This window comes from Macrotis lagotis, chromosome X (genome assembly GCF_037893015.1).
Source record: "Macrotis lagotis isolate mMagLag1 chromosome X, bilby.v1.9.chrom.fasta, whole genome shotgun sequence".
Lineage (NCBI taxonomy): Eukaryota > Metazoa > Chordata > Mammalia > Peramelemorphia > Peramelidae > Macrotis > Macrotis lagotis.
This window is the reverse complement of record NC_133666.1, coordinates 474,900,501-475,044,679: the sequence shown is the minus strand read 5'-3', so window position 1 is coordinate 475,044,679 and position 144,179 is coordinate 474,900,501. Positions and strand designations below refer to the sequence as shown.

At 33.1% G+C, this 144,179-nt stretch overlaps 1 non-coding gene and 1 pseudogene across 1 annotated transcript; both read right to left on the bottom strand.

Moving 5' to 3' along the window:
- Positions 1 to 53,981: 53,981 nt before the first annotated feature.
- LOC141499271 (uncharacterized) lies at positions 53,982 to 133,516 on the bottom strand (annotated as a pseudogene).
- On the bottom strand, positions 55,103 to 55,209 carry LOC141503588 (U6 spliceosomal RNA). Its single transcript, XR_012472934.1, has one exon. It is a non-coding gene; the product is annotated as a U6 spliceosomal RNA (small nuclear RNA).
- Positions 133,517 to 144,179: the final 10,663 nt, after the last annotated feature.

Sequence of the window (144,179 nt, the reverse complement as noted above, 5' to 3'; positions counted from 1 at the left end):
CTTAATTGGAAGGAGAGTAGAAAGCTGGGAAACAATGTTTACAGTTAGATAAAAGTCTCATTTCTAAAATATATTAGATCAAATTTAGAGGATTGAAAGTTATTCACCCATTGATAAATATTCCAAGAATACAAATAGTCATTTTTCAAAAGAAGAAATTAAACATGCACACACACACACACACATATATATATATATAATCATATGTGTATACACACACACACACACATATAACCATATAAAAATGTTCCCAATCACTATTGATTAGAAAAATGCAAATTAAAACTACTATGAAGTATCGCCTCACACCTATCAGATTGGCTAAGATGAAAAAAGGGAAAATGAACAATGTTGGAAAGGTTGTGGGTGGATTGGGACATTATTGTTTTACAGTTTTATTGTTCTTTGGGCATAGCTCCATATGCTCTTCAGAGTGGTTGGATCAGTATACAACTCCACCTGTGATATAAACTTCTAATCCTCCTACAACCTCTTCAACATTGATCAATTCAAACATTCAACCTATATCATAAAAAAATAACGGGCGGTTAGGTGGCGTAGTGGGCGGCTAAGTGGCGTAGTGGATAAAGCATCAGCTTTGGAGTCAAGAGTACCTGGGTTCACATCCGGTCTCAGACAATTAATAATTACCTAGCTGTGTGGCCTTGGGCAAGTCACTTAACTCCATATGCCTTGCAAAAAAAAAAAAACCCTAAAAAAATAACAAAAAAAAACAAAAAATGGGAAAAGTCTCACATATTCCAAAATATTCATAAGTGCTCTTTTTTGTAGTAGCAAAGAAATGAAAATAGAGGGAATGTCCATCAAGAGGAGATAAAGGGAATGTCCATCAAGAGGAGAATGTTTGAACAAGTTAAGGTAAATGATTGTTATGGTATACTATTCTTCATAAGAATTCATAAATGGTCGAACACTAGAGAAGCATGTAATGAATTACGAGATCTGATGCTGAGTGAAGGGAGCAGAACCAAAAGAACATTCTACATATTAACAACATTGTGAGATGATCAACCTTGATATATGCAGCTCCTCCTCTCAGCAGTTCAGAGAGCTATGACAATCCTATTAGATCAGCTATGGACAATACTATCCCCATCTAGACTAAGAAAATGAAAAGAAAACAAAAGAAAACAAAATGATAATACCCTTCAGAATCTGAAAAATACTACATTCATCAATTTCTGAGGATATTATCTTTTTGAATGATACATTCACCTTTAAAAATTTCTCTTTTGTACTTCCCCCCTTAATTCTAATTCCTCATATCATTTACTGATTAATCTGTAAACATGTTTAACACAAATGTGTACATACAATATTCACCTGAATCCTACTGAGGGTGGGAAGGCAGTGTGGATGAAAATTATGTTACTTAAAATATATATATATATATATATATATATATATATATACATATATATATATATATATATATATATGTGTGTGTGTGTGTGTGTGTGTGTGTGTGTGTGTGTGTGTGTGTGTGTGTTTGTCTAATGGAGGAATGTGGAAAAGTTTTCTTATCATGTATTTGGAAATATATCAATCAAAATTGCTTTTAATCACAATTAGAGAAATGGAAATTAAAACAAATCTGAGGTACTATTTCACACCTATCAGACTGGCTATTAGGACAGAAACACAAAGTGATAAATTTTGTAGATGGGGAAAAAACTGGGATGCTAATGCACTCTTAATGGAGTTGTAAGCTCATTCAGCCATTCTGTAAAGACATTTGGAACTTTGCCCAAAAGGCTATAAAACTGTGCAAACCCTTTTACTTACCAATAGTACCTTGTATCCTATGGTTTTGTGTTGGGAAACAACTGGAAATTGATTGAATGCCCATCACTTGGCATAAGGATTAACATGTTGTGCTATATGAAAGAAGTGGAATGTTTTTGTTCTATAAGAAATCATGAAGGGGTAGCTAAGTGACTCAGTGGATAGAGCACCAGCCCTGGAGTCAGGAGTACCTGAGTTCAAATCTGACTTCACACACTTAATTATTACCTAGCTGTGTGGCTTTGGGCAAGTCACTTAAACCCATTGAGTTGTACCAAAAAAAAAAAAAAAAAAAAGGAATCATGAGTAGGTGGATTTAAAGGGGAAAAATTGTAAAGACTTTCATGAATTGATGATGTGAAGTGGGTAGAACGAGGAGAACATTGGACACAAAAGCAATCTTGTGATCAACTATAATAAGACTTAGCTCTTAGAGCATACAGTTTTCACTTTCTTTTTCTTTTCTTCTTTTGACATCTGTTCTTTTGTATTATATAACTAACATCGATTCATAGTTTTCATTACTTCACACATATAATTTATGTAACAATTTTTAACTTCTCAAGAGCTGGGAAAGGAGAAGGAGAAAGAGAATTTGGAATTCAAAACTATGCAAAATGCATATTAATTCTTAAGAAGTTGCAATTAGGAAGTAGTTAATGACAAATATAAATATATTTAGAAATTAAATAAAATATATTAGAATAATCAGTGAAATTCCAAAATACTTATAATGGAAAATGTTATCCATATAGAGAAAAAGATCTATTAAATTGAATGAAGAATAAAGTATACTACTTTTATATTGTTTTTTGCTGTCTCCTTTCTTGTAACTTTCCCCTTTGTTTTTATTCTTCTTTCAAACATGAATAATACAAGCATATCTTTAACATGATTGAACATATTCAACCACATTAGATCACTTGCTTTCTTGGATGAGTTAAGAGAAGAGGGGAGGGAGAAAATTTTATATACAATGAATGTTGAATAATATATTTACATGTAATTATAAAACTATTAAGAGAAAAAGAAAGAAAAAAGAGAAAAAGAAGAAAAATTGTTGCAAAACTATTTCAAATTATTAAGAAGGGAATGTGTTGCTTTGGAAGGTAGTGTGATCTCTTTCTTCAGAGGTTTTCAAGAAGGGACCCAAAGATTGGCTTCTCAAGTCAGACTGCAGAGAAGATTTTTAGTAAAAGCAATACAGGTAAAAAAAAAATCGGTCTATTGATTTTGTTTTCTGCTGTTTTAACTTTATTCTGTAGCTTTTTAAATTAGTTGAAACATCCATTTTCTCATAAGACTTTTTACTACCTCAGAAGTTCTCCCATGGGTCTTCCATATATATTCAAATTTAACTCAAAACAGATTTATTCTCTCTTTTCCTTTTTCCACAATGTTTTCAAGATACGTCTAGCAAGCTATACAGGTGCTGAAATGGAAACTCACAATAAAGAACCAAATAAACTTTTCCAAACTTTCAAAAGAGCAATTCATCATATGAGGTAAGATTTCAGCTTAGTTTTATTATATTTGAATCAGTTTGCCCAACTGTAAGCACAAATCCCATCTGTATTTCTACAGATTATAGTTGTAGACTTGTCAAGTGGCAGAATTTTTAAATGAGAATGTTATTTAGAAGTTAGAATTTGGAAATGACAGTGTCACAAAAGAGTCAAACAAATATTCTATCTAGGATTACAATGAAGAGGCTTAGGTTGTAATACCTTTTCCATATGAGCAGTCAACCAGATTATAAGTAGAATAGACTGAAACTGCCTCTATGATGTCTCTTCACAAGTTTCTCAGATGAATGCACATTCTCTCCCCCCAAAACCTATCAGAGATAGATATAGTTAGATCATTACAACTGCTAGAAAACCAAATTATTTATTAGAAAAAAATAACAAAGGAAGGCATATAATTCAAGGTAGAAACATTGTTGAAAAAACATATGATATACAGGAGCAGTAATATTATAATATGATCTGCTATGAAAGACTTTAATTTATTCTGTAAAAACATCTAATACAATTCTAAAATACCCATTGTTAAAAATGCTTTATCTCAAGAGATGAACTCTAAATGTAGATTGAAGCATATTATTTTCTTATTTTGATATCTGTTTTCGTTTGTAACTTGATTTATGTGGAAATATGTTTCCCATTAGTTTGCATTTATAATTGACATAATAATGCTTGATGTCCAAAGACTTAGAAAGGAGAAGCAGAAAGATAATTTGTAACTCAAAACCTTTAAGTGAATATTAATTTCTTTAAAAAATTATAAATTGAGAAATATTTAACATAATAAATAAACTATAAATATATGAATTAAATAACATTTATTAAAATAAACAATGGAAGTTTTTTAAGAAGAAAAAGATATGATGAACTAAATGAGTTGTAGCACACTGTAATAATATTTTTTTCTTTTGACAAATGACATAAAAGAATTTACTGATGAAATACATAAATGACTCGGAAAACAAGTGGATGACAAATTCTGTAAAATCTGAGAGACATTTGATAGATGAGGGTGTGTATCATTAGTAGTCTGACAAATTATAGGAACAACAATAAAATCAAAAGTTTCGCTCAGTAGAAAGAGTACTAACTGGCTCCAGAGAATATTGATTCAATCCTATGATTTCTCATCTTTTTTGCCCAAAAAACTCCATTTATTATTTAAATTTCTCATCCTGTCTATCAACATATTAAACAGATATCAAATATTGATTGTAATGGAAGCAAGAGCAAGAATCAAATAGGTTGAGAATTTGTGAAAAATATTGTAAAAGCTTAAATCAGGAAATTCATACTCCTGAAACTACAAATTCATCCAAATGCTCATATTGATATGATAAAACACAAGATTACTAAGTTATTTTCAATTTGAAAATGATACTTATTATCATGAAGAAATACAGACCCTATTGACATTGAATATAAAACTTGTATAACTTCAGAAATTAGATTGCCAGAATATGTTTATTTTATTGTGCTTCATCTTCCTATCTTGGAAAATTTTAAGTAAGGGCTTTTCCTTACCAAACAAACTCTTTGTGTAGAAATGTAACTCTTTATTTTGATCAATTACACTGCAAGACTTTATTCTGGAATATTTTTAAAATTGAATCAAAATTGTTTGCATTGAAAGCACAGTTATTTAATGCACACACATAAACAGATAGATGTATATATGTATAGATGGATAGAAAAATAATGGATGGATGGACAGAGAGACAGAGACAGAAAGAGATAAGCAGACAGAAATAGAGAGTATGTTTTCTCAGGTTTCCTGTGAATATTGAATATGCTACCAAGTCATCAATATGATTTACATTTGACTCCTACATGATAGCAAAATTGAATATGAGAAAGATTTCAATATAGTTTTGCATGTATCTGTGTTCTTGCATTGAAAATAATTTGAATCTATGAAATGGTTATGTAAGAATATCAAATTTCAAAACTGCTGCTGTTTGACTAGGATAAAATTCTAAAGGGTAAAGCATTATTGAATGGCAGCAAATGGTATCTATGTAGTCAAACTAACAGTTTTGAATAAGAGACAAGTAGCAAAATGTATTAGCCAGAGTCTTTACTAAAATAAGAACAGTGACTGAGAATTAAGCACATCAACACATCTTTATTAAAAACTGTAATTTTTCCAGTTGCTGTAATAAGTATAAGGTGTAAAGACAATGGAGAGGAAAAAAGCTTAATACTTGACCTCAGCAGTCTTAAAAGTAAAGGCATCATGGAAAAATATCCTCAATAGTAGATTGGATTTGAACTGTATTTTAATGAAATTAGGGAGATCAAGAGAAAGAAATATAGGATAGAACATTATTATAGGCATATAGCAAAACTATGACAAAGTCATTGAGGATGGAAATAGAATATCACATTCAAGACATTTCAACATTCAGAGAATAAAAGAGAATAGGGTCTTAGTAAACCAAAAATTTGTGATTCAGTTATAAAGAATTTTAATTTCATTTTTAAGAAGTTTGACTCTTTTTCCTGGAAGATAAAGGTTCTAATTAGAGCTTATTTAAACAAGGGGGTACTGTGAGCACAACAATAATTAAGAATATTCATCTTGACATCTAATTAAAGGTAGACTTGCAGGTTAGAACAAAGATAAACACTGAGATTTCTCACTATAAGAACAAATAATTTTCTTTGATTTGCACTATCTTTATGGTTTTACTCAAGAGTAAATCTTATAGGTCTCATTTTCTTAATCTGTAAAAAAAAATATGTGTGAGGGTGGAGTTGAATCTTCTGAGAATTCCTTTATACCTAAATAGAAAATTCTATGATATCATTTGCTTAAGGACCTAAATTTACATTAAAAGTTTTATAAAGACAATCAACGAGAACAATTAAGAAAGAATACTACTTTGCTTGTCATGAAGCATATTTGATATATGAGAACTTTTATTTAACCTGAAACCAAATAAGGTCCTTAAAATATAACATGTACTTATAAACATGTTAACTGAAATAATGAGCATAGTTTGATAATGGTACTAGTTATATTTATCATTATATTCATAAGACATGCAAATATAAACATATCCCTAATTCTCAATATTTAGCATTGCATGTGAGAAGAGATTGGTTGGAAGTTTCTAGCTCTATTCAAATACATGATATATATATATATATATATATATATATATATATATATATATATATATATAAATAAATTATCAGTGTGTTACTATGACGTCTGAATTGTTAAAAGGTGTCATTTTCGTCAGAACTTATCACTTCATCTGTAGAAACTCCCCAGACCAAATCAAATGAATATTTTTTCATTTATAATGATTCGAAGTTGCTTAGGCAATGGGAGTTAATTTTTTTTCCTATCTTGTGTTAGAGGGGTGGAATCAAAATGATAGAGTAAAAGAAGGGATTCCTTCAATTTATCCCTCAAACCACTCCAGATACCTTTAAATAATGATGCTACATTCTAGAGTGAAAGAACCCCTAAAAAGACTCAGGGAAACAATTTTCCAGCCCAAGACAACTTGGAAGACTCATGGGAAGGGTCTGTTAATGGAGTTAGAAACGATCCGTGGCACTGCCCAGGCCATGTCCTGAGTAAACTGGCTCCAACCTTCTAGGAACAGACCTTGGGGAACCTGGGTTCTTGGCAGCAGGAATATTTCCAGACAGCTCAGTCCAGGAATTGCCAATAACAATTGGGAAAGTAAGCATGAAAAGTCTGCGAAATCAGAGTCAGAGTGAGAGCAAAGTCCAGTTCAGTACAGGCTTCAGGCCAGACCAGGCACCTGGGACCAAAAGCAGGCCTGGGAAGTCACCTGAAAGGAAACCACTGAGCTACTGCTTCCAGAGCACTCGGCCCAAGGATGTTAAGGGGTTCAGAGAAGACTGCAGAAGTCTCTTTGCAATCATTGGCTCAGTAGTCTGTTGCTTTGTTCATACTCAGGTGTGAGTAGTAATTTGGAAGCCCATTCTCAGGAAATGTATCACAAGCACAACAGAATTTATGATATGCAACAGAGCAAGAACTCTCCTCACAGTTCAATGGTGGAGGGGAGTGCTTGGTACCAACCACAGATCAGAGTAGAGACCAGGAGAGCAGTCAGAACCTCTCATAAGACCTTGGAGGATTTGAGAACTTGCTCCTGGGGGTCATCCCTAAAACAATTTAAAAAACCCCTCAGAATCTTGACATAGTGTCTCCTCTACCTTAGAAGCAGATTTCCACATTAACAAAGAGTTAAAATCAAGTGATAAACTAGGACAATGTATATATAAACAGAAAAAAAGAATATGACTTAGACACCTACTTTTCATCCTACAGAGGATCAAAATACATAAACAGAAGAAGACAAAAAAGTCAAAACGTCTATATCCAAAGCCTCTAGGAAAAGAAATGAATTTGTTTCAGGTTTGGAAGAGCTCAAAAAAGATTTTGAAAATCAAGTAAGAGAGGTAGAGAAAATTAGGGGAAGAGAAAAGAGAGGGATGCTAGAAAATCAGGCAAACTGATTCAGAAACTTGGTTAACTGTATATCAAAAAATATTGAAGAGCATAACACATTAAAAACCGGTTTGTGTCAAATGGGAAATGTAATTCAAATACCAATGAGGAGAACTTTGTGAATTTCTGAATAAAAGAAAACCTTAAGATATGTAATGGTGCTAAAGGAAGCTTATAACTGGATGAGAAATCAAGAAATAATAAAACAAAACCAAAAGAATGCAAAACTAGAAAAAAATATGCAACATCATTTTGCAAAAAAGAGTTAACCTGGCAAACAGATCTAGAAGTTATAATTTAAAAGATTTTTAGTTACCTGAAAGCCATGCTCAAAAATAGAGCCTAGACTTAATTTTTTAAGAAAATGTCCAGGAAAATTACTTTGATATTCTCCTCAAAGAGTTCCCAAAATGAAAGTTGCTATGAATATGATTGCCATCTTTCAGGACTACCAAGTCAAGAAGAAAGTATTATAAGCAGCCAGAAATAAACAATTTGAATATTCTGGAGTTGCAGTCAGAAATTTAGCAACTTCTGCATTAAGGGATTGAAGGACTTGGGATATTATATTACAGAAGGCAAAAGAATTTAGATTACAGCCAAGAGTCAGTATCCAGCAAAACTGAACATATTCTTTCAGGGGAAAGGTTGACATTTAATGAAAAAGCAGACTTTCAAACTTTCCTGATGAAAAGACCAAAGCTCAACAGAAAATGTGATCTTCAAATTCAAGACTTAAGTGAATCATAAAAAGATAAAGGAAAACAAAAATCATAAAGGACTTAATAAGTTGCATTTTTTATATTCCTGCATGGTAAAATGATGCTGTCAACTCATATGAACCTTCTCATTTATTAGGATAATTAGAAGAAGCATATATATATATATATATATAGATAGATAGATAGATAGATAGATATAGATATATATAGATATACATATAGATATACATATAGATATACATATAGATATAGATATACATATACATATACATATACATATACATATACATATACATATACATATACATATACATATACATATATAGATAAGGCACAAATGTTTGCTGAATTTGAAGGTACAATATATTTAAAAGATGGAGTTTATGGGGGACAAAAGTATATAGAAAGAATGAAAGAAGTGACAAAAGGAAAGGAAAGATTAGCTTTTTTTTCATATAATAGAGGCAAGAAAATGTTTATGCAGTGGAGTGGAGGGGGGTATGGGAAAGTGAGTGATCCTTACTCTCTTCAGAATTGGCTCAGAAAGGGAATAACATACTGACTCATTTGGGTATACAAATATATCTTACTCTAGAGGAAAATAGAAAAGAAAAGTATTGGGAGAAGGGGGAGGTAGAAGAGTGAGTTATATAGGAAATAGATGGGAGGGAACATTGTGGGAGATGGTAGTCAGAAAGAAATGCAAAGCATTGGGGTTAAGTGACTAGCCTTAGGTCATATAACTAGGTAATTATTAAGTTATCAGGTCAGATTTGAACTTAGGTCCCCAAGACTCCTAGGTTGGAGTTCAATCCATTACACCCCCAGCAGCCTCCACATACAAAACACTGAGGTACAGGGTGAAAGGAAAGTGAAAATTGAATAAATTGAATTGGGGGAATAATTCAGAGGGAAGTACAGGTAATAGGAACTATGGGAATAAAATATTGAAAGATTTTTTTCTGATAAAGACCTCATTTCTAAACAATGCTTCGAGCAATTTGAAACAATGAACAAAGGGCTATAAAACATTACAATTGCCACTGTTAAGTCTCTATTCCAGCAGAGATGAAATAAAGGAAGAAAAGAAACTATATATAGAATTTATACTACTTCTTTTAGGGTGGTGAGATAACCTGTGCTCCTTACTTTGAGAAAAGGAGCTAGAGATTGAGGGGATGCCCAGTGGTTGTGGAATGCCCGAACAAATTGTGGTATGTGATTAAGATGAAATACTTTTCTATTATGGGAAATGAAGAACTGGATGTTCTCAGTAAAAAAAAAAAAAACATACCTGAGAAGATGCAATGTGAAAAGTACCTTATACACTATAATACCAATATTGAAGAATAATAAGGTATGAATGAAATGAACTCCCTTTTCTCAACAAGGTTATGACCCAAGAAAATTCTGAAGGTCTTATGACAAAGTATGCCATCCATTCCAGAGTTGAAAGTATACAACATTCCAGTACTGATAGTGTATGAGTACAAATTGAAGCATGCTTTTTTATTTTTTCTTATGGTTTCTCTTTTTTGTAGAGAGAGGGTGCTATGATTACTTTTACAATATGACTACTCCAGTATTATTTTTCATGACTTCACCATTTTAGCTTACACCAAATAACCTGTGCTCCTTACTTTTAGCAGAGCCCTTTGCCCAGAATAAACATTAAACAACCCACCACCCCTCAGCAAAAAGAGAATAACTCCATTCCCCTAGGGCACAGCCTAGTGTTCAAAGTCATCACAGACCCTACTGCTGAAGACTACAAACACTCCAAAGAAAGCAACATGTGCTCCCACTGGCTGGCCTTGGAATTCTTAAGCCAAGTGAACAAAGATTCTAGGATCTTCATAAGCAAACCTCTGAGAGCTGCCCCTCCCAACATAAGATCCTAAAAAGATGAAGGAAGGCCAGAGAAAGAAGGTCCATGGAGAAATACTTAGAAGGGACAGATTCTAACCCAGAGAAATTTAGCACTGCTGGGAAGAATATGAATTGGTCTCCAGCCCAGAAAGTCTTCCTTGAAGAAATCAGGAAGGAGTTTAAAAATCAATTGGAAAACATTGTGAAAAGAAATTGAAAAGAAAAGTAAAACACTGCAAGATAAAATTAACATCTCAGAAGAAAACAAAGCCTTGGAAAATACAACTGGACAAATACGAAAATGAGAATAATTCTCTCAGATCTTCAATGGGGCAAATAGAAAAAGAAAATGATTCCCTCAAAACTGCTCTTGGGCAAATGGAAAACTGCTTCAAAAATATAATGGATCAGATGGAAAAGGAGTTTCAAAAGATAAATATAGAAAAATCTTCTTTAAAAAGAGAATGAAATTGGTGGGAACTAATGACTTCATGAGACAACAAGACTGTGTTAAACAAAACCAAAAAATTGAAAAAATAGAAGAAAATGTGAGGTACCTCATCAGCAAAACTACTGACCTTGAGAACATATCAAGCTGAGAGAACCTGAGAATTATAGGCTTTCCTGAAAATGTTGAAGAGAAAAAAATGCTCAGACTTAATATTACAGGATTTAGTGATGGAAAATTGCCCTGATATAATGGAACCAGAGGGTAAAATATATATTTAAATAATATAACGATTCACTCTGAAAAGAGATCCTAAAATGAAAACAAGAAGGAATTTTGTGGAAAAATTTTGGAACTATCAGATAAAAGAAAAAATCCTGCAAGTAGCCAGAAAGAAAAAAAATTAAATACCAAGTAGCCACAGTAAGAATTACACAGGACTTGGCCTCAGCAACATTAAGGAATTGAAGGGCCTAGAATGAGACATTCCAGAGAGCAAGGGAGCTTAGAATGCAGCCAAGAATCCAATACCTGGCAAAGCTGAGCCTTCCCTTGAAGGGAAAAATATGGATATTTAATGAAATGGGAGACTTCCAATATCTCATGATGAAAAGAACAGACCTAAATATATAATTTGGACATCAAACAGGAGGCTCAAGAGGCACATGAAAAGGTAACAAAAAATTTAAAGGAAAAAAAAAAACTGCTATCCAATAAGATCAAACTGGCTATATAAACACGTGGGAGAAAGAGTCTAATAACTCTTGAAAACTGTAACTCTGTTAGAGAGAATATACATAGCCCAAAGAGATGGGCACTCAACATTTCTGTGACTCAGATAGAATGATTTGAAAACATTTCCTCCTTAAAAAGTGGGACAGTAAGGAGATGGGAGGATGGAGGAGAATAAATGGGGTAAATCTCCTTACATCAAGAGGTACAAAAGAACCATTGTAATTAAGGAGAAGAAGAGAGGAGGAGAAACACTTGAATCTTCATCTCATCAGACTTGGGTTAAAGTTAATTTAGACACACACAAGTTAAGAAATTTAGCATACCTTTCAAGAATTAAAAGGGGAAAGGGGGAGTGGGGGATGGGTAGGGAGAGAAAAAAGGGGAACCAGCAGAAGGAAGGGAGGAAGGGAAAAGAGAAAGGGGAAGAAAAGGGGGTGGGTTGATATAAGTGGGCAAAAACATTGAAGGTGAAGGTATTCAGAAAGAAAACACTGGAGAATATGGATAAAGGGGAAAAAGGGTAAAAATACAAACAGAAGGAAGATAGCATAGAGAGCAATGAAGAGTTAGTAATTATAACATTGAATGTGAATGGGATGAACTCTCCCATAAAATATAAGTGAATATCAGATTGGATTAAAAACCAGAATAATACAATACGCTGCTTACAAGAAGCTCATTTGAAGCAGAGCAATGCATATAAGATAAAAGGTTGGAGCAAAATACATTTTGCTGCAGCTGAAGTGGAAAAAGCTAGGGTAGCAATCCTTATTTCATACAAAGCAGCTGCAAAAATAGCATTAAAAGAGTTAAGGAAGGAAACTATATCCTCCTAAAAGGTACCATAGACAATAAAGTAATTTCAATATTAAATATGTATGTTCCCACTAGTATAGCATCCAAATTCTTAGAGAAGTTGAAAGGGCTACAGGATGACAAAGACTGCAAAATTCTATGAATGGTCTAGCTCAGCATCCCACTCTCAGATTTAGATAAATCTAATCTTTAAATAAAAAGAATGAAGTTAAGGGGCATAAATAGATTGTTACAAAAACTAGATATGATAAACCTATGGAGGAAATTGAATGGGTATAGAAAATTATATACCTTTTTCATGCAGTACATGTCACTTATACAAAAACTGACCATGTACTAGGACATAAAATCCTAATGATCAATTGTAAAAGGCAGAAATAGTGAATACATCTCTCTCAGCTCATAATGCAATAAAAATCATATGCAATACTGGACCAGGGAGATCTAGATGCAGAAATAATTGAAAACTACATAACCTCATTTTAAATAATGAGTGGCTCAAGCAACAAATTCAATAAAGAATTAATTATTTCATCCTAGATAATGACAAAAATGAAACAATGTACTAAAACTTAGGGGATACACGAAAGGTAGTTGTCAAGGGTTATATTATATCTTTAAATGCTTACATGAATAAATCAGAGAAAGAGGAAATCAAAGAAACAAATATGCAAATAAAAAAATTAGAGAAAGAATAACTTAAAACCCCCAATTAATTACCAAATTTGAAATTCTAAAAATTGAAGAAATTGAGAAAATTGAAAGCAACAAAACTATTGAACTAATAAATACTACCAAACACTATTTTTATGTAAAAAAATAAAATTGATAAAACTCTGGTAAATTTGATTTAAAAAGGGAAAAAAAATTGATAGAATCATAAATGAAAAAGGTGAACTCATTACCATTGAAGAGGAAATTAAAGTAATAATTCAGAATCATTTTGCCCAATTCTATGACAATAACTTTCAAAATTTAAGTGAAATGGATGAATATTTACAAAAATATAAGTAACCCAGATTAAATGGAGAGGAAATTAAAAACCTAAATAACCCTATCTCAGGAAAAGAAATTCAGGAAGCCATTATTGAAATCCCTAAAAATTATCTCCAGTGCCAGATGGATTCAAAAATGAATTCTATCAAACAATTAAGGAACAATTGTTTGCAATTCTATATAAACTCTTTGGAAACATTGGTGCCTAACGTTCTATGATACCAATTTGGTGGTGATATATAAAACAGGAGGAGTTAAAACAGAGAAAGAAAATTATAGACCTATCTCCCTGATGAATATAGAGGAAAAAATCTTAAATAAAATCTTAGCAAAATTATTACAACAAGTTATCACTAGGATAATACATTATGATCAAGTAGAATTTTTTTCCCAGGAATACAAGGTGGGTTCAATATTAGGAACAATGTTATTATAATTAATTATATAACTAACAAATCTATCACAAATCATATGATCATGCCAATAGATGCTGAAAAAGCTTTTCACAAAATACAGCATGATTCTTACTAAAAATACTAGAGAGTGTAGTAATAAATGCTTTGTTTCTTAGAACAATAACCAGAATCTAGCTGAAACCATCAACAAGCATTATAAGCAATTGGGATAGGCTTGAGGCATTCACCAGAAGATGAGGGGTGAAACAAGGATGCCTATTATCACCACTACTATTCAACATCTTTTTAGAAATGTTGGGCAGTGGTGGGGGGGGTGCGGCTAGGTGGTGTAGTGGATAAAGCACTGGCCCTGGAGTCAGGAGTACCTGGGTCCAATCCAGTCTCAGACACTTAATAATTACCTAGCTGTTTGACCTTGGGCAAGCCACTTAACCCTGTTTGTCTTGCAAAAACCTAAAAAAAAAGTTAGGGAGCAGCTAGGTGGCAGCTGGGTGGCAGCTAGGTGGCACAGTGGATAGAACACAGGCCCTGGAGTCAGGAGGCCCTGAGTTCGAATCAGGCCTCAGATACTTAATAATTACCTAACTGTGTGGCCTTGGGCAAGCCACTTAACCCATTTGCCTTGCAAGAACTTTAAAAAAAAAGAGAAATGTTCGTCTCAGCAATAAGAGAAGAAAAAGAAATTGAAATAATTAGAATTGGGAAGGCAGAGACAAAACTCTTACTCTTTACAGATGGCATGATGGTATACCTGGAGAATCCCCAACAAACATCTAAAAACTACTAGAAATAATTAGTAACTTTAGCAAAGTAGTAGTATATGAAATAAACATTCTTAAATCCTCAACATTTATACATACACACACACACACACACACACACACACACACACACACACACACACAGACACACACACACACATATATATATATATATATATATATATATATATATGTATATATGTGCCTAGCAAGATATAGCAGGAAGAGCTAGAAAGAGAAACACTATTCAAAGTAACCTCTGATAATATAAAATCAGATTTAAACAACTGGGCAAATATCAATTGCTCATGAATAGGCCTAGCTAATTTAATAAAAATGACAATTCTGCCAAAAATAAACTACTTGTTTAGTGCACTACCAATCAAAATTATAAAAAAAATTACTTTAATGAGTTAGAAAAGATTATAAATAAATTCATAAGGAAAAATAAAAAATCAAAAATATTAATAGATTTAATGAACAACATGCAAAAGGAGGTAGTTTAGTCCTACCAGATCTAAAATTATATTATAAAGCATCAGTCATCAAAATTGTCTGGTATTGCCTAAGAAATAAACTGATAGATCAGTGGAACAGACTAGGTACAGCAGCAGGAAATAATTATAGTAATCTGCTATCTTATTAACCCAAATAGCACAGAATCCAGATGTTGAAATAAATACTCTCTCTTTGATAAAAACTTTTGGGAAAATTGGAAGTTTTTATGGAAGAAACTTGGATTAGACCAACACTTCACACCTTATACCAAGCTACAATAAAAATGGATACAGTATTTAGGTATAAAAGCAACCGCCAATATCATAAGCAAAGTAGGAGATCAAGCAATATTTTACCTGTCGGATCTATGGAAAGTGAAGCAGTTTATGACCAAGGAAGAGATGGAGAAATAATTCAAAACAAACTAGACAATTTTGACTACATTAAATTAAAAAACCTTTTTCACAGACAAGACTACTTTAACTAAGATAAAAAATGTATTAAATTGGGAAACAATTTTTACAAGTACTATTTCTGACAAGGGATACATTTCGAAAATATACAGAGAACTGATTCAAAATTTTAAAAATGGTCAAATGTTTTGCAAAGGCAATTTGCAATTGAGGAAACCAAAGCTATCCATAGATATATGAAAAATTGCTGTAAACAACTATTTATTAGAGAAATGCAAATCAAAGCATCTCTGAGGTACCACCTCACGCCTCTCTAACTGGCCAATATGAACAGAAAGGACAATGATCCATGTTGGAGGGGATGTGGGAAACTTGGGACACTAATGCATTGTTGGTGGAGCTGTGAACTCATTAAACTTTTCTTCAGAACAATTTGGAATAATGACCAAGGGGCAACAAAAAATATACATACACTTTGATCCAGCACTATTGCATCTATATGTTGAAGAGATTATGAAGAAGGGTAAAAGCATCACTTGTACAAAAATATTTATAGCAGCCTTATTTGTGGTAGCAAAAATTTGGAAATTAAGTAAATATCCTTCAATTGTGGAATGACTTAACAAACTGTGGTATATGTATGTCATGGAACACTATTGTTCCATTAGAAACCAGGAGGGATGGAAATTCATTGAAATTGAAAAAAAACTGTTGTCAAAATACAGCACTCATTCCTATTAAAAACACTAGAGAGCATAACAATAAATGCATTGTTCTTTATAATGATAAACAGTATCTATTTGAAACTATCAGCAAGAATAATATGCAGGGGCAGCTAGGGCAATGGGGATAAGCTAGAAGCTTATCAGGGATCAGGGATTAGGGATGAAACAAGAATGCCTGTTATCACTACAACAATTTATTACTGAATTAGAAATTTTATCTTCAGCAAAGGGAAAGACAAAGAAATTTAAGGACTTAGAATTGGGAAGGAAGAAACAAAACTCTCACTCTTTGCAGATGACATTATGGTACATCTAGAGAATCCTTAAAAATCATCTTAAAAACTCCCAGAAGCAATTAGCAACTTTACCAAAGTCACAAGATATAAAATGAATGACATATGCCCTCAGCATTTCTCTGTATTATTAGTAAGATACAGCAGCAAGAACTGGAAATACAAATTCCATTTAAATTAACTTCAGACAATAGAAAATAGTTGCTAGTCTACCTCACAAGGCAGACTCAGAGATTCTATGAAAACAATTATAAAACATTTTACACTCAAATAAAATCAGATTTAAATAACTTGATGAATATCAACTGCTCATGGAAAGGCTGAGCTAATATAATTAAAATGACAATTCTACTAAATTAAAGTACTTATTTAGTGCTTTATCACTCAAACTTCCAAAAATTCAGTGAGCTAGAAAAACATTGTAATTAAATTCTTATGAAGAAGCAAAAAGTCAAAAATATTAAGGGATTTAATGAAAAAATGTGCAAAAGAAGTTGGCTTGGTCTTACCAGATCTTAAATTACATTATAAAGCATCAGTCATCAAAACTGTCTGGTACTGTCTAAGAAAGAGAATGGGAGATAAGTGGAATAGATAGGTGCAAAAAGAGCCCACAGGAAATCATTATAATATTCTGCTGTTTGATTAACCCAAATAGCCCAGCTTCTTGAATGAAATCACTCTCTTCAATAAAAACTGGTAAAATTAGAAGTTAGTAGGCATAAATTTGCATTAGGTCAATATCTCACACCTTATAGCAAGATGGATGCAGGATTTAGACATAAAAGACAATATTATAAGCAAGTTAGAGATCAAGGAATAGTTTACCTATCAGATCTATGGGGAGGGAAGCAGTTTAGGACCAAAGAAGAGATGAAGGACATTATTAAAAACAAACTAGACAGTTTTGATTAAATTAAATTTAAAATCTTTTGCACAAACAAAATCACTGTAACCAAGATCAAAAGAAATATAGTAAACTTGGAAACACTTTTACAAGTAGTGTTTCTGACAAAACATTCATTTCTATAATATATAGAGAACTGGGGCAAATTTATAAAAAAACCAAAGCAAACAAAAAAAGAAATCAAGCATACCCCAATTGGCAAATGGTCAAAGGATATGCAAAGGCAATTTGCAGATTAAGCAATCAAAATTATCGCAAGTCATATGAAAAATTGCTCTAAATAATTACTGATTTAAAAATGCAAATTAAAGCATCTCACACCTAACCAATTGGCAAATATGGACAAGAAGAACAATGATCAATGTTGGAAGCAATGTGGGAAATTTGGGATACTGATGCCTTGTTGGTGGAGCTGTGAACTCATCCAATATTTCTGCAGAGCAATTGGGAATTATGTGGAGAGAGCAATAAAAATGTTTATATGCTTTGATTTAGCAATACCTGTACTGGGTCTATACACTGAAGACATCATGAAAAAAGGTAAAAACATCACTTATATCAAAATATTCATAGCATCTATGTGTGTGGTAGCATAAAATTGGACATCAAAGTGATATCCATCAATTGAGGAATGGTTGAACAAATTATGGTAAATGTATGTTAAGCAATACAATTGTTCTATTAGAAACCAGGAGGGATAGAAGGCATAGAAGCCTGGAAGACTGGAAAAACTTGCATGAACTCATGCTGAATGAAATGAGCACAATCAGAATAACATTGTACATCCTAACAGCAACATAGGGGTGATGATTAAATTTAATGGACTAGCTCCATATATCAGTGCAATAATCAGATCCAATTTTTGAGTTTCTGCGATGGAGAACACCATCATATTCAGAGAAAAAAATGATAGGTACAAACTACTGTTGTATGTAATTGGAAAACAAGTAAAATATTTACAAATCTGTCTGTAAAAAGAATGAAGTAACAGAACAACACACATATTTAGAACGTACCTTGAAGAAAATTACAATTCTGAATAAGAAAGTGAGAATAAAGCTCTCCTTGACTAAAGAGGCATTTTGATATTCTGACTAAACATTTTAAATCTTTTTAAATAGTTTATTTATATATTAAATATTAAATTTATATATTAAATGTTTTATATTGTTAATGTATTCATATAAAATTTGTTTTTATACATTTATGTAGCTTGAATATTTAAATATTGAATTTTATTTACTTCAAAATAACTATGTGTGAAAATTTACATAATTTCATAAAAAGAGAAGAAAATGGAAGTAGAATCTAGAGAAATGAATAAAATAAAAAAATCTGGAAAAATGAAAAAAAAAATACACATTTGGTGAACCCGAGCCTCTATTAGGAGCTAGATTTAAATTCCTTTGTTATAAAGAAGTGAAAAATCCTTCTTTGTTCAGTTTCTGACATTCTGAAATTTGCTGATATGCCTCAGATGCCACTAAACTCTAAGACTTGTCTCAGTACTTGAATTAATTTCATTCTGAAATATTTATCACATGTCTAGTGGTAGGATATCCCTCTCCCATAGTGCTCCCATTTTCTCATAGGTGACTTCCTTTTAAGCCTTTATTCTTCTCCTGATTTTATTTCTCACTTTTTGGACATGGACATTATACTCCCATGTGTAAACCACGATACACATCCTTTGTTGTTTTTTTTTTGTATTTATATCCCCAGTGGATACCAGAATCTGTAAAATTTAGTAAATGCTTTTTTTTTTACTAAATGCCTAGTGTAGGTGAATATTTTGGTATAAGTGATGTTGTTACCTTTTTTCATGATCTCTTCAGTGTATAGACCCAGTACAGGTAATGCTAAATCAAAGCATATAAACATCTTTATTGCTCTCTCCACATAATTCCCAATTGCTCTGCAGAAAGAGGAATATTATCAAGAATATTATCAAAATGAGGAATAATATCAAGAATGCTTCGAATTGGAGGGAAAGAGGTAGAATTAGAAAATGGAAGGCAATAGTAGTGATTACTAACTTTATCCAGGAGTCAATCTTTAATGTAAAAAGAATATATAAAAATGTCAATCTTAGTTAGAGGATAATCTATGCACAACCAGTGGAATTCTACAAAGAAATAATATATCTATATTGCTTTGATAATTCTCTTGCTTATCTTATATGTCCGGGGAAGTAGGAGTATATTCAAAATGTTTGAGTAAAAGAAAACCTTTAAATAGAACAGGTAGTGATTTTCTTTTTAGAGTTATGGTAAGAGTATAATGTGTTTGATAAAATTGTGAAATATGGGAAGCCTTGAAAAGAGAAAATACAAGGAGATATAATTCATAGCTTCAAATCCTGAACAACTGTCCAAAAACCATGGATATAGTACATAACAACTATACAGAAAGTAATAAATTTTTTTTGTTTTTTCTTTTGCTTGCAATGTGCCAGACATTGTACTAGGCAGTGATGATGCACAGACAGAAATGAAATAAAATCTACCTTCAGAGAAATTATTATATAGTTAGAGAGATAAGAAGTACATATATGGATATAGTAATGTACATAGAGTAATGTTTTTGCAGTACCTAATAGTTAAGGGCATCAGGAGAGGTTACTTGTAGAAGTGTAATTTAAATTGAAAATTAAAAGAAAGGAAATATGGATTTTAAATAAAGTCTAAGAAGTACAAGCCAGGGCAAAATATATTCTTAGGCATGTAAAATCATTGAAATACGGGATGCAATATAATGTTTGGGAAACTTTAAAGAAAAAACCCTAAGTTATGGGAATTTCTTGGGAGGAGTCACAATGTCTATGAAGTTGGGAAGCTTGCAAAGTTCACAACAGACCCTAAAGTGAGAGAACACACAGAAACAAATTTTATTTAAATATAACTTGGAGGGCCGGTGCTCTATATCCACTGCGCCACTTAGCCATCCCCCACTTTAAAAATTTTAACAGGTGTTACTAACTTCAAATGTAACAAAGTAATCCTAAGAACAAACAGATTTCCAAGTAGGGTGATAGATAAATTATTATATTTAATTAAAATAATGCTTTCATACTAAAATTTTATTTCTTAGAATAAGTCAAAAAACAGACATTTTATTATCTTTATTCTTGTAAACATAAAGATTTCATATATTTTATTTCATATGTTTATTTGTTTCTAGACAAATATATTCACCATTCTTAAAAGGCCAGTGAGAGGGGAGGCTAGGTGGCACAGTGGATCAAGCACCGGTCCTGGAGTCAGGAGTACCTGGGTTCAAATCCGATCCCAGACACTTAATAATTACCTAGCTGTGTGGCCTTGGGCAAGCCACTTAACCCCATTTGCCTTGCAAAAACCTAAAAAAAAAGACAATGAGATTCTTGAAGAATTTTAATTATATATTTGTGATAAATTCAATATATTAACATAATTCTTACCCATGTCATCAAAATAGCAATCAATTCACAACAAAAATAGAACAATTCTTTCTACTGACAGTAATTTAGATGCTTCTATCCAGTCATATAATGTTTCACAAAAAGAAAATTTGTACTTCTATTACCTTGAAAAATACAATCTTTTCATTGAATACTATAATCAGGGACCTAGCTTAATCAGGTGGACAAAATCTAGAAAAATTCCAAAAGAACTTTCAGAGTCTCTCTTCATTAGAATGGTTGGAATCCAAAGGTAATTCAAAGTTGCTTTGAGTCACATTCACTGAGAGCAGCATTGTTATCATCAATTAACTTCAACTGAGTCAAGACAAAAATTTGCTTCAAAAACAGTCACACAATGAAAGTATATAGTGCTTACTCATCCTGATTTCATTAATCAAAGTCGGACACAATTGTTAATTAACTTATTTATGAATTTTTTTTCAAAAAATTAACTTTCCTATATTTCTCTGGGGGAGGGAGCTTTGAGAAATACACCTAATTAAATAATCTTATCTTCACAAAAGAACTGTAAAATTTACTATATATATATTCTTTTCTTTAGCTTTATAACTAGTAATAATCCTACAGGTTTCATTTGAATAGCACTGACAATTTTTTTGTACACCTTCCATATAAAAATATATTCTTAGTTAAGACAAGCTTAACAATTATAATTACATTATTACACCCTTATTTTATGCAAGAATTTTTGTAAATATTCTTGCAATGAGTTAGATTTCCTATTCTATGGAATCTACATATCTATATATGTGTATTCTGTATATGTATATGATATATATGCATATATTTATATCAATAGAATATATATTATAGTTAGAGAATAGGTAGAATATGATTACATAATATATAAAAACTCAAATAAGATAACTCCAATAACTCAATTTAAAAATGAGGTAATGAAAGACAGTAACCCAATGATTTAAGGGCAGTAATCCAATGATTTAATCCTTTTAGGCTTGGCCAGGAATCCATTATTTTATTGAAAGGACTTGACTTGTGCCCTGGGGAAAGTCCTTGCAAGGAATTTTACTAAAAGTTCATTGATCCTATAACAAGAATTTGAAAAAATGCGATAGATTGGAACATATTTTTGCCTTGAACAATGAAAGATACAGTCAGTGCAGAAGGAACAATTTAATAAATTATGAAATATATTACTACTTCAATAAAATCTACTACATGTCTCAATAACTCAAATTAATATTTTCACAGTTTTCATAATGGCCAAACAAGCTTTCTTAAAATCATTTTTGAATACAGGCTTTAAAGAGTTACACAGACAGACCCAAACCCAGCACACCAGGAGCAGACCTCAGGAACCAGAGAATGAGAAGCCACAGCTATATCTTAGGCTATCAGTCAAAGGATATTAAGTCAAAAAGAGACTACAGGGATCTCTTTTTTAACACTGAGGCAGGATTCTGTGACTTTATCCATACGCAGATAGTCAAAATCATACATACAATTAATAGTGCACTCTACTTCATGTTTGGTCACAAATTTCTCCCCTTCCCATAGATCTGACAGAGTATATCTTGTTCTATTAATTGATCTATGGTATTCCCTTAATGTGTAAGTCCTGTACCCATTTTGATCTTATTTGATATATGGTATGAGATGTGGGTCCAGACTAGTTTTTGCCATACTATTTTCCACTTTTCCAACAATTTTTGTATAGTGACTATGACTACTTATCTCAGAAATTAATGTCTTTGATTTTGTCAATTAATAGATTACTGTAGTCATTTACTGTTGTTTATTTTCTATCTTAATCCACTGACCCATTACTTTATTTCTTAAACATACCAGGCAGTTTTAATGACTGCCCCTTAATAGTGTAGTTTTAGATTAGGTAGAACTAGGCCACTTCCCTTTATATTTTTTTTCATCAGTTCCATTAAAGTTCTTGACCTTTTTTTTGCTCTGATTGAATTTTGTTTCTATAATTTCTATCTCAGTAAAATAAATTTTGGCATTTTGATTGGTATGAGATTTGATTAAATTATTTAATTTGGGTATAACTACCATTTTTTAATATATTAACTCTACTTAATTATGACAAATTGATATTTTCCACTTATTTAGATCTGATCTTATTTCTTTGAAAAACATTTTGTGTTCATATGGTTTCCGAGTTTGTTTTGGGAGATATATTCCCAATCATTTTCTTTTGTCTGAAGTTAATATGAATGGGATTTCTCTTTTGTCCTTTCACTTTATCTGTCTTCACCAGTTTTTGACTTCTAACCACTTTCTGCCTCAGTCTATGGTCAATCCTTTCCTTCTCTCTTTTCCCTTTTAAATTTCCCATCTTTTTAATTTACCCCTTCTTTACTTTTCTTTCTTCTTTCCCCTACTATTTCCTTGTATGTCTGAAAAGGTTTCTAATCTCATCTCTGAATGCATGTTATTCATTTTTTGAGTCAAATTTGTTGAAAGATTTACTCAATGCTCACACTCTCCCTTCCTTTCCCCTACTGGGGAATCAGTTCTTCACATGCTGTTGATTTTGCTCCACTTTCTCTGCCTTCTTCCCCCTTTTAATACTTTTTTCCTATCTTAAGTTTATAACCATCATACTCACACCCTGTATATAAATATGTTCCTTTCAAAGATCCTAATAGAGGTAGAGTTCTAAAGAGTTAGAATCATCACATCATAATCAATTTACACCCACACCCTATGTCTAAGTATGATCCTTTCAATACAATTATCAAGAGTAACAATTATTTTCTTTCATAGAGAGGTAAATAGTTTAGTCTTATTGAATGACATTTTATTCTTTCTGTTTAACATTTTGTGCATCAGCTATGATGGATGTAGCTTCTCTCGGAGGTTCAATGATCAATGATCTGAGAGACATTTTATGGAAAATGTAAACCATATATATAGGAAAAAACCTCTTTTTAAAACTTCTTTAATGTTATTTCTTTCTCATGATCTTTTTTTATCCCCTTTTGTTCTAATTCTTCCTTCACAACATGCCTAATATGTAAATATGAGTCACAATTGTACATGTTCAATCTATATATCAGATTGTTCATTGCCATAAAGAAGGGAAAGGGAAGAGAGAATGGTAGAAATTTGTAAAAGTCAAAAACTTGCAAAAGGATGAATGTTGAAAACTAGCTTTACATTTAATTGGAAAAAAGGAGAAAAATAAAAAGGAAGCACTATACTTATTTTTACCTGAAGGTATATTTGCCTTCCTGTAAATCATATTTTGGCCCATCCAGTCCTATAATGTTTGAGCTCATAAATTATGCATAATCTTGACTGTAGTTCCCTAGTATTCAAATTACATCTTTTTGCTTGTTTGTAGTATTTTCTGGTTTAGCTGATAATTCTGAAACTTGGTTAAAATATTCCTTGGAGTTTTTATTTGGGCATCTTTTTCTTGTGTGATCTTTCAATCTTTAAATCTTCTTGTTAAAGGAAATTAGGGCAATTTCCCCTTAATAATTTCCTGAAAGATATTGCTCAGGCTCTTTTTTGAATGTAGATTTCAGGTAGACCAATAATATGTAATTTTTTCCCCAGGATCTATTTTTCCTAAGATATATTTTTAATTTTCTTCTATTTCCCAGCTGTTCATTTTATGAGATGTAATCCTGATATCTCATAGAATCATTAGTTTCCACTTTTCAAAGTCTAATTTATAGTCTTATTTTCCTCATTAAGCTTTTTCATATCCTTATCTAGTTTCTTAATTTTATTATTAAAAGAGTTGTTTTTGTATTCCTCTTGGTCAATTTTACTTTCAATTCTATTGCTTTTATGTGAATTTTTGTTTTAGTTTTCCAATTTTTTCATAGTCCTACATAGCTCTCATTTCTTTTCCCTTTTTTCTTCTTCCAGTTTTCTTTGATTAAAAAAATTCTTTTTTAGTTCTTCCAAGATGACTATTGAATATGAGATCAATTTATAACTTCTTTTGAGTATTCACCTGTACCTATTTTGTCACTGTTTCCTCTTCTGAGATGACATTTTCTTTTCCATATCAGAATAGTAGTTTTCTATAGTTACCACTCTTTTTTGTTTTTTCCTTTGTTCGTTTTGAAATTTGATTTCTGCTCCTGGGACACCAGTGATACAATCCCAAGTTTGTTTGTTTTTTTTTTTTGTTTTGTTTTTTTTGTTTGTTTTGTTTTTGTCTTGGGAGCTGGGGTTCTGGTCTCTTACTTTCTGCTCGGGTATCTTAGGTGCTGTTGATTTGTTCTCTGCTTTAGTGAAGCCCAACAATTTCCAGTCTGCTGCTTCTTCCAAGATGGAGTTGAGACCCTTATGACTGGCCTGTTGTATTGCTGGGCTACTGAACTAGGATCTGAAATACACTGTGGGTAAGTGCCTCCTGTTGAAGCCAACTGCCTATGCTGGCTGCACCTCACTTATTTCCCCACGTCATAGATCTTTCCTGAATTTCCTCCAAGATATCTTGAACATAAAAAAGTTCTTTTGATCTTTTTAGTGAATTCTGTTCCTATTGGATCTATTTAGAGATTTCATTTAAAATTGCTTCCAGAAAAACCCCTAGAGCATATCTTCTTACCACCATCTTGGCTCCATCAGGGTTTTGATTTTAAATTAATATTCAAAAGAAAAAAAAGATAAAAACCCATTTTCACAAAGTTAAAGTAGCAAAATAAGACTTCTTAAAGGATATTTAAAATCCCATTGAAGGCTATCTGAGTGTCAAGAGCTTAGTGACTTAATACATGGTTGTTGATTGATTTCTAGCCTTTATTCTAAACATATAACAGCACAATTGGAGAAGGGGGATACTATGACTTTGGATGTTTGAATACTATCACTTCATATTATATATGATTTCCCAGGTTTCCCCTTTTTATATAGGAAAGATTATTTTTTAACATATATCAGTGATGTTTCTCTAGATTTTCTTGTCCTAAAATGGTTATGAAATTTTTGAGTGAAAGAAACATGATGTTGTTTACTATCCTATCTAGCTTTTTTGGATTTTGCACATTTTACCATATTGAATGAATAAAAGAGAAATAAAGGAACTCATCCCACGATTGACTCATTAAACTCTTCTCATATACATAAAAATTTGTACTTAATGCCTTAGTTGTATTTTAGGCAAATTTCTTAGAGTTTAGGGGTGTAACAGGATTTAAAAAGGGAGTCTCCAGACTTTAAAACTTCAATCAGTTACATTGAACAGAATAACATTCCTTTATAATTATTTCCAATACTTGATACGTGAGTCATTTTATATCTAAGAGATGGGTCAGCAAGTCCATCAATAATGCATAAATTCATATGCACATTTTCCCTTAGCAATGGTAATTACTTTACCTTCACAAAAAGGACTGCATTTTCAATTAAAAAAGTCATAAATATAAAAGATAATCTTTATATGGGAAGACCTAAAATGACTACAACTTCAGTCTATGTATTATGTATATCATAGTGAAGTTACTATATGCTCTTTACTTTACATACATGAAAAAAGAAAATCATCATCATTACTCAATCAATTGTATGATTCTTGAGGATAGGAATAATTTCTTTTTAAATCTTTGCAACTTCTAACTTAGTACAATGTCTTTGAAATAAATGCTTAAAAATGTTTGTTGAGTCATTTTACAAAAATGTAAATGCAGTGATGTAGGACATGTTTTTATATGAAATGTCATGTTTGTCTTTAAATTGCAGTAGAAAACATTTTGATCAGTGAAAGCATAAAGTTGTATGTAACTTCACATGTAATTATATTAGAATAATAGTATGTGCTACAGTTCATAAATCAGTAGGTAATTTGGTATTTTTCAAATATTTTATGAATTATCAAGGTTTTTTCCTAAGTATTGGGAAAGTGACAAACTATCTTTCACTGTGATAAAAGAAAAAAAATATTGACTTGCACTGAAAAGAGGAGTGACACAAAATTAATTATAACTATATAAATATATCTAAGCTTTAAGGAAAACTTGATTCTATCAATATTGACCATATTTAGCACCAAGATCTTGTTTCAGTAATTTCTAATATTTTCTAAGTAGGTATTTCCTTCACTTTTTCCCCAAGTCAGAAAAATATAGATTATAGTCAAAGAGGTCCATTTCTCCCCCTTATTTGATATATTTTATTTTTCCCTGAGGATTGTACTATTCACTGAGAGGGACTTTATAGTTGAAAAACAAAATCAGTTGCTTTTTTGTATTATGTAATTTTATTTTTTGAAATTTTATATACATAGACAATTTTCATGAAGCATCTCTTTTTGAGTAGCATCTTTATTTTTTTTCTATCCATGTGCACATGGATATTTTTAAATTACAAAATTTTCTTCCCTCCCTTCCACCTCTCTCCCCTCAACAGAAAGCAGTCAGGTTAGAATTGTACAAACATATTTTTGATAAACATGTTTACAGATTAGTCATTTTTTATTTGAGGAATTAGAATTAAGGGAAAGAAATACATAAGAAATAATTTTTATAAAGTGTTCATCAGATTCTGAGGGGTTGTTTTGTTTTTCTTTCTTGTCCAGAGCCTGTCAAATACGGTTGTCTGAACTTTTGAGAGGAGCTGGTTCTATCAAGATTGATCATCTCACAATGTTGTTGTTAATGTGCACATTGTTCTTTTGGCTGTGCTCCCTTCTCTCAGCATCAGATCCTGTAAGTTATTCAATGCTTCTCTAGAGTCTGACCATTTATGATTTCTTTTTTTTTTTGCAATGCAAATGCGGTTAAGTGGTTTGCCAAAGGCCACATAACTAGGTAATTATTAAGTGTCTGAGGCCAGATTTGAAGTCAGGTACTCCTGACTCCAGGGCCAGTGCTCTAACCACTGTGCATCTAGCTGCTCCCCATTTATGATTTCTTGTAGAACAATAATATTCCATAGTATTCATGTACCATAACTTGTTTAGCCATTACCCAATTGATAGGCATCTCCTCAGTTCTCAATTATTTGTCACTACAAAAAGAGTTGTTATGAAATATGTGGGACTTTACCCAGTTGTTATGATTTCTTCTGGATATAGACCTAGCATTGGGATTTCTGAGAAAAAGGAATTGAACATTTTTATAACTCTTTGGGCAAAGTTCTGTATTGCTCTCCATAACGGTTGGATCTGTTCATATCTCTACCAGCAATGTCACAATCCCCCAACAACCTCTCCACATTGATTATTTTCCCTTTTTCTCATCTTGGTCAATCTGATAGGATTGAGGTGATAACTCACTGATGTTTCAATTTGCATTTCTCCAATCAATAATGATTTTTAAAATGATTTGGAGCATTTTTCACATGATTACATAATTTCTTTAATTTCTTTACTTGAAAACTGTCTATTCATATCCCCTGATCATTTTGCTCCAAATGAATTTTGTTACTATTTTTTTAATAACTCAGTAAAGAGGTTATTTGTTAGTTTGGCACTGAACAAATGATTTAATTTGGGTAGAATTATTATTTTTATTTTATTAACTCTACTTAACCATGAGCATTTGACATTTTCCTACTTATTTAGATCTAATTTTATTTTGGTGAGAATTGCTTTATAATTGTATTCATAAGCTGATATCTTTGAGTTCATCAAATAGTAGATTGCTGTTGTCATTTATTGCAACTTCTTTAGAACCTAACCTACTCCACTCATCCATTACTCTATTTTTTAATCAATAACAGGCAGCTTTAATGACTGCCACTTTATATTATAGTTTTAGATCTGGTAGAGCTAGGTCCTCTTCCTTTACATTTTTTTTAAACCGTTTAGGATGTGTCTTTTCAAAGGCTATGACTACGAAGTAAGTTGCTGTCACACAAAAGTGGAAAAGTTGAGAGAATAGGTTTAGAGATAGAGATTGCATGTTTAAAGTTTCATCTCCATTAAGTTAGGGTACATGATATATTCTCTTCCTCCCTCCCTTCTTTCTTCCTTTCTTTGTTTTCTCGCTCATTCCTCCTTCCTTCCTTTCTTTCTCTTTCTTTCTTCCTCTCTCTTCCTTCCTTTCTTTCTTCCTTCCTTTCTTCTTTCCTTCCTTTCTTCTTTCTTTCTTTCTTTCTTTCATTCTTTCTGTTCTTAGCCAATAGTTTCTTTGTTTGATTGTTTTTTCTGTTTTCACTGATGGAAACAGACTGGGTTTTGTTTTTTAACTCTGTAGACAATATCTATGTCTAATGACAAATTTTCTTTAATTTCTTTTAGGTTTATTTTTTTTGCAAGGCAAATGAGGTTAAGTGGCTTGCCCAATGCCACACAGCTAGATAATTATTAAGTGTCTAAGGCTGGATTTGAACTTAAGTACTCCTGACTCCAAGGTCAGTGTTCTATCCACTGTGCTGTAAGTTACTCAATGCTTCTCTAGAGTCTGACCATTTGTGATTTCTTTTTTTTTTCCCACCCCTAATGAAAATTTTTTTTCTAGTTTTTTCCAAGGCAATGGGGTTAAGAGGCTTGCCCAAGACCACACAGCTAGGTAATTATTAAGTGTCTGTGGTCAGATTTGAACTCAGGTACTACTGACTCCACATCCAGTGCTCTATCCACTGTGCAACCTAGGTGCCCCGAAAATTTTTTTAAAAAGCAATTTTCGCAACCCTTTAAACAATGTACTAAGTTGTGTTTATCTCTATATTTTCATTTTGTTTTGCTTAAATTTGTCTTCATTATTTGTAAATGGAAGGTGCAATGTGGTGCACTTAAAGATTATTAAACTTGGATTCATAGAAGCTAAATTTAATTTCAACTCTACCATATTCTGTCTTTGTAGCCTTGAGGAAGTTTTGGCATCAGGTTTTTCCCTCAAATTATGTGACAGTTGGACTAGATATTCTCTTAGATTCTGTTTACTGAAAAATTTATGACCCTATAATTATGATAATATAAACTGATAAGCATTTTTGTGGACTTCTAATGTACCATTTGAAACATGACATAAATTAATTCATTTTTGTTTGTAACAGAGCAGTTTCCAACATTAGTGTCTCAATACATATTCCAAACATACTGTGATGTTTGAAAATATCATATTTAAAAGTGCATTGCCTGACTTCCTGCTACTTTCCCATTATGTTGAAAATATGTACACTTAAAATATATTTATGAGTCCTTACCATATATATCTCCTTTTCTGCTCTTTGCACCTCAGTTTCTTCCTCTTTTTTTTGAACCTGAATGTACTTCAGAAACTCTTCATCCTTTTTCTGGGAGTAGCAAAGTATTAGAAAATGCAAAAAAATGGTGTCATAGTAACATTTCCTATGAATTACATTACCACCAAGGCTGCAAAAAAGTGGGAAATGGAGCAGAGCTCATTCTCATTAGAGTTAAAAGTATAATAACCCACAGCAGCCCTCCTTCCAGTGTAGTGGGAAAAAAGGATAATGCATATTAAAACCAAGTATTTCATGCACGCAGAGTCATATAAAGCGATGCATCAGACCAAGCTACAGCAAAGTGAAAATAATTCTTTGCTTAGCTATAGATGTCTACATATACTTTGAAATATAGTTTGAATTCATATCTGGAAAGTTCAAGAAAAAAGTGTTAAGATAAAGTGAAATTTTTCCTACTGATATTTAAATAGCGAAATAGTTTAAATTCATAGAATGACAATATTTTAGTTTCTTATTATCTTTCTAGGCAAGCAATTTCCCTTCTCTCCCCTTTGATTATGCCTCCCAGAGAACCAAGTGTCATTTTCAGCTTTGATGCGTTTTGAGAACTGTTCCAGAGACTGGAATGGACCTAGCTAAGGTAACAGTGTATTGCAAATATATGTGACTTTCCCTTCACAGATCCGTTTCTTTAAGACCTATTTCTGCCTTAATAGAATTCATTGCTTCCCTAAGCAGCCCTTGTAATTTTCAGCAAGGTCCTTTAACTCATTTAATGTGAAACATTTGTTCATGCCTAATTTGTCTGAGCTAGGCCATGTTTGTGTTTTCCTTGAGCTGCGGAGAGGTTGATTGTGAGGGTAGAACTGCTGCCTCTAGTGAATATATTTCTCCCTGAATTACAGTAATTACTTTGGGTTTCATTTGGTCGGTGTTCTCTGCAGTGCCCCTCCATGACAAGGTTAACAAGCAGAAGGTAACTGAACATCAAAAGATAAGTGCCTAATCACAAGCAAGGCAATTGTTGACAATGCTATTTTTTTTCCTTGTAATTGTGATAATTCTCCTAACTGGACTCAGATGCAAAGGCCCATAGGAATTAAAGGTAAGTGCTCTCATTAAGTGCAGGTTTCAATGCCTCAGAATTATCCTCAATTTTTGGAACTGAGATTACATAACATTTTTGACACAAAGAAGTTAAATTGTGACCTTCAGTATAATTTTGTGCTAACTAATCTTATTTTTCCCATTTCATGGTCAAATGTGGGATTTATAAACTGATTAATTAATTTTAACCAAACCTGTAATATTATTTTTGATTATGGAAGGGAAATTTTGTGACTAAAGTAGAAAATTACAATCAAAAATTACTCTGTAGCACTTTTTACTCAAGTGCAGTTTTTAATAGCAATATTCCACTAATATCTGAATAATTTTGAAAATAATATTTTATTTTTACAAAAAATATATTTATATATATACACAAAATGAATTAAATTTGGAGGGGTTGGGAAGCTTTCACAATGTCAGGTCTATTTTTATTGTTGCCATTGCTTTTTGGGTTTTTTAATTCTTTTTTTACTCAGTAATTAAGATTATTACTCTAAACATTCTAGTCTTTATTTTAAGAAAATAAAGTAAACGAAGATATCAGCCAAAAAAAGTATGCTTATATATTCCTATGTAGCTGAATTGTCTGCTAATATTGGAAACTTAGGTAATAATTTTTTAATCACTTCAGAGTTAAAATTTTTTAATGTTTTAAATTATAGTATTCAGCCTTTAGCAAAGTTTGATATTGGATAGATAAAATGTTTTTTTTGGGGAAAAGATTATCACATGATACATACATACATACATACATATATATATATATATATATATATATATATACACTTTCATATAACATTTAATATATACCAGTATCATCATAAAAGGTCATATTGAGGCAGCTAAGTGACTCAGTGGATTGAGCACTGGCTCTGGAATCAGGAAATCTTGAGTTAAATTTGGGTTTCAGATACTTAATTTTTACCTTACTGGGTGTCCTTGGGTAAGTCCCTTAAAACTACAATTGCCTTGCAAAAATGAATAAATCAATAAAAAGTCATATTCTATAATTTTATTTATACATGGACTAAAACCTTGAGTTGTGATTTTAAATTCATTCCCAGAGCAATTCTCAGTCATTAGTTCCTGTTTTAAATCTTTCTCATTTCAAAGAGTTCTTTTAATGTCTTCTTTGTACATTTATTTAATTTGAAAGTTCATTTTTTTCTACATAAATGTAAGTAAAATAATAATAGTCATGTTACTATACCCACTGCAATCAAAGTAATGTTTAAGTGACATCTCCACAGCCAACAGATGAAATTAAAGAAGAGAAATAATTTTCAATGAAATCTTGTCTGCAATTGTCTCTATTTATGAGGAACAAAAATTAAAGGCAAGAGACAATCTTATGTAAAAGGTGAAGCTCATTCTCTGCATGTAACTCAAGTACTTGAGGCAAAATTACTTAAAGAAGGATTTATATAAGCTAAAAGGAAATAGAGCAGATAAAGATTCTAGAAATGCAGTGAGTGGTCAACAGAAAATTCATCACTTAAACTACATTTAGAGGATAGAAAGATAAAAGTACCATAAAGAATTTAGCTGATTCTTTGGTTAATGACAAAAATGACCATTAAAAGTGTCACGTCTGAGCACAGTGGAAATAAATCAATTATTTATTGGGTGCAAAAAGAGATACTGACTTTGGATATGTTCCCATGTAGCCAAATATTCTTCAGGGGCTTCTTGTATTGCAAATTTAGATACATTGTATAGGTTTTAATCATTACATAGTACATATTGTGAAATATTGTAATTTGGGACACATGAGAGTCATCACAGCATCCATGTAATATCCATTATATTATTCAAACTAAATATTAAGTCTTTTCATATTAAGAAATATCTATTTTTAACTGTCAGCATGAATTCTATAAAATAGATCTTTTTGTAACTGTATTTTTCAGAGTATTCTACATGTAACAGAGAAACAGCCCCAATGACCTGAAACACCTCTGCTAATAGTATTGTACTTAGAAGACTGCTGTGTTTAACTCACAGTTCAGATGTTTATGTCACTATACATAGTTTGCTATAACAAACACTTCTCTGAATCAACAGAAAATGAAATGTGGAGGTTCAATGTGCTATTTTAACACCCTCTTCAACTTTGTTTTCTACTGAATTTAAGAAAAGAAATTGAACTAAGAGACTTAAATCCAGAAAAGACATTTTTAGCTATTCGTTTTTTCTGAAGGCAAGTACAAAATAGTGCAACCACTTTATTCATTGAACAATGTGTATGTCATTAAAGCAAATAAAACATCAAATCAAAAATAAAATATGAAAATATGTACTAATAATTTTATTTTATCATAAATAGAATAAGCAAGCAATACAGATTTTAATCATGTACTATATTCCCAGCAATGTTACATATTGAGCAAAGACAAAATCAAATTTGTCTCTTTAAGAAGCTTATGCTTTATTAGTGAAAAATTATATATATATACACACACATATATGACAAACATATGCTTGTGTCATATTCATATATATATGCATATGTGTGTCTCAATAATGAGGTAATGAGATGTAAATAAAAAGATATATAGAGGTACTACACAACCTCTAACTGAACTAACATAACTTTAATAGGTTTAGGTATCTCTCTTGGTTCCATCTATGAATCAATTGTGCAAACTAAATTTGAAAAAGTTCTTCGTTCATTGTATAAAACTGGATAATACCACATAGGCAACATATTGGAATTGACTGAAATAATTAGAAAATTGATAAATGCTGGGGGGGGATAGGGTTCAGCAAAAGCTTCCTCTGGAGTTGATACTCAAATGACACTGAAGGAAATTATGAGTTTCATGAAGTCTAAGTGAGAAGGAGCTATACTCCAATTTTGGAAAATAATCAGTACAAAATCTTGAAGTGGATTAGCAATATGTCATTTATGAAAAATAGTTAGAAGGTCAATTTTCTTTAATTTTAGAATGTGAGAAGCAGAGTGATATATTATAATAATAGAAGGAAAGTTTTAATTTGCTTTTCATGGCTTTAAATGCCAAACAGAGATGATGACACTTGATTCCAGAGGCAATAAGGAATGTCTGAATAATATTGGAAAAAGAAGAATAACTTTTAGACACTGATACACATTAATCTTCTATTGATGTGGGCTGATAGCATTTGAATGAAGAGGAGACAATGTTTAATATGGTGTCTATAAGTCCAGGCAATAGAAACTCCAAACTGTACACATCATTTCTTGGTTTTTAGGTGTTTTTTTTTTTCTTTTGCAAGGCAATGGGGTTAAGTGGCTTGGCCAAGGCCACACAGCTAGTGAGTTATTGTGTCTGAGACTGGATTTGAACCCTGGCACTCCTGACTCCAGGGCTGGTGCTCTATTCACTATGTCACCTAGCCACCCCCTGTGTCCATTATTCTTGAAAAACTGCACTCTTTTCAGGGATATTTGGTTCTACATTTGGGCTATCAGATCTTGGAATTGGGGAAAAGAGAAAGGAATGGTTTACTCAAGTCTATCTCCTGGTCAATTTTTTAAAAACTATTACTCATTGGTATGTTAAATAGACTACTTTATTGCTTTCTATTAAATATTTTCATTTTCTTTCATTATTTGAGTTAATAGGGTACTATTTATTAAGTATCCATATGTTAGTGTAGCTGTGTGTTAAAATAGTAAGTCATTTATTGATATTTGATTTAAAAAATAATACTTTCATCTTTACCCAAATAAGAATTTTTTAAAGAAATGGAAAAAAAAATCATTGTCCAATATAAGATCATTTCAGATGTCAAAAGCCCTGAAGGAAATGGAAATTTGGAAAAATTTTGAAACAGAAATAGTCATTACTCCAATATTTTATGATCTCCAGTATTTCACTATTAGACCTATAATGGATTGTTTCAGGTCACTCTTTTGGTCATAAACATAGAAAATAACTCCATTCTTTGGACACCAACTTAGAAAGTCCTTATTCATAAAAGGACTTTATTCATATAAGGTTATTTTTGAATATCAACAATTTAACAATAAAATCTCAAATTACCAGAATCAGAAACAAAAGACTTCTTGCAATTCAGTGAGCACAGACTCTTAAACATCAGTTTGTTTCTTTTTTCCCTCAATTCAGTTGCTAGATTTAAAAAAAATGAGAAAAAAACAATGTTCCTTCTCGATTATCGATTACTAATCAATAATATCATAATATTTCTATTTATTTTTAAGTGGGAGACTAGGGGGGAGTTTCCTCTTCTTTCCCCAAGTATATTTGATCAATTCTTTTGAGAACTATCAGGTATAGAACATTATTCTAAGTATAATGATGATTTATATGAAATGGCATATACTCATTACACTCCTAAATCATGTCTTTTTCTATATATTTCCTATCTTTCTCTTCTCATTCTTCTCATACATTACATAGCTACATAGGTATATATGTATATTTGCATATATATTTTTTCATATTTTTTACTTCTAAGTGAACATATTTTTTCATTTGTGGGTCATAGATTAAAAACCTTCATTTGCTGTGCTATATTGTTTAAGGATAAATTCAGTATTAGATGCTTTATCACTACTCAAAAGGTCAGCAATGAAAATAATTTAAAATATAAATTTTAAACAAGTGTAGGTGGAGAAAGACTAAAAAGAACATTGTCAACATAGTCTAAAAGTGCAAAAATATCTAATATAAAGCAAAATCAGAGAAATTTCAAAGAAGAAAACATTAATAAATTCAAAATATCTCATGATAGAGCCACTAATTTGCAAAATGCAAAATGATCATTTCTAAACAACATACAAATTTAAAGTATTTGCATTAAATTGAGATGAGCCAAATGGGGAAGAGAATAACAACAACAATAACGTCTCATATATTTTAGAGCATTATATTCTAAGGTTTAAATTTTTAGCAATAAAAATTCTCCTTGAAATCTTTTTGACATAATTCACTGTGTAATTCTAATACTTAACTTTCATAAATTTATTTTTCTTCGTAATAAAAAGGGAAGTTTAGAAAGGTAATCATTTGGAAGAGAATGTTAAAACTAGATAATTAGATTATTAATAATTACAAAATACTTTGACATCTTATTTAATTGCCTTAGACAATACATTTTTATTAACTCTTATAAATAACTTTTTTTCTTTACTAAATGGGATGCTGGTTCACATTCTAATAGGCTTTGTAGTTTTATGTATCTCTTTCAAGGACATGCAAGGTAGATTAAAACCACTCTTCCAAATGCCTATAATTTTAGTGCTATTCAAAAATTCATGGATGACCTCCTAGAAGTTGAATACAATGTCTTTAATTCAATTAAATGCAAGAATTGCTACTTTATCATCTCATTATGCATGCGTTTACTTTTTGAGAGTTGTATTAGGCAAATCTTACCAGTATACCTCAGTGGAGAATGCTGTCTATTCTTATTCTATTTATATTTGTACTATAAAGAAAAAGACAAAGACAAATTTTATGAATAAACATGATTAAGCATGATAACTGAAAGAATTATTAAAGATTGTATTTCCTTAAAAATGAGATCACACTTTGGTTGTTTAAAGATTTTTTTAGCATATTAATTTGCATATTGCTTAAAACAGATTATTATGTTTATTTCTCCCTTTTAAATTAAATGACAAGGAAAATATTTTCTTTTATTTCTTGAAGTATTTTGATTTGTAGAGGGAATTACAGGAAAAAAAAATCACCAGGGCAGTTGAAGATCATATATCTGACTATTAAATGAACTTTTGTAAATTATGACCAATAAATTAGATTACTGAAGAATTGCAAAAAAATGTCCTTGAATTTCAGGAAAATAATAAGAAAAAGTCCATGAAATCATCTTCATAATATTGAAAGTAGGTGTTTCTTTTTTAATTATTCTGATCATGCATGACTTTAGAAAATGGGATCTGGAAGGAATAATATTTCAAGAAAATCTTAAGCCTAATGATGATTGTTTTAATAATAAGGAAAAAAAGATTGACTATAATTGCTTTTAAACATTTTCCTCAGTTGATGCCCTTTGGGGAAATCTGAAGCCTGTGAAGCAATTAAAATTCTCTCTCTCTCTCTCTCTCTCTCTCTCTCTCATCTCTCTCTCTCTCCATATATATAATATATATATATATATATATATATATATATATATATATATATATATATATATGTATGTATAAAATGAACAGAACTCTGCATGGGATAATTTCTGAATTTGTAGTTATTTTAACAATATAGGTAAAGAAGGTTTTTTTGTTTTTTTTCGTAGGCAGACACTTAATGATGATTAATCAACAAACATGGTGTCAGAAAAATGATAATAATATTTTTCAGTTACTAAATGATGATGAACTGAGAGACTGATTTAATCAATGAATGCATGAATGTCTACTAGTTTTGATTTTACTCTAGAAAAATGAAACTTGATTTCTTCTTGTGAGAGTGAGAAAACAGGATATATATTTCAACATACATATCAGAGTCAAGATTAAGTTTTCTCTTATCTATGCTCCTTATTTATTTCATAAATTTCAATTGCAAAAATAAACATTCGCTCATGGTCAACCTTTGAACTAATGAAATATTCAAAACTTACACAGGTTAAAATCAAATACATAATACACTAGGAATAATGAATTGATTCCTAGTCACACATACACAGACAAGTTCACTTGACATTATTAAATAATATTTTCCAGCTTTTTAGTGCTAGTTAGAGCTTTGTACAGTAATGACATTCAAGAATGCAATATTTTTGAGAATAAGATTTTAACAGAGTTGGGAAGTTATATGGTGTCATTGCATATTTGAAAATCAAAAATGAATTTTTGGTGGTTTGATGAACTTTTAAAAACTGTTAATGTAAAGGATCATTGCAGGACTGTCTCAAAGAAAACTAGATGCTCTTGTTTTTATCTCAGATTTTCAAGCAGAAAATATTTTTAAAAAATGTTTTGTTAAAATTGAGAAAAACATTAATTTATTCATGGTATAATGATAGGATGGCAGTCTTACAAATAAATAGAATTAGCAACATTTTCTATCTTTAACAAATTGTATATAGATTAAGGTCATTTTAAAACTAAAGAGTTCATATAAAAATATCTGAAAATTATTTAAACTATTTTAACTGGGTAACTAAAAGTTCAGTGAATAGTGTGCTAGAAAAAGATTTGAATTCAAATCTAGGCTCAAAATTTTGTTATTCATGAAACCACACAAAAAGTAGCTGTTATTGCTATTGTTATTTTCTTGTAAATATTTAGTGAGGTGATCAATTAAGAAGGAATTGAAGATGTAGGGTGTAGAATAGAATGATAACTTGACAAAAGGATACTAAGTGTAAACATCTCAAAATTTTTGTGATAGACCACTCAGGGTCACTGTGGCAGTAATATTACAACTACCGTTCTTAGAGCATAAACATATTTGATGTTTGGACTAAAGCTAAGAAGTCAGCATACATGACAAAGAAGAACCAGGAAGAAGGTGACATAAATAAGGTAGAAATGATACTTTAGGTAAAGTATAAGAGTAGTATTATAGGATTTATTGCCTGATATACACACTGATTTTCACCCAATAGCAAAATTTAAGATAAGCGCTATAATCATGTCAATTATACAGGTGAAGAAACTGAAGTTCAGAAACTCTCATAATTTTGAGTTACTAGATTGTCAAAATTGTTATTTGCAAAGAATCTTCCTCTGACTCTAAATCTAGCATTTTCTCTAGTTTATAGGTTATGTTTTTATAGTAAAAGGAGGACACAGGTGCCAAGATGAAAGATTAAAGGCAGGAACAGGACCAAGCTCTCTCCCAAATCCCTCCAAATACCTCTACTTACTGACTCTAAAAAAATTCCAGAACCCCTAAAAGAAGCATAGAATAATTTTTCAGCCCAAGACAATTTAAAAAATTGGCAGGAAAGATTTTGTTGCACCTAGGTGAAACAGGAGCACAGTGTTGTATATACCAAAACAGCACAGCAGTCCAGGAATAGGTAGCTGAGTGATTGAAGCACCAGCCATGGTGGCAGTTTCCTAACCTCCCAGCCCAAAGAATGAAAAGACAATTGAGAAGATCAGCAGGAAAATTGTGCAGAGTGAGATCAGAGTACAATCCCGCACAATCCACAGCAGTTTAACTCCCAATTTAGCAAACCAGAGGCAGGTCTTGGGAACCACTGACAGCTGCCTCCAGAAATCTAAGCCTATGGATGGTCAGGGGGTCAGAAGGAGAATATAGTTTCTCTTGGTTATCACTAAGGCAGGATTCTGTTCCTTTGTCTATTCTTAGATTTGGGTCCTCATCCTGAATCACAGTCCCAGGAAGAGGAAAAGCAGTAGCAAACCAGAACTTGTTGCCACAATGAAGGAAAGAGTGTTTGTGGTAACTTACAGAGCAGACAACAGACCAGGAGAGAAATAAACACCTTTACAAAGATCATGCCCACTTGGAAGAACTAAAAATTTATGGGTCTCTAGGAATAGCTCTTACTTCTGAGCTTTGTTGGTTACATATATAAATGTTGATTATTTATATGAATTTATTTTCTATCTTGAAACTTTCCTAAATTTTCTATTTTTTTCAAGTTTTTAGATGATTTTCTGGATTTGCTAAATATACCATTGTATCATCTACAAAGAGTAAGAATTTTGTTTCTCAAGGACTATTCTATTTCTATCACTTTATTTTTTTCTTATTGTTTAAGCTAAAATTTCTCATGCATTATTGAATAACATTGATGATGACAGATATCTCTGACTCACCCTTGATTTTATTGGTTATGCTGCTAGTTTATCCCAATTACATTATAATGTTTTCTGATAGATTCTGATTTTCAATTCAAAGACAACTGCATTTATTTCTTTGCTCTCTGGTGTTTTTGCTAGGAATGGGTGCTGATTTTTTTAAAGTTTTTTCAGCATCTACTGAAATAATCATATAATTTCTTGTTTTTGCTTTGGTCAATTATGTTAAGTATTTTCCCAATATTGAACCATCCCTGCCTAACAGGTACAAATTCTACCTGATCATAGTGTATTATTCTAGTGATAATTTGCTGTAATCTCTTTGATAATATTTCATTCATAATTTTGCTTCAGTACTCATTGGGGTAACCAATGTGGTGTAGCAAAACCAGTAACTTTCTTAAGCTCCCCTGGTGTATAGTCAAAAGCCTTAATGAGGCTTTTAAATGAATTCTGTAGTAATGAAACCCAAAAAATGAACAGATTGGAACATTTTTCAGTAAGGTTTCCTTGGGTGGAAGAGAAGTGTGCCATGATAGGGAAATCAAACCAGGGAGTATTCTTAGGTTGGACATGGAAAGGACAGTTTGAAGTTCTCAATCATAGAGAATTTGGAACAAAACTCCCTTGGAGCCCCAGTTCAACAGACCAACCGAGAGGGTTGAAATACAGGTATCCCAAATCAATTCTTCATCTAACACAGCTGAAGTGATAACCCCCAGCCTAGACCCTCATCTCTGTGAGCAAGTGTCCAGGCTTCAATGAAGAAAGTCTGAGAGCAACCTGCTCCACAACACATGAACTTTGGAACAGTGCCCCAAAATAGCTCAGAAAGATAAAGGAAAGTCAGAGAAAAGACCTAACTATAGAAATTTATCTTGGAGAAAAGGATGGGAAAAGTACCATCTCAAAAGTGGATGGCATGGGGTGGCTAGGTGGTGTAGTGGATAAAGCACCGACCTTGGAGTCAGGAGTACCTGGGTACAAATCCAGTCTCAGACACTTAATAATTACCTAGCTGTGTGGCCTTGGGAAAGCCACTTTAACCCCATTTGCCTTGCAAAAACCTAAAAAAAAGTGGATGGCAGAAAAAGAACTAGAAGTGAATGTACAGAGAATAGGAATTGATTTGCATACTAAAAAGTCTTCCTGGAAAAGCCCAGAAAAAAATGTAAAATTCAAGTAAAAAAACTACAAAAAGAAATGCAAGTGATTCAACATTTTACCAAAATTTGACTGAAGAAAATAAATGATTTAAAAATATAATTGGGAAATGGGAAAAAAGAGCTCCTTTAAAAATAATGTTAACCAAATGGAAAAGGAGATGCAAAAGCTAACTGAAGAAAATATTTCCTTGAAGGATAGAATGGGGCAAGTAGAAGTTGATGAATCTATGAGACATCAAGAAGCAATCAAGCAAAAGAAAAAATAAAAAAAATAGAAGAACATGTAAAACACCTCATTGGGAAAAATATACTCATCTAAAAAAGAGTTGCAGGGGATATAATTTAAGAATTATTTGAAAACCATGATTACAAAAAAAAGGAAAGCTAGAAACTTAGTAGTTCCTTTCAATAAATCATGAAGGAAAACTGCCCTGATATCCTAGAACCAGAGGAGAAGTAATTGAAAGGATGCTGTTATCACCTCCTGAAAGGGATCCAAAATTTAAATGTCAAGGAATATTGCAATCGAATATCAGAATTTTCATCTAAAAGAGCAAATACTGCAAATAGTCAGAAAGGAGCAAGTCAAATACCAAGAAAACAGTCAGGATTAAGAAAGATTTGGCACCATATACATTAAAGAATCTAAGAAACTGGAAAATGATATTTCAGAGAGCAGAGGAATTTGGTTAAAAACCAAGATTCAACTACCCAGGAAAACTGAACATAGCTGTTTCTGTAGAAGAGGTGACCATTTAACAAAATAGATAGCTTTCAAATTTCCTTGATGAAAAGACAAGAACTGAACAAAAAATTTGATCTTCAAAGATGTGTGTTAAGAGATACATGAAAAGGTAAATAAGGGGAAAGAAACAGAAAGGTATTTAATAAAACTAAATTGGTTATATCCCTACATGGGAGGGAGATATAACTCTTGAGAACTGTATCACTTTTATAAGAATATACTTAAATAAAAAGTATGGGCATAAATTGATTTTGATGGAATTATTTTTAAAAAATTAAAAAAAAGGGATACTACCTCTTCTAAAGGAATGGGAAGATAGAATCTATATAATTTGAGCAGATGCAAAGAATCTGTTACAGTAGATGGAAAGAAGAGAAGGGGTGAGAATTGTTTGAATCTTAATTTCATTTGGTTTGTCTCAAAGAGAAAATAACACAGACACATACCTGGATTTAGAAATTCATTTGACCTGTCAGGCATGAGGAGGGTAAGGGGTGGAGTGGGGAAGAAGGGATAGAAAGGAAGGAGGGAGGAAAAGAGAGGAAAAATAAAAAGGGAAAGGGGAAGGAAAAAAGAGGGAGGCTAAGAATAGGTAGCAGATTGAAAGAGGTGGTATTCAGAAGCAAAACATGGGTAAAAAGGGATAGGGTGAAAGGAAAAAGAAAAGTATAAATGGAAGGGAGATAGGATGGAGGTAATAAATAATTTGCAATTATGATTTTGAATATGAATGGCATGAACTCTCCCATAAAATGGAAATGAAGAGCCTAATGAATTAAAAACCAGAAAGCTATAATAGGAATTTTACAAGAAGCAGATTTGAAACAGAGAGTAGAGGTAAAAGGTTATAAAGGAACATACTATGCTTCAGGTGAAATGAAGAACATAAGGGTAGCTTTTAGATAATACAAAAGCAAAACAGATATTTTTAAAGGGGATAAGGAAGGAAAGTACAAACTCCTAAAAGGTATCATAGAAAATGAAATATCAATATTAAACATATATGAACCAATTGATATAGCAACCAAATACCTAGAGAAGAAGGTAAAACACCTACAGGAAACACAGACAGCTATCCTATCCTAGTGGGGTACCTCAACCTCCCTCTCTAAGAATTAGAAAAAATCCATCACAAAATAAGCAAGAAGAAAATTTAAAAGGTGAGTACATTTTTAAAAGCTTCTATATGAAAGAACACAGGAGAAAATGGAATGTAGATAGAAAGGAATTTACATTTTTTTTCCTCAGAGGTAAATGACACTTATATAAAAATTAACCATGTCTTAGAGTACTCAAAACCTCACAATCAAATGTCAAAAGGCAGAAATATTAAATGCATCATTTTCAGATCATGATGCAATAAAAATTACACATAATAAGGGGTCATGAAAAGATAGACTAAGCAGCATCTAGAGACAAGGTACATGAGGTAGTTGAATTTGAAGGTATGATACACTAAAAAGATGGAGTTTTAGAAGAGAATGGAATGTACTGGGAGAATTGAAAAGGAGAGGTAGAATGGAGTAAGTAATTTCTGATAAAAGACTCAGGGAAAAACTTGTACAATGAAGTGGAAGTAATGCAAGGTGAGGGGGAGTGGGTGAGCCTTTAATTCTCATCAGAAGTTACTCAGAGGGGCGGCTAGGTGGCGCAGTGGATAAAGCACTGGCCCTGGAGTCAGGAGTACCTGGGTTCAAATCCAGTCTCAGACACTTAATAATTACCTAGCTGTCTGGCCTTGGGCAAGTCACTTAACCCCATTTGCCTTGCAAAAAAAAAAAAAAAGAAAAAAAAAGAAGTTACTCAGAGATGAAATAGCATTCACATTCAAACAGGTAGAGAAATCTATTTTATCCTGGAAGAAAATATGAGAGGAAAAGGATGGGAGAAAGGGGACAGTGAAAGGGGAGTAGGGTGTAGATGAAAGAAGAGAGTAAATGTCATGAGACCGGGTAGTCAGACACAATGCACTTTTCTGGAGGGACAGGGTGAAAGGACAAAGAGAATAGAATAAATGGGAGTGGGGGGATAGGATGGAGGAAAAAACAACTAGCAAAAGCAACTGGATGAAAAAATATTGAAACAGCTTCTCTAATGGTCTTATGAAAACAAATGCTATCCACCCCCCCCAAAAAAAAAACTAACTAAAGCTACTAGAAATAATTAGCAACTTTGGCAAAGTTGGTATGAAAAAAATTCTCATAGATCATCAGTATTTCTAAGTATTGTCAACAACACCCACCAAGAAGAGATAGCAAGAGAAATGCCAATTAAATATAAGTAGACAACATTAAATATTTGGAAGCCTATCTGACAAAACAAACCCTGAATTTATGTGAAAACAATTACAAAATACTTTTCTCATAACTTAAATTAGTTCTAAATAATTGTCAACTGCTCAAGGGTAAGCCAAGCTAATATAATAAAAAATGACTATCCTACTTCAAATTAAGTACTTATTCAGGGCTATAAAAAAACACCAAAATTGTTTTATTAAGTTATCAAAAATTAACAAAATTCATATAGAAGAACAAATGATCAGCAATACCTAGGGAATTAAGGGGGGAAATGGAAAGGAAATTGGCCTAGCCATGCCAGATAAAAAAATTCTATTATAAAGCAGCAGTCATCAAATATTTGGTACTGGTTAAGAAATATAATAGTGGATTAGTGGAATAGATAAGGTAAAAAATAAACCGTAGTAAATGATTATAGAAATCTACTGTTTGATAAAAATAGAATATCTATCTTCTGAGATAAAAACTCTTTTGACAAAAACTGCTGGGAAAACTAGAAAATAGTGAAGGAGAAACTAGTCATAGCTCAGCATCTTTTACCCTATACCCAGATAAAGTCAAAATGAGTACAGTATTTAGACATAAAAAAGTAATATTATAAGCCAGTTAGGAGAACAAGGAATAGTTTATCTTTCAGATATATTGAAAGGGGAAAATTTTATGACCAAAGAAGTAATAGATAAGATTATGAAATGCAAAATGGATAATTTTAATTACATTAAATTAAAAATGTTTTTGCACAAATAAAAACAATGCAATTGAGGTTAAATTGAAGGCAGTAAATATTACACCTTTTGTTTCTGATAAAATTCTAAAATGTATAGACAACTGATTCAATTTTACAAAAATACAAGTCATTCTGCAATACTTAAATGGTCAAATTATTAAAATTATCAATAATTGTGTGACCAATTTCTCCAAATCATTATTTATAAGATAAATTTAACTTAAAATTACTCTGACATACCACCTTATACCTATCAGATTGGACAATATGACAAAAAAGGAAAATGAACAATGCTGGAGGGTATATGGGAAACTGGTACAATAATGCATTGTTGGTGGATTTGTGAACTTCTCTAACATTTCTGAAGAGCAATTTGAAATTATGCCCAAAGGGCTGTAAAACTGAATATTCTTTGATCTAGCAATACCACATTTGATATGTATCCCACAGAAAGAATAAGAAAAATACACATGTACAAAAAAAATTTATAATAGCTTTTTATATTGTCAAAGAGTTGGAAATTGAGGAGAGACTCATGAATTGGGAAATGCATGAACAAACTGAACATTATACCTATTAGCAGCAACATTGTATGATGATCAACTTTGAAGGATTTTTTCACTTAGCAGGATACTTGTGATGGATAATACCATCCACATCCAAAGAAGTCACTTTGGAGTCTGAATACAATTTTAAAAATTTACTTTATGTTTTAGGCTTTATTTTCCCAGCTGTTTTTTTTTTATTTTCATTGTGATTCTTCTTTCACATCATGATCAATTTAGAAATATGTTAAACATAGTTATATATGTATAGACTATATTAGATTGCTCTCTGTCAGGGGGAAGGAGAAATGAAGGGAGAGAGTTTGAAAAATGTAAAACTCAAAACCTTATAAAATAGTGGTTGTTGGGGCAGCTAGGCAATGCAGTAGCACTCAGACAAATAAAAATTGCCTAACTATGTCGGTCACATTTATCCCCATTGCTTTGCAAAAAGCAAAAAAAAAAGTGATTGTTGAAAATTATTTCTGTATGTACTTGGAAATATATATATATATATATGTATATATATTAATATATATATTAATATATATACATATATATATATGAATATTGCCCCTTTTTTTACTTACATACTTAAGGCCCCAATTGACTAAACCATCTATTAACTCCATAACATGTGACTACCAACCAACTGCATATCTACAAAAGAATCATTAAGATATCATTCAATTTGCATTTGGTATGAGAGAGATGCTTATCATTAAGAAATTAGAAAATAAAATTAGGATCCAAAAAACTTATTAACAAGCTACTTCAAGAGACTGAGATTTTCCATTACTGTATTTTATAGGAACAAAACTGCCACCAAAAATAAGTGTTTGAATCCATGGTAGATTAAGTGAAACTAGAAAATATATCACATGGAAAATTGATGTGTTTTATTTTAATAAAACTCAAATTCTGTAACAATCATCCATTTGTCATGACACTTTAAAACTCTTGGCAATCTGGGATTAATTCATAAGAAAAATATCAGAACAAATAGCATAGTCATTTCATAAATTCTGTCATGATTTAACTCCATTTGAAGTATTTAATTTTAATTTATATGTCTCATTTCAATCTAGAGAATGAACAAAAGGCAAACAATGTGTTGAGGAAGAGGATTAGAAAAATGATATAAAGAATGAGTAAATGAATGAGAATTCTAGGGAAATTTACAACAGTTTTCAAGTAGTAGAAAGAATGTCATTTTGAAGAAGACTTAAATTTGTTCTGATTGACCTAGCAGCGAATTGAAAGGAATCTCAGTCAGGTAATTCAAGTCATATATAGAGTAGAATGCACTCTATGATATCATATGACATGTGTTCAATTACTTTCTACTTAAAGAAGTCTAGGGGTTGGGGAGCAGAGCCAAGATGGCAGGGTAAAGGCAGACAACTCCGATCCCCCAAACCCCCAAAAAACAAACAAATGAGGGCTCTAGCCAAAATTTAGAGGGGCAGAACCCACAGAAACCAGTTTAGTCCTAATGGAAAAAGCAAAACAAGAGGCAAATGAGGAGAAGAATGCCTTAAAAAGCAGAATTGGCCAGCTGGAAAAGGAGATAAAAAAGCTCTCTGAAGAAAGTACTTCCTTCAAATGCGAAGTGAAACTAAAGGAAACTGATCACTTTGCAAGAAATCAGGAAGAAATAAAACTCTTCCAAAAAAGCCAAAAATTAGAAGAAAATGTATGTGAAATATCTCATTGGAAAAACAACTGACCTTGAAAACAGATCCAGAAGAAATAATTTGAAAATTATTGGACTATCTGAAAGTGACGAACAGGAAAAGAGCCTAAACTTCATTTTTTCAAGAAATAATACAGCAAAATTGCCCTGAGATTCTAGAAGCTGAGGGTAAAATAGAAATTGAGAGAATTCACTGGTCACTCCTTGAAAGGGATCTCAAGAGAAAAACTTCCAGGAATATTATAGCCAAATTCCAAAACTCCCAAATCAAAAAGAAAATTCTAAAAGGTGCCAGAAACAGACAATTCAACTACCGAGGTTCCATAGTCAGGATTACACAGGCTCTGGCAGTATCTACATTAAAGGACTGGAATATGATATTCCAGAAGGCAAAGGATCTTGGTTTACAACTGAGAATCAATTACCCAGCAAAACTGAACATCCTCTTTCAGGGGAAAAGATGGATTTTCAATGAAAGAGGGGACTTTCAAACTTTCCTAACAAGACAACCAGAGCTGAACAGAAAGTTTGATCTCCAAGTACAGGACTCTGGTGAACCATAGAGGGAGTGGAAGGGAGGGACTAACTATGAAGGACTTGATGACGTTGAACTGTTTGTATTCCTACATGGGATGAAGATAATGATAACTCATATGAACTTTCGCATTTATAACAGCAGTTAGAAGGAGCATATATGGACAGGTCATAGGAAGGAGTGGAATATAATGGTATAATGTGGTAAAGGGATGGATTTAATGGGCTATGGGGGAAAGTACTGGGAAGAAGGAAAAGGAGATGGAGAAGAAGCTGAGAGATTTCACATAAGAGTCAAAAAAAGCTTTTTCAATGGAGGGGAGGGGGGAAAGCAAGCAGCAATGAGTGAGTATTCATTCTCATCAGAAATGGCTCAGGGAGGAAATGATATATACACTAAATAGGGTGAGGAAATCTCTCTTGCCCAAGAGAAGGATGGGAGGAAAGTGACAGGATGAGGGGAAATGGGGGGAGGGGAGGGCAGAATAGGTGACAGAAAAGAGGAAAGATCAAGGGAGAGGGTACTCAGATGCAACACACTTTTGGACAGGGCCAATATAAAAGGAGAGAAAGAATAGAACAAATGAGGGTGGGGAGGAATAGAGTGGAGGGACAGCTAGTAATAGCAACTGAGGGAAAAATATGGAAACAACTTCTCTGGTGGATTTATGATAAAGAAAGTAACTAACCCCAGAGATAGAGCCATTGGAATCTGAACACAGACTGAAGTACAATTTTTTTTTCTCTCTCTCTATTCTTGAGGTTTCCCATCTTCCTGGGGGGGGGGTTATGTTTATTCTTATGTTTAAACTTATAACATTCAATTTACATCAATGTATGGCATGGAAACAATGTAGAGACTGTTAGCCTTCTGTAGGGAGGGAGGGAAGGTGCGGGGGGAGAATTCAGAGCCTTAAAAAAAAAATGATGGGTACAATTTACTAGTGTATACATTTGGACAACAAATAAAATGTTTAAAAAAAGAAATCTAGGAGCATAGAAGTCAATCTCCAGAGACAGTCTATTGGTCAAATTATAAGAAAGATTTTTTTGCAATTATTAAGATTAAATCTTTCTATCTTCTGATTTGTACCCCATCGTTGCTGCTCTTGTCATTCTTAGGGTTCACAACACAAGCCCAATAAAACATTTTCAAAGAATATAGAATGGCATTAAGACAATATTTCATTGTTGGCATAATACCACATATATACATATACATTTACATATACATACACACAAACATCACAAACATATAAACACACACACATACACTGTAATATATATATATATATATATATATATATATATATATATAGAGAGAGAGAGAGAGAGAGAGAGAGAGAGAGAGAGAGATAAGGCAGTTTAGCTACATAAGGTCTATGGTTTTGTAAAAAGACAGTTAACAATATCTTAACTTTCCTTGACCTTGGTTATTATTATTATTAGGTTATTAGACAGGAGCATACCATTCCTTAACTCAACTATTACAATAAATATAATAGTAATTAAATGATATTAACAAGAGTTTATTACCCTATATTTCAACACTTTCATCAAGGAATACTAAAATGAAGGTAACAGAACCACAAATAATTACTTCATTAATGAGAATATTGCCTTCAATATCCATATGGGATTCAGTTAAATAGTTCAGAAAAATTCAGGATGTCAAATTCAGTATCAGTCATTTCCCAACTGTGTAGCAATGGACAAAAACCTTCTGCCTTGCCTTGCATTAAAATGAGGATATAATATCATTTTTAAGCTTCTCCAGAAAACTTAAATTATATAAAAATGTTAACCATTCCACTTAACTTTTTATCTTCTGCATATCTTTGTATTCACATATATTTTGTACATATAAGTTTGCACAAATATTTGAACATATATGCAATCAATATATATGATTATATATGTAAATATGTATATGGAAGATATATATGAAATATATTCTTTATATTCATATGTATGTATATGCATATATGATGTTTATATTACTTGAATACAAAAAATTTATCTAAAAATGTAGAAATCAAGGACAGTTTAGGTGATACGATGGCTATAGCCCTGAGTTTGGAGGACCTGAGTTCAAATATGGACTCAGACACTTATTAATTACCTAGTTTTGTGTCCTTCAACAAGTCACTTAAACCAATTGCTTTGCAAAAAAGTTATCCAAAGCTATTTATCCCATTTGATCACTTCTTTTAATAATTTGTGTATAAGAATGTGATTGATGTATTGTTGATTTGAAAAAAAATGATGAAGAGTATGAAAAACCTGTGAAGACTTGTATGGATTGATATTAAGCTGAAATAAAAAGAACCTGAAGACAATTTACATACTAACAGCAATACTTGGTGCTGATTTTAATAACTATTGAGTGCTTTATAAATGTTTCCAGATTAAAGTGTTAAGAGCAGAGCTGTTTTTAAGTATTTATCACTGTTTGTGAATAATGAATATAACAAATAGTTCCCTGCTTCTACTTTTGTTCATTTCATCTCATATGCTTAAAATACATTCTTATTTTTTCCTTTCAACATGTAAAAAAACTCCTTATTATTTTATATACAGTAAATATGGAGGCTTCCAGGACAGATCTAAGATGGTGGCATGAAGCTAATATGCTCCCAGAGCTTTTCCCTACCAAAGATAAATGAAGCCTCTGACATTCAAACTACCAATCCAACCAAGAAAAACAGAAGATTCAAAGAAGTTTTCCATTGTAGATACCATGGAAGATCTTTCCAGTAAAAGTGGAAGTAAAGTCCAAAAGACAGGAGAGAGTGGGGAAACTAGCAGAGGGCTTTTTAGCCACAGTGCAATCTGGTTCCCAAAAGCTTAACAATAGCAGAGGCCTGGGGAACTTAATAACAAACGAGTAGGGAGGACTCCAAACACAAACAAAGTCTGAAACTTGAGAACATGGGGGTAAAAGACAAGACTGGCTTTGGAACAAACAACTTGTAAGTGAGAACCTGGACAAAAAGGTAGAAAAAAGTAAACCTTCTGCTAATGCAAGGCCTGGACTGCATAGATAAGATCTTGGCCAATGGGAAGCCAGGGATCAGACCCCAACCCCCGAGAGAAAAAAAAAACAACTTAAATCTATACCCTCTGTACCCCAGGAGCAGAGCTAAAGCTTCAAAGATAACAACAACAACAACAACAACAACAACAACAAATGCTAAAAGAGCTCTCACTATAGAAAACCACTTTACAGACAAAGATGACAGCAATGCCATCTTTGAAGAAAAAAACTGAAAAATCACTCACAGGTTAAGTAACAAAACAGTCTATAAATTGGACTCAAATACAAAAGCTCATCAAAGAGCTTAAAAAAACATATAAAAACCAAAGAAGAGAGGAAGAAGGAAAATGGAAGGAAGAAATGAAAGTTGTGCAGGAGAATTATGAAAAATTGACCACAGAAATGAGCTCCATTAAAGTAAAAATCACCAAATAGAAAAGGAAATGCAGAAGCTAATTGAAGAAAATAAAACCCAAAAAATTGAATTGAATGAATAGAAACCAATGAATCTGCAAAAGTACAAGATTCCATCAAACAAAATAAAAAAGTTTGAAAAAAATTGAAGAAAATGTAAAGTACTGTTTAGGGAAAATAAATGACTTGGAAAATAGATCTACAAGAGACAAAACTCTGGACTACTAGAAAGGCTGGATCAAGAAAAGAACTCAGAAAAGTTCATGCAGGAAATTAATAAGGAAAAACTCTCCAAATCTACTAGAACAAATAACAATATAGCCACTGAAAGAATCCACAGAACCCTCCAGAAAGTGACCCCAGGATAAAAACTCTTCCAATAACTTTTAAATAATGAAGAGAATATTGCAAACAGCAAAAAGTAAGCAGTTCAAATCCAAAGGAAACACAATCAGACTCACACAGGATCTATCAGCCTCAACATTCAAGGATCAGATGAACTGGAATAGGATATTTAGGAGAGCAAAGGACCTGGAATTACATCCCACAATGTACTTCTCTGCAAGATTCAGCATGTATTGTCAGGGAAAAAAGATGAAAGTTCAATGAAATAGAGGACTTCCAGAATTTCCTGACACAAAGACCAGAACTCAACAGATAATTCAATCACCAAATACGTGATTCAAGATTTGCATTCAAAGATAAATGAAAAGGGGAAGGAAAAAACAAAAAAAGCAAAAGAAGACCATCAATTTGTATACAACCCTAAAAGGGAAGATATAAAACTTGTAGTTCTTAAGAATAGGATAATTAAAGGGTAGAATATAATTGAAGAGAATGAACTTAAAGAATATGGGTATATAGGTCTTATCTCTCCATTGAACATGTCCAAAATGACTTCACTACGTTTGAGACAAAAAAGCCCTGAATAAAAGCAGGGGTGTTAACTTTAAACCTGTGTCTCATTATCCATCGTCTCACTTTATTCACATTATGCTTAGCACCTTGTCTAATGAGGGCATCATAAACTTCAAGGACCTGAGTCAGTGTCCCTGTAACTTACAATCATTTGAAAAGTTCTCAAATGAGACCTCCAGAGTCTCCTAGGACTTAAGAGACTTTAAGCATCATAAACTTCGAGGTCCTGAGTCAGTGTCTCTCTAAACTATAATCATTTATAAGATTCTGAAGTGTGACATTCAGAGCCTCCCAGTACTCAAAGATCTTTAAGATTCTTACACTTAATTAGGGTACAGTTTAACTTAAATTATGCTTCACTTAACAAGGGGTTAAGAACCCTGGTTGAGGAGAGGGGTTAAAATGGTTAAGAGAATAGGCCTGGCAGGAAGGGCACACATAGTTCAAGAAATGATATGGATTTGGATGATATTGAGAAGGATTGTTATACTTGAAAACTACTTGCAAATGGAGTAGTGCAATAATGATAATAATTATAATTTGATGCAATTTGAGTCAATGCTGTTTATCCAATAATCTGTGACGATACTTTGATAACAATGTGAGTTTATCAAGCAAATAATCAAACTGTATTGATACCTGATTAATAGTATTAGAATGATAAATAACACCAAGGGAAAAGGCACAAAGATTTATAATTTAAAGTGGAAACAAGGGAGAAGGTGAATGCTGAGTAAATTCTATTCAGTAGATTTAAAATAGAGAGGGAATAAGGTACATTCCCACTTGAGTTTTAAATTCTAACAAAATCCATAGAGAAGAGGGGACTGGGAAAGTCAAAGATAAAGGAGCATGGGATTGATAAAAGGGAAGGAGAAGGTATAAGTAAAAATAAACTGAAAGGTAAAGTTTTTTTTTTAATTTAGAAATTTATTCTGTTTAATCCACAAGCTTTATATAGCTTTATTTAAAAAAAAACAAAGAAAAAGACAAAACAAAAAAGACAAAACAAAAAACAAAATAAAATAAAACGGTGAAAACATGGCAATATCCAAAATTGAGATCCTTCCACTTCTCAAAAGCAAAAGCTCTGAAAGTTCAGTCTACCAATTGGAAGAACCCTAACAAGACAAGAATTATGAATGGGGAAATGATGTTATTTCACAAACAGAATTTTATGTAACTGAAGGAAACTTTCTGGGGCATAACTGTCCCTACAAGCAAATGGGGGATTGGGGTGGGGGGAACAAGACAGGAAAAAATAGAATTCCAGTGTTCCAAATCAGCTAGTTACATCAGTATAAGCCCACAGTGTTCTGGCGAACAGTGTGCGTTTGTTTTCCGGACCATCCTAACAGCTCTAATCTTGATTCACTTCAGCAGAGACGACAGCAACAGGAAATAATGTGGCGTTAAAAATGCATTGTGTCGACTTCTGGTGAACAGTGGTCTCTCTTCTGGGCAGCTTCAAGGTCAAAGTCTCATAACTCAAATGGGGGCCAAGAATTGAAGAAGAACTTAAAAGAATCTCTGTGTACAGCCAGGGCTGAGAGGATTTAAAGGAACCAGATGGTTGTCAGCCGTACTTAAACCCCTTTAAAAAAATTTTCCCCTTAAAAATGTTTCACTCTAAATGAAGTTATGTTGGCTGTCAATGAATGTCACTAGTACACTGTGGACACTTTTGTAATGTAAATCCATGCCCTTTTTTTACATGGTGAACCTCAACCTAGTAATATGACAACAAATGTTATAGCCTAAAGCTCAAACACATTTTAGCAATTGTGAAATGAAATCTGAGTACAAACCCAATCAAATGTACATTATAATGAACATCCCATCTAGGACTGTGGGGACACTTGCGCCTTTCTCATCGACCTCAACGCCTTTTCCCGAAGGTGTTTCTCTAGGTCATCCAGGTTGTCTTCAGCTTCACTCTCAGTCTCCTTTTTGGTCTCTGTCTCTGCTTCAGGATCTTCTTGGGCTGTTGTGGTGGTGGATGCTAAAGCGGTAGTGGTAGATGCTAAAGCGGCAGCGGCAGCAGCAACTGCCTTCTCCTTCTTAGGTTTTTTTGTGTTTTTTGTGCTTCTTGTCCTTTTTGTGTTTCTTCTCCTTCTTCTCCTTCTTCTTCTTCTTCTTCTTCTTCTTCTTCTTCTTCTTCTTCTTCTTCTTCTTCTTCTTCTTCTTCTTCTTCTTCTTCTTCTTTTTCTTCCCACCACCATCCTGGTCTGAATTCCTGGCAGGGGATGGGCTTGGCGTGATGCTTTTAGCCTTCTTGACAGGTGCTGCTGGCGACCAGTTTGTGGATGGGGACTGAGACTGGATGGGGGTTGGAGGTGCTTGGTGGTTCTTAGCTGCTGGCTCAGGAGATCTGGAAGCAGATCTGGAGGATGAGACCCTTCTTACAGACTGGGGACTTGGTGAGGCAGCCTTTTTTGCTTTTCTGGGTTACGGGTTTCTGGAAACTCTCCTGATAGGTCTAGTGCTTGGTAATGGGGACTGCCTTCTTAGGGTTGAAGATGAAGCTCCTCTTTGGAGTGGGGGAGGCCTCGCAGAGGTATGAGGAACTCGAGGCCATGGTGAAGGTGAATGCCGTTTGTTTGGTACAGGAGACCGGGTTTCTTGGGTGGATCGGCTAGGGGGCGTCCCTTTCCTATGCTTAGATGATAAGGAAGGGGACCATCTCTTTGTAAGAGAGGAACTTCTTGGCTTCGGAGGTGGCCAAGGGGAGACCCGTCACTTTAGGGGAAGGGAAGGCGATGCTCTTCCCTTGGGAGGCGGTGGTGGAGAAGCTGTTCTTCTCTTCTGAGGCGGGGAAGGGGAGTATCTTCTCTGTGTTGGAGGAGAATATCTTCTTGGAGAAGGTGAGCATCGACGTGGGGGAGGAGAGGAAGTCCTGCCCAGTGGTGGTGGTGTGGGAGACCTCCGCCGCCGGGGTGGAGGGGCAGGAGAAGGGGATCGCTGATGTCTGGCGGGTGGTGGTGATGGACTTCTTCTCCGCCTACGAGGAGAGGACTCTTTCTGGTGTTTCCGTGGTGATGGAGAGGCACTCCGGGATGCCGAATGTTGCCTACGCCTTCCTGCTTCTCCATTTTTCACCTTTGATCTCTTTGGTCGCTTGTTTTCTGAGGAGGAGGAGAAACCAGAGTCAAAAGAAGACTGCTGGTTTTGTCTCCGGTACTAAAAATATGGAACGCTTCACGAATTTGCGTGTCATCCTTGAGCAGGGGCCATCCTAATCTTCTCTGTATCGGTCCAATTTTAGTATATGTGCTGCCGAAGCCAGCACAGAGGTATAGTTTTAAAAGAAAAGTTAAAAGGAAAAGGTAGTAAAATTTTGGTGAGCAGGAATAAGAGGAAAGGAAATAGGAAAATATAAATGAAGAAATATAGTATGTAAGGAAATACTCAATTAGTAATCATAACTATAAATGTGAATGGAATGAACTGTCCCATAAAATGGAAGCAGATAGCAGAATGGATTAAAAGGCACTTATTGATGTGTTCAGCCCATCTCTCTAGGATCATGTACCTATAGTTAATCAATGTGGATTTGTCAGAACTGAGTACTTGAGATGCACCATAGATATTTGGCCCATAAATAGCCTTCTGACCTTTTTAATGAACCAAAAGTTCTGCACATCTGTAAACTTCACTTGGACTTTACTTTTGATGGAATTCAATGCTGCCTTCTTACAAATGGATGAACTATCCTGCTGGTAAACCCTATGGAGTTCTTGTTTTTCATTTAACAGCTTCAGTATTTCCCCCATCATTTTTATCAAACCAGTATTGTAAGTATTCTGGCCCAGATGAACAAATGCAGTGCTGTATACCAGATTCCTGAAAGCCTCCCACTCCTTTTCTGCTCCACTTCTGCCAACTCTGTGTTTACTCAGTTTCCCCTCCAAGTTAGCAACAAACTGTTACTGTTCAGAGAGACATTCTAATCTATTGATATTAATTCTTATCGTATTCATTTTGCCTCGGGGCAACTGCTCTGGTTGAATATGAATATTTAGTTTAGAAAGGATGAGTATGTGATCAGTCTAGCACGCTTCATCACACATTGCTTTTGTCACTGTCACATTCTGTCTGTTTCTTCTGCTTACATTCAGAGTCTAATATAAGCCAATATTTGCTATGCGGGTGCATCCAGGAAGTTTTATTGTATTTAGATAAATGGAGTACTGTTTCTGATGAGAAGTCATGAGGTACACAATTCTTCAGCAGAAAATGACCATTGCTGTTGCTGTTTCCAACTCCATTCCTCCCAGGGATTCCCTGCCATGTCTGTCAGTCTGAGCCTACTCAATCATTAAAGTCACCCAGGATTATAAGCTTGGTACTTTTGGTACATTGATGATAAAGGTCTCCAGGTCTTCATAACATTTCTCTTTAACTTCATTAGTGCTCATCATGGTGGGAGCATAGGCACTGAGAATGGTGGCATGTCATTTTCACATTGTCATGAGCATGTCATTTACTCCTTTTGATAGGCATTCATATGTACATATATCTAATATAGACTTTTTTCAAGACCATATTTTAAACTTTCAAATTGATCTTATAAATTAGTTATATAGTTAAAATTTTCTTTCTTTGTTTTAATCTACACTGTCTTTGTTATTAATAATATATTAGTTCATGAAAGTCAGTAAGAAATATTTCCATTTTGTTTTGTGGATTAAATTGTGGTATGTTATCACTTTATTATTTTTAATTTGATAGAATTGATCCACAACTCTATCACAATTGGAATTTCCTTTTAACTTTGGTTCCTTTTGTAATTATTTCTGTATAATTGTTTTTAGGTCAGAATATTTAATTGGCCTATAAATATTATGATCTATTTTAATATCATATTTTTATAAATACTTCATTTCATATAAATTCTCAATTTTCAGGCAAAAATATGCATTTTATGCTTTTTTAAGTTATTTCTATTTCTTCTCTATTGAGATTTCATCTTTTTCATTCTTTATTATAGTAATTTATTTTTTCTCTTTTTGAGTTTTATCAGTTCTAAATATTGTTTATAATGTATTTATTGGTAAGAAATTATATTTTGTGATTATTTTCAAATTGTCAGTCTATTTAATTGACTAAGTGCTGCATTATTTTTAATGCTTGTTAAAATTTTTATTATGTACATCATGTCCTATAGATTAATTATGAGAAGTTTATAAGTTCATTATTATGACTAATTTCCTTTAAAATAGGTTTGCTATTTTGTTTTTGCTCTACTCATTAATGATATATTATTTTCTTTCTTTAGATTTATATTTTGACTGCTCATTATTTTAACTTAACTTTTATTTTTGTGATCTGTATAGGATATTTTTTCATTTATATTTTCTTTGAATTTATTTACTATGCCTCTTTTACCTCATCCAAGGATTAATTTTGTAAATATATAATGTATGATTATATTAATTATATGAATACTCTTTAATATTTTCATTTAAGAGATTCTATATCTTTAAATTTTAATTCTTCATGAATATATTCATTTTTAAATATTTCTGAATGAATTTATTTATATTTTTAGTTGTGAGAGAGGAAAATTAAATTCATCTCTAAATATCACATCACTACCTATGTCCTTATGGAATTCCATTAATTTTTCATGAATCTAACTATGTATATTATTATTATCATTATTATCTTTATCATTATTATAGTTGTTCAGTCATTTGACTGAAGTTTAATCTGGTTTACTTGACAAGAATACAGAAAAGGTTTGGCAATTTCTTCTCTAGTAATTTAGGCAAGTGATTAAGTTAAGTCATTTGCCCAAAGTCACAGACCTAGTGAGTGTCTGAGACTGAATTTGAACTCCACTTCCTGATTCCAGGCCACACACACTAGATCTACTGAGTCAGCTAGCTCTTCCTGTGTGTGTTTGTGTATGAGTCTATGTCTGTGTGTACATGTCTGTTTGTGCAATTGATATTAATTATTATTCCTTTAAACACAAGAATATGTCATCTCCCTTGATAGAATCTTCCCTAAGTTATCTCTGGGAGGAGAGGGAGAAAGGACTGTTTATAGTTGTTTATTCAGTGAGCTTTCTGTTTGACTGATATTTATGCTCCCACTAACCTATAGGTATAAACACTTACAATGTGATTGCCCATATGGTCAGTGAGTAGTAAAATTTACCCAAACTAATTTTTGCTTCCCTGTTTTTCCATTCCTTCACTGAAGGAGTATTCAATGTTTAATGATTCTCTCAATTTTGATTGCAGAGCATGGTTTGGGTGGAAACATTACCATCTTTGTGGATTCCATGACTATATTTTAGTCACATTCCTGAGAGGTATTATTATTATTATTATTATTATCATTATTTGCCAATTATGCTGAGTTTATTTTGTTGTTTGAGGTACTAATGTTGAATGGAAACTTTACTTATCAAAGTTCTACAGTATAAATTGAGAGAGTTTTAAATTTTGTCTAAGAGGATCTCCTTGTGAAATGTTATAGTTTTTCAATATTCCATGCATATTATTTCTCCAAGAACTTATAAAAAAGTAGAAACTGATAATTTTACATAATTTCTAATTTCTAAACAATTTCTAATTTTTAAACAATTTCTAAAATTGTTTTTAATATACACCAATTTTATAATTTATTTAAAATTGCTTTCAAATACATAACTAAATATCTGTACAGTCATCACATCTAAATATTATTCTTCCCCTTTTTATTTAATTTTTCTGGTTTCAAAACTATAGTATAGAGTAATATATCTGAAGTTAAATTGACTTAGGAAGATATAATAAACCCAATCTTCAGGATTGGCATGGTGTTAAAACAGTTTAACTAAAGCTTGAAATCATGAAAGCACTTGGAAGATTTATTCAAAACGCATGTATCAGTGAAAAAACTGTAATAGAAAATTCTGCCATTTGGGCTTTTTCTACTGACAACAGAAGGCAAAAGAATGGAAATGAATTTCTTCCTGAATTTGCTATTGCTCCTTTTGACATGAGCTAATTGCATTACTGGTTTTTGCTGCACACTAAACACAAAGGAATTCTAAGCAACATATGATGCACTTTGATGTATAATACACTGCCATCCCCCATGGCTTTCCCATCACTGATAAAGTCAGTGTGATTCTTTCTTCCCTGCCAAGACCAGTGACTGCTTTTTTTGTCTGATTCCAAATGTATTTGATGGCACAACAGCTTGCTATAGTCATTGTAAGCAATAGTCAGTGACAGGTTTTAGAAACTAGGTCAGAACTACATATAAATGACCTCTTCATTGATTCCTTCTAAAATATAGTATACTAGTTTTATATACTATTTTGGAAATCATTTACATTTTCTTTTTTCATTTAAGCTAGCAATTTCATATTAAAATATGACTAATTTACATTAGAATCTTTGACTTCATTCACAATCCAGTATATTTTTAAATTAAATTGATGTATATTTGATATTTTAATGGAAGAAACAATAATATTTTTTTTAAAAAAAATTATATACAGAATCAAAAGATAGAGCATTGTGAAAGATATATTAAAACAGAATTAAGAATTAATTAAATAAACCAGGAAAAATTATTGCAATAGCTTCCAGCTCAGATTAGATAATTTTTTTTGTATAATGGATTAGAAATGTGGCTTCAGTGTTAAGGAAACCTGTGTTTAAGTCTCAATTTTGATTCAAATGGCCTTATGACCCTGAGTCGATGTTAACGTTTACCTCATAACTAGTTTTTAATGTACATTTGTTGATTGTCTAATTGAGTAATAAGTGAAGGAAAACAAGTACCTGTCCTTAATATAATGTTGTTTCTTCCACACAGCAAAGACAAAATTATATAACAGGAAATAATATGTTAAGAATCCATAGATTGCTCTATTTGCATTATATATGAAATGAAAGAATAGTGGGTCGATATGTTTATTTTGAATTGTTTAATTGATTTTTTAATCAAATTTAAGATTCTAGTGATATTTTAAAATATTTTCATGTTACCAATGACATTTTAAAAATGATTTAAGACTGATGATTTTCTGTTTTATTGGAACAGACTGTCACAGGGACTCTTCTATAGCATACCATTTAGATTAGAGTATTATTTTTGGAATATTAGAAATATATTAGGGGCAGCTAGGTGGCGTAGTAGATAAAGCACTGGCCTTGGAGTCAGGAGTACCTGCGTTCAAATCCAGTCTCAGACACTTAATAATTACCTAGCTGTGTGGCCTTGGGCCAGCCACTTAACCGTATTTGCCTTGTAAAAAACCTTAAAAAAAAAAGAAATACATTAGATCAGCCTCAAAACCATTTGTCACTCATGTAATGAACTAATATTCATATAGACTCTATGGTACATAATCAAAAAGTTCTAATGGCAATCCTGTTAGACATCTATATTCACATATATACCTTTATTGAAAAATATGTGCATATAAGTATGTACATATAGATATGAACTGTTTTTATATGTATATAAATATATACATATGTATATATGTATATATCTAATACCAAGGGAAAAATTGTTCTGCAGAACTAAAAAATACCTCTGCCCTTACCTATTTTACCCTCTCCATAATCTTTTTTTTCTTCTCTCTTTTTTTTTTTACCAAGGGTTTGGTTTCTATATGCTGTCTTAAAATGATTTACTATGTTTTTGCTTTATTAAGGTAAAAGCTTAAATGATTGCATTTAGTCCTTAAAAATTATCTTTTTAATTTTACATATTTGTTGTTCAATGCAAAATAGTAATGGAATAATGTCTTGCTTGCCAAAATAGACAGCAATGATCTTATTTTCCCTCTTATTTTGTATCTAACACCATAATAATAACTTCTAAGATAAATATTATTAATCAAATTTTTGCTTCTTTTTAGCATATTTGGAACTTGTTTTTTTTCTTTTACCTCAAATGTTATAATCCCCTAAATGTCCTTTACTTTGATATGTTTATCTCATTCATTACATGCCTGAATTTAATATGAACAGCATGTCATAGGCAAAATTGGTAAAATATTATTTCCTGCCCTGGTCCTTATTTCACTCATTCTGAGTCTTTGGGTCCAGAACCATCATAAGACTTATTTTTAAGATCAGATTATTTTGCATATTAAAGCATAAGTCCTTTTTCATTAGTATCTGCCAAATTCAAACTTTTTTTTAAAAAAGTCAATATGTGACTTCAATACTGAATAGTGGTGACTTTATAAGCATAAATATATGTCCTCAAATTTCAAAGTCACATATCATTGCACTCTGGAATATTCCTCAAAAATATTTGCTATATTTGATCTCTTATCCTCTTAAGAATTACCCACAAATGAGAGTATATATTTACCCTAAGATTCTTCTGTTTGAACAAAATGATTCATTTCAGTTTGCTTTTTAAACTTTTCAAATGTTTCCATTTTTTATAAGAAACATGCTGCTTCTAGTTGTGTGTTTATTGATAGAAATGATAATTGTGTAAATGTTCATCAAATAACCTTTCAAGCTGATTTAGAGGGATTTTTGCACACTGAGATGTTAAAGTTTCCTTATTCATCATTCCAGTTATTCAGCAAATGTTTATTGTGTACTTAGTATGATTAAGGCATTGCCTATCATAGGGCAAAGGTGAGTATGACACCAATTCTTTTGCTCAAAGGATTGAAAAATCATTAGAAGTCTGGTAACAAGACTGTGGAGGCTTAGAGGGAAGTTCATGTCTTATAGTTAAAGAGACTAAAATAAACTTTTTGAAAGAAGGGAGGAGATTGCATTTAATGTATTTTATTGATATTTTATTTTCCCAAGAAGATGTTATGAAATTATTTCGACATTCATCCATATGCATATGTATATATTTAAGTTACAAAATTTTCTTCCACCCTCCCTTCTCAACCTCCTCCCCTCAGTAGCAAACAGACAGGTTAACATTGTACATGCATATTTGTGTTAAACATGTCTACAGATTATTCATTTTCTGTACGAGGAATTAGAAGCAAGGGAAAGATATACGTAAGAGATTTTATTTGAAAACTATTTGTAGTGTTCATCAAGTTGTGAAGGATGTTTTGTTTTGTTTTGGTTTGCTTTGCTTTTCTTCCTCTGGATGAGGATAGCATTTTTCATAATGTATCTAATATGGTTGTCCTAACTATCTGAACTGCTGAGAGAAGCTATAAACAAAGATTCTTACTTTCAGAATGCTAATGTTAATGCATGTTTAGTTTGTTTTGTTCCCTTTGCTTAGCATCAGATCCTGGAATTCATCCTATGCTTCTCTAGAGTCCAACCGGAATGATTTCTTATAGAACAATAATATACCATAATATTTGTGTGCCACTCAACCATTCCCCAATTGATGGACATCCCTCAATTTCTAATTCTTTGCCACTACGAAAAGAGAGACTTATGAATATTTTGGAACAAGTGGGACTTTTCCCATTTCATATGATTTCTTCTGGATATAGGCCTTTAATTAGAATTGACAGGTCAAAGGGTATGAACAGTTTTATTGTTCTTTGGGCTTAGTTCCAAATTGATGGCTAGAATGGTTGGATAAGTTTAAAACTCCTCCAGAAAAGCATTAATGTCCCAGTACTCCCACAACTTCTCCAACATTGATCATTTTCCCTTTTTCTCATCTTAACCAATCTAATATGTTTGAAGTGATAACTCATAGTTGCTTTAATTTGCATTTCTCTAATCAGAAGTCATTTGGAACATTTTTTCATATGATTATATATGATTTTAATTGCTTCATTTGAAAACTGCCTTTACATATTCTTTGAACACTTATCATTTGGGGAAGGATTTGTAACCTTAGAAACTTGTTGCAATTCTCTTTATACTTTAGAAATGAGAACGTTTCACATCTCCTACTTGTGAAGATTTCTCCTTTCTGCTTTCCTTCTACTTTTGGCAGCATTGGTTTTATTAATAACTTTTTAAATTTAATATGGTAAAAATCACAGCTTTTGCAATTTTTTAATGCACACTGTTTCTTGATAGGTCATATGCACACTTCCCATAGAACTGATAGATAATTTCTTGTTTTATTAATCTATCTAGAGTGTCGCCCTTCGTGTCAAAACCATGTAACCATTTTGAATTTATTTTAGTATAAAATGTGAGATGTGGATCTATGCCTAGTTTTTCCCATACTATTCTCCAGTTTTCCCAACAATTATTGTCCAATAGTGAGGTTTTATCCCAGAAGCTAATGTCTTTGTGTTTCTTAAACAGATTACTGTAGTAATTTAGTACTGTTTCTTTTGAATTTAAATTAATCCATTGAACCATAACACTATTTCTTAACAAGGACCAGGCAATTTTGATGAGTGCTGCTGTATAAGTATAGTTTTAGATCTGGTATAACTACATCTCTTTTGATCAGTTCCCTTGTATTTCTTGACCTATTGTTGCCCCCGATGAATTTTGTTGCTATTTTTCCCTTGCTCGGTAAAATAGTTGGTAGTTTGATTGGGGTGGCACTGAATAAGTAATTTAACTTGGCTAGAATTGCCAGTTTTATCATATTAGCTCTCCTAAGCATGAGCAATTGACATTTTTCCAGTTATTTAGATCTGACTTTACTTGGGTGAGAAATGTTTTGTAATTGTGTTCATACAGTTTCTGTGTATTTGTCTTGGGAGATAGATTCCCAAGTATTTAATAATGTCTACAGTTACTTCAAATGGATTTTATCTTTCTATATCCTACTCTTGGGCTTTGTTGTTCAAGTACAGAAATGATGATAATTTATGTGGGTTTATTTTATATCCTGATACTTTGCTGAATGTGTTAATTGTTTCAAGTAGATTTTTCATGATTTTCTAGGTTCATCATATCATCTACAGAGAGTGAATCTTTTGCTACCTCATTGTCAATTCTGATTCTTTCAATTTCTTTTTCTTCTCTTATTGCTAAAGTTAAAATTTCTAATACTATATTGAATAGTAATGGGCATCTTTGCTCCACCCATGATCTTATTGGAAATAGTTGGGGTTTATCCCCATTACATAAAATATTTGTTGAAGATTTTTAAATAGATATTACTTATTTTTAAGGAAAACTCCATTTATTACTAAACTTTCTAATATTTTAAATAGAAGTGGATGTTGTAATTTATCAAATATTTTTTCAGTACCTATTGAAGTGATCATATGATTTCTGTGGTTTATTGCTATGTTCAATTATTTTGAGTGCTTTCCAAATATTGAACCATCTCTACCTGGTATAAATCTTACCTCATAATGGTGTTTTATCCTAGTAATAACTTGCCCTAGTTTCATTGTTAAAATTTTTATTTAAGATTTTTGCATCAAAGTTCATTACAGAGATTGTTCTATAATTTTATTTTTTAATTGTTTTTTGAATTTTACAATTTTTCCCCAAATCTCACTTCCCTCCCCCCACCCCTCACAGAAGGCAGTCTGGTAGATTGATTGTTTCCATGCCATACATTGATCAAAATGAATGTATTGAGAGAGAAATCATATCCTTAAGGAAAAAAAAAATTAAATGTAACAGATGATAAGATTACCTAATATGATAACAGTTTTTTTTTTAGATTAAAGGTCTTTGGTCTTTGTTTAAACTCCATAATTTTTTCTTTGGATACAGATGGTATTCTCCATCACAGATACTCTAAAAGTTTCTCTGATTGTTGCACAGATGAAGCTGGGAAATTTATATTTTTGCTTACTTAGATGATCAAATTTATTGCAATATAGTTGATCAAAATAAATCTGAATTATTATTTTAATTTCCTCCTCAGTGGTGGTGAATTCACCCTTTTCATTTATGATACTAACAATTTGGTTTTCTTCATTCTTTTTTAAATCAAATTAACTAGATTTTTATCAATTTTATTTTTTTATAGAAGCAACTCTGGATTTTATTTATTAGTTCAATAGTTTTCTTGCTTTCATTTTATTAATTTCTATTTTAATTTTTAGAATTCCTAATTTGGTATTTAATTGGGGCTTTTTAATTTGTTCTTTCTCTAATTTTTATTTGCATGTTTATTTCATTGATTTCCTCTTTCTCCAGTTCATTCATGTAAGCATTTAAAGATATAATATATTACCTAATAAATGCTTTGACTGACTGTATCCCATAAGTTTTGGCATGTTGTGTCCTGATTGTCATTATCTACGATGAAATCATTAATTTTTTCTATAATTTTTCATTTGATCCACTCATTCTCTAAAATGAGGTTATTTAGTTTCCCATTAATTTTAGTTCTAACTCTCCGTGGCTCATTATTTCATGTGATTTTTTTTATCACATGCGATTCACAGATGAGGAAATCAAATTTGCCTACAATCATATAAAAATTGATCTAAATCATTACTGATAAGAGAAAATGCAAATTAAAGAATTTCTGAGGTACCAGCTCACACCTCTCTGATTGTTCAATATGACCAGAAAGGACAATGATCAATGTTGAAAGGAATGTGGGAAATCTGGGACAATAATTCTTTGTTAGTGGAGCTGTGAACTGATCCAACATTTCTGGAGAGCAATCTGGAATTATGCCCCAAAAGCAATAAAATGTGCATACCCTTTGATTCAACTTTACCATTATTAGGTCTATGCTCTGAAGAGATCATTACAAGTAAAACATTATTTGTACAAAAAATATCCATAGCAACTCTATTTATTTTGGCAAAGAACTGGAAATCAAGGGATGTCCATCCATTGAGGAATGGCTGAACAAACTGTGGAATATGTATGTTATGGAACACTGTTGCTCTATTAGAAATTAGCAGGTATGGGATTTCAGAGAGGCCTAAAAAGACTTGCATGAATTGATGATGAGTGTGGTGAGTAGAAGAAGAATAACATTGTACACCCTTAAAGCAACATGGGGGTAATGATGAACCTTAATGGACTTGCTCATTCTATCAGTGCAAAAATCAGGTACAATTTTAGGGTATCTGTAGTGGCAAATACCATTTGTATCTAGAGAGAAAAAAAAACACTGGAGTTTAATCAATGACCACAGATTATTCACTTGAATTATTTTTAGCTTTTTTTTTTGCAAGGCAGTGGGGTTAAATGGTATGCCCAAGGCCACACAGCTAGTTAATTATTAAGTGTCTGAGGCTGGATTTGAACTCAAATACTCCTGACTCCAGGGCCAGTGCTCTATCCACTGTGCCACCTAGCCACCCAGCTTGAATTAAAAAAAAAGCTGTCTTATGTGCTGCATAATTTTACTATCTCTAATATATTACTTCTTCCTCAATGATATGTTTTTGTTCTTCTCAACACATTCAGTTTTGATCAATGCATAAGACGGAAACAATGTAATGGTTATCAAATTGTCTTCTGTGGGGGGGAGGGGAGGAAACAGAGGGTGGGGGGAAAATTGCAAAATTCAAAATCTTTCAGAAATGATTTTTAGAGACTACCATTGTGTATAATTGGAAAAGAAAAAATATTAAAACAGGAGTTTGTCAGAACTATTTTTTTAAAAAAAATTTATGTTGAACAAGAATTAACTGTTTCTTAAATGTTTGGTACCATTCACTTATAAATCCATCTGGACCTGGAGAATTTCTAGGGGAGTTTACTGATGATTTCTTCAATTTCTTTTTCTGAAATGAGTTATTAAAGGATGTTATTGCCTGATTTGTTAATCTGCATCATTTTTATTTTTAGAAATATTCATACATTTCATTCAGGTTCTCAAATTTATTGGCATACGGTTTGGCAAAATAGCTCTGAACTATCTCTGTAATTTACTCCTCACTTATGGTTAGTTCACCAATTTCAAATTTTAGTACTGATAATTTGGTTATATTCACTTTTATTAGATTAACCAAAGGTTTATTTATTTCATTGACTTACTTTTTCAAAAAATTCTAACTCTTTGTTTTATTAATTTGGTCAATGATTTTATTAGGTCAATTTTATTCATCTCTCCACTGATTTTCAGAATTTCTAATATTTATTTAATTGGGATCTATAAGTTGTCCTTTTTCTAGTTTTTTCATTCATATAATCATTTAGAAATAAAAAGTTTCCCCTCAAAACTACTTTAGCTGTATCACATGAATTTTGGTATAATGTGATATAATTATCATTTCTTTGGATATATTATTTATTTATAGAATTTACTGTTTGATCCACTCATTGTTTAAAATTAAATTATTTAGCTTCCAATTAATTTTGGTTGATCTTTCTATGACCTTTTATTAAATGGAATTTTTATTGTATCATGATATGATAAATATGCATTTATTATTTTTGCCTATCTGCATTTGATTATAAGGATTTTATACCCTACGATATTGTCAATTTTGGTATAAGTGCTATGTACTACAGAGAAAAAGGTACATTCTTTATCACCATTAGATGATCATATCTAAACTCTCTAAGATTTTATCGACCTTCTTAATTTCCTTCTTGTTTATTTTGTTTAGATTTATATAGTTCTGTGAGAAGGAGTTTGAGGTCCCCATTATTAATGTTTTACTACTATTTCTCCTTGTAATTCATTCAGCTTTTCCTCTAGGAAATTGGATACTTCATTAGCCATAATATATTTTAAGAAGATGTAGTTTCCTTCCATATTCCTTTTAATGAGATTGAGTTTTGCTCTCATTTTAGCTGAGAGCAAAATCACTACCTCTGGCTTTTTTTTTTTACTTCAGTTGAAGCATTATGAATTTTGCTCCACCCTTTTGCCTTTACCCTGTGTGTATGTATCTCCCTATTGCCAATGTGTTTCTTATAAACACTATATTGTAGGATTCTGGTTTTATCCATTCTGCTATCTGATTTTGTTTTATGGAACAATTAATCCCAGTCACATTTACAATTAAAAGTAATAATTGTTTATTTCCATCCATGTTATCTTTCCCAATTTATATTTTTTCTTTCTTATCCTCTTATTCCTCCTTACAAACATTTTACTACCTTTCCCCTTTAATTTTTATTTTAAAATTTAGCTTCCAGTTTATTTTCACTTATTCCTTCATCTTCTATTTTATCAATCCCTTCTTCCCTTATCTTTCACATCCTCTGCCGCATACCCCCTTCCCTGTACAGTAAGATAGATTATGAAGCCTAAGTGGGTATGTATTTTATAGCATTTCTGGGACAAATCTATTGAATGCAATTTACATCGGTGTTCACACTCTCCCTTCTTTCCCTCTAAAATTATAAATTTGTGTGCCTCATTTCCCAGTGCTATTTATCAATCAAATACTATTAATGAGATATCATAAATCACAGTTTGATTAATTGATTATTTATAAGTTCAAAGTGCAAGCAAAATATCATCACACATTGATTGATTGATTGACTGATTTACAGCATTGCCCTAAATACCCTCCCCTCTGCTGTCTCATTTGAAGTATACTTTTCAAAAGTCTTTAATTACATCAAATTATAATCATTTTTACCTTATCCCTTTTACAAATAACCTCCAAGGACATATAATCCCCAAAAAATCTATCATCTAATGACAAATAATTTCATGAATCATTTGCACCCCTCACCGCCAAACAAACTTTCTCGCACACTCTCTCACTCCAGATCCCCATACATCATACTTAATCCCTACTTTAGTAAAATATGAATCAAGTACAACTCTGATGTAATTAGTCATAGATACCTTGACTTTAGACCCCACAGCATATGATAACCTCATCAGAGAAAATGCTTAATTTTGTGAACAAAGCAGAATTAAAGTAAACCAAAAGGAAACTTTGACATTTGGACACTTATATTTAGAGTAAACGTTCATGCTTTTCATCAGTATTTTTTTTTATCTAAAACATAGTGAAGGCAACACTGTCCTGTTGAATGGAGATATAAGGCCAACCATACTCATATCCTCTAAGCCCAATCTTTTTAATTATATTCAACCCATTAAGTATCATAAAAGAAAAAAAAATTGCAATATTTGCAAGTGTTATATTTCATTTTTAGGGTTATATTTCCCTTTTAGGCTTATATACAATCTGATAGTTTTGAATAATATTTACATTGTTTTCTCTTTTAAATATATTTGTTTATTTTCATCCATATGCACATACTTCCAAATTACAAAATTTTCCTTCCACCCTCCCTTCCCACTTCCCTCATCTCAGCAGGGAACAGTCAATATTACAAACACATTTTGATAAATACATTTACAAATGATTAATTTTCATCATGAGCCATTGGCATTAGTGAAAAGAGTAGCAAAAGAGGTATTTTTTTAAAGTGTTCATCAGATTAGGAAGGGTTTTTTCTGTGTATTTTATTCTTCTTTCTATGGATAGAGATATTACTGGGATAACCAGTAAAATATAGCTGTCCTATCTCTCTGGATTATCAAGAAGAGCTGCTTCCATCAGGGTTGTTCATCTTCTAACATTGTTGTTAATGTGTACATTGTTCTCTTGGTATTACTCCCTTTGGTCAACATCAGATACCATAAGTCATTCCCTGCTTCTCTGGAGTCTGATCATTTAAGATTTCTTACAAAACAATAGGATTCCATAGTATTCATATAACATAATTTGTTTAGCCATTCTGCAACTAATCGGTATCCCCTCAATTTCCAATTCTTTGCCACTACAAAAAGAGCCACTATGAATATTTTGGAACATAGAGGACTTTTGTGAATTTTTATAGTTTCTTCTGAATATAGACTTAGAATTGAAATTGCTGGGTCAAAGGGTATGAAGAATTTTATTGCTCTTTGGGCATAGTTCCATATTGCTCTCCATAAAGTTTGGATCCATTCACAACTCCACCAGCAATGCATCAGTGTCCCAGTCCTCACACAACTCTCCAACATTGATCCCATTTATTTATCTTGGCCAATATAATAGTTATGAGATGATACTTCATTGTTGTTTTAATTTGTATTTCTCTATTCAATAGTGATTTGGAACATTTTGCCTTATGAAACTGTCTGTTCACATCCTTTGACCATTTTTCAATTGGAGAAGTACTTGGAATCTTATAAATTTGATGAAACTTTCTATATATTTTAGAAATGAGACTTTTATCAGAACTCCTAGTTGTGAAGATTGTTTCTCAGTTTTCTGATTTGCTTCTAATTTTGGCAGCACTGATTTTATTAGTGCAAAATCTTTTTAATTTAGTATAGTCAAAATCATTCATTTTGCAGTTTATAATGTGCTCTAATTCTTTTTTGGTCATAAAATTAGTCTTTTTCCATAGACTAGATTGATCTTATTTTGATATAAATTATTAGATGTGCATCTATGCCTAGTCTATCATATCTAAGTTTTCTAAGATTGCATTCAGCTTCTTTAACTTCCTTCTAGCTTATTTTGTTATTAGATTTATCTAGTTCTGAGAGAGGGAGATTGAGCTCTCCCATTATTTAAGTTTTGTTGTCCATGTTTCTTTGTCATTCAGCTTTTTGGTTAGGAATTTGCAAGTTATTCCACTTGGTGCATTCATGTATCGTAATGATATAGCTTCATTACTAATAGTGCCTTTTTGTTTATTTTGGGTTTTTTTTGGCAAGACAATGTGGGACTAAGTGACTTGCCCAAAGTCACACAACTAGGTAATTATTAAGTGTCTGAGACTGAATTTGAATTCAGGTCCTCCTGTCTCTAAGGATCGTGCTCTAGTCATTGCACCAGCTAGTTGCCCTACCAATGGTTCCTTTTAAGAAGATGTAACTTTCTTCCTTATACCTTTTAAGGAGATTGATTTTTACTTTTACTTTGTCTGAGATCAGGATTGTTATCCCAGATTTTTTTTTTTACTTCCACTGAGGAATAACATATTTTGCCACAACTTTTACCATTCCTCTGTGTGTCTCTCTGCTTTAAATGTGTTACTTGTAAACAATATATTGTAGGATTCTGATTTCTAATTCATTCTGCTATCTACCTCCATTTTATGGGACAGTCCATCCTATTCACATTTACAGTTAAGATTAATAATTCTTTATTTCTCTTCACGCTATCTTTCTCCATTTGTTTTTCTCTTTCCTTTTCTATTATTCCTTCTCACCAAAATTTTACTACCTTTCCTTTTTGACTGTTATTTTAAAAAAAAATAATTTTCAGTTTATTTCAGTTTATTTCCTACACTCATCTACAGGGAAGAGGAGGACTGGAAAAGGGAAAGATAAGGGAAGATGGGAATGACAAAAGGGAAGGGAAGGTATAAATCAAAATAAACTGAAAATTAATTTTTTAAAATAACAGTCAAAAAGGAAAGGTAGTAAAAAGTAGGAATACAAATCATTATAATTTACAGAGACAGTGACTCAGGACCTCAAAGTTTATGATGCTTAAAGGGCTCTAAGTACTAGGAGACTCTGGAGGTCTCATCTGAAAGCTTTGCAAATAGTTGCAATTTACAGAGATACTGACTCAGGTCCTTGCAGTTTAGGATGCCTTCATTAGACAAGGTGCTAAGCACCATGTGATTAAAGTGAGTCAATGGATAATGAGACACAAATTTAAAGTTAATATCCCTATTTTTATTCAGAGCTTTTTGTCTCAAATCTAGTGATGTCATCATGGGTCTCTTCAACTGAGAGATAAAACCCCATTAATATCCATATCTTTTAGGTTATTGTATCATATCATATCACATCACATCACATCACATCATATCATATCACATCATATCATATATCATATCATATTATTTTATATTATATTATATTATTTTATATTATATTATATTATATTATCCTTTAATTATCCCAAGAGAAGTAAAGTTCTAAAGAATTACAAGTGTTATATCTTTACTTTTAGGGCTGTATACAATTTGATAGCCTTGACCAACATTTATTTTGTTTGGTTTGGTTTTTTCCTCCCCCTTTTCATTTACCATCTTTTTATGCAAATATTGAATTATGTATTTGGCCATTGAATTCTATGTTCATTTCTAATTTCTGTGTCAAGAAATTCTGGAAGTCCTCTATTTTGTTGAACATATATCTTTTTCTCTGACATTATATACGTTCAGGGAATTTTGGGGGGTAGTATAATCTGGATTGTAATCCTATGTGCTTTGTTTACTGAAATGTGCTATTCTAGGTAATTGGATTGTTTGGTGTTGAGACTGATAGGTCCTCTGTGAGTCTAATTGTGTTTCCTTTATGTTTGAATTGTTTTCTTGTTGCTGCTTGCAATATTTTCTCCTGTATTTGAGAGTTCTAGAATGCAGCTATTACAACCATTGGAATTTTTAATCTTGGGTTCTCTTTCTGGAAGTGTTCTGTGGATTCTTTCAGTGATTATATTGTTATCTTGCTCTAGTAGACAAACATTTTTCCCCTTATAATTTCCTGCATATATTTTCCAGGTTGTTCTTTTGATCCAGTCTTTCTTAGTAGTCCAATGATTTGTAGGTTGTCTCTCCTAGATGTATTTTCCAGGTCATTTGTTTTCCCTAAGAGGTACTTTATATTTTCTTCAATTTTTTCATTCTTTTTATTGTGTTTGATGGAATCTTGTTGTTTTTCAGATTAATTGGTTTCTATTTATTCAATTCTAATTTTATGTTTTTATTTTCTTCAATTAGCTTCTGCTTTCCTTTTCCAATTGGTGATTTTTACTTTTAATGGAGTTGATTTCTTTGGGCAATTTTTCATGACTCTCTTGCATGACTTTCACTTCTTTCTTCCATGTTTTTTCTTCCTTTCTTCTTTGTTTTTTTACATGATTTTTACGTTGTTTAATGAGCTTTTGTATTTGAGTCCAGTTTATAGACTGTTTTATTACTTCCCCTGTGAGTGATTTTTCACTGTTTTCTTCTTCAGACATGGCAATGTTGTCATCTTTGTGAAATAGTTTTCTATAGTGAGCACTTTTTTAGCTTTTTTGTTCATCTTTGCAGATTTAACACTGCGCCTAGGTTACAGGGGGTATAGATTTAAGCTTTTATTTGTCTGAGGCTGGGATCTGATCTCTGGCTTGCTGTTGGCCAATATATTACCTATGCAGTTCAGACCTTGCCTTTGCAGACGATTTTTTTCCCCTCCTTTATGTCCAGTTTCTGACTTAACAGTACTTTGTTTCAGAGCCATTCCTGTCTTTTACCCCAGTGTTCTCAGGGTTTAGACTTTGTTTGGGACTGGGGTACTCTCTTCTGGCTTGCTATCTTGCTGCCCAGACCTCTGCTGTTCTTAAGCTGTTGGGACCTGGGTGGCACTGTGCCTAAAAATCCCTCTACTGGCTTTCCCACTCTCCTGCCTCCTAGACTTCTACTTTTCATGCAAAGAAAGAGACCTTCACGGAAGATCTTCCAATGAATCTACTTTTGAAAACTTTGAATCTACTCTTTTTCTTGGTGGGATCTGTAGTTTGAATATCAGAGTAGAGGCTTCATTTATATTTGTTAGGGGAAAGCTCCAGGAAAATTTTAGCTTCATGCCCTCATCTTGGCTCTACTCCAGAACTCTCCATATTTACTGTGTCTTAAATAATAAGTAATGTTTTACATGTGGACAGGAATAAATAAGAATGTATTTTAAGCATAGGAGATGAAATGAACAAAGATATAGAAGCAAGGAAATATTTGATATGATTATCATACACAAAGAGTGATAAATACTTTTAAAAACTGGTCTTAACATTTTAAATAATCAGGACACATTTATTAAATACTTATTAGTTATTAAGATCAATACTAAGCAATGGGTGCATATGAGAAAAAAAATACTTGCCTATAAATGGTAGGAGACAGCACCTACATGAATTTGTACTTTCAAAATAAATACAAATGAGATAAAATAGGACATTAGAGAAAAATCCCTAATATCTAGAGAAAATGGAAAAGATCTCTTGCAGGGGATAGTGTTTGCTATCATACAGGATGAAAAGCACCAAATCTATTCCAGAATTTGGGAACAAATAGTACCAAGTCATTTGGGTGATGTTTTAGTTTATTTATATGTCTATATCTATCTACATCTAATCTTATCAATACATCAGATTGGTAATATGGGGCAATGAATGGAGAGCTGATTTTGAATTTAGGAAGACCTTCATGCTTCTTACGTTGCTTTCTCTGTTAACTCCCAGGGAATCTAACTAAATCTCTATGAATATAATTTGAAGAAAAAGATATCAAACTGCATTCAGAAAAAAAAAAATTATTTATCTGGAAGTTTCCTATATAATTCAATTCCAGTTCTAATTTCTGAAACTGTATTAAATATAAGACTATTCACAATTTTGAAAAATTAGAAAGAGATCAAAATCAAACTTGGTGGTACAATGGAAAATGTTCTGGACCTGGAGTCAGGTAAACTGAGCTCCTTGAGCTTCAAATCTGATCTCAGACCTAACTGAGTGACCCTGGGCAAGCCAATTAAACAACTTACCTAAATTCCTCATTGAAGTAAAAGGCAAACCACTCTTGAATTTTTACTAAAATAATAATAACAATAATAATAATAATTATAATAATAATAATAATAATAATTATTATTATTATTGTTATTGTTATTATTATTATTATTATTATTATTATAACTGGAGATAATGCTAGAAGAGAGGTTCAATTGGGAAAGGTCTAACCGGAAATAAAACAAGATGCTGCCAATGCAGTCCAGGCCTTGCCTTTGCAGAAGTTTATTTCCCCCTTTATGTCCAGGTTCTGACTCTGTAGTGGTTTGTTTCCAAACCATTTCTGTCATATGTCTTAGGTTTTCCCAGGGTTTAAACTTTCTTTGTGTTAAAGACTCTTCCGGCTGGCTTACTAACTAGTTGCTGATACCTATATTGTCCGACTGTTGGGACCTGCATTGCACTGTGTTTTAAAGTCTCCCCACTGGCTTTACTGATCACTGGTCTTACTTCCCCTTTTTGTTCAAAGAGACAGACATTCACTGAGTATCCTCCATGATATCTACTGTTGAACCATTCTTTGGATCTTCTCTTTTTCTAGGTGGGATATGTAGCTTGAATGTCAGGGTAGAGGTTTCATTTATCTTTAGTAGGGAAAAGCTTTTAATGAGAAAAAAAAGTTAAAGAAGAGAGATAATAGAATGTGGGGGTGGATACAGGTAAATGCCATTAACAGTAGTAACCATGAAGGGAAAAAAAAAGCAAATTTCTCTGATAAAGGTTTGATTTCTCAAACCTCTAGAGAACTGAAACAAATTTTTAGAAATAAGACCCTTTCCCTAAAGAAAAACAATTAAGAAATATAAGCAGTATTCAGGTGAAATAATCAAAGTTATCTATAAACAAATGAAAAGAAATGCTCTAACTCATTACTTAGAGAAATGCATATTGAAGCAATTCTAAAGTTATGCCTCCTTACTATTAGTTTGACTAAAAGGACAGAAAATGGAAGTTGGAAGGGATGTGGAAAAAATGAGACATTGCTCTGGTGGTGGAATTGTAAGCAGATTCAAGCATTCTGTAGACTAATTTGAAACTATATTCCAAAGAGTTATAAAACCATACATACCCTTTGACCTCACTTTACCACAATTAAATCTATATCCCAAAAGAGATAAATAGAAAGGAAAAGGACCCAGAAGTTCAAAAATATTTATAGCAACTGATTGTTTTTGGCAGATTTGGACATTTCAGGAATAACCATCAATTGATGAATAGTTGCACATAATTTAATATGTGATTGTTATGAAATTCTATTCTTCTTTAAGAAATGATGGGCAACACACAAATAAATATCTAAATAACTGGGCAAATATCAATTGCTCAAGGGAAGGCCAATTGAATTTATTAAAAATGACAACCACCTAAATTAAATCATTTATTTAATGCTTTACCAGTCAAACTCCAAAAAATTACTTTAGTAAGTTACAAAAAATAGAAACTGAATACTTATGGAGGAACAAAAGGTCCAGATATCAAGGAAATTAATGAAAAAATGCAAAAGAATGAGGCCTATCCATATCAGATCTAAAATTGTATTATACAACATCAATTATCAAAACTGTCTGGTACTGGCTAAAATATAGAGTAGTGGATAAGTGACCATCTGTCAAACTCAAAAAACTTATCCCAGCATATGGAATAAGAACTCACTCCTGGGAAAGATACTATGGCAGAGACCAGGAATAGACCCGTATCTCACAACCTAAACCAAGATAAAGTCAAAATGGGTGCAAAATTTAGACATAAAAGATATTATTATAACCCTATTAGGAGAAAAAGAATAGTATACTTGTCAGATCTATGGAAAGGGGAGCAGTTGATAATCAGAGATGAGATGGGGGAACATTATAAAAAACAAACTGAATAGTTTTTATTACATTAAATTAAGAAAATTTTGCCCAAACATAACCACTGCAACCAAGATCAAAAGAAATGTAAATTGGTAAACAATTTTTGCAACTATTGTTCCTGACAAAAAGTCATTTATAAAATATATAGAGAACTGAGTTAAGTTCCTCAATTGATAAATGGCAAAAGGATATGAAAAAACAATTCTCAGGCAAAGAAATCAATGCTAGCTATGGTCATATGAAAAATAGGTCTAAATCATTTTTTATTAAAGAAATGCAAATTAAAGTTTCTCTGAGGTACCACCTCATACCTCTCAGATTGGTCAATATGACCCAAAAGGATCATGATAAGTGTTGGAGGGGATGAGGGAAATCTGGGACACTAATGCATTTTTGGTGGAGTTGTGAACTATCCAAACTTTCTGGTTGGAATTATACCCAAAGGGCAATGCAATTGTGCACATCCATTGATTCAGCAATACTACTAAAGTGTTTTCAGCCTAAAGATATCATGAAGAAGGGGAAAAAATATTTATAGCAGTTCTGTTTGTAGTGGCAAGAATTGCAAATGGGGTTGATGCCCATCAATTGGGAAATGGCTGAATTTTATGTATTTTATGAAACATTTTTCTTCTATTAAAAACATCAATCATGAAGGACAAAATTTCAGAAATGCCAGGAAAGTAGTGCACTAATTGATGTTGAGTGAAATGAGCAGAACCAAAAGAACACTATACACACTAACAACAGTATGGTATGATGATCAACCACGATGGATGTGCTTATTTTACCAATACAATAAAGTCTATTTTAAGAAACTTGTGTTTGGAAATTCCTTCCATATCCAGAGAAGGAACTGTGGAGGTTAAATGAAGATCAAAGCTTATTATCTTCAATTTTGAAAGGTTATCTTATTTATTATCACTTGTGATCTATGTTTAGCATGGTTACAATTGTAAAGTCTTTATCAGACTGTTTTTGGAAGGGGGTAGTAAGGAAGGAGAAAAATTATAAAACTCAAAACCTTGTAAAAAATCCACCATTGTATGTAGGTGGAAAAACTAATAAAATAGTTATATAATAAAAAGAAATAATGAGCAAGATGCTCTCAGAAAAATCTGGAAAGAATTCTGTGGGCTAATGTAAAGTGAAATTTCTCGTGTATAAATTAATAGCAATATTGTAAGATGATCTACTGTGAATATCTTTGCTATTCTCAGCAACACAATAATCCAGGATAACTCTGAAGGATTTATGATGCAAAAGGCTATCCATCTCCAGAGAAAGAATTGATGGTTTCTGAATATAGGTTGAAGCATTCTTTTTTAAACTTATTTTTCATAAGATTTTGAGGAGCTCTAATTTCCTTTCCAACATGACCATTTTAGAAAATGTTTGCATTAATACACAAATATAACCTATATCAAATTGTCTTCTCAATGTGGGAAGGTAGGGAGTAAATGAGGGAGAGAATTTTTGAACTCAATGTCTCCATAAGAAATGTTAAAAATTATGTTTACATCCAACCCAGGAAAATAAATTATTGAACAAAAAAATTTCAAAAGTTAAAACATGCAGTTACAAATAGTTGGACATTACAGAAAAAAAAGCAGAAATCAAGCACAAAGCCACATCCTCTCCAAATTTTCAGTACTTTTTACAAGGAAAATATAATGAATATAGAAGTCAAGTTATATCTTCATATTTCCTTTCATCATAAAATAGAGTTCCACACAAGATGATATCTAAAAACTTTAAAAATATCAACAAAAAAGTCAGGAGTAAATAAAATGAAGTTTAGAGACAGTGGACTAGAAATGAGGAAGATAATAAAAAGTATTTGCTTAGCATTGAAATAAGATATAATCTTCTGAAGTCTAGTATATATGTAGGATATATTTTCATTATCTGCGGCAATTTTGGGTTGATTCTATCTGAGTTCTATCTTTTCAAGTAAATGACTCCTATGGGCCTTCAAATCCTCTGAACCTAGTAATTTGTGTTTTCAAAGTTTTCAGATAGATCTATTTGGAACAATCAGAATCTGAAAATTTTGGTCTAGGAAACCAAGCACTTTAACACTTTATCTTAGATCATTATTGACTAAATTAGAATCTGATCAAGGGGACAAATGGACATAACCTTTTTTTCGACTGACACTTCTCCACTTTTCTTATCAGTCTTCAAAATACAAAAGAGAATATTTTTGTGCCACAAAGAAATCATTTTCCTCTGTATTTTGAATTAGGTTATCAGAAAGATTCCTTCTTGTTTTCCTAATGTGTCCAGGAGATAGAACAAGATTGTTTTATACAACAAAATGAGCTGAGGAAGGAGTTAGATCTGACATTGAAGTCTATGAATCTATGATATATGTGAATATGAATTGATGCATACATATCTGAACTGGTTAAGTTGATTGGTTCTTGTTCTTCATTATTGAAGAAGACCTAAATGACATCACTATGTTCGAGGCAAGTTATAGTGTGTTCAATTGTGGATGATCAAACCAGTATGAGCTCAGGATACTGTAACACAAGTTGAACACAAATAGTCTGTGTGAACACCTGGAGTGGGTACTCTAAACTTATAGATGTCATGTTTTCTTTGAGCTTCTTCAATTCTTCCTTCCTCATAGAGATCATCACCCTCACTGATAAGAGCATGACATGCTAGGTGGTCCTGTGTCAGTGTATCCCATGCTGTACAATCAGTTCTAAAGTTCTGAATTGAGACTTTCAGGGTAGCTCATTATCACTTCTGAAGCCCTTTTGAATTACTTGCCCAGTGTGAGTTCTCTATAAAATAGATTTTGGGGGGAGGGGCCAGTTAGGTGGTGTAATGAATAGAGTACTGGACCTTGAATAAAGCTGACCTGGGTTCAAATTTGTTCTCTGACATGCAATAATTACCTAGCTGTGTGACCTTGGGCAAGTCACTGAATCCCATTTTTTTCCAAAAACATAAATGAATGAATGAATGAATGAAAGTAAGCCACTGGTAAAGTAATCTGTTATTCAACACTGATTAACTGTGATTTTCCAATTTGTTGACTATGTTATAGAAAGATGCTTTGCAAAGCATTCTAGTATTGTGACCTTCCTTATTTTTTCCTAGAACTAAATTGAGTAAAAATGAAATATGGTAGGAAGGACAATCAGGAAAACATAATTAGCAAAATATATTTTATAACTCAAAAATCTTTACTTTGAGCATTAAATGTGTGAAATAATATGAAAAATATTTAATTAAATGAGTTTATTTTATTCCTTCTTCAAGACAAATATGGAAATGCCAAAAAATACATTTTGACATCACCAACGCATAAATTGGTCTCATTATTGAATTCTGGATCTGGAAATGTTGCAGTCTCTCTTTGAAAAATTAGCTCATGAGTATTAGAGATTGGAATAGTAAAATTCTTGCCAGGATGTCCTAGAAATCCCAACTGTAGGATATGAATTGGAATTATATTTTGTGACTGAAACTGTGTCATAAAGCTTTAATTTAAAACTCTTTAATCTCTCATTTTCCTTTCTGTTTCTGTATGTTGAATTTTCAACATATTTATAGGATATTCAATTATATTTTTAACATTGTAATCTACAAAATATTGTGATGACTAAAAACAAACAAAAACTAACCACATATTAAACATACAATATCTATTGATCTCCTTGTCAGGTAAGTTGTTTACAACAGAAAATATTCTATTATCTGTATCATGCAAGTGAAAAGGTAGCATGCTTTTAAAATAATCTCAGTATTTACCTTTGTCATAAATATTTTACTTTAAAAAGATTAAATTAGATGCTGATGCCCACCAAAGGTGATTTAAAAAAAAGGCAAACCAACTTTTACCGTGGTTATAATCAAAACATGTCTCTAAAATAAATCCACATTAGCTCAAATCGGTGTGGTTGATTAAGATAGAAAAAGGCAGTACTGAGCTGCATGGTCTATCAGATTCATTGGGGAGAAAACAACAACAACAAAAACACTGACATGACTTGAAATGTGTCCAAGGAGTTTAGTTAAGTTTCCAATTAGCTGCAAAGTTCTTTTAAAATGCAGAGCAAATATATTGATCTGGTCAGCTCAGCTGATCTAGAAGACCAGGGCCACCAGTCCCTACATTTTCAGTGAAGTCCCCACATTTCCAGGTGAATGCTTTCCTCCCCCTATTTCTGTGGGAAAAAGTGTCTCTTCCCAGAACAAACACAGTCATAATTCCTCCATTCCCCAGGTTCAGATATGGGTGGAAAATTTTCCCCAGGACTAATTGGAGATTAAGTAATCTAAATGTATAGCCAAAGAGTCCAGCCCACATTGTTCAAGGATAACCCAGATCCTGCTACAACCCCCACCCACCCCAGACATAGGGAGTGGGTCACTAATCAAGGTCACAGACACTTCAGAGAAAACTTCTGGCATCCCCTACTGGCCGACCCACTTGGAGTTACTGAGTCCAGTGAGCCAAGCCTCCAGGATTTCAGTAACAAAGATTTGTCAACCAGCTCTTCACCCAGCACAAAATCCTAGGGAAAATGTAGAAAAGCCAGCATAAAAGGAGGTCCATTAAAAGTTATGTTGAAAACAAGGATCCTAACAGAGAGATAACTAGAGCATCTGAGGAGAATATGAATTGGTCTCCAGTCCAGAAAGACTTCTTAGAAGAGATCAGGAAGGATTTTAAAAATCAGTTGAAAAAATTGGGAAAATAAGCACAAGAGAAAATTAACATGCTGCAATAGAAAATTATATTCTTGCAACAAGAAAAAAAGATACAATTGGACAAGTGAAAAAAGAAAATAATTCTCTCAAAACCACAATTAGAAAATTGGAAAACTCCATCAAAAATAGAATAGACCATTCAGAAAAGGAGTTGGAAAAGTTATTGAACAAAATGCTGCTCTAAAACAAAGACTGAAATTGGTGGAAACAACAAGAATCACATGTCAATAAGAATCTATTGAACAAGACACAAAAATTGAAAAAAAATAGAATAAAATGCAAAATACCTCATCAGCAAATCAGTTGACCTGGAAAATACATCCTAGAGAGATAACTTAAGAATCATCCTAAAATAATGAGAAGAAAAAAATCCTGGACTCCATATTTCAGGATACCATGAAGAAGAATTGTCCTGATATCATGGAACCAGAGAACAAAATAGTTTTTTTTTTTGAGGAGGGAAGGAAGAGGTTACTTTTAATGTATTGCCTATGAATTACCTAAAAATATATTTTAAAGGCAACTAGTCTTTCAAGTAGACACTTCTCCATGACAACACAGAGAAGATGAATTTATGATTTAATTCCTTGACTACATTTGAATGTCTTAGGAAGCTCACTATAATTGTGTTCCCCCTATTGCCTCTAAGAATCAAATATAAAGTCCACCATATGACAATGAAACATTTTCAAACCTAGACTCCTTCCTACCTTTCCAATATTATTTATTTATTTTTTATTATAAAGATTTCATTTATTTTGAGTTTTAAAATTTTTCCTCTAATCTTATTTCCCTCCCCCCACTCCCCACAGAAGGCAATGTGTCCATCTTTACATTGTTTCCATGGCATACATTGATTTAAATTGAGCATGATGAGAGAGAAATGATATCCTTAAGGAAGAAACATATATTATTAGAGATAGCAAGATCAGACAATAAGATTTCATTTTTTTTCTGAATTTAAGGTAATAGTCGTTGGTCTTTGTTCAAACTGCACAGTTCTTTCTCTGGATACATATGGTATTCTCCATTGCAGAGATACTAAAAACTCTTATTTTTTTAAGAAAGATATTATTTATTTGGAGTTTTACAATTTTCCCCCATCCTTGCTTTCCTACCACAACCCCCCTCCCAGAAGTCATTGTGTTAGTCTTTATATTGGCTTTATATTATACATTGATCTCAGTTGAATATGATGACAGAGAAATCATATCCTTAAGGAAAAAAATAAATTATGAGATAGTAAAATGATATAATAAAATAACATATTTATTTTTCTAATTTGACAGTAATAATCTTTGGTCTTTGTTCTCTGGATAGAGATGATATTCTCCATTGCAGATAGACCAAAATTGTCCCTGGGTGTTGCACTGAAGGGATGAGCAAGTCCATCAAGTTTGATCATCACCCTCATGTTAGGATGTATAGTGTTTTTCTGGTTCTGCTCATTTGCTCAGCATCAGTTCATGCAAATGCTTCCATGCTTCCCTGAATACCCATCCCTCCTGGTTTCTAACAGAACAATAGTGTTCCATGACATACATTTAACACAGTTTGTTAAGCCATTCCCCAATTGAAGGACATTCACTTAATTTCCAATTTTTTGCCACAATAAACAGATCTTCTATAAATATTTTTTACAAGTGTTGTTTTTACCCTTTTGCATAATTCCTTCACGGTATAGATCCAGTAGTGGTATTGTTGAATCAAAGGGTATGCATGATTTTGCTGCCCTTTGGGCACAATCCCAAATTGCTCAAAAGAAATGTTTGATGAGTTCATAGCTCCACTAACAGTGTTTTAGTGTCACAGATTTCCCACATCCCTTCGAACTATCATTGTCCTTTCAGGTCATATTGGCCAATCTGACAGGTATGAGGTTGTATCTCAGAGATGCTTTAATTTGCATTGCTCTAATAAGTAATGATTTGGAGTAATTTTTCATATGATTATGGATTTCTTTGATTTCTTCAACTGCAAATTGCCTTTGCACATCCTTTGACCATTTGTCAATTGGGGAATGGCTTGTTTTTTAGAAAATTTGACTCAGTTCTCTGCATATTTTAGAAGTGAGTCCTTGTCAGAAATACTAGTTGCAAAAATTATTTCCCAATTTACTATATTTCTCTTGATCTTGGTTAAAGTGGTTTTATCTGCACAAAAGCTTTTAAATTTAATGTCAAAATTATCTAGTTTGTTTTGAACGATGTTCTCTATGTCTTCCATGGTATTAAACTCTTTCCCTTTCCATAGATCTGACAGGTAAACTACTCCTTGTTCTTCTACTTTGCTTATAATATTGATTTTAATGTCTAAATCCTGTATCCATTTGCATCTTATCTTGGTATAGGGTATGAGGTATTTTTCTAATCTAAGTTTCTTCAAAACTAACTTCCAATTTTCCCAACAGTTTTTATCAAAGAGAGAGTTTTTATCCAAATAGCTGGAGTATTTGGGTTTATCAAACAGCAGATTACTATAATCATTTCCTGCTATTGCACCTAGTCTATTCCACTGATCCACGACTATTTCTTAGCCAGTACCAGACAGTTTTGAGGACCAATGCTTTATAATATAATTTTAAATCTGGTACGGCTAAGCCACCTTCTTTTGCACATTTTTAAATAAATCCCTGTAAATTCTTGACTTTTTGTTTCTCCATATAAATTTTCATACAAACTTTTTTTTCTAACTCAGTAAAGTAATTTGATTGGGGGGCTCTACATGTAGTTTAGTTTTGGTAGAATTGTAATTTTTATTATATTAGCTCAACATATCCATGAACACCTGATGTTTGCCCATATATTTATTTGCATGAGAAGAGTTTTTTAATTTTTTTTCAAAAAGTTTTGAGTCTGCCTTGGCAGGTAGACTCCCATGTATTTTATTTTGTCTGAGGCTACTTTGAATGGGATTTCTCTTCCTAGGTCTTTCTGCTGAGGGTTTACTATATATCCTGCTACTTTGCTAAAGTTGCTAATTATTTCTAAAATGGAAGAAAATAAATAAATAAATTTTAAAACAACAGTGGTAAAACCTTTCTGGTACTGGTTAAGAAATAAAGTAATGTATCAGTGGATTACGATAGGTTCATAAGAAACAATAGTAAATGGCTATAGTAATCTAATGTTTGACAAACCCAAAGTCATTAGCTTCTGGGAAAGGAACTTACTATTTGACAAAAATTGTTGAAAAAGCTGGAAAACAGTATGTCAAAAACTAAGTGTAGACAAACATCTCACATCCTCTACCAAAATAAGGTAAAAATCAGTGCAGGATTTAAACATAAAGGGCGATATCATAGATAAATTTATAGACCAAGAAATGCTCTGTCTATCTGATTTATGGAAAGGGAAGAAGTTTATGATGAAACAAGAAAGAGAATATATAATAAGCTGAAAAATAAATGATTTTGACTATAATAAATTTAAAAAGTTTATGCACTAATAAAATAAATGCTGCAAAAATTAGAAGGAAAGCAGAAAACTGGGAAACAATCTTCACAACTAAGATTTCTGGTAAAAGTCTCATCTCTAAAATATATAGAGAACTGCATCAAATTTATAAGGTTGCAAGTCATTCCCCAATTTATAAATTGCCAATGGTTATGAATAGAAAGTTTTGAATGAAGAAATTAAAGCTATATATAATCATATGAAAAAATGCTCCAAATCATTATTGATTAGAGAAATGCCAATTAAAAGCAAGATGGTATATCACCTCACAGATATCACATTGACAAAAAATCTGAGAAAGGGAAAATGATCAGTTTTGGATAGGTTGGTAGGAGGATTGGGACATTAATGCATTGCTGGTGGAGTTTGAAGTGATTCAACCATTTTGGCAAGCAATATAGAATTATGCCCAAAGAGTAAAAAAACTGTTCACACCCTTTGACCCAACAATTTCAATTCTAGGCCTATATCCAGAAGAACTCATAAAAAATACAAAAAGTCTTTCAGGTTCCAATATATTCATAGCATCTCTTTTTGTAGTGGAAAGGAATTGGAATTGGAGGGGATGCCCATAAATTGGGAAATGGTTATGTAAATTATGGTACATGAATATTGTGGAATATTATTGTTCTATAAGAAATTATGAATGCTCATACTCTAGAGAAGCTGTGAAGGAATTACAAGATCTGATGCTGAGCGAAGGGAGTAGAACCAGTAGAACAAAGGACATACTAACAAGCAACATTGTGAGATGATCATCCCTGATGGATTACAGCTGGTCTCAAAAGCTCAGAGAACTAGGATAACTCATAGATTGACTATGGACAATGCTATCCCCATCAAGAGGAAGAAAAAGCAAAACAAAACAAAACAAAAAATGCTTTAGAATCTGAGGTACATAATATTCACTATTTCTTAGTTATTTCTTCCCCTTAATCCTAATTCCTCAAAACAAAAATGACTAGCCTGTAAACATGCTTAATACAAATGTGTGGATACAATATTAATTTAACTGTTTGCTACTGGGGGAGGCAGATGGGAGGGGACAGTGGATGAAAATTTTGTAATTTAGGAATATATAGGCATAAGGATGAATTGTTAAAAACAAAACTTTCATAACATGTATCTGGAAAAGTAAAACCAATAAAAAAAAGGAAAAAAAAAACATTGAAAACCTAAACTAACAAATTTTACATGTTCTTGAGTCAACAACCTTGAATTTTCATGTCTAATATGCAAGAGGGAGATGAACTCCACTCTGGCTACACAGTATAGGTTAAAGCAAAAGAGGACTGCGTAAATTCAGGAATTTTATAATACTAAATCCCAAAAATGCCTATGAGGCATAGAATATAATCTCATCGAGGATAAGGAATACTGTTTTTTTTTCTTTCTTGTATACATTGTTAATCAACTAGACATCAATTAAGTGTTTCCTGATTATTAATTTATTATTAATTAGAATTGTAACCATTGTTATCATTTTCTTGAATGAATTATTTCTATGATTTCATATTTGATCCACTCATTATTTAAAATTGAGTTATTTAGTTTCCAATTAATTTTGGTTTATCTTTCCATGATGCTTTATTACTTGTTTTAATTTCATTATCTGAAAATTATTATTTCTTCCTTTCTGTATTTAATTATGTTTTTTTGCCCTAGGACACAGTCAATTTTGGTATAGGTGGCCATGTTCCACAGATAAAAAGGTATATTCATTCCTATCCCCATTGAGGTTTCTCCAGCGGTCTATAATTTCTAAGTTTTCTTACATTTCATTCACTTTCTTAACTTGCTTCCTGTATATTTTGTGGTTAGATTTATCTAGTTCTAAGAGAGGGAAATTGAGGTCCCTCATTATTAAAGTTTTGCAATCTATTTCTTCTTATAGTTTGCTCAGTTTTTCCTCTAAGAAATTGGATGTTATACTACAAGATGAATACATGTTTTATATTGATATAACTTCATTATCTATGGTGAAATTGAAGAAAATACAGTTTCCTGCCTAATCCCTTTTAATGAGATTGATTTCAGCTTTTCATTTTTCTGAGATTAGGATTGCTACCCCTGATTTTTTTTTTTTACTTCAGCTAATGTTTGTAGCTCTGTTTCATATATGTTTCTTAAAAAGAGCATATTGGTACTAAGGCAGAAAAACCAATGATCAATTGCAGAAAGGCAGAAATAGAAAGTTCATCTTTCTTAGATCATAATGCAATAAAGATCATATGCAATATTGGGCCAGGGAGATTTAGACCCAGATTAACTGGAAGCTAAATAAACTCATTATAAAGAATGAGTGGCTCAAGCAATAAATTGTAGAAAGAATGATTTATTTCATCCTAGATAATGACAATAATGATACAACATACCAAAACCTATGGGATACACTCAAGGCAGCTGTCAGGGCATATATTATGTCTTTAAATACTTACATGAATAAATTAGAGAAAGAGGAAATCAATGAACTAAATATGCAACTGTAAAAGTTAGAGAAAAAACAGTTTGAAAGTCCCCAATTAAATAACAAATCAGAAGTCTTAATAATTAAAGGATAAATTAATAAAATTGAAAGCAAGAAAACTATTGAACTAATTAATAAAACCAAGAGTAGGTTTATAAAGAAAATAAAATTGATAAAACTCTGCTCAACGTGATTTAAAAAAGAACTAAATTGTTAGTATCATAAATGAAAAAGGTGAACTCACTACCAATGAGGAGGAAATTTAAGTAATAATTTGGAATTGTTTTGCCAGACTCTATGCCAATAAATTTGATAATCTAAGTGAAATGGTCGAATATTTACAAAAATATGTTGCCCAGATTAAATGAAGCGGAAATTAAAAACCTAAATAACCCTACTTCAGAAAAAAGAAATTCAACAAGTCACTATTGCACTCCCTAAGAAAAAATATTCAGAGCCAGATGGAATCAGAAGTGAATTCTATCAAACATTTAAGGAACAATTGGTTCCAATTTTATATAAAATCTGGGGAAAACATAGGTGAAGATAGACTGTGACTAATTCTTTCTAAGAAACCAACATGGTGCTGATACTTAAACCAGGAAGAGTAAAAACAGAGAAAGAAAATTATAGACCTATCTCTCTGATGAATATAGAAGCAAAAATCTTAATTAAAATCTTAGCAAAATGATTACAAAAATGATTACACAACATTATCACTTCAATAATACATTGTTGGTTCAATCTTAGGAAACTGTTAGTATAATTAATTACATAAATAACAAACCTATCAGAAATCATATGATTATAACAATAAATGCTGAAAATGCTTTTGACAAAATACAGCACCTATTCCTACTTAAAACACTAAAAAGCATAGGAATAAATGGGCTATCCCTGATAATAACAATCAGTATCTATCTGAAACCATCAATAAACATTATATTCAACAAGGATGCCCCTTATTATCATTAATACATTTCAATATTGTATTTTAAATGTTAGATTCAGCAATAAGAGAAGAAAATGAAATTGAAGGAATAAGAATTGAGAAGGAAGAGACAAAACTCTCACTCTTTCAGATGACATGGTGGCATACCTAGAGAATCCCAAAAAAAATCATCTAAAAAACTACTAGAAATAATTAGCAACTTTAGCAAAGTAGCAGGATATAAAATAAACCCTCATGAATTCTCAACATTTCTATATATGACTAGCAAAATACAGCAGAACGAGCTAGAAAGATAAATCCCATTCAAAGTAACCTCAGAAAATATAAAATACCTGGGACTGTACCTGTCATGTCAGACTCTAAAATATGTTGAAAACAATTCCAAAACACTTCTCACACAAATAAAATGAGATTTAAATAACTGGGAAAACATCAATTGCTCGTGGATAGGTCGAGCTAATATAATGAAAAAAATGACAATTCTACCGAAACTAAACTACATGTTTAGTGCCCTACCAATCAAAATTCCAAAAAAATTATTTGTGAGTTAGAAAAAGTTACAAGTTAATTCATATGGAGAAATAAAAAGTGAAGAATGTCCAGGGATTCAATGGAAAAAAGTGTAAAAGAAGGTGGCTTATCTCTACCAGATCTAAAGTTATGTTATAAAGCATCTGTCATCAAAACTGTCTTGTATTTTCTAGGAAATAAGAGTGTTGGATCAGTGGAATAGGCTAGATGCAATAGCAAGAAATGATTTTAGTAATTCTGCTGTTGGATAAACACAAAGAGTCCAACTATTGGGATAAAAACTCTCTCTCTTGATAAAAATTGTTGGGAAAATTGGAAGTTAGTATGGAAAAAAACTCAGATTAGACCAACATTTCACACACTATACCCAGAAAATATCAAAATGAATATAGGATTTATACATAAAAAATTATGTTATAAGAAAACTAGAAGATCAAGGAGTAGTATAACTGTTATATCTATAGAAAGGGAAATAGTTTATGACCAAGAAAGAGATGGAGAACATCATTATAAACAAACTAGATTATTTTGATTACATTAAATTCAAAAGCTTTTTCACAAACAAAACTGTAGTAACCAGATTAAAAGAAATGTAGTAAATTGGGAAACAATTTTTGCAGCTAGTATTTTTGACAAAGGACTCATTTATAAAATATGCAGAGAACTGAGTCAAATTTTCCCTAATTGACAAATTTTCAAAGGATATGCAAAGGCAATTTACAGAAGAGTAAATCAAAGCAATTCATAGTCATATGAAAAATTGCTCTAAATCATTGCTTATTAGCAAAATGCAAATTAAAGCATCTCTGAGGTACCACCTCAAACCTCTCAGACTAGCCAATATGACCAGAAAGGACAATGATCAATATTGGAAGGGATGTGGGAAATCTGGTACACAAATGCATTGTTGGTGGACCTATGAACTCATCCATCCTTTCTGGAGAGCAATTTGGAATTACACCCAAAGGGCAACAACATTGTGCATACCCTTTTATCCAGAATACCATTACTAGGTCTATACCCTGAAGAGTATGAAAAAGGATAAAAGTATCACTTGTACAAAAATATTCATACCAGCCCTATTTGTGGTGGCAAAGAATTGGAAATTAAGTGAATGTCCTTCACCTGGGGAATGGCTTAATAACCCTTGGTATGTGTATATCATGGAGCACTATAGTTTCTTTTAGAAACCAGGAAGGATGGGAATTCAGCGAAGCCTAGAAGGATTTGCATGAACTGATGCTGAGTGAGATGAGCAGAACCAGAAAAGCATTGTACAACCTAATAGCAACATGGGGGTGATGATCAACCTTGATAGACTTGTTCATTCCATCAGTGTAACAATCAGGCACAATTTTGAGCGATTTACAGTGGATAATATCATTTGTATTCAGAGAAATAATTGTAGGTTTTGAACAAGGACCAAAGACTATTACCTTTATTTTTTTTAGTTCTTTTTTCCCAAGGCAATGGGGTTAGGTGGCTTGTCCAAGGTCACACTGCTAGGTAATTATTAAGGGTCTGAGACCAGATTTGAACTCAGGTACTACTGACTTCAGGGCCAGTGCTCTATCTACTTCACCACCTAGCCACCCCTGACTATTATCTTTATTTTAAAATTTTACCTCATTATGTAATTTTGCTACCTCTTGTAGTTTATTTTTCTTCCTTAAGGATATGATTTCTCACTCATCACATTCAACTTAGATCAATGTATACTGTGGAAGCAATGTAAAGAATAAAAATCTATCTTCTGTGGAGGGTGGGAGTAGGGAAGAAAGAATAGGGGAAAAATTGTAAAACTCAAAATAAAATCTTTCTTTTAAAAAAAAGAATAGGATTGGCTAGGTGGTGCACTGGAGAAAATAATAGCCCTGGAGTCAGGAGTCGCTGAGTTTAAATCTGGCCTCAGATACTTAATAATTATCTAGCTGTGTGGCCTTGGATAAGCCACTGAACCCCATTGCTTTGCAAAAACCTAAAAAAAGAAAAGAAAAAAGGAAAAAAAAGTACATATTATAGAATTTTTTTTAATCGATTCTACTATCTCTTCTCTTTTATGGGAGTGTTCCTCCCATTCACAATTACAGTTAAGATTTACAATTGTGTATTTCCCTCTGTGCTATATTTCCACCTTTATATTTCTCTCTTTCTTTTCCTCTTATTCCTCCTCAAAGTTTACTCCATTTTTCTTTTAACTTTTTGCTTTAAAATTAAATTTTCAGTTTATTTTCTTTTATAAGTTACCCTTCCCTTTCGTCAGTCCCTTCTCCCATTTCTTTCCCCTACCCCACCCCTTCCCAGTAAGTGTAGGTTAGATTTTTAAACCCAAGTTGGAATGTATCCTTTTCCCTCTCTGGATCAAATCAACTGAGTAGTATTTACTCATTGTACAGCACCCCCTTCTCCCTTCTAACAATGCAACTTCATGCCTCTTCATCTGGTGTGATCAATAGAAGTACTATCAATCAAAGTGCCATCAATTGAAGGTTGGTTAATTGAATGTTTGATTGATTGCTTGATTAGTTCAAAAATCTAACAAAGTGCAATTACAGATTGATTGCTTGTTTGTTTGGAAAGCTTATTGTCTCATAGTCACTAAGTTCTATAACCTTCTTCTGTTTCATTAGAAATATACTTCTAAAGACTTCTAGCCAAGATTGTGGAAAGAAGCCAGTCACTGTCCTAAGTTCTCCTTGTTTTCCCTCAGAACTAAAATGAATCAATCCTTTTAACAGATTTTGGATTCACAGAATCCAGAGAAGAACAGAGCAGATGAACATCTACCACAAGATCCATCTCAGGGGTGCCTGGGTGTAGGAGAGGAGAGCAGAGTCAGTTCAGGGGCAGCAGGGTGAGGCCAAGAATTAACTTGAGAATAGCCGTGGAAGTTTTGGCTATGTGAGCACTGTGAGGTAGAGCTCCAATGAGACTGGAGGAAGACTTCCCATGTAGCTGTCTGGAGAATTCCACAGTGTGGCTAGACATTGATTAGGTCAGTTTGGCTGGTCAGGAAGACTAAGGCCACCAGCCTCATATTTTCAGTGGACTTCCCATGTTTCCATTTGAGTCCTCCTCCCATCCCTGTGAGAGAAAGCGACTACTTCTTATCCCACACCCATGCTCACTTGTGGGCAACAGATCTCCCTCAGTGCTGAGTGAGGATTAAGGATATTTACTATATAGGTAGAGGTCATAGTCCATATTGTTCTAGGATAACCAGAATAATACTCCTTTCCTCTCCCTCCTCACTGTCCCCCACACAGCAGGAGTGGGCCACAAATGAAGGTCACAAACAGTCCAGAGAAAGTGTCTAGCATTAGTTACTGGCTGACCCACTTGGACTTACTAAGGTCAGTGAGCAATGCTTCTAGGGATTTAAACAAGAAAGGTCACCCCCAAAACAAGACACTAGAAAAATGAGGAAAAGTCAGAGGAAAGCAGGGTCTGTTGAAAGCTATCTTCAAGGCAAAGATGATAACAGAGAGATCTAGAACTTCTGAGGAGAATATGAGTTGATCTTTAGCCCAGCAAGTCTTCTTAGAAGAGATCAGGAAGGAATTTAAAAATCAAATGGAAGAACTGAGGAAAGAAATAAAACAGAAAATGAAGATGAAGAGAAAATTATCATCTTGCAACAAGAAAAAGAAAATACAATTGGACAAGTGAAAAAAGAAAATAATTCTATCAAAACCACATTTGCGCAAATGGAAAACTCCCTCAAAAATAGAATTGACCAATTGGAAAAGGAGTTGCAAAAGATAAATGAAATAAAATATCTCTAAAAATGATTGGAATCTGTGGAAATTAATGGTTTCATGAGACAAAAAGAATCTAGTAAACAAAACCAAATAAAATAATATATAGAAGAAAATATTAAAATGCCTCAATGGCCACACAACTGACAAAGATCCTGGAGACAGGTGAGACAACTTAAGAATCCTTGGACTGGGGCAGCTAGGTGATAAGGTGGATAGAGCACTGGTCCTGGAGTCAGGAGTACCTGAGTTCAAATCTGGCCTCAGACACTTAATAATTAACTAGCAGTGGGGCCTTGGGCAAGCCACTTAACCCCATTTGCCTTGGAAAAAAAAGCATCAGTGGACTTCTTCACAACATTGAGGATAAAAAAAAAACACCTGGATTGATACATTAGGGTATAGTGAGACTGAAGTTTGTTGATATCATATAACCAGAGGATAAAATGGTTATTGAAAGAATGGATCAATTCCCTCCTGAAAGGGATCGTAGCATGAAAACACCAAGGAACATTTTGGCCAAATTTTAGAACTATCATAAAAACAGAAAATCCTGCAAGCAGCCAGACTGACTTCTTTAAATACCTAGCAACTACCCTAAAGATTACACAGGACCTGACTGCATCAAGATTAAAGGATAGAAGGGAATGGGATATGATATTCCAAAGTGCAAGGGAGCTTGGAATGTAGCCAAAAATTAAGTTTCTGGCAAAGCTGAGCCTTCTCTTCCAGGGGAAAAGATGGGCATTTAATGAACTAAGAGATTTCCAAAATTTCCGGATGAAAAGACAAGACCTAACTAGAAAATTTAGATTTCAAACAGGAGATTGAAGAGTTGTATGAAAAGGTAAAAAGGGGAAAGAAAAGAAAAATGAGCTTTATTCAATAAGCCAATAACATGAAATGGGCTATATCCCTTCTTGGAAGAAAGATTCTCATAACTCTTGAGAACTGTATCTCTATTAGAGAGAATATACTTAGATGTAATTGTTCAAGACTCTTATAGGATAATTTAATAATAATATCTTCTTTAAAAGAGGGGACAGTAAAGAGATGAGAGGATGGAGGAGATTGAATGGGGGTAAATAGCATTACACAAAGAGGTACAAAGGATCTGTTATGATAGAAGGGAAGAAAAGAGGAGGGGAGAATTGCCTGAATCTTATTCTCATCTGATTTGGTTCAAAGAAGTTTGAACATACCACACACTTAGTTACGCTAATAAACTTAGCTCACCTTTCAAGTATTAAGGGAAAGGGGGAGGGGGAGGAAAAAATGAATTGACATAAAGAGGGGAAGGGAGAAGGGGCAAAGGGAAATGGGAAAGAAAGGGGAGAAGATTTAGATATAAGGGGGTAAAACACACTGAAGGAGCTGATATTCGGAAGCAAAATATTGGGGGAATATTGATAAGGTGAAAAAGGATGGGGACACAAATAGAGGGAAGATAGCATGGAGGAAAATAAAGAGTTAGTAATTATAACTTGCAATGTGAATGGGATGAACTCTCCCATAAAATAGCAGAGAGGATTAAAAACCATAATCCTATAATATGCTGCTTACAAGATACTCTATTGAATCAGAGAAATACTTGTAAAGGTAAAAGATAGGAGCAGAATATTTCATTTATCAGCTGAAATGAAAATGACAGGGGTAGCAATACTTATCTCAGACAAAGCAGATACAAAAGAAGATCTCATTAATAGAGATAAGGAAGGAAATTATATCCTCCTAAACTGTACCATAGACAATGAAGCAATTTCAATACTAAATATGTATGCACCAAGTAGTATAGAATCCAGAGTCTTAGAGGAGAAATTGAAGGAGTTACAGGAAGACAAAGTCAGCAACACTCTATTGATGGGAGAACTCAACCTCCCTCTCTCAGAATTAGATAAATCTAACTATAAAATAAATAAAAAAGACATTAAGGAGATAAATAGAAGGTTGGAAAATCTAGACCTGATATCCCTTTGGAGAAAATTGAATAGGGAAAGGAATATTCTTTTTTTTTCTGTAGTACATGGCACCTACCCAAAAATTAACTATGTACTAGGGCAAAAAATAAAAAATCCTCATAATAGAATTCAGAATGACAGAAATAGTGAATGCTTTCCTTCTCAGATAATAATGCAATAACAATCACATGCAATATTGTGCTATGGAGAGGTAGATCTAAAACAATATTTCTAAAAAAAATAACTTAATTTTAAAGAATGAATGTCTCGTGGGCGACTTGGTGGCGCAGTAGATAAAGCACTGGCCCTGGAGTCAGGAGTACTTGGGTTCAAATCTGGTCTCAGACACTTAATAATCATCTAGCTGTGTGGCCTTGGGCAAGCCACTCTACCCTATTTGCCTTGCAAAAACCTAAAAAAAAATATGAATGTTTCAAGCAAGACATATAGATAGAATGAATGATTTTATCCTAGATAATCACAATAAAGAGATAGCAAATCTAACTTATGGAAAACAGCCTAGGCCTTTATTAGGGGCTACTATATTATGATTATTATATTATTAGGAATATTATATCTTTAAATGCTTTCATAAATTAAATAGAGAACGAGGGAATTAATGAACCAAGCATGCAACTAAAAATTAAAGAACAAATTAAAAACCACCAATTTGATACAAAATTAGAAATTCTAAAAATTAAAGGAGAAATTAATAAAAATAAAAGTAATAAAACTATTGAACTAATAAATAAAACCAACTAGTTTTTTTATGAAAAAATAGATTAATGTTTGTTTAATTTGATTTATAAAATAGACAAAAGAAAATCAAATTATTAGTATCATAAATAAAAAGGTGAATTTATCATCAATGAGGAGGAATTAAAGCAATAATTCATAACATTTTTGCCCAACTGTATGCCAGTAAATTAGATAATCTAAGTGAATTGGATGAATAATTACAAAAATATAAGTTCCCCAGTTTAAATTATGAGGAAATTAAATACCTAAATAACCTTATCTCAGAGAAAGTGATTCAAGAAGAAGTAAGAAAAGATCTTCAGGTATGGATGGATTCACAAGTGAATGCTATCAAATTTTTAAGGAACAATTCATTCCAATTGTACATAAACTCTTTGGAAAATAGGTGAAGATGGAACTCTGCCTAACTCCTTCTATGACACCAATATCCTTGATACATAAACTAGGAAGATTCAAAACAGAGAAAGAAAATGATAGTCCAATTTACCCAATGAATATGGATGCAAAAAATCTTAAATTAAATCTTAGCAAAGTGAATAAAACAAATTATCATTAGTATAATATACTATAACCAAACAATATTTATAGCAAGAATGCATGGTTGGTTCACTATTAAGAAAACTGTCAGAATAATTGGCTATATCAATAACAAACCTAAGAGAAATCATAAGATTTTCTCAACAGATGCTGAACAAGCTTTGAATAAAATACAGCATATATTCCAACAACAAAAACACCAGAGAGTTTAGAAATAAATGCTTAAAATGATAAGCAATATCTATCTGAAACCATCAACAAGAATTAAATGCAATGGGAATAAGCTAGAAGCTTTCTACATAAGATCAGAGTGAAACAAGCATGTTCATTATCATCAATATAATTCAATATTGTATCAGAAATGTTAACTTCATCAATAAGAGAAGAAAAAGAAATTTTAGGAATTTGAATTGGTAATGAAGAAAGAAAGATCTCACTGTTTGCACATTATATGATGGTACATCTAGAGAACCTTAGAAAATAATTCAAAATATTACTGTTAATCCATTAACAACTTTAGCAATATAGCAACTCACATATATAAATATCTAAAATAAGCCCACATAAATCTTCAGTAATTATATCAATTGCTAAAAAGATAAAGCAGCAAAAGATAGAAAGAAAAATCCCATTAAAATAACTTCAGACAGCAGAAAATACATGGAAGTTTACTTGCCAAGGCTGACTCAGAAAATTTGGAAAACAAATATAAAATACTTTTCCACAAATAAAATCAGATCTATATAACTGGACAATTATCAATTGCTCATGGATAGGCTAATGTAATAAAATGACAATTCTATGTAAATTAAATTACTTATTTTAATGCCATACCAGTCAAACTTCCAAGAAATTTACTTAGGTGACCTTGAAAGAATAGCAACTAAATTAACATAGAGGAACAAAAAAATAGCAGGAAATGACTGTAGTAATCTAAAGTTTGCTAAATTGAAAAAGTTCATCTTTTGGGATAAGGACTCACTCTTTGATAAAAAGTGCTGGGAAAACTGGAAGATAGTATGGCAGAAAGTTGTATTAGACCAATATCTCACATCATATACCAAGATAGGTCAAAATAGGTGCAGGATATAGACATAAAAGAAAAATTTAAGCCAATTAGGTGAAAAAGAAATTGTTTGCCTGTCAGATCTATGGAACAGGATGCAGTTTATGACCAATGAGGAGATAGAGAAAATTATTAATAAAATGAATGGGGGCAGTTAGATGGCACAGTGGATAGAATAGGCCCTGGAGTCAGGAGGACCTGGGTTCAAATCCAGCATCAGACAGTTAATAATTATCAAGCTGTGTGATCTTGGGCAAGTCACTTAACCCCATTCTAAAAAAAAATTAATTGAATGAAAAAATTTGATTACACTAAATTGAAAAGGTTTTGCCCAAATAAAACCATTATAACCAAGATCAAAAACAATGTAGTAAGTTAGGAAACAATTTTTACAACTAGTGTTTCTGACAATGGTCTGATTTCTAAAATATAGAGAGAACTGGGTCAAATATATATATATATACATATATATGTATATGTATATGTATATATATATATACACGTACATATACACACATGCACACACACACACACACACACATATATATATATATATATGTATGTATATATATATATATATATAAAACCAAAAAAAGTCATTCCCCAGTTGATAAATGGCCAAAATGAGTTACAAACACACCTCTCAGATTGGTCAACATGACTAGAAAGCATAATGATCAATGTTGGAGGGGAATCTAGATCACTAATGCCTTGTTGCTGGAGTTGTGAACTGATCCAGACTTTCTGGAGAGCAATTTGCAATTATGCCCAAATGGCAATAAAAATGTGCATACCCTTTGGTACAGCAATATCTCTACTGAGTCTATATCCTGAAGAGATCATGAAAAAACCACATGCACAAAAATAATAAAGGCATCTCAGTTTGTAGTGGTAAAGAATTGGAAATTGAGGGGATTTCCATCAGTTGGGGAATGCCTGAACAAAATGTGGTGTAGGTTCTGTTCTATAAGATATCATGAGGAATGGGATTTCAAAAAAAGCCTGGAAAGACTTGCATGAAAAGATGCTGAATGAGATTAGTAGAACCAGAAGAACATAATACAAACTAACAACATGAGGTGGCGATCAACATAATGGACTTGTTCATCCCCTCAGTGCAATAATCATGAATAATTTTAGGGAATTTAGGATGGAGAATACCATATATCCAGAGAAGTAACTATGGAGTTTAAAAGAAGACTCGAGTTTATTATTTTCAACATGTAAAGATTGCTTTATATGTTATGTATCTATGTTATCTATCTCTAATGCTTTCTTTCTTCCTTTTGGATCTGTTTCTCTTCCATCACCGTATTTTCAGTTTCAAAATATGCTTATCATGGATGCAAATGTAAAGCCTAAATCAGTTTGTCTTCTTTTGGGGGAAGGGGGGAGGGAAGGTAAGGATAGAGAAAAACTGTAAAACTCAAACATTGCAAAATTGGTAGAAACTACCATTATATGTAATTGAAAACAAATAATATATTTAATATGATTAAAATGGATAAAAAAAGAAATTTTTCTTTTTAAACTTCATTCAGTCTCTTAAACATCACTAATGTCCTTCAAATCTCAATTCTAATAATACCTTTATTCATTTATTATTTATTTATTTATTTTAGTGGTTATTTGTTTTCCCACTACATGCAACTATATTTTTTTTACAAATCATTTTTTCAAGGTTTTCAATTATACAGTTTTTCCCTCACCACCCTTCCCTCCCCACTTCATTCATCAAAACAATCTGAAATAAACCCTGTACTTATCACCTTGCTAACCACAAATCATATCGAACATGTTAGAGAAAAGTCATATCCAAAGAGAAGAAAGATAACATTAAAGAGAGAAAAAAAAAGACATAATACATAAGACTACTTTTAAAAATTGAAGATAATAGGCTTTGGTCTTCATTTAAACTCCATTTTACAATACCTTTTAGCAGTGACATTCCCTAACCCAATTACCTCATTTTTGTTTTTCTTAGATTCATTTCATATATACTACTTCTATGCAGATATTCTATCTCCCCTAAAAAATGTAGCTCTCTAGATGGCATACATTATTTCACTTCTGGCTTTATTTCTCCAGTATTTTCCAAAACAATTAGCATTGAATAGGTATTTACTAGATGCTTGTTTATTTAATGACATGTTTTTTCTTCCTAAATATAGATCACAGACTTTTGTAGCAATAAGATAACATATAAAATTAAAGTTAACAATCTCTTTTCACAGATGGGTAAATTGAACCCTGATCAGACTGACAAACTTGCTCAAGATTTCTTGGTTCTGTCTTCAAGTTCAATGGACACTCACTATCTTAGTCTACTCATTTTTTCTACCTTTGATTCATTTCTTTGTTTTTCTTTATACTCTATTCTTATGTATTGAAACAAAGGATTGTTGACAACTACAGATATGTTTCATGAATTCTCACATAGTGAGACTAAAAAATAGTTTGTTGACTGAATTGCCTATGATATATTTATGCTACTTCTCAGATGTGCTATTCATTCTTAAGATCTGTCAGTGACTTTTTTTTGAGTGACAAGTTGCAGGTTGACCCATTTATTCAAAGTAGGAGGACATAAAAAAGTCATCCACAGACAGTAAGCCTTGAGAATCAAGGAAGCTTCAGCTAGGTTGTTGCCATGGGAGAAATTGGAATTAATTCAATATCTCCTCATTGGTGATGGATGCCAAATAAAATTAAACATTTAGTAGAATATTAATCACATACTTAAGCACTAATTGCAGTATATTAACAATTAATGAACCTTTAAGAAACTGGATGCACTATGGCACATAATAAGTGTTAATTGAAAGCTATTTCAGGAACTGAATTTTGCATTTCTTAATTGGACCATGGCAAAATATACACATAATTACTAAAACTATCTGTCCTTACCATCATGTTATATGCTTTAGTTACTAGGGATATATCCAAATTTGCAGCTGCTATCATTAAGGAGCTATCATTATAACTTATCTTCTTTCCTACTATCACCTACTACAGCAAACACACACAACTTACTTCATATTAAAGAGAGTCAATCCTTGTGGCACCAGAATCCCATAATACTGTACTTAAATAATAACAAAGCAAATATATAATAAGTATAAGCCAATATACAATTCATATTTTGGATTGTCAATACAAAAGCAGAGGAGGGAAAGATTCTAAGATATCACATCTCATAGATTTTTTTATACTTTACTAATGCTTTATTTACAACATACTTGTGATATGGGTTGGATTCCTCTTTTATGAATATGAAATCTGAAGCTTTGAGATTTTTAAATCATTTACCCATGATCATAGTGTGTAACATTACAGTGAGGAAGAATGTGAGCACTAAGTACTCTATAAACAGTTCCATTTATATTATGTCATATATTCTACAATAGAATTCTGATCCTCTAAAGGCCCCTCAGGAGATTCTGGAAAAATGTACTCACTTTAGCCTAACCAATATCTTTCCCTTGCAACCTTGATACCACTAAAATAATCCTGGGTTTGAAAGCAAAACTGTGGGGGAAAGTCAGGAAAATAGGAGGGAAAATGTTTCAATAATTTTGGACATAGAAATTCTGCTGTCTCAATTTTAATGAAACCTTAATTTTTGCCAAATAGCTTTTTCAAAGTAAAAATACTGTACACAATATTCTCAATATTATTTTTGACAAATGTAAAATATACTGCAAGAACATTATTACTTCCAACATTTTTGGTTGCTTTAAAAAACTCATTGCTGCCTTGCTTAATGGAAAAGCTTTGATATTTCCTCTTTTTCATTGTGGTTGATTTATCTCTATTTAGCTGATTTAACTCCATGATAATATCATATAAGTCTATTACACTGGCACTGCTGACACCAAAGATAGCCACCAGTCTTGTCATTTTTTCTGTCATTGGGATCCAATGGCTCTAGAGAAGAAAATAATACTGATGACATGAAACATCCCTTCCCTATTTAAATTAAATTAACACAAAATTCAAATAAAGGAAAAAGAAGGCCTTCAGGTTTGCCATCTTCTATGTTATGCTTTATACAGTCATGTTGAGTCAAGAGGAGAAAGCTTAAGAAGTTAAGAGATGTCAAATATTTGACCTGAATTTTGCAAAAGACTACATTATAGATGAAATCTCCCACTCTGACTCCTGATGACATGATTTTTCTTTATCCTTTCTACCATTCATTCACTGGCACTAAAAATGAAAGTTTCTAACTTGAGTCATAAGACTATAATAAGCTGAAAGGAAAGGAACTATACAGAAAAAAATTTTCTAAATATTTTTGACCAATATTCTCCATACTTATTCTTTGGGAAGTTCTATTTCATGAATACTTCTAATATCCATACAATTAGTTCCAATGACCATGAATGCAACTGAAGCAGGCACTTTGAAGAATGCTTAGAGTGCTTGGTTAAAGCATCAGGCACCAAATTCATTCACTACATTTAAAACCATAACCAGTTGTCTTGACTCTGTCTTGCCGCTGGACTGCGATGATTTTGGAAGAGAGAATAAGGGTGACAGCTTCATGCAACTGCTTCACTTAAATCCAATTTTCCATGAATCAAAAGAGATCATCAATAATAATGTTACTATTTTTATCTATCTAAAAGTCCTATGGCAAAAGGCAAATGATAAAGCAGCAAGTGGAAATACAATTAGAGCCAAAGTCACAATTTTGGACAAAAAAGATCAAGTCATAGGGTAGGCTTTTCACGGGATGCAGTAGTGAGATTCAACAGTCACCTGGGTTTCTGAACAGCCTTTTAATGACTTCACTTCTCACCTCCTGGTGTGCGAAAAAAGGCTAGAAAAGATGACCTAAAAAGAATCTACATCCCCAATACTGCTCTGATGACCACAGCATGCAGGGATCTGCCCCTGCCAATGAAACACAAAAACATATTCAAAGATAATTAAACTCACAATCAGTATATAGAATATGTGCACACTCATAGCAACACAATATTCAAGGGACTTAAAAATGAACATCTCTTGTGAGTTAACTCAGCAGTATCACATTCAAATACTAAACCTGAGCAAAACAAATCTGGCCAATTAAAGACAGATTCGCAAAGATGGAGATGGATACATGCTTTTGTTGTTGTTTTTGTTATTATTTTGTTATAGGGGAAAGGGAGAACCAAGAAGTGGGTGTATGTTTTGTCAACAAAACTAATCCAGTCAACAAGGTTGTATGCCCAACAGAAAGAGTAAACAACAGACTCATAACAATGTGATTGTCACTTGCAGGAAAATGTCATGCTAGCATCATCAGTGCTTATGCTACCAGCATGATGAATCCTGATGAGGTAAACAAAAATGATTTTGAAGACCTGAACTCACTTATCTTAAATATGCCAAAAGAGAACAAAATTTCAATTATGGGTGAATTTAATGCTATAACAAATCAAACTACAGACATGATAAGGAGTCCTTAAGAGGAATAGAGTTGGAAGCAGCAATAGCAGCAGCAGTCACTTTCCTACTGAAAATGTGTGCATTTCAAGACCTTGTCATCAGCAACACTGTCTTCCTTTTACCTTAATGGAATAAAACTGCATGGATTCCCTCTGGCAGTAAATATTGACAGCTAATAGACTATGAAATTATATAGAGAAGAATGAAAATGTGAGAGTGTAAAAGTCAATGTGTGTCACAGAGTGCTGGACTGATCATAGACATTCTCTCCAAGCTAGATGTTTCTAATCATCTAACACAATAGCTACAAGACAAAATTACTACCAGAACAATTAACATCAAGAGATTAAAGTACTTTTCTAAGCAGAGACAGTTTTCTGCTAACTTGGAGGGAAAATTGAGACAACACACAGTGAGCAGCAATGGAGCAGAAAAGTAGTGGGAGACTTTTAGTAGTTAATAGAACTTCCTTTACTTATGTAGTCAGAGCACTATTTAACATTGGGACTGATTTGATAAAAATGATACAGAACTTGCTAAATGTAAAATGAGAACTCCACAGGGCTTACCAGCAGGATAGTTCATCCAATAATAAGAAGGCAGCATGTAATTTAGTCAAAAGTACAAGTGATACATTGAGAATTACATAATTCTTGACTCAATAAAAATGTAGATATTCAGTTTTATATTGATAATAGCAATCCAAAGCATTTTATTTTGATATAGATCTAATGCTTATGGAGTCATATTGATTGGATCTGAATATGATCATAGACAGATGGCTGAACACTTCCATAGTGTGCTCAACAGATTGACATCAATCAATCCTGAAGTCTTTGGCTGTTTATCTCAAGTTGAAGTTAATCCTTCCCTAGCTGAATTTCTAAATGAAGAAGAGGCTTTGAATACCAATGGGTGCTTTGTGTGTGTGGCAAGGAATTTGGTGCTGATTCTTTTCCAACTGAGATTTACAGGGTTGAGGTACTTTGTTCATACAAAAGTTGACTGAAATTTTCCAGGTTATATAACATGAAGAGCCAACCCCCTAGGACTTCAAAGATATCTCAAGAATATATGTAAATACAGAAAGAAGAAAGAGATTTTCCTGTAACAGTCACAGTGGTCTTTCTCTCTCTTAGTCACTGGTAGAAAGATTCTTGCTACAGTACTCTTTAATAAGCTGATCATTCATCTAGATTATAATCAACCTTGGAGTAGTGTGGTTTCAGAAGTAGATCAAGAAATATTCAATATGGTGTCTGCTGCCTGATAACTCCAGGAGAAATGCCAGGAGAAGAAAAAAAGGTCTGTATACAACATTTATAGATCTAACAAAGGTTTTTGATATTGTCAGTCATATGGAAAATTGGATTGCCTGAAAAAGTTCATCTGTGTTGTTCTTCAATTTCATGCATTCTAGATTGATGAATAAAAAGGTTCTTATACTTTCCTAGTCACCAGTGGAGTGAAACAAGGCTGTGTCCTTGCTCCCACATTGCTTAGTATGATATTTTTAGTTATGTTGTCAAATGCCTTCAATGAGGAAAGATGTGTATTAAGGAAAAATTTCTGCATCATAAGTTCTTCAGCTTTGAAAGGATACAATTCATGAACAAATTGGAGAGAGTGTTGCCTCATGATTATCTGTTTGAAGGTAATTTTGCACTCAATGCAGCCTCTGAAGCTGATAAGCAACAAAATATGCATTGGGTCTCTGCTACCTATGTTAATTCTGACCTAACAATTAGCAACAAGAAAGCACAAGTGCTCCATCAGCCAGCGCCATGCCATCCATATGTGGAACTGTCAGTTACAGTAAATAGAGAAGTTTAGAATACTGTGGATAAGTTCACTTTCCTTGGCAGCATACAGTACAGGGATGTACACATTAATCGTGCAGCTGATGCACGCATTATCAGATCTAGATCAGTGTGTGATAGGCTCCAAAGGAAAGTGTGGGAAGAGGACACTATGAAATTGATGACCTACAGAGGCCTTGTGCTGAAACCTGCAGTCTACCCATGCTATGTCAGCAAACTGAATTGCTTCCATTTGAATGGTCTTAGGAAGATTCTGAAGATCACCTAACTGGATAAGATACCAAACACTGAGGTCCTTTCTTGAGTTAAAGAACCAAATATCCCAACTCTGCTACAGAGAACACAACTCCAATGAGCGGGATATATTGTTGTGAAAACCAAATCTACATTTTCCAAAAAGACTATTTTTATGGTGAACTAACACTGGGGAAAGTGGTTACAGAGGATCTGAAAAAGAATACAAAGATACTCTCAATATCTCTATTAAGAACTTTGCAATTGATTATGCAAAATGGTTCATACTTTCACAGAACTGTACAATAGGCATGCTATCAGAGAGAGAAAGAGAGAGAGAGAGAGAGAGTGCTGTGCTATATGAGAAAAGATATAGCTTAAACAAAAAATGAGATAGGTAAAGTGTTCAAATGGACTATTTGAGCCCAGTCAGTGACAGAGCTGTCCTAGCTCTTATTGGTCTGTTTAGCCACAGTTGGACACATTGGAAGTTGCTAACAAAGTTATGTCATTTTGGTCCTCTCTGAGAAAGAAGGACAGCAACCAAACAGTAGTAGAAGCAATATCAACAGCAGCAACAGGAATAGCAGTAGGTGGAGCTGGAGGAGAAAGGGTAGGAGGAGGAGAAGGGGGAATAGTAAGTATAGTTGGAATCATAGATGTAGTAGTATTTTAACTGAAAAATAAAACTTATGTTTTATTTTTTAATGGGATATAGTAAAAGAACATCAGTGCTTAATTCAAACTCTAGTCCTAGGAACTCCAAACTCTTCTGAAGATACACTCCATTAATAAAAAAAAATCAAATAAAGAATGTAGAAACAAATAATAAACAAATAAATGGAAAGTGTCCTATGCAGTTAATTTAACATTCATTTATAATCATATGTAATATTTTTATTAATATTTTATGCATTATAAGTATATGTAAAACTTTGATTATAAATAATCAGTAAAAGGTGAATGATATTTATTTCTAGAATCAATTAGAAGTCATTGATATTTATGTAGTAAGGAAATAATGTATTTAGTTTTAAGGAAAATCACTCTCAACTCATGGAGAATGATAGAGTATTAAGGGATGTGAAGAACAACAATTTTGAAACTAATGACATAGTCAAAGAGCTGATTTGCTCTTAAACTAGAGAGGTGACTGTATTAATAGGGAAAAGAAAGATATGAAATGGGAAAGTAAAAATTCAGAAGATTTCATAACATTAAATAGGTGGGTATGAGATGAAAGAAAATGAGTAGTCAAGATGACATAGAGATAGATTTTGTAGAAAATCTGGAAGAGTTGATAGGTAGTGATGTCTACAAAAGTCATAGAAAAATTAGAAGACTGGTGGCTTGGAGGGGAAAAAAGAGTTTAATTATTTCCAAGGCTCAGAGTAAAATATATCCATATATGTAAATCCTATGTAATTCACCTTTTCTTAAATGAAATGAAAGAAGTCAGGACCATTGTTCTTCTCTTCCCTGCAAAACAGTCTAACACCAAGAAGTACTATTTAAGCTACTAACTGATATAGGAGATAGGGAAAGTGGTATAACTTTGTCAGGATAAACTAATTGTTGCATTTAGCTGTTAATGTAGTTTGCAATTTTTCTTAATAAGAGACAACAGAGGAAGGAACAGACTGGAGGACTGTTGAGAAGTGTGTGTCTGTGCGTGTGTGTGTAAATTTACAAAAAAATGGCTCACAATATGTAAATTATTTTTGATATTTATTTGATCACTCAAGTATTTGAATCAAGCTATCCTTTATCTGTTAGAAGTTAGAGAATAGATTAAGATAGACATAAGAGATAGGTGATAACTAACTCATATCTTTTTCCTCATGTCCATGTTATAGAATATTCACAGATTCTTTTCACTCTATCTGAAAACAACTTGATGGTTGGATCCCAGGATTAAAAACTTATGTTTGACTTCAGGGAATGGAGTGAGAATCTATATTTGCACTTTAATATTTAACATTTTCATAATGACAGGGTTAAAGGTGTGTGGGGTCTTGAGACCCTAACCCAAAAATGACTGCTCAGTGTTCTCTCAACAGGGAAAGAAGGATTACAGAAGCTAAAGCAAGGCTATAAAAGGCAAATACCATAAAAACCACAACCAGCATCCCCTTACTCTCTTCTGCTGGCCTTTACAATAATTGGAATACCTTGATGGTCTGAAGAGAAGGGGAGTTTGCTTGAATTGTTTAAGAGAGTCTATCCTTGTTTACACCCTATATGGTTAGGGTGACTTGACCTGAGATCTGCATTCCTTTCCATCTCCTGATTTCTAAGAAATAGAAACTGAGGCTTTTGACTTGAACTACTTAAGCACTATATCCCTGAAAAGTCAGTATTTCTGCTTCTCACAATCCCTCTTCTTATTTGGGGTATCCTCTGCTGACTTTTCATTCATTCTATGCCTTGTTTTGCTTGAACTTTTGTAATAACTCGTCACAATGCTGTTCAATTTCCTCATCCCTGCCTAGACCATCTTGCTGTACAGCAGTCCAACCTTCTTGTTTTAACATCAGCATTCAGACTCATTCCTCAGCCAGATATATTTGAAGGAGGATTTCATGAACTGCACTAGTGACCAGCCATATCATTCATGGTATGCAAATAGGGAGGATTAGCAAGACTCCTAATACTAGGAGTCCATACCACACTAATTGACACCACCATCTCCCTCCAAACCAGGACTACAATGAAGTATTAAATGGAGAGTTCCAAGTCTGGACAGGGACATGCGCTATTTTTCTAATTTCTGTGGTGATCTCCTTTACCAATCTTCCATTGACATCAATTTTCAAGTGACAAGTACATAGGTACAATTTTCCACATACACCCCCTTCCTCAGACAACAGATAATCTAAAACTAATCTGTGTTGTAATGAAATTTCCCTAGTTTGGGTGACTTCATCTGCCAATAAGTCCACTGTCTTTGCTGTTTGATTAGTTATAATTTCCTCTACAGCCTGAAGTCTAATGATCCTATTTAATATGTAAATTGGTATCCTGTATCTCCAGCTTCCATCCTGTGCCCACGTAGCAGGGCTATATTCCTTAATTATCTTTTGTGGGGGCCAGGTATTCCCCCAACCATTAGCATCTCCAGTCATTTTTTTTTAAAGAAAATCTTAGAATTTATTTCTTTTAGGTTTTTTCAAGGCAGATGGGGTTAAGTGGCTTGCCCAAGGCCACACAGCTAGGTAATTATTAAGTGTCTGAGACCCGATTTGAACCCAGGTATTCTTGACTCCAGGGCCAGTGGTTTATCCATTGCGCCACCTAGCCACCCACCTCCAGTCATTGTTAAAGAAGTATCTATAGTCTGTCTTTTCCTATATCTTCATATAGTTGAACACCTAAAGATTTTCCTATTTTATCTGGGAAGAAAATGAACTTAGGTCTAATTAATGCTATATAGCAGATCCATGTCCAATTTAGTGGAAGGTGTTTGCCCACATACCTAATAATGCCCTGTTAGAGCCAGATACTTTTTCTGGAAAATCCTGGTCTACTTATAACCTGTTATAGGGTAATACTGCATATCTTGGTTCCCTGGAGGGTCTTCATTACATCTCATCTGTTCATCATTTTTGTACTGACATTTCCACAGCTGTGGCCCTTCCCATCTCCACCTCTCAATGCAAGGCTCTCCACCTCTATTTTGGGCACTCCAAAAAGTAATAAAGAACCCTTCCCATCTACTGTCATTTACCCATCTCCAACTTTGGAACTGAGTAATCAAGGGACCAGTGTTCTGATTATACTTTTTACACTCTGCTATGGATAGGTCACCTTTCCACCTTCCCACTCCACTGAGTATATATTGGCAGTCATTCTCATCCATTTTGACAGTATGACACCTAATCCAGGTGCCATCATTACACTGTACATGGGTCTTATCCCAACAGCCCTAGTACCTCCCACAATCTGGCAGTAATTGCATATTGTCGACCTTAGTAGAGAAAGACCACCTGCTACTACTTTGTCCCAAGTCAGATCCCTTCCTGGCATGGATTATGCCAGTGGCCATTGGTATTCTTCCTTTTCATTCCAAAATCCAGTCCTGCTATGTACTAAGGACTTCTCACTCAAACAGGTTCAAGGAGAACTGGAACCCATGGCCACGTGCTCAATCCTTGAGGCCCCTCCACAAATCCATCAGTTGGTAACATTGAAGATATTGGCAATAGTTTGAATTAAGTTCTGAAAACTGTTTTCCTCTCCAGGGAAGGTATGTAAAATTGAAATCGGATATAATAATAACCTCAGATTTAAGAGGGACACTCTCAGAACATGATATTTGAAATGCATTTCTACAAAATTGTAGTTTTAACCAGAGCCAGAAAGGTGAAAGGTCCAACCCAAAGGAGTGACACTGTAATTACACCTGGGAATGGGACTCACATGAAAATCCCTTGCACTACATACAATTATTACAGCTAGGAAGCAAAAGAGTGATAACAAAATTATAACAAAGTAGAAAATACTAAGAATCCTCTACTTCTTGGACAAAGGTGTTGGAGAGTCCATCAGTGCTATATTCACTTAAAATGCAGCTTCAGTTTGTTTGTGGGTTCAGATTCCACAGTCCATTCTTTTGGTGGATTCACAGATCTCTTCACTCTGGTGTGGTGGGTACAAACCCATCTCTGGGTCAGCACGGCAGTGTCTGAAGTCAGGAGAACCTGGAATGGTCCTTCTCAGCTTGCAGTCAACTTCTCCTCCTTCCATGTCTGGATCAAAACCCAATTCCCGGGTTCAAATTTGTAGACTGAGAACCCTAAAGAAGGAGTCTGTGCAATAAGTCCTTTTAGTGGAATTTCTTTCAAATGATGGGTCAGAACCTTTATATATTCCCTGACAAACTTATCTGTTATCTAAACTAGGATCCAATTGTTCAGTTGGACCAAGAAAAGGGTGGCCATACAACATCTCATAAGGAGATAATCCAATGTCCTGTCTAGGTTTTGCCCTGATCCTTAACAACACAAGGGGTTTTGTTTCGTCAAAGGTAATTGTGTCTCAAGAGACAACATTATTAACTGTCGTGTAATTTCCTGATTCATTCTTTCCAGTTTGCCAGAGGATGGCAGATGCCAGGGAGTATGCAACAAACAGGAAATTTCCAAGGCTTGAGTTAGGGACTAAAGAATCTTAGAGGTACAATGTGTTCCTTGATCTGAATGAATCTGGTCTACCATACCATAACAGGGAACCACTTGTTTTAGCAGAATTTTGTTGACTATGGTGGCAGTTGCCTGAGAGAGAGGAAAAGCTTCCACCCAAGAGGTCAAATGTTCTACTATGACTAACAAATATTTGAAGCAGAGGCCACCCCCCTATTGGCATTCAGCACTGGGCAGCTCTATTTGTCCTTTGACAAATGAAACACCCATCGACAAATTGCCTGGCTATTGTATGGAGTCCAGGAGATATGTACTTGGTTAAGACTGTATCACATAGATTCTGGACTCCCCAATGACTGCCCTGATGTAAAGTATACAAGATTTGCCTCATACTTAACCTTATTCAGCACTTCCCATCCATCAGGAAAATGTCCCTCATCGAACTCCTTAGCCCCCAAGTCCGACATTTTCTGCTTTTCCTTATTGGTAAAGGATGGTGGAATGGTGTATGAAGGAAACTTTGGTATTTGTAATAACATACCTTTTGGTCTTTCAAGCTTTCCTTCCCCAGCTGCTTGAACCATCTCATCGATTACCCCTAGCTTCAAATGAGTTTCCTGATTGATGTCATTTTACATGTAATACTGAAATAACAGGGGGTTTAAGCAAATTACTTAAAACTTCTCTTATTAGTGCATCATGGGTCAAATCTTTACCTTTACTATTCATCATTCCTCTTTCCTACCATATTTTTCCAAATATATGTAATACTCCCCAAGCATATTTGGAATCATTGTAGATAGTCCATGCCTTGATTTCCAATCCTTTTAATGCCTGTTTGAGGGCATATAGTTCACAAGTCTGAGCAGACCATACTTTCAGAAGATCCCCACTTGAACAACTGTATTTTTATTCCCATCTATTATAGCATATCCATTCATCCTTTTCCCTTCTACCACCCTCGAGGATCCATCCACAAACCAATCTTCCCCACTTGCAATAGGTAATTCTTCTAAGTCCTCCCTCACATTAGCCTGAAAATTCACAACTTACAAACAACTGTGTTCTAATTTCTAAGATCCTCAGGGAAAGCGGACAGAAATTCGGCTGGATTCTGGTTATGATCCTGAGTTAGTAGTAAATCATCCCTTTCTAAAATAATTGTTTCATATTTTAATATTTGAGAGTGCATCAATCACCTGCCAGCTTTTTGGTTCAAAATTGTCCTCACTTGATGAGGAACACTCACAAAAAGGTCTCCTCCAAAGGTAATTTTCCTACTTTCCTCAACCAGGAGTGCAGTGGCTGCCACAGCCTGGATACAGGCTGTCCAACCTTGCACTACTGGATCCAATAATTTTGATAAAAGTCCACTAGGTATCACTCCCCTCCTCTTATTTGTGCTAGTACCCCCAGAGCCACCCCTTTTCCTGAATTTACAAATAAGTGAAATTGTTTCTCATGGGAGGGAAGCAACAAAACTGGGGAGGATGCCAAAATACTTCTTAATTGACTAAAACTCTCTTCACTTTTTGAACCCCATATTATCTTATCTTCTCTTTCTTCTGACAGATGTTCATATATTGGGATTGTCAGGGATGCATAGGAGTTAATCCAGCTCCTACAATACCCCACCAATCCTAAAAATTTTCTAAAAGTCCATTTATTTTCAGACCTAGGAGTGAGTATTATCCCTTCAACCCTGGAGGGATCTATTCTCTTTATTCCTTCACTTATAAGATGTCCTAAATATTTTACTGCCCTTTCAGCAAATTTTAACTTTTCCTGAGATACCCTAAGTGCCTTATGCCCCAAATAATTAATACATCAACAGTAGCCTGACCTACTTTTTCTCTTTTATTACCCAATCAACAAAGGATCATCTACATACTGGATGATAGTGATACCTTTGGGTTTGGAGAATCTTTCCATAAATTCTTCTAGCACTTGCCCAAACAAAGTTGGTGACTCTGTATACCGCTGTGGGAGTACACACAATATACAATGTTGTTTTCTACCAGTATCTGGGTCTTCCCACTTGAATGCAAAAAATGTTTCTGCTTCCTTCATCTAAGGGACAGCTCCAAATGGCATCATACAGATCAATTACACTGAACCAAGAACCATCACCTAGTATCCGTCCCATGATAGTATAGGGGTGGGGAACTATTGGATGGGAGGGCAGAACTATTTTGTTATTTTCTCTCAGGTCCTGGACCATGTGATAATTCCCCCTTTTTCCTTACAGGGAGGATCAGATGGTTAAACAGTGATATACAGCGCTCTATCAATTTTGTTTCCAAGAGTATTTTAATCACCGGTTTCAGTCCCCTTCTTCCCTCTAAAGAAATAGGATATTGTCAGACCTGTACCACAGTGCCTGGTTCCTTCAACTGAATTTTAATAGAAAGGATGTCAACTTTTCCAGGATTGGCAGGACTGGCCCAAACCTGTATGTGTGTGTTTATCTTTTTCTCTTCTTGTTGTCATTTTAAAGATTTTGATGGGGATCATTGAAGATCCCTGTGGGACTAATTCATTTGATAATTTTATTATCTTATCTCTTCCTAACAAATTTGTCCCCACCTCAGTGCACTATAAAAGCTGTCCTAGGGATTTTTTTATTTTTGTATTCTAGTTCTATGATTTTAGTCATAGGGACAGAGAAATTTTCTCCCTTTATTCCTAATATTATTATTCCTTCTGATGAAGGTAATTTGGTAACAGGAATTCTGGTTTCTCCAGTATCAATCAAAAAGGTCATAGCCTCTCTCATCTGCCCCACTCTTAAGTCTTTCAAGGGCTTGGGCTGGAATTCTATTACAAGCCCCTGACACCCCTAGGCCTCCAATTCCATGAGAGTACACACCTGCTGTCTTCTTTCTGTCTTGGGTAGTGCATAGAAATATGACCCACCTTCCCACAAGTCCAACAGTTAAGAGGTCCTTAGCCCCTACTCTTGTGTTCCCAAACCCCTCAGTCTTTCCCTTCTGGGTGCTCTGATAGGGTTTGTCCTGGGATCATCTGGCAGACCCATTAGACTCTCCCTCTCTCATGGCTTGCAGGAAAATGCTAGTTATCTGTTTCTGTTGTTCATCATCTCTTCTAATAAAAACTTTAGTAGCTTCCTTCAAGATTGTCCCAATGGGCTCCTCATTCCATAAATCTATCTTCTGTAACTTTCTGGCTATGTTGGGTTAGGCATTGGTCACAAAATGAATTTTCAGTGTATTTGCCCTTTCTGGACTATAGAGATCTATCCCTGAACATTTCTGCATCCCCACCTTTAGTCTCTCTAAAAATGCTGGCAGGGACTTATCTTTAGTTTGCTTAATGTCAAAGGCTTTCTTTAAATTTTGTGTCTTTGGGATCACATTTTTAATCCCAATTATTTTAACTCTTTTAAATAATGCATATGGGCTTGATGTAGTGGATTGTTGTTGTCCCAGTGGGGGTCCGATATAGTAAATTTGTCTTCCCCAGGGGCTGTCCCTCCCACTCCTAATCCTTGGGGATAGTGACTGTCGGTCCCATTCTAACATGGCAGCTGCCCTGATCATGTTTCTTTCTTCCAAAGTGAATAACATATTCATAATATGCATGAGCTCTCCCCAGGTATATAAACTAGGCCCTAAAAAGTGATCTACCTGCTCATCCAGTACCACGGGGTGTTCCATTAAGGATTTTAATTGTTTTTTAAAACTCCTCACTTCTTCCCCTGTCATAGGAGCATTCACAAACCAAAGTACTCCCTGCCCAAGAGGAACTTCCCTAAGGGGTATAACTTGGCCCCAGGAGAGTCTAAATCAGGAAAGAGATAGTTCTCTAAGTCTTTCTTTAGCTGTTTCAATTCTCTACTTGAATGATGGTGTTCACTTTTAGGGGAAAGATCTCCGATGTCTATCGGAGGGGTTTTTTTTTACTTTAGAAGGGTTAGAAAAAGAAGGAGGAGTTGATGTCTCAACTAAAACTGGTGCTGATGCACCTGATAGTGAAGATGCATAGGGGGTTGGGAGAGCGAGGAAGGAGTTCCACAGGTGAGGTGGCATCTCTCTTTCATCCTTTTTTTCTTCCTGTGATTTACTTATGAATAACAGGATATCTGGGAGCCAGAGAGCTGAGTCATAGAGACTCCTCAGGGTTCAGCGGGTCGCTGTTATTCACAAATAAATTTAACCTTTGACATACCCAATCCTCAGTGGAGTCATATTAAGGCCAAATTACTCCAGCACCCACATTTTTATCCCCCTATATAAAATAATAATACTTAATCATCTTTTTATCTTATCCTTGCCCCAATACTTTGGCAATTGGTCCAAATCTTGCAGCCAGCTGCCAAATGGACTGCTCTTGGGTATTTCCTGGTCTTTTGCTGCAGCTTTCCCTTTAGATTGTTCCTTCCCCATAATTTAGCATGAGTTCTGCCACCTCTGAGTCCATGACTCAACGAATCGTCCTAGTCTCCCTACTAGGATCACAATGGGAGTTGCCCATCCACCAGTAGTCACACTAGAGTGCTCGGCGTTCTGATGAGTCAGCTTCCCCTTTCACTCACCAGATTGCTTACCTCTGAGTTATACACTTATAAGTTGCCTGACTGCAATTTCTTCACTTGAGAAATATATGTTCATATCCCTTGATTGTTTATCAATTGGAGAATGAATTCTATTCTTATAGTAATGATTCAATTTGCTATCTATTTTAGAAATAATGGGCCCTTTATCAGAAACACTAGTTGTAAAAAATTGTTTCCCAATTTCCTGCTTTCCTTTTAATATTGATGACATTGGGCTTTTTTTGTGCAAAAAACTTCTTAAATCAATTGTAATAAAAATTGTCCATTTCATATTTTATAATGTTATCTAACTCTTCTTTGTTCATGAACTGTGCCCATTTTCATAGATTTGACAAGAAATTATTCTTTATTCTTTTAACTGGCTTATGGTATCACCTTAAATGTCTTAATCCTTTAATCTTATCTTGGTATGAGATGTGGTGTTTGCCTCATTTCTGCCATACTACTTTCTAGTTTTCCCAGTTGTTTTTTTTTTTTTTTTGTTACAGAGTTCTTATGCCAAAAACTGGGAGTTTTGAGTTTATCAAGCAATAGATTGCTATCAACATTTACTATTGTTGCATTTGTGTCTAATTTATTCCACTTCTTCATCACTCTATTTCTTAGTCAGTAAGAAACAGTTTGAATGACTGTTGCTTTTTAATATAATTTTATATCTGGTACTGCTAGACCACTTTCCTTTGCAATTTTTTATTAATTTCCTTGATATTCTATATGTATTGTTCCACTATTTTATCTAGCTAAATAAAGTAATTTCTTGGTAGTTTGATCATTATATCACTGAACAAGTAATTTAATTTCAATAAAATTTAAATTTTATTATATTAACTCCACCTACCCATGAGCAATTTACATTTGCTCAATTATTTATTTCTGACTTTCTGCCCTAATAAATGAAAAAGTTTTCATGAATTATCAGAATCATCTTCCTATGCAAGACTGCAAACAGTTCAAAAATATTAAGTCCCTTATAATTTTTCATTTTTACCTCTTTATGCTGCACTTGTGTCACATAATTAAAGATAAAATTTTCTTTTCAGCTCTGCACTTTGAATTAGGAAAGTTTCAGAATGCTCTGTTTCATTGAAAATCCATTTTCTCCCCAAAAGACTATGCTTACTTTTTTTCTGGATACTTGATTCTTGATTATTATCAAAGTTTCTTTGCCATCTGATATATCATTTTCAAGTCTTACTGTCCTTTAAATTTACAAGCTGCTAAATCTTGTGTGATCCTGACTGTTACTGCACAATATTTGAATTGTGCAAGACATTGAATTTGTGATATTTTCTTTTTGATCTGGGATCTCTGAAAATTGACTATAATATTTCTAAAAGCTTTTATTTTGAGATCTATTTCAGAATATGATGGGTAGATTCTTTCATTTTCTATTTTACCCTCTGGTATAAGAAGGACAGTGTTCATCAATAACTTCTTAAAATATGATGTCTAGGTAAACCAATAATTTTTAAATTATCTATCCTGGCTCTATTTTCCAGGTCAATTTTCTTTCTACTGAGTTATTTCACATTTTTCCTAGTTTTTCTTTTTTTTGGGGTGGGGTTGTTTTATTGTTTCTGAATGTCAAAACATCCAGAAACAAAATTTCACTTTGCTCAATTCTATATTCCACAGAAATATTTTCTTCATTGTGATCTTGTATCTCCTTTTCCATTTAGACAATTCTGCATTTTAAGCTCTTCTCCTGATTGTTTTTTTTTATCTTTTTCCATTTGGCCTTGTCTGGTTTTTAATATATTGTTTTCCTCAGCATTTTGTGTACGTTTGTCATCAAGCTGCTGAAATTTTTGTCATGATTTTCCCATTTTTTCTCAATTTTTCCTCTACCTCCCTATCTTGATTTTCAAAATTCTTTTTGACTTTTTCCAAGTCTTGAAATCAATTAATATATTTTCTTTATTCCTTTGAATATTGCAGATTTGTCACTGTTATCTTCTTCTAAGTGTAGGTTTTGATGGTCCCTAACACTACAGAAACTTTTTAGGACCAGATTTGCTTTCACTTTTATTTGCCCATTTCCCTTGTCTATGACTTGTTTTTACCTCTTTGTTAAGGTGGGGATATGCCTCCAGGTTGGAGGATGTGCACAGTCTCAAGTTTTGAGATTTTATTTAGCTGTTTTTAGAGCCACTTATTGATATCTGCAAGTTTTCAGTTCTTCCAAGGTGATGTGATCTATGGATGATCACACTCAATCCTTTCTGTCATGGAAAAGTGAGAAAGGCTCCCTTCTCCCTTGTGGATGCAAGCTCTGTTGAGCTAATTAGACTTTTCCTGCTGAAATTCCAAGACTTTCTTGGCAGTCTCTGAGCTAAGATGTCTGGAAACCATAAATTCTTCTACTGACCCAGTCACATCTACACTGCCTTTTTGAATCCAAACCCCATTGAAATTGCATTGTCAGAAAATCACATTTTTGAGTACATAGATAAGATGGATAACAAACAGATTATGGGAATAAGGGTGGTAAATGACCTCAAAGTGTAACCATAAGTGAATTAGTTCAATAAAAAATGTAGGAGAAAAAATTTAGCTGGAAGAAAAGATGAATTTTAGGGAAAAATGAATGAATATGAAAATTAGGGATCATATTTAAATTTTCATGCCTGGACCTGGAGGATAGAATGAGGAAAAATCAGTGGGCAATGCAAAGAAGAAATTTAGAAGTGTTATAATGAAGAACTTTGTAATAGGTAGAGATAAGTGAAAGCAAAATAATTTATAGATGTATATTAACAATGGATCTTTAAAAATTCAAGATTCCAAAAACTGCTAAATTACATAAAATATCAGAAACTTGAATGATGATAAGTTGTTGCTTTAAAAACAAAAATCTTTGACTTAAAACTTAGTTTTCCCATTTTGTACTTCTTTAATATTGGGCAGCTGAACTTCATCTGGCTACTTATCTATAAAATGAAATCATTTACATTTACAATTTATATTAATATGACCATAGATTTGTACTAATTACAGCCAATTAACCCTGTTAGCCTTGCAAAAAAAACTAAAAAAAAAGAATTAACATGGAATATCTTGAAATTAATCTTACAATAGTTCTTATCCCTAAACTTCATATAAGAAAACAACTATTATCTGCAATTGCAGTGATCTACAAGCAAGACTAGTTATGTTAATGGAGTAGTTTATTTCCCAATCTCACCTATAAAATATTGAAGACTTTTTAAAACAGTACTATTCTTACTAACACTTAATGGAAAATATTACTATAATCTAAGGAATTTCAAATTAATAATGTAAACATTTTCATTCAATTAATTTACTTATTTTGAACAAATTTGCCGAAGATTTTTAAGCTATATGATCGCATACTCTTTCCACTAATAGTCTCCTACTCATCAGAATGTGAGATTTGCTGAAGCTTTAATGGACTAACAACTCAATTGTGCAAATCATGTTTAACAAATTCTTTGATCATCTTGACAGGTTTTTGCTCTCAAAAAAAATTGGGAAGGCAAAGGTAATGGCAGTGTTTACTGAAGTAACAACTATCAGAGAGGTTAAAAATTAGACTTTAAATATCTTCTATTAAAACATTCTGTCCATCATAGTATGCAGATTCCATCTAGCCATTATTGAGCTTATGAGCCATGATCACACCACAATACCAAATTTATTTTTGTTTATATCTTTTTTTGGTTATAAAAAGGCAATAAAATAAAATTTTACACTAAATTCCATGATCTGTGGCAGTCTCTGCTTTTGACTAAGACAGCAGAAGAAAATTGTGGTGAGTAGATATTTGACAGAAGGTTTAAGGAATTAACTTTAAGAAAGGTAATTGTTTAAGACAAATAATTTGGGGAGACTTTATATAGAACTACTAGAAAACCAAAGGGTTTTAGTTGCAAAATATGCCTCTGCTTTTTTTTTTTAACCCAGTTGCCAAAATGTTTTATGGAAAATGACTGTCCAAATCGATAGAAACCAAGAGAATTACATTATAATTTTTTAAAAAATGAGCCATAATTGATTTCACTGACAACTCCACTTAGTTGGAGCCAGAATTTTACTGTTCATTTTTCAGGGTCATTAAAATGACTTTGACACTAGGACTCAAAATATGAGCTAATCGTTTTCAATAATAAATATTTTTTTGCTACCATGTTATAGAGGAGGAAGTAGAAATCCTAGGATGTAATCACAGAACCTAGATTCAAAAGCAATCCTCATTAATCCATCAGTACAGTTCTCTTCCTTCTTAGTTATATTATAGCTTTGATTTGTTTAGAATGCCTACAAGCCATTGTGAATAGAAACGGAAGTACTTTTGACCTGAAATCATAAGAACTAGGTTTGCATTGTTGCTCTGACAGGAATATTAGTCATGCAAATAGTGATAAATCACTTAATCTCTATATACCCAGTTTCTTTCTTTTTCTTTTTTCAGGATTTGTGGAAGGCAAATGGGGTTAAGTGGCTTCCTCAAGGCCACACAGCTAGGTCATTTCTTTTTCGTAAAACATGTATAACAGTACAATAATATTGGCACTTTCTACAAAATCACTTATGTGTTGTAGAATAAGAGTTTTGCAAAATTAAATGTTTCTGATCAATTGGCACAGATAAGGTGATTATTCAAACCTCATCTTCTCCCATAAGATTTCCCAAACTCCAGTTATTTTTAAACTTCTTATGCATAATAGAGAATTATTACTCAAATCCTGAACAATAGCTATGCACACTGAAATACTGAGCAAGTTTCTGGAAAATATAGTTCATATATGTATGTGAAAGAGTTGGATTTTTCTACAAGAGCTTTATTTGAAATTGAAATCAAAACAAGTTGGGGCCATCAAATAGATTGACTTTTGTTGCCTCCTCAGCATTATTATAACATCTAGAACATGGTAACTGTTTACGAAATTCTTGTAGACTGACTTACAGAAATGGAGTTTTGACAGATTGTAAAGAGAAAAAAAATGAAGGCAATTGATATTGTTGTAAAGCACAAAATAATTGTATCAAAATTATGAAAATATGTATTAGACTGTTTATTGATTGGATTATTTGTAACTATCTCCTAGAATATTATTTTTATCAAAGTAAACTATTTCTTTTGTATTCCCACATGTAGAATAAATTAAGTCACATTGTTCATTCAACCATTAGAGTCACTCTCCAGTTTGGGTAGAACTGGCAAGCTACTGTAATTATTGTGTGATTTTTCATGTGCCTGAATGTAGTTCATAATGCTTCTGGTTACTATTTATAACCCCAGGATCTCCTGTGTTTGGACATTTTTAAATTATTCAATAAGTAATCAGTGAATGAGAATGAGATTTCAGTTCTTTAAATCAAAAAAGGACTGATACTCAGTAAGTCACCTAAAAGCTATTGCAATCAGGATCATAATAACTTTCTGGTTGCAAATACTTTCTCCACAAGTACAAAATAATAGATCTTATTCATTTTTGTCAACTTCCTTCCTGGGTTAAAAGTCAAGATGGCAAAGGATTTGAACATTTCTGTTGAACTCTCCCAACCCAATCCTGGAAAAATCTTTTTAAAAAATGTCTCAAATTGGATTTCCAGAGCAGAGTCAAAATGGTGCAAGAAGCTACCAATATCCCATTGCTTTTCAAGAAAAAAAAGCTTTGAATGAGGACTCTAAACAGATGATAAAATGAAAGAACACAACAAACAAAAAAAAACAGTGAAACAACTTGTTCAGTAGAATATCTTGTAGGAACGTCAGGTCTTTGTGGTAAAAGGGGAATATAGATCAATGTAGGTGGGACAGCTGGGAAGTCAGGTGGAGACTTTCAACCATAGATCAGATCGTGTCCCAGGCAACAGATTAGCAGTGAGAGTTACAACCCCAGCTCAGAGAGTATTGTCTTGAGTCCTGGAATATTGGTGTAACATTGAGCTAGGTTACCCTAACTCAAAGAGGAAACTGAAAAGATGGGAAAGACAGAGACCAATGCCCAGGAAAAACAAACAAACAAAAACCTTGAATCTATACACCCTCCAGCATAGGATCAGTGCACAGCTATCAAAATGAACAAAACTACAACAACAAAGAACCTGCTAATCATTAAAAGATAGTATTTTGATAGGTGTGATAAAAATGACATCTCAGAAGAGAAAAACCAGTGATAAAATATCTACATGTGAAGCCTCAAGAATTGGTCCAAAAGTCCAAATTAACCTCTTGGAAGAACCTGGAAAGGATTTTAAAAACTAAACAAGAGAGAAAGAAGAAAAACAGAGAAAAGAATTGGGAGTCATACAAGAAAATTATGAAAAAAATAACTGAAAAAATAATGACTTTAAACTTGAGCAACTGTATTTCCAATATGATGAGGGGTGAGGTAAGGGTGCCCACTATCACCATTATTATTGAATACAGTATTAGAAATAATAGCTTTAGTAATAAAAGAAGAATTTAAAGGAATTAGAATTGGCAATGAGGAAGGAAAACATTCAGTCTTTGCAAAAGATATGATAGTATACTTAGAGTACCCTAGAAAATAATCTAAAAAGTTTTAAAACAGTTAACATATTCAGCAAAATAGCTAGATATAAAATAAACCCAAATATATCAGAATTACTAAATATTGAAAACAAAGTCCAAAGACAAGACATGGAGAAAATTCATTTAATATTACAGAAGACAACATAAAATATTTGTAAATCTACTTATCAAGACAAACCCAGAAACTTTATGAAGATAATTACAAACAATTTTCATACAGATAACATCAGATATAAGCAATAACCATCAATAAACATCAATTGTCCATGGTTAGGTCAAGCTAACACAATAAAAAGTGACAGTTTTACTCAAATTAAATTACTTATTCAGTACCATACCAATTAAACTACAAATAGCTACTTTACTGAGGTAGAGAAAGTAGTAACAACCAAAAGTCCAGAATATCAAGGGAACTGATGAAAAACATGTAAAGGAAGGTGGTCTACTTGTATCATATCTAAAATGATACTATAAAGTGACTGTCACTGGTACTGTTTAAGAACTAGAGTAATAGGCTAGTGCATTAGGATAGGTACAAACAAAAGTAAATGAAGATAGTAACTATTGTTTGACAAACCCAAAGACTTCTGGAATAAAAAACTCACTATTCAAAAAAATTTTTGTTGAAAACTGGTACATACTATGGCAAAACTAGGTATGGACACACATTTCACACCTTATATTAAAAATAAGTTCAAAATGGATACAGGACTTAGATATAAATGGTAATATTATAGACCAATTAACAAATCAAGTAAGACACTATCTGTCAGATTTGTGGAAAGGGGAGAAATTTATTAACACACAATAGAGTTTATTATAAATTTCAAAATGAATAATTTTGATTGTATTAAGTTAAAAATTTTTGAACAATAAAACTAAAGCTACCAAAAGTAGAAGGAAAACAAAAAAAACCAAGAAAGAATTTTCACAGTAGTTCTGATGAAGACCTTATTTATAAAATAAAATATATAAAGAATTGAATCACATTAAAAGATTAAATGTCTTTCCCCCATTGAACAATCATCAAAGGATAGTAACAGGTAATTTTCAAACAGAGAATTGTTATATATATATGTATGTATGTATATATATATATCCTTATAAATGCTCTAAATCAATATTGATTTGAGAAATGTAAATTTAAGCAACTAGGGGATACCATGTCACACCTATCAGTCTAAGATGAAAAAATGGAAAATCATCAATGTGGGAGAGTTTGTGGGTCAATTGGGATATTAATGCACTATTGGTGAAATTGTGAACTAAGAATACATTCATTCTGGAGAGCAATATGGAATTATATACCCAAAGAGCATAGGGTCGATGAAAATTATGCATCTTACAAATATGCATGTGAATGAATTTTCAAAAAAATGTCTTTCATAACAAGTAAATAGAAACATAGATTAAAAGAAATTGATCATCCAGAAAATAAAACTGACCAACTGGGAAAGGAAAATAGCTCATCTAAATGTAAAATTAATCAACAGAAAAAGGAAATTTAAAAATCTAACTAAAGAAAATAAATAGCTGAAAAGGAAGTGAATAAATAGAAATGAATGACTATATAAAATACCAAGATTATATCAAACAAAAGCACAAGGTTGAAAACATTTGAAGAAAAATTTAAGTACCTTAGAAAAATGACCAAATTACAAAAACAGATCCAGTAGAGACAGTTTGTATATTATTGGTCTACCTGAAAGTTATGATTAGAAAAGGAACCTGGATAATATGTTGCAGGAAATTATCACAGAAAACTGTCCTGATATCCTAGGACAAAAAGATAAAATAGTCTGTTAAAGATTCCATTGATCACCTGCAGAAAGAGATCCCATGATTAAAAACTCCATGGGAAATTTTAGTCAAATTTCAGAATTTCCAGCTAAAGGAGAAAAAATAGTGCAAGATGACAAAAAGAAACAATTTAAATATCAGGAAACCACAGTCAGGATTATGAAATACTTATCAACATCAACATTAAAGAATTGTGGTGCCCAGAATATAACATTCCAGAAGGCAAAAGAGCTTGGAATTCCAGCCAATTGTTTCAGAGTAAAAGATGAATTTTCCAAGAAATAGTGGACTTTCAAACTTACCTGAAAAAGAAAAGACAAGAAATGAAAGGAATGTTTGATATTCAAATACAAGACTCAAGAGATATGTAAAAAAAGGTAAATTTAAAAGGGAAAAATGTTATTCAATAAAATTAAATTGTCTACATCTCTACACAGGAAGACAAAATTTCTAACTCGTGAGAATTGAATTTATCTTTGTACAGTTGAAAGGAACATACTTAGATGGAGGGTGTGGGCATAAATTGACAGTGATGTGATCAAACTCATAGCTCTTGATTTCTATTGATATTTGGAAGAAAGGTACTTGAAAATGTGGTATGGGTATAATATGATTATGATATAAGGAGGCTTTTGGATCTTGAGAACAGTACTTCTATCAGTAAAGTTGAATGGGAGCATACATTGATAGAGAGAATGGATAGAAGAGAGGTGTAAAATTATTAGAGCATAGGAAAGGAAAAAGTATTATGTTGGGATAAGAAAATTTAAACATTAGATGATAAATAATACTACATCAAAAGACAAAAGGACCTAATATAGGAGAGGGAAAGAAGGGAAATGTGAGCCCTGAGAAATATGATTCAAGGAGAGAATAACTTACATTCCCAACAGGCATCAGAAATCTATCTTAAACTAGAGGGAAGCAAGGGAGGGAAAGGGAAAGAAAAGGGGAAAAGGAGATGACAAAAGAGAGGAGGAAAGTAAAAGTTAAAGCTAAAATGTAAAAGAGGAACAAAAAGGACGGTGAGCTGAGAAAAGGGAGCACAAATTGAGGGAGGCAGCAGTCAAAAGCAAAACACTGCTGAGAAGAAATAAGGGCAGAGCAGATAGAAAAGTTTCAACAGAGGAAAGATTGGATAAAAGAAAACACAAAGTGAGTAATCATAATTGTGAATGTGAATGAGCTGAACTCTTCTATAAATAGAATTGGATAAGCACAGTGCATTAAATACCCAAATCCTACAATATACAAGAAATATATTTGAAGCAAAACACTGAACAAAGGGGAAGGGAAAAGGCCATAGCAGAATAAATTATTTCAGCTGAAGAAAATAAAAACAGGAACATAAGCTCTAGTTATGACTACAAAATCTTAAACTAGTCATCCCTCTCATCCAGTTCCTCTGAGATGAGCAGAGCCTGAATATAATAAACACTATAAAGTTAAGAAAGTTTGAAGAAAAATGAGCAAACAACACTAAAAACTGATCATAAAAACTTTTTTTTGAGGAGGTAGGGAAATCCAGGATACAAACTCAAAAGAAGGCAATGATTTAAAACTATCTGTAAGCAAAGCTTCAAAGAACATTATAGACTAGACACAAAATCAGTAAGAATTCTTAAAGGAGATAGAATTTTTAAAGGAAATAGAAAGAATCAAATAAGAGAAGTAGAGAAAAATTGAGAAAAGATAGAAGAGCAATTTAAGAAAATTGTGAAATTTAATAAAGAGCTTAGTAAACAGGTCACTAAAGAAAGTAACTTATTAAAAATTAGAATTGCTTGCGTTAAAGTTGACTTCATGAGATAAGAATTAATAAAATAAAGTCAACATAATAAAACATTGAAATAAAATCTTAACTATTTCATTGTGAAAAATATCTGACCTGAAATATAGATCAAGGAGAAATAACTTAAGAATAATAGGATTAGGGGATAGCTAGGTGGCACAGTGGATAGAGCACTGGCACTGGAGTCAGGAAGTCCTGAGTTCAAATTTGGCCTCAGAAGCAGAAATTGTCTAGCTGCGTGACCTTGGGCAAGTATATTGGGCCATAATATGTTGCCTTAAGCCCACATCCTTAAATAAATAAAATTTTACAAAAATAATAATGGGATTAACTGGGATCCATAATAAAAAAATGGACATTTGAGATCATATATCAAGAATTTTAAAGGAGAACTATCTAGAGGTTATAGAAAATGAAACCAAAGCAGAAACTGAAAGAATTGCTCTTTTAGAAAAGGATCCCAAAGTATAACCTCTCATGAATAGCATGTCAAATTTCAGTGTCCCTAGGTCAATAAAAAATTATTTCAAGCAACCAGAAAGAAAAAATAAATTGAAATGTCATAGTGAGAATCACACAAGATTTAGCATAAACCAATTTTAAGTAGTAGAATATTACATATTATGATGTTCAAGAAGGGAAAGAGGTTGTTATTACAAAGAACAACCTAAGAGCCTAAATAGGGGACAGATAGGTAGAGATAAGATAGCAGAGTAGAGGGAGGGCACTCCTGCAAGCTCTCCCCCAAACCATTCCAAATACTTTTAAATTATGATTCTAATAAAATTCTAGACTAGCAGAACGCACAAAAGACTGTGTGAAGCAATTTTCCAGTCCAAGAATACGTGGAAGACCCTCAGGAAAAGTCTGTTACACCAGGATAAGGAAGGACCTGCAGTGCAACCCTGGTTATGCTGAAGGGAACCAGCTACAGCTATCCAGGAACAGCCTGTGGGGTACCTAGGACTGTGGTAAGGATAGCAGTTTCCAGGTGTCTCAATCCAGAGATTGTCAAAGACAACATATAATGTCAGCAGGAAATCTCTCCATACCACAGTGAGAGCAGAGCCCAGTCCAGCACAGGCCTGAGGGCACACCTGACCCCAAGGGATCATGAACTAACTTGGGGAGCCTCCTGGTAAGGAGCTACCAAACAACTATTTCCAGAGTACTCAGCCCACAAACAGTAAGAAGGTCAGGGGATATTTAAAGGTCTCTTTGCTATTTCTGAGGTAGGACTATGTTGCTTTGGGCATACCCAATACATATTACAGTCTGGGGCTTCAGTCTGCAGTGGAGCAGAGATTCCAGGACAGAAAGAAGTGTTTGTGGTTATCTACAGACCATACCAGCGGCTGGGAAAGCAGTCAGAGTCTCTCATAAGACTCTGGAGTAATTGAGAACTTGTAGATCCCTCAGGGGTGTCCCTCAAAACAGTTGCAAAACCCTCAAAAACCTGGAGCAGTGCATCCTTCTCCCTGGAAGCAGAACCACATCTACACAATGAAGTAAAATCAAGTTATAGGCTGGAGAAATGAATAAACAACAGAAGAAAAAAAATCCTACCATAGACAATTACCTTAGGCCTATGGAAGATCAAAATACACAATCAGAAGATAACAAAATCAAATCTTCTTTATCCAAAGTCTCCAAGAAAAAAATGAAATTGGTCTTAGGCTAGAACGAGCTTTAAAAGATTTTTGAAAATCAAAAGGTAGGTAGCGGAACAATTGGGCAGAGAAATGAGAGAATGCAGGAAAATCATGAAAACCAAGTCAGCAGGAAGGGTGGTGCCAAGATGACAGCACACAGGTAGGAATAACTGGAAACTCATTCTCCAAAATCTTCAAAAGTAATGAAATTATTATTCTATCCAAAATCTAAAGGGGCAGAATGCTCAGAAAGACTGAGTGATACAATTTCCCAGTCTAAGATAATTTAGAAGATCTAGGGATAGATCTGTTCCACCAGAACCGGGAGTTGGAAAAAGCTGCAACCCAGCCAAGCAAGTTGCCTGGGTCCCTGCAGAGGTTTAATCATCTGGAACAGCTAGAAGGGATAGTGAGAGAACTCTGTCACACCTGAGTGAGTGCATAGAGGAACTTCAGCCTCAGAGCAGCCTTGTGATGAAAACCTGCAACAGGAATCAGCATAGTCACCCAGCATTTCAAGAGCTATCAGTCCTAAGATGGCAATAGGGTCAGGGGAGATTGCAGAAATCTCTCTCCTCTCCCTGGAGCAAGACTCAGCTGTTTGCCCATACGCAGCTACAGGATGCAGTTTGGGTTTCCACATTGCCATAGCTGTGCAGGGATCATCCTCACAACTCCAGAGCAGAGGGGACAGCCTGAAGTCTCTCATAAGACCTTAGAGGAATTATGATCCCTGTGGATTGTCCCCAAAAGCCGCCAAGACTTGGAAGTGAGATAAATCAATCATAGGCTGAGGAAATGAGCAAACACCAGAAGAAGAAGAGGAATTGGACCATCAAAAATTATTTTGGTCCCATGGAGAACCACAATATGTACTCAAATGATGAAAAATCAAAGTTTCTATATCCAAAACCTCCAAGAGAAATAGAAAATGGGTTCAGGCTATGGATGACATTAAAATAAAATATTTTGGAAAGCAAGTAAAGGAGGGAGAGGAAAAATTGGGAGGAGAAATGAGAGCAATGCAGATGAATCATGAAAGGCATATTTCACCTTGGTGAAAGAAATACCAAAATATTCTGAAGAAAATAATATGTTAAAAACCAGTTTAGGCAAAATGGAAAAAAAGCAACACAAAATGCAAATGAGGAGAATAATGCCTTAAAAAGCAGAATTGGCCAGTTGGAAAGGGAGATAAAAAAGTTCTCTGAAGAAAATAACTCCTTCAAATGCAGAATAGAACTAAAGGAAGACAATGACTTTGCGTGAAACCATGAAGAAATAAAACTGTACTAAAAAAAAATTAGAAGAAAATGTGAAATATATCATTGGAAAAACAACTGACCTTGAAAACAGATCTAGAAGGGATAATTTAAAGATTGTTGGACTACCTGAAAAGCATTGCCAGAAAAGAGACTAGACTTTATTTTTCAAGAAATAATACAGTAAAATTGCCCTGAGACCCTAGAAGCAGATTTTAAAAATAGAGGGAATTTGCCTATCACCTCCTGAAAACAATCCCAAAAGAAAAACTTCCAGGAATATTATAGCCAAACTTCAGAACCCACATGTCAAAGAGAACATACTAAAACCTGCCAGAAATAAGCACTTCAATTACCATGGCTCTATAGTCAGGATTGCACAGGATCTGGAAGCATCTAGATCGAGGGTTTGTAGGGCTTGAACTATGATATTCTGGGAGGCAACAGATCTTGGTTTACAACAGAGAATCAACTACCCAGCAAAGTTGAACATACTATTTTAGGGGAAAATATAGACTTTCAATGAAACAGGGAACTTTCAGACATTCCTATTGAATTACCCAGAGCTGAACAGAAAGCTTGATTTCCAATTACAGTACTCATGTGAACCATAGATGTGATGAAAAAGAAGACTAATTATGAGGAACTCAATGATGTTGAACTGTTGCTATTCCTGCATTTGAAGAAGACACTGATAACTCATACGACCTTTCCCATTCATAAAAGTAGTTAGAAGAATCATATATAGACAAAGGACAGGAAGGAGCTGAATATGGTGGTATAATAAAGTAAAAATATGGAGTCAATGGGTGATAAAGAAAGTACAGGGAGGGAGGGAAAGGAGAGGAAGAAGGGGATATAGTTATTCCTCATAAAAGTCAAGAGTAACCTTTTACTATGGATTGAAATGGGGGAAGGTGAGGGCAATTAGTGAATCTTCTTTCTCATCAGAAATGGCTCAGAGAGGAAATAACATACACACTTAACAGGGTATATAAATCTTTCTTATCCTAAAGGAAAATGAGACTAAAAGGATGGTGTAAGGGGGAACAGGTGAGGGAATTGGGAATAGGGGATAGAAGAGAAGGAAGATCATGGGAGAGGGTACTCAGATACAACATTCTTCTGAGCAGGGACAAGGTGAAAGAAGAGGATAGAAAAAATGAGAGTGGAAAGGAATAGGGTGATAGCAACTGAAGGAAAAATATTGAAGCAACTCCTTTAGTGGTCTTATTATAAAGAAGGTAGCTCTGGGGCAGCTAGGTGGCACAGAGGATAGAGCACTGGCCCTGGAGTCAGGAGTACCTGAGTTTGATTCCGACCTCAGACACTTAATAATTGCCTAGCTGTGTGTGCTTGGACAGGTCACTTAACCCCATTGTCATGCAAAATCTAAAAATAAACAGGAGGTAACTCATCCCAGAGTTGAGCCATTGGAATCTGAACATAGTCTGACTGAAGTACATTTTTTTCCTCTCTCACTATTCTTGAAGTTTCTCATTTTGGGGGGGGTGGGATGGGGGTTTATGATTATTCTCTCAACAGGATTATTGTAATAATATAAAATAAATTATCCAAACAATTAATTAACAACAAAGTCAACAGATGGGTGAAGGAGATACATAAAAATACTGAAAAAGAAATAACATCTTTAAACAAATGGAAAAAGCAGTCCAAACTACCAATGATGAGAAGAATGCCTTGAAAAAAGAACTGGTCAGCTGGAAAAAGAGATTCTAAAGCCCTCTGAAGATGGAGTATGGAGCTAAGGGAAGTTGCTGTTTTACTGAGAAATCAAGAAACAATAAAACAAAAGCAAAAGAATGAAACAACAGAAGAAAATGTGAAACATCTCATCAGAAAAACAACTGACCTGGAAAACAGTTCCAGGAGTGGTAACTTAAAAATTATTGTATTACATTTGTTTTAGAAAGGTTATATTTATTTTGAGTTTTACAATTTTCCCCAATTTAACTTCCCTCCCTCCCCACAGAGGGAATTTTGCTAGTCTTTACACAATCCCCATAGTATTCATTAATCTAAGTTGAATGTGAGGAGAGAGAAATCATATCCTTAAGGAAGAAATCTAAAGTATAAGAGATAGCAGAATTACATAATAATAATAATTTTTTTAAATAAAGGTACTAGCCTTTCGTTTTTGTTCAAACTCCACAATTCTTTCTCTAGATATAAATGGTATTCTCCATTTCAGATAACAAAAAATTGTTGCTTGATTGTTGCACTGATATAATGAGCAAGTCCATTAAGTTTGACCATGACCTTCATGTTGTTTTTAGTATGTACAATGTTCTTTGGGGTCTGCTCATCTCACTCAGCATCAGTTCATGCAAATCCTTTCAGGCTTCTCTGAATTCAAATACCACCAGGTTTCTAATAAGAACAATAGTGTTCCATGACATACATATACCACAGTTTGTTAAGCCATTCCCCAATTAAAGAACATTCACTTAATTTTCAATTCTTTGCTACCACAAACAGGGCTGCTATGAATATTTTTGTACAAGTGATCTTTTGGCCCTTTTCCATAATCTCTTCAGGGTATAGACCCAGTAGTGGTATTTCTGGATCAAAGGGTATGGATATTTTTGTTGCCCTTTAGGCATAATTACAAATAGCTCTCCAAAAATGTTGGCTGAGTACACAGCTTCACCAACAATACATTAGTGTCCCAGACTTCCCACATCCCTTCCAATATTGATCATTGTCTTTTCTGTTCACATTGGCCAGTCTGAAAGGTGTGAAGTTGTAACTCAGAGGAGCCTTATTTTGCATTTCTCTAATCAGTTATGATTTAGAGCAATTTTTCATATGACTATGGATTGCCTTGATGTCCATCTATAATGCCTCTGCAAATCCTTTGAACATTTCTCATTTGGGGAAAGACTTTTTTTTTTAGATTTGGGTTAGTTCTCTATATATTTTAGAAATAAGGCTTTTGTCAGAAATATAAGTTGTAAAATTGCTTTCTAATTTACTACATTTCATTTGATCTTGGTTACAATGGTTTTGTATGTGCAAATGCTTTTCAATTTATTGTAATCAAAATTATCTAGTTTGTCTTTAATGATGTTCTCCATCTCTTCACTGGTCATAAACTGCTCCCCTTTCGATAGATTTGACAGGTAAAATTTTTCTTGATCTCCTAGTTTTCTTATAATGTTTCTTAAAATAGTTTTCTTATAACATTGTTTTTGTATTTACATTTTGTATCCATTTTGTCAAAAGATTTTTCAGCATCTATTGACATGATTATATGATTTCTGATAGGTTTGTTATTGATATAATTAATTATACTGGCAGTTTTCCTAATATTGAACTAACCCTGCAATTCTGGGTTAAATCCTACTTGATCATAATGTATTATCAAAGTGATTACTTTTTTGTATTCATTTTGCTAAGATTTTAATTAAATTTTTTGCATCTGTATTCATCAGGGTAGGTCTATGCTTTTGTTTCTGTTTTACCTCTTCCTGTTTAGGTATCAGCATCATATTGATTTCATAGGATGAGTTAGGCAGAGTTCCGTCTTCAGCTATTTTTCGAAAGAGTTTATATAGATTTGAAACCACTTGTTCCTCAAATGCTTGATAGAATTCACTTGTGAATCCATCTGGCCCTGGGAATGTTTTCTTAGGAGTTACAATAATAGCTTGTTGAATTTAATTTTCTGAGATAGCGTTATTTAGGTATTTAATTTTCTTTTTATTTACCCTGGTCAACTTATCTTTTTGTAAATATTCATCCATTTCACTTAGATTATCAAATTTATTGTCATAGAGTTGGGCAAAATAATTCTGAATTATTCCTTTAATTTCCTCCTCATTTGTGGTGAGTTTACCTTTTTTTCATTTATGATACTAGTAATTTGGTTTTCTTTTTTTTAATTCAACTTGAACTAGAGGTTTAGCAATTTCCTTGTTTTTTTTATAAAACCACCCTTGATTTTATTTATTAGTTCAACAGATTTTTTGCTTTCAATTTTATTAATTTCTCCCTTAATTTTTTGGATTTCTATATTTGTATTTGATTGGGGCATTTTTTTATTCTTTCTCTCATTGCTTTAGTTGAATATTTAGTTCATTGATTTCCTCTTTCTCTAATTTATTCATGCAAATATTTGCAGATGTAATAATATATCTCCTGACAACTGCCTTGAGTGTATCCCATAGGTTTTGTTATGCTGTTTCTTTATTGTCATTATATAGGATGAAATAATTAATTGTTTCTTTTATTTGTTGTTTGATCTACATACTTTATAATGAAGTTGTTTAGTTTCCATTTAGTTGTGTCTATATTTCCCTGAACCAATATTGCACTTGATTTTTGTTACATTATTATCTGAGAAAGATGTGTTCAGTATTTATGTCATTCTGCAATTTATTATTTGTTTTTTCTGCTCAATGCATGGTCAATTATCATGTAAGTGCCATGTACTGTAGAAAAAGAAGTATATTCCTTTCTATCCCCTTCAGTTTTCTCTATAGGCCTATCATAACTAGGTTTTCTAACAATCGATTTATCTCCTTAACTTTCTTATTATTTATTTTATGATTAGATTTATCTAAATCTGAGAGGCTGACATCTCCCACTAGTAGTGTTTTACTGTCTATGACTTCCTATAACTACTTGAACTTCTCCTCTTAGAATTTGGGTGCTATGCCATTGGGTGCATGGATATTTAGTGTTAAAATTACTTTGTTGTCTATATTACATTTTAGGAGGATGCAGGTTCCTTCCTTATCTCTTTTAATGCTATCTATTTTTGCAGCCACTTTGTCTAAGATACAGTTTGCTACCCATGCTTTTCACTTCAGTTGAAGCAAAATATATTTTGCTCTAACCTTTTACCTTTACTCTGTTTCAAATGAGTTTCTTATAAGCATTGTAGGATTCTGTTTTTTAATTCACTCTTCTATTCACTTATATTTTAAGGGAGAGTTCATCCAATTTCAATTCTAATTTATAATTACTGAATCTTTACTGCTCTTTATGTCATCTTCCCTCTGATTGTATTTTCCCATTTTTTTTCCTTTATCCACACTCCCCAGTATTTTCATTCTGACTACAATCACCTTCAATGTGTTTGCCTTCCTATATACAACCCCCTACCCCTTTCCCCACTTTCCCTTTGTCCCCTTTTCCTTCCATTCCTTCCATTGGTTCCCCTTTTCCTCTCCCTCCCCTTCCCCCCCTTTTAATACTTAAATTGTAGTATAATTTCTTAACTTGACTGAGTGTATGTATGTTAACTTTAAGCCATATCTGATGAGAGTAAGATTCAGGCAGTTCTCACATCCTCCCTCCTTCCCCTCTATTGAAATAAGTCCTTTATTCCTTTTAATGTAATGATATTTACCCCATTCAGTCTTCTCCAGCCTCCCATTTTATTACTGTTCCCTTTTTAAAGCAAGTATTGTTTTGAAATCTTTCTATCTGAGTCAGAGAAATGTCATGAGTGTCTATCACTTCTGGCTAAGTATATTTTCTCTAATAGAATTACAATTATTATGGGATGTAGCCAGTTTCATCTTGTTGGATAGCAGTTTCATGAATAAGCCCTTAGTGTTCATCCCTTCTAACTAAATATATTCTCTCTAATACAGTTACAATTCTAGAGATGTATTAAATTATTTCTTTCAGGTAGGGATATAATAACTTTCATTTTATTTATTAGCAGTTTTTTTCCTCTTACCCCATCTTTTTTACCTTTCCATGTGTCTCCTGTATCTCCTGTTGGAAGTCTAAATTTTCTATTAAGCTCTGGTCTTTTCATCAGGAAAAGTTGGAAGTCTCCTATTTCATTAAATGCCCATCTTTTGCCCTACAAGAGAAGGCTCAGTTTTGCCAGATAATGAATTCTTGGGTGCATTCCAAGCTTCCTTGCTTTTCAGAATATCACATTCCAGGCCCTTCATTCCCTGAATGCCATTCTATCCTGGTCCTTTGTAATCCTTATAGTGGCTCCTTGGTATCTAACTTGTTTCATTCCGCTTGCTTACATGATTTTCTCTTTTATCTGATAGCTCCGGAATTTGGCCACAATATTCCTTAGGGTTTTCATTTTGGAATCACTTTCTGGAGGGGATAGATGAATTCTTTCAATAACTATTTTACCCTCTGGGTCTATGATATCATGGAAGTTTTCCATCACTAAATCCTGTAATTAAGTCCAGGCTTTTATTCCCCTTCAATTTTTCAGGAAGACCGATAATTCTTATGTTATCTCTTCTTAATCTGTTCTTGAAGTCAAAGGTTTTACTTATGAGGTATATTCTATTTTCTTCATTTTTTAATTTTTTTTTGGTTTTGTTTAACTTACACTTGTTGTCTCATGAAGTCATTAGTTTCCACAGACTCCATTCTTTTTTTAGGGAAGAATTTTCTTCATTTACCTTCTGCAACTCCTTTTACAATTGGTCAATTCTACTTTCAAGTTTTCCATTTGACCAATTGAGGTTTTGAGAGAATCATTTTCTTTTTGTATTTGTCCAATTGTGCTTTCCAAGGATTTATTTTCTTGTTATAAGTTATTAATTTTTTCCCAAATTTTCCAATTGATTTTAAGCTCCTTCCTGATTTCTTCAAGGAAATCTTTCTGTGCTGGAGATCAAATCATATTCCTCTCAGACTTTCTAGGTCTCTCTGAGTTAGGGTCTTTTCCTTCTAGGAATTTTTTTTTTATGGACTCTCTGTACTTCTAGCCTTTGTTCATTTTCCTACGATCTTGTGTGTGGGAGGGGCTTGGTTTGGAGGTTTGTTGTGGAGATCCTTAGAGGCTTTACTCATAGGCTTCAATAAATCCAAGTGAGCTTGCCTGTAGAGGATCCTGATTGCTTTTTCTGGAGCATCTGTGACCTTGATTTGAGTCCCTGTCCCTTGGCCTGGAGGGGGTAGTTGAAGCTGCTTAATACTTTTATCTTTCATTAGCCATGGGCTATGCCCTGGGGCATCTCCTTATTCCCAGCTGAGGGAATTCTGTTGCTCACACCTGAGTATGGGGGGGATGGACTGTAATTGTGTTGTTCTGGAAAGAAGCTTCAACTGAAATAAAGGCATGGACTCTGAGTTCCTCCAGACTGGAGGAGCCCAGAGATCAATATCTGCAACTCTCCTGCACTGGAACTCACCCTCTATCCCTGCTGGTAAGCCCCAGGTAAGCCCACAGCCTGTGCCTCTGCTCCCCATTTGGCTCATGCCTCCGTGGATGATCAGGCTAGTCTTGTTCTCAGGCTCTCTAGCAGAGTCTCTACTTTCTGCCCCCAGCACACCCATGATCCCAGAAGACAAACCTTGAGGTAGATGGTCTTCTCCTAGCTTCTCTTTCTGGGTTTTTTCGATAAAATTTCTGTTAAGAGGGTTGTTACATACCTTAGCACAGTGTCTTTCTTCTCTCAGCCATCTTGACCAGAAGTCCACCAACAGTCCGAACATATTCTTTAAGGAGAAAAGATGGACATTCAATGAATTAGGGGACTTTCAAAGGTGTATACTACTTTCTCACATATATTCACACATTAAAAACCTCAAAAATAATTCTATCTATAAAGCAATAAAATTGACATTCCAAATAAAACAACTATTAGCATAAATATACATTACCTTCATTAACAGAAGAAGAAATAAAGAATTAGAAATGTTTCCTAGAGAAAAAATAAGAACAAATTAAATTGAAAAATAAGCACAGGAAAAGAAGAAAAATTATTTTAGATGATATGATGTTATACTTACAGAATGTTAGAGTCACACAAAATTAATTCAAAATATAAAACAAATTAACACAAATCATGAACATTTTTACATTTAACAACAAAATCAAACTGAAAGAGAAAATTCGCTTAACATAACAGCACACAGTAAAATATATTTGGCAATCTACCTGCCAAGATATACAATGAATTTCTATTAATACAACTACAAATCATTTGTCACAGAAATAGTAATATTTAACCTTTTGGAAATATAATAATTACTCATACTGAGTCAATAATAATAAATGAAAAATATCATTCAAGAATTCAAAAAAAAATCTTATAGGACTAGGAAAATATAATTGGGAACAAAGGTGAGTATTGTCAAGAAAATAAAAATAGTGAAGAATTTAGTTTAACAGTTACCAGCTGTCAATCAATATTATCACATATAAGGTGATCATTACCAAAACAATTCAGACATGGATAACAAATAGAATGTTTGATTTAATATACTATATTAAATTTTTATAGAATATTTAGAAGAAATATACACAATATATAGAAGCGATATACAAATCAAGACGAAAATGGCCAAAGTGATCCTAGTGTTTGATGAATTCTATAAAGATGTTAACACAATTACATTTTATAAGAGAAATTTTTTCTCTAAGCATTGTGAAAATATTATATATCTTTAAATTCTACCTTCTATAGGTATGATAATAAATTACAGTGTGACTTCCTCAAAGAAATCTTTGTTAGATGATCACATTAATATCATTCAAAATGTCCTGGGAGTGAAATGCTAAATAATTTTAAATAATAGCCTAAATCTAAATGAGTATTGTAGTGTATTTCAAAAGGAAGCAATATATGAACAGAATACCAGGAAAAACATGATTAGTGATAAAAGTTATTAAATGTGTAATAAATTCTATCAAGAAAAAAGAAGTGAAATTAAGGATGATGATTACTCCATTTCCTAGGACTATTTGAAGCTAGCCTGTTTAATGCATTCACCAACTTATTTTGAGAACCAATTTTAGGGTTGCTAGGTGGCATAGTGGAAAAAGCACAGGTCCTATAGTCAGGAATACCTAAATTCAAATCCTGTCTCAGACACTTAATAATTACCTAGTTGTTTGGCCTTGGGCAAACCACTTAATCCCATTTGCTTTGCAAAAACCTAAAAAAAAAAAAGAAAAAAGAAAAGAAAACCAATTTTACCGGAGCTCTCAAGGACAAAGATTTCATGACCTACTAAGTCTTTTACATTTTTAAATTTTATAATGTAAAGAGAAAGAAATTATATCCCCATGTTTAGACAAGAAAGCTGTTTTTTTTTTTAAATAACCATGCATACATTCCATGATAGGTCTAGCTCTTAACATCTATTTTGTCTTTAATGAATACTTTGCTTAGTAAATGAATCTTTTACTCTTCAGGTTTCTAGGGTATTTCAGTGTGCATTTTTACAGGAATAAAAATAATAAATTGAGTTTTGGATACCAGATAACTTTTCATTAATATTAAGGTAATTACCAGAGACCACAAGAAGTTAGGTACTTGCCATTGTACAGATGCATTTATTTTAGTTCACTAGAGTTATTTAACTATTTATTTAACTAGAATTAACCATGAAGCAGGACCCAGGCAAACATGCCTTTAATAGATTTTTAATCACAGAATATATATTCATACATACATATATATAATTAATATTATATGTGTGTGTGTGTATTTACAAAATGTTTATGTGTGTCCGTGTTGGAAAAAAGAAGATAAAGCAGAAACAATATCAGATTTAAAGCCACAATATCTGTATTGAAACCATGATTTTGCTACTCCTTACTTTGTGACATTTTGCATCTCATACTTCCTCTGTCCCTCAGATTTCTTATTTGTTAAATGAAATAGGATAAAATTAATTTTATGATTCCTTCCATTTGTTTTCTGTCAAATTCAGTTCAATTCTAATTATTCCTCATTCCATCCCCCATCCCCTCCCTCACTTTGGTGACAAGAATATGCTTTAAAATATACCTGAGACACTAACTTGTGACTATGGTCAAAACTCTTAACTTTTCTATAGCTCATTTTGCTCTTTTTAAAAGTAGAGATAACACCCAAAGTACTAACCTTACAAAGTTGTTATGAGTTTCAAATGAAACAGTGCAGGAGTGGTTTTAGATTAGATTAGATTAGTAAAAGACCTTCCTTTGAGAGTGGACTCTTGAGCTGAACTTTGCAGGAAATTGGAATTGGTAAAAGTGGCAAGGAAGATATATTCTAGGTAGGTGAACAGTTTATCAATTCAGCATTAAGTCATATAACTAGCATGCTTAAATGAGACTAGAAGATGTACAGTCTAACATCAGAAATATAAAGAAATATAAATATATAAATATAAAGCATGTTTCCTTTAAAAAAGTCTTTCATTGGAGACTGCAAGTATGACAATATTTGATAAGATGCTGTAGTAGCTAAAAGTCTAAAACAAATTGGACAACTTTATTATTTCACATGATAATAACTGAAATTCATATAGTCCTATAAAATCTATAAGCAATTTCATAAACATTACTGTCTTTGATCATCACTATAACTTTTTATTTTGGACTTAGAAACTTTACTCTTGTCAATTTATGGTTGAGGAAAGGGAAGATGAGAATGGTCTCAAGGTCATAATTAATGTCAGAGACAGGATTTCTACAAGAGTCTTTATAAATCCATTTGTCTAGTTACACTATTCTTAATGTTGTTGTTCATCTCTTATACCTGAAGACAATCAATGACTTAACAAAATTGGGGTCAAGGTACCCTTTGTTCAAAAGTGCTTCATCAGATTAATAAAAGTTTAGAAAGCTCTGCTACAGTGTGGGCAAAATATACCATTTTAGCATTTGTAATGAAGAATTTTTGTACAATTTGCACATTTGTATATTTTTACATTTGTAAATTTCAGGTTTCATTGGTGCTGTTGCAATTTTACTTTGGTAATAGAGCAAAATTGATGTGGGCATAACATACTGTGGTCCTGGACTAACATTATCCATCTCTCACAATCAGTACTAAAGTTTTTCAGAGATATCTTGATAATATTCTTCTTCTTCTTCTGACTGCCCTGCAAATGCTTGCTTTATGGGATTTCTTTGTAAACTAGACTTTTTTGTTAAATGCTTTCTTAGCATTTGTGCTACTTACTGCCCTAAACATAATTATGAGAGGCTGGCGGTGTGGTAATGTGGAAAACTTTGCTGCAGTTGGAAAAAGGAGAATTCAGGGTTGAAATTCTAAGAGATATTTACTAATTCTTTAACCATGGTAAGTTATATTCTCTCACTGAGACTCAGTTTCCTTGTCTACAAGAAAAGAGATAACAGCCGTCGATGTGTAAAAAAAAGAAAATCAAATTAAAACACTTTGAAAATAGTGAGGTGAGTACTAAAATGTTAAATCACTGTCATGTTATTTTAGTCTAAGCACTGTGTTTGGATTTAGGAGAACTGACTTTTAATTCAGGCTTTGTTCATTTTTTGCTATCAGACCTGCAAGCTATTTCTCTAAAATGGATATAATAAAGTATACACTACTAATGTTACAGAATTGCTGTGAAGAATACTTTGAAAACCTTAACATACCTTATAAATATGAGTTTATTTACAACAGACTCTAAAAGTAATAGGATAATATCAAACTAATCACTTCACCTTTCTATTCCTCAGCTTTCACATCTCCAAAATGAAGTGTCTGGATGAAACAATTTGCCCTCAAAGACACCCCAGTCTTTGAAAACTTCTTGAATTTTACCTAGAGTGGAAAATTTTAGACACTCCCTGTTCCCTCCTTTCTTTTTTTTTATCCTTAGCAAAGAGAAAGGGAATTTTCTTGTCAAGAAGCCCAATAAGAGATTTGATAAAGAGATAGGAAGAGCTACCTGGCAGAATGTTCAAGAACAATTTCCTCTTACCTAACTTCTGATTTAGACTAGGGTGAATGCAGACAAAGGAAGAAGGCAAAATTTGCCCCAACTAGGAAATGCAGGGAGGGCCTTATTTTAATTCTACAATGGGAAAGTGTAAAAACCATGGAAAGAGTAATTTTTTGCTCATGACCTTGAATATTGTTTGAAAAATTTTTAATATTTAAATTCAAGTTCTTTGTTTCAAAGACCCTGGGAAACTATTTTTGAAATGTTGTCCTCCAGTGATTACTTTGGATATGTACTATTTTCTTCAATTGAAAGACATATTTCCACTATTTAGGGTAATGGACACCACAGAATACACAATTTCTTAGAACTAAGAATTTAAATAAATCAACAAAACATTCATAAAAGAAAATCCTTTTCCATTCTGACATACAAATTCCATCCTGAAATATGAAGTACTCTTAATTGGTCAGCAAAATAGAATATAATAAAGAAACATTAAAAACAAAAGAAAAATCCCTCTCTATTTTGACCACTACTTTGAAGTCTAATTGAATAGCCTCTCCTGTCATCCCTCCCCTTAAGCAAGCTTTTATGAAACTACTCTAAACAAGCTATGGTCTGAAACTTCTCATCCTGCAAACTATTGCTTTGACTTTAAGTAGCTTTTATTTCTACTTCATTTTTTTTTCTTTCCATAAAAGGTAATCAAAATTGGGCTTAAACTAAATTCCTTTGAATTTCCCAATCCTTTAGTTAGACTCTGGACCTGCATTTGAAATGGTGAATGCCCTTTGCTCTATTTCTTCTTTGTAGATAGTCACACTAAGTTGTTCCAGCTACCATAGAATCAAGAGACCGAATTCATTTAGGCATTGCTCTTAAATGGAATAATATATCCTTGCACTGGTGCTTTCCTTTTATGTGGTGTAAAATTCAAAGTGTTAAACTTTAGATATGAAGATCAAAATATTTGAAGAAATAGTTATTTTTAGAAATGATATTTCCTACTTGATACTATTCATTTAAGGATTTTACTCTCATCTGGAGTTCACCTACAAATTGTCTGGTAATTTGAATATCAAAAGACAAAGAGGAGCAGCTAGGTGGCACAGTGGATAGAGTCTGGGCCTGGAGTCAGGAGTACCTGAGTTCAAATCTGACCTTAGACATTTAACAATTACATAATTGTGTGGCATTGGGCAAGCCACTTAACCCCATTGCCTTGCAAAAACCTAAAAAAAAAAAAAAAAAAAAAAGACAAAGAAAAATACTGTTTGTTGCAATGCTTGGGGCTTTCAGGTACAAAGGTTATTTTTAAAACTTTAAGATACACAATTTGGTAGATAAAGGGTATGTGTAGGGTTTTGTCTTTGACAAAGAAATGCAAGTTATCTATAGCCATTAAAAAAGTGCTATAAATCACTATTGAATAGGGAAATGCAAATTTAAACCACTCTGAGATACCATATTAAACTTGTCAGTGAGACAATATGATAAAAAAAAGGAAAATGTCAAAAGTTGGAAGAGATGTGGAGAAACTCAGACACTGATATGGTGTTGGTGGAGTTGTAAGCCAATCTTACCATTCAGGAGAAAAATTAGGAGCTATGTACAGAAGCTATAAAACTGCATATACCCCTAGGTCCAACAATACCAATACTTGGTCTATATCTCAAAAATATCCAGAAAAAAGAGAAAAAAACCTATTTGTACTATACACATACACATACACATACACACACATGCACAGGCACACACACATGTACATATATGCATACACACATACATATATGCATATACATGTACACATACACATGCATATGCATATACCTATGCCTATGCCTATGACTATGCATATGTATGCTTATGCATATGTGTGTATGCATGTGTGTATGCATACATGTATGTGTGTGCATGCATGTGTGGGTATGTGCATGATGTATATGCATGTGCATATATATATACACATGCATATGCCTATACATATGCACATGCCTATACATATGCATATGTATATACATATATATGCATATGCATATGCATGTATATAAATATATTCATAAGCCCTTTTCTGGTGACTAAGAATTGGAAATTGAGGGGATGTCCAGCAATAAGAGGATGATTAAAAGTGCTATGTTATATGATTGTAATTGAATATTATTTTAGAAAAATGGGAAAAGTTTAACATGGATGGAAGAACAGTTGAATGAACAGAACCCAGAGAACATTACATACAGTAGCAACAATAGTCGTCAAAAATGAATTGTGAATAAGTTAGCTATTCAAAAGAATACAATAGGGGTGACTAGGTGATACAATAGATAGAGCACCAGCTCGGGATTCAGGAGCTCTTGAGTTCAAATCATGCCTCAAACACTTAATAAATACCTAGCTGTGTGACCTTAGGTAAGTCACTTAACCCCATTGCTTTACAAAGCCAAAAATAAAAGATTCCAATAGTCCAAGCTAATCACAAAGGACTAATGATGAAGCAGATAAAGAACTCCAGATAAAGAACTGATACTGATTGAATAAGACAGAAGCACACTATTTTCCTTTTTCTTTCTTTGATTTTTTCTTTTATCTGAGTCTTCTTGTACAAAATTAATAATATGGAAATGTTTTACATAATGCACATATATAAGCTATAACTGATTTCTTACCTACTCAGGACGGAGTTGGAGAGGAAGGAGGGAGAATAAAATTTGAAACTTAAAGCATTTAATAAAAATGTTAAAAAAATTACCTATTATCATGATGATTCTATGGCCTACTTTTAAGGACCCCTTGGAAGTAAGGAGGAAGTAAGTATTATCCATTTGTTGGAAACTATATTCCTGGAAGACCAAATAGCACTTGAAGGACATTATTGGATTTGTAGGACTACTGCCTGAACCCAGTTGTCCAAAGAATTAGTCAGGGAGTTGGTAACTACATTTAAAGGCCTTCTACCTGGGCACAGATTGGGAGTTGAGGTTATGGAACCCCAATTTATATGCTGATTAGAATAATAAGACTCCAAGCTGTAGTGGAATATTACCAACCAAACAGTTAAGGCCTTGGACTTACTGATTGAACAAGCCATGCTACAAAGAGAGGCTATTATTCCACATAGATTTTGGTTAGACTACATGTTGGCTGAAGAAGGAGGAGTCTGGGGTACACAGAACTTATCAAATTGTTGTCTAAAGATAGATGACAGTAGGCAGGTGGTAAAGGAGATAAACAGGGATATCAGAAAGTTGGCACATTTTCCAATCCAAACCTGGACAAGCCATTTATTATCTCTCGGATGAACTGGTTTACTGGTTCATGGTGGAAACCGTTTCTGGGTATCTCACTATTGGCCAAAGTGGGCTAATATTGTTTCTCATGTGTATGTCTCCCATTTATGATCTAGTTTATAACTTGATAGTACAAAATTCCATCAGTAAATTAGTACAGTTTTATGGCTCCAATAAGGAAGAGGTAAAGATATTGATAGGAAAAGACGTAGTCCTATCAAGAAAGAGGATTGTGAATTAATTTGAGGAAGAAACTGCTGTTGAAGTGTTAAGACCAAGTGATTACTAAAAAGAAAAGGGGGGGGAGTTGTGTGGAGGGGGACCCTTAAGGAATCCATTACAAAGGGGGAATGGCCCACCAATCACAAAACTGGGAGAGTTTTCCTAATCGCATTCCAGAAATGGCAGACCCAAGACTGGTTCTCAACTGACCTAGAGATCCTGACCTAATGCAACCCCTGTGATGATTGGGGTTCATCTGCATATCATGTGGCATATGATGTGTGTAGGGGGGCCACATTAAGGTCATGTCATGGTATGGGTGGACCTCTTAGATTGTAACCAGGTGAGGTATCTGTATCCTGCAGGATTTGTGAATAAATATCGACAAATTTACTTTAAAAAATGGAAGAAAAAATGATATTCAATTGGAGCTATTTCATAATAGTTTGAAAATATACTGGTGAGTAACATCTTGCTCAGAAGACTTGAATTTCTAAAGTGTTTCTTTCTTGTGAACTTGAGCCTGTTTGGAGGTCTCTGAACTCTCTAATAAAAGTAATTTGAAAATGAAAAGTACACAAGCCCAACTTGATGGATAGAGAGATCCAAGGAAGAATAAAAATCCAAAAGTGATACATTGAGTTTACATTATTGTTTGGCAATTTCTTTAATCCATTGCTTCTGGTGAAGTAAAGATTTTATCAGTACCTGTGTACCTCTACTGTAAACACATACCTGAGATTATATATTTTCAGAATTCAACGATCTACTTAGAATCTAGATCTACTTAGATCTACTTCTGTTCTAGAGCCACTTTAAAACTCATAAGAAAAGTCAGGTATTTGAACTTCCAGCTAGGTCAGGGAACTTCATAGCAGGTATTCATTTTTAATGTTTTGGTCTATAATCTATCTAATCAACCATTAGAACTTATTCTGAAAATATAAATTAATGAGTACACAAATAAACAAAATCACTTCAACTGTAAACTGCCATCTATTAGGCATGAATTTATCTGTGATCAACAATGAGTTCTAATGAGACATATAGAGTAAGATCTGGTAGAGAGTCAGAAAAAGTTAAGAGAATAGATTTCCCCAATAATAGGAAAAAGCACATTAGTTCTAATCTTGGTTGAAGCTTCAGGAGAGACCTAAGCTATATGAATGCTGAATATTATACATATACACATATATCCGTATATGTGTATATGTATGTATTTTACTGTCTCCTACTTCTGTGAGTGTATATAATCAAAAGTGCAATGATCTAGAGAAGTAAAAACAATGAGATTCATAACTATAAATGTAGTGTTCTACAATGTTGTTTTTAATATTGTTTGAGTCAAACTTTGTGAGTGGAATTAGAGATAATTATTTTCTAAATGGATGAGCATTGCAAAAACTGACCCAACCAGCACTTTACTGGTCTATCTATTAAATTAGGAGTGATAAGTTTTGGAGATGTCCATATTGCTATTTTAGGTATTGTCAAGGATAGAACAAAAAAAAAAAAAAAAAAAAAGGACAAACTTGGCCGGAAGCTTTAGAACATATGATCAAGGGGCGGCTAGGTAGTTAGTGGATAAAGCACAGACCCTGGAGTCAGGAGTGCCTGGGTTCAAATCCCGTCTCAGACACTTAATAATTACCTAGCTGTGTGGCCTTGGGCAAGCCACTTAACCCCATTTGCCTTACAAAAACCTAAAAAAAAAGAACATATGATCAAGTAGATAATGAAAGCATATGCTTTCTCAGGTATAAGATGATGGAATCCTCAGATAGTTATGATGATTTGTGATAAGAACAAGATAACAACTATGTCATTTATATAGAGATGTTCAGCATAAGTATATTTCTTACATTGACTTGAAGGCAGGTAAGCGACAAATGAAATGTGTTTCCCTACCTCTTCCCATTCTTAAATAGTGTAGGTTGATTAAAGATTTTTAAAGGTATCTTGATGCACATTTCACATGACTAAACATACTGGTAGATGCCCTGTAAAGCCTAAAGCCACTGGAACTTTCAAATTAGTAAATGGTGGTTCTTCTGCATGCCTCAGTGTCCCATTCTTTTTATATCTTGACTAAAGAATATTTTCTGTCTTCCTAATTCTAAATTCAAAAAGTTGACTGCACAGGAACACGTAAATTTCAGATCCCTCTGAAAGCATATGTTTATTTTTTTGTTTTGTTTCATTTTTTTACTTTAGCTAGTATACGTGATAGCAAAATTTTCAGTTCCATTGCTATTATTTTATTTTTCTTTCTTTTCCTTTTTCTTTACTGTAACATATCCTATTGTATCATGAACTTTTATGAGTTTTGAATAACTTGACTCATTCATATTGATACAATCAATGAAAACAAGATTTGAAGATGGATGCTGTTCAGATCATGAAGTAACTTCTTAAAGGCAAAACTGAAGAAAGTAGGGGAAGACATCCGATTATAT